Here is a 144,179-nt window from a genome sequence, read left to right on the forward strand (position 1 = left end):
TATGACAGGAATGGTGTAAAAGCAATACTGACACTGCAACATGTATCGCATGTCGATTATGAATGTGTGTGCTCAATAATATTCCGGGGGCATCTGGGTATTGTGTAGAGGTCTAAGCACTCACCTACTACCGCAGGGACCCGGGTTCAATTCCTGGTTTCAGCGGTACCGCCGGCTTGGTCTGTCGTGCCTACGAACACAATTATTGGCTGGGAAGCCGGTGGGGTATGAGTATTGATGAGTCCTGATCGTTGCAATAGCGACTCCTACTGGTCGGTCGGGGGGCCTGCACAGCGGGTGGGGTATCTGGGGGAGATATGGCGAGCGTTAAACTCTCCCAGTGAGACTCCTAGCCGTCGGGTGAAAAGAAGCAGCTGGTGACTCCATTATGCGTAAGAGGAGGCAGGTGGTAGTTTACACCCTCCTCAGACCGACAGTAGGGCAGCGCAATGACCAAATTTGGGCATGCGAGCAAATGATAAAGGACTAAATAATATGAATGATAATAATATTCCAGATTATTTCTATCTGATATGAGCTCAATTACACAGAACATAAAAGGTACAGTAGATGGCGTCTATGCGCCGTCTAGATGGTATGCTTGAGTGAGTTGTATACCGGAATATTAATGTGACCGTAAATGCACCAAATTATACACATTTCCAGACAGAATGTACAATTCTTGCTTATAATTTTGTGTTATTTATTTATCTATCTATCCCTTTGTACTGTGACATGGTCAGATTTCTCTTCAAGTGTCCCTTCATAGTTAGATCTCTGCTGTTAGGTCTTGTGTTGTTCTGCATCTCCAATAAAGAAATACACTGTTGTTATTATGTCACACTCAGTCAAGCTGTACATAATACGCACATAGATATATGTCAATGTGATGTGATTGGCGGCTTCCACAGAGTTCCTGGAGAATCTGTACAGTACACTCACTCAGTACTTTTCTCTTCAGTTTGCAATATGTATGGTACCACGATTACATGTATGACAATACAGTCTGGTATATCTCTAATATGTCTACCCCCAGTCATTGTGTTCACAATCATCAGGGTACTTCCACTTCACTCATAGATTAGTATGGATGTAAGGAGGTGGCTCTTTCGCCAGATAATAGTTTATGACCCAGGAATTGTCTATAATTGTATAAATAACTGTTTAGCAACCTATGATTCAGTTATACTCAATTATTCATTCAAATGGTGGAATTGACTGACATGAAGCGTTCACCATTTTATGTCATGTCAGTGAGAAGCTACGAGTAATGTTTTTGGACCTGAACCCTTGCAGTGCAATTAGACTACAACAAATGTTGCATTCTCAGGAACCTGTTCTCAAATAGCAAACTTGCTTTAGGCTACATACTATAGATGTCAATTGCCTTAGTGTTTTCTTTGTAATGTAATTAAACGCTTGCGTCGCGTGTGTGTTTGCCTCTGCGTGTGTGATGCAATTCTAGCTTCCAGCTCCAGTATCATGGTTAAAATCAGTTAGCATAAGATCCCGTTATCTTAATAGCCTACCTTGACTGTAGCCTATGACCTACTGTAGAAAATTGGTCAGCTGCACTAGAAAGCGACACTATTGGGTTTATCAGAACATGGTAATTTTGCAATTTGTTAAGAACTCATTTGATACAGGTACAGTAGGCTATTTGGGGTAAAGTAATACATAATAATAATACACATAATAATACATACACTTTTCTTTATTTATGTATTAATGTATTTGTCAGGGACTGAACTGAGACATTTGCATGTAGGATTTCTAGCCCACCCCTGTCTCTAGTTTGACATTTCTACTTAACAATGGTCATCATTATATATATCTTAATTACCAAACATACATTAGTTTAAATGAGTACATAGTAAAAGTGACATTCTTCACACAATCATACAATAATTACATTATTTTACACTTGTTGCTATGCGTGTCCACAGTTTGTATGTTCCCTAACTCATGGCAATATTTGTATGTGCATATAGTGTGTAAGCGTATGCATGCACGTACTATCTTGTGTCGTACTAGTATAATGTTTGTCTATGTGTGTCTGTTCCTCTATCTGTTCTCTATCTGTGGTCCACGTAGTTAAGATCATGAATCTGATCAATGATTGCAGGTTTTTGTTTTGTTTGAGCCAGTGTCTCACCTTAATTTTCATTAAACATTTCCAGATCAGTTTGTGTTTACATTTCAGTTAGTGGGGCATTCAAAAAATGTATCCTTTTACTAAAAAAGATGACTGACCGAATGTGGTTTTGCGCTGTGCCACCAACCTGCAGTTCCCATTAGCTGATTATAGTGTTTGCATTTGTGACATATGGACAAAGTACAACTGGGACGAGATTGCTGTTAGAAAAAAAATCTATTTAATAAAATAACACTTGATAAAGCTGTCATAACTGCATGTTGTACTTTCTCAGAATTACACAGTGGTGGTGCTATTTATTGTACTGTCTATCTGTATGTCATATATGTTACGATGAATTGAAAATGGGGGACCCTGATGTAAACAAGACGAAAGTCTTTCTCTGGTCTGCATCCCCTTAACAATTGTATGTATTGAGCTGTACTGTACTGTACCCATTCTGCAATCTGTTAATAAAGTTTTCATTCATTCATTCATTCATTCATTCATTCATTCATTCATTCATTCATTCATTCATTCATTCATTCATTTAAATCGTTTTTGTTTTCAGTGCTTGTTTGCACAGTGAAGTAATGGTGTCTGTATTGAAGTTAAATAGCCCCAGGGCTTTACACGGTCTGTTATTTTTGCTATCAGAACTACTGTATTGGGCCAGCATAGTCTAGCCGTCTGGTTGCAGCAGGACTAACTTCACCTTCTCAACTCCAGACCCGCAGATACAGCTCCGAGCGTATACAGTGAGTAGGGTATATCTGCAGAGCCGCAAGCCCAACGTCTGGGCGGGGCTTCGGGGCTTGTACTCGGTTTGAGGCGGGCTTTAAGCCCCGAAGCCCCGCCCGGGCGTTGGGCTTGCGGCTCTGCAGATATCCCCTATTGGATACTGTAGCCTACACCATGAAACTAGACTGGGCGTGTTGCTTACGCAGGTGAGAGTTTCAACCGCGGTTGGTTTCAACACCACTTCTCTCTTATTATCCAAGGCGTCATTTTGTACCTATACTCACTCGGGGTGTTCCTTGATTTCAAAGGAAGAAAGAAAAAACCTATGGATTTAATTTGTATTTAAAATATTGAATGATGATGGCGGCACCGGCTAACTAGAGCAAAGGGTAAGGTTCCTTTAATGTCCTCATCTGCGTCCAACAAAATACAATAGTTTATACATTGATTGATTGATTGATTGAAATCTTTATTAACAGATTGCAGAATGGGTACAGTACAGTACAGCTCAATACATACAATTGTTAAGGGGATGCAGACCAGAGAAAGACTTTCGTCTTGTTTACATCAGGGTCCCCCATTTTCAATTCATCATAGCTGGATTATCGGCCAGAGACAAATTTGGGTCTCATTCACCAACGATTTACAACAAAAAGGGCTTTCTCTTAGGGCCATCTGAGACCTTTTCGGGTAGATTTTGGGATTCACCAACCGTCCCAATAAAACATATATAATTCATATTATATTATAATATATTGTCTATATTCATGTCTTGCACGAAACGGTCTCAAATGGCCCTAAGAGAAAGCCCTTTTTGTCGTAAGTCCATTGGTGAATGAGACTGGTAGCCCTATACCATACGTCTTTCTTTTTTCTTTTTCTTTTAAATCACACTTACGTCGTGCATTTCAGAGTTGTTGATAATCAATTGATATTCAACTTTTAGTTCAGAGGAGGAAGCCTAACCCAGTTTTGCAAATGTTGATTTCGTTTGACAGTTATTGATAGTTTTAACGAGTTTGAATATGTCCTCCATTGATGTTATCGGGAGGACAGTGAATCGTGTCTTGTTTATTGAATTACAGCTCAAATGTATGTAAAAGAAAAGTAGCTATTTTCTCATTTCCATCATTTCATTGAGCTTTAATTAACACAACACAAGGATCCAGTTGTCCTTATGTGACATCATTGGAGGACGTTTTCAAAGTAGAACTCCAGTCCTAACCTAATTAAAGTTGAAATTGAATGTTATTTTGAGTCTCTTAAATCTGTAACAATGCACGTCAGGAGTTAATGTTTTCAGAATTGTTTGTCTGAAGAAGTCTGTCACCAAAATAACATTGTTATAATGAACTGGTATGACTGATTGTTTGTACATTTATTAAGTAACTTAATTATCAAACTAAATTAATGTGTGCAAAACAGTAAAGCGTTTGGATGTGTGAGATTATGTGAAAAATAAATCAGCTTTGTTTTAAGTGATGGGTCCACATTTATAATAAGCATAAGCCCCTCTGATTTGTCATAAACTGGTGGTCCTTTCATTTATTTTTGTTGTTGTTGTTGTTGTTGTTGTTGTTGTTGTTGTGTGTTGGAGGAAATGGACTGAAAAGACCGTTTTAGGTTTCCTAAAAATGTGGACTTCGCCCCTTTAATATTGTTTCGTGCATGACAATGTATATACCACTGCCCTGACCTTATTGTGTTTATTTCAGTCAAAGAGCACCATCCTCCTAATTGATGACCTTTTTGGAAAGCTAATTCAAGGACAAAGACAAGACAACTGCCCTTTCAAACATATTCAACACAACCATTTAATTCCCAAGTGTGTAGAGGTCTCAAACCTTGCTGCTATAAGGACAGGGACCGTGATGCAATCAGAAGGTCCACCCGCACCACCACCCCCTCCTCCTCCTCCTCCTCCACCACCACCACCAGCGCCTGCACCCCCTCCACCTCCTGGCATGGGCTTAAAAAGGACTCCCCTTAGGAACTCCGGGATGCGGAACTTCAACTGGGACACTATTCCCAAAAACAGCGTATTAGGAAAGCACAACATCTGGACATCGCCAAAGACTCTGGGGGGGTACGAGTTGGACACACAGGGCATGAAGGAACTGTTCAGCCGCAGCGAGCAGAGCCAGCAACAGAAGAACCGCCAGAGCCTGCGGGGCCTGCCAACTGCTGGCCTGGGAGCCCAAGTGGTGAGTATAAGGAATGAACCCCCCATCACAACAATCACAGTATTGATTGATTGATTGATTGATTGATTGATTGATTAATTAACAGATTGCAGAATGGGTTCAATACAGTACGGCTCAATACACACAATTTCTAAGGGCATGCAGACCAGAGAAAGACTTTCGTCTTGTTTACATCAGGACGAAAGTCTGGGGGGGGGGGGGGTTTGGACATTTATCGGGGCCAGTCTCCCGTAGGTGCTCTTTGAGAGCGGTTTTGAAGGAGGGTAGGGATTCACATTATTTTACGGCTGTGGGTAGGGCCTTCCACATTGTTGTGGCATAATTGCGAAACGTGTTTAGTTCCTTGTTTGAGCCGAATCTGGGGCTGGGCGATTCTTGCTAAAATGTCAATCACGATTTTTCTCTCTAAGAATTTCGATCACGATTCTCTCACACGATTCTTATTTTTTCAATAAAATCATTTATTGCACTCTTTCTTAACACATCCTGCGCCAAAAACGTCGTACAACGTGATTCAAGTTCATGCTAATCCTGCCATTCCACGGCGTACGACGTTATTGAGATCATATTTCATTTTTTCGCCATGGTATTCAGAATGCCCTCACGGAGCCTGGTCTGATACAGTGGGAGCCTGCACAACTCTGCAACGCTTCAATACTGCCGCCTGGTGGATGATCGGCGAGTTGCAACCGGAAATGGATCTCTGGAGATCTCCGTGCATCTGGCAAATGCGTCTGCCACTCACATATTGTTGCGGACTGTATACACACGTCCGTGTGTAGCGATCGCTGCCATAATGCAATAATCGATATGATTTGGGCGTTTATTATGATTATACAAACCGGAAAAGGATCTAGGAGATCACCGTCAAATAAGTGGGATCTTTTTCCTCCAGTCTCATCGGCGAACGGTAAGAGGACGCTGACGTCATTTTCAGCGTGAGTGTTTATTATTATTCATGCAAACTGCTCTGATCAATATATCACCCATACTACATAAAGCATTTATTGACGATCACGGAATTATAAATGACCCCCCCCCCCGTTCATCTGCGCATGATCAGTCATAACGTTTAGGATCATGTACAGTTGAAATTTTTAATATAGCATGTATCGCCAACAAACGGCAGTTGATAATCTATATATGCGTTTATGCCTATAACTAGCGTTCTAGGAATTACTGCAGAAAACGATAAAAACATATTTATATTCTAGACAGTATTTTCGTATGAATCTATGAATGAAAAAGTAAAACGTTCCTACACCCTGAACGATAGATAATCGATGTTGAATGGGCCATAGTAATGTCAATTTAGCAATACAATTTAAAAAGTTATAGCCTTGCAAAGAAGGTAAACATCTCCATAGGCTTAGACTGGTGACAGTGATCATACATTGATGGATATAAGCGTGGCAGTTAATGTGTTAAACAGACAACATAACATATATCAAAGTGCTTGACTTAAACTTAAACATAACATATGAAAGTGCTTGACTTAAACTTAAAAAGTATCTTGTAACATACAAAATAACTCAAGTCAGAATCGTCATCATTTAAAAAAGTAAAGTAAAAAGAAATTTTTAATACATTTAATTATTTTCTTTTAATAAAAAAAATGTCTTCATAATTTAGAAATGAGATTGCATAGGTCTATGAATCGAGATCGCGAAATCTTTTCGATTAATTGCCCAGCCCTAGATGATTTGTGGAACTCCCTCTGGTGTTGTGGTCGTGGTATTCACTGACCTTTGGGAAGTATTTCGACATGTACATGGGTATCTTAGTGGTGTAGTGTATCTTGTAGACCAGGCCCATTGCAAGTTTCTGTACTCTGTCGCCTCTGAGAATGAGTTATTGACCTTTAGACCTTTAGACCCAGATTGATTTCTTCTGGCATGTGCTTGAGACCGATTGGATTCATCCCCATACTCTCAGCTACAGTGTTTTTCTAGTGTTGTTATTACAGCATGTTCTCAACTACAGTGTTTTTCTAGATTGTTGTTATTGCAGCGTGTTCTCAGCTACAGTGTTTTTCTAGAGTGTTGTTATTGCAGCGTGTTCTCATCTACAGTGTTTTCCTAGAGTGTTGTTATTGTATTGTGTTGTTATCGTAGCATCCTCTCAACTGCAGCAGAGATCTTCAGACATGTGATCATCATCGTCGCTGTTGTTTGAACCATTTATCTCTTTTCATTGAGTCACTTTCAGGATTGTTCATAGGATAGGTTCAAAGGATCACTATGAATTGAAAATGGGGGATCCTGATGTAAACAAGACAAACGTCTTTCTCTGGTCTGCATCCCCTTAACAATTGTGTGTATTGAGCCGTACTGTATTGTACCCATTCTGAAATCTGTTAAATAAAGTTTTCATTCATTCATTCATCATAGTTGTCGCAGCGAAGGTTTCGCAATGTCCCTTTACATTGTAATGCTCCTGAGTCCTGATGAGTAAGTCGGCACCTTGCATGGTCACCTCCGCCATCTGTGTAGGAATGTGTGAGTGAATGTGTGAATGTGAAGCATAAGTTGTAATGCGCTTTGCATAAAAGCGCTATATTAATGCAGTCCATTTACCATTTACATGGTCTTTTGTCTTGAAACTATTTGAGGTAAGGGTGTAGTCTAGTTATTCTGTCATCTGTTTGCTTAGGGAGGTCATCATTTCTTAATACTATTATACAGGCCACTTGAATATTCTGTGTAAAATACACACTGCATTTATTCCCGTAAAAGCAATTTTTGGCTGAAATGATAACAGACATTATGTCTATGTCTCAGCAACAGTGGCTCACGTTTTCTCTTTGTAGTTATTGTTTCATCATGCTAATCGCCACATCTTCAATTCAATATGTTTGCAAATGTGGCTTCTTAAAGTGGGCTTGAACGTGTTCGTAAACGTTTACAATGACCTATGTACCTTTTGGTTAAGAGATTGTAAATCTCAATGCACAGTATGCGTCACTCCGAAGGAACCAGTTCAATCGAACTGAAGAATCCCTAACCTTTGGAATCGATATTGTTTGTTTGGTGTGCTGAGGAATTCGTGACACACAAAACCGTTCAAGCCAATGATGCTTGATTTCCCCAATGAGAGTCTGGTTGTCTGTATCTGTCTCCAGGTCTCTATTCTCAACGCGAAGAGGAGCATGAACGTTGGGATTTTCCTAAAGCAGTTCAGGCGGTGAGTCAATGGGAGTATTCTCAACGTGTGTGTCGTTTTGCACCATAATCCCTTGGTGGTTTGGGTGTAAAGACCACTGAATGAATGACACAGATAACTGTATCCAGGGCATGGCCGACTCAGAAATTGTCTGAGAGCAGGCGAGTCCCAACAGGCCATATCCATACTTCCTGGATCTGACTCCAGTGCCAGAACAGGTCACTCCTCCTTTGAGCCGTCCCAGAGAGAGAGAGCCCTTGAGAAATTAATGCGTGGTCTAAAGGCTTTTTTTGTACCAAGAGCAACATATCAGACAGGAAGTGAGAAACAACAACACAGTTAATATCACCTCCTGCATATATGTTGTGCACATAGTTTACAGACCGTTAACCCACCCAAGCAACACCAAACATATCTAAATAAATGTATTTTCTGCTCAGTATTTACCATGTACTATATGTATTTCTAATGTATTTTTAATGGAGCATTGTCATAGTCAATTATATTGAATGTATTGTATATTATAGTGAATTACTTAGTTCTTTATGAGCCTCCTGAAATTGTGTTTACAGTCAAAAGTAAAAGAATAAAGACTAAACACTATACAATATACAAAACGAAAATGTACAAAATGCAAAAAACTAAATGCAAAAAGAGGTAGTGCAAATCCTTTAGGAATAAATAGATGAATGGTGTAATGTTTAAAAAGTGTTTAAAAGGCTTACCGGTATGTTGTTTGTCGTATTATGTATAATATAGTATGCGACTCTTGAGGAATGAAAATGATCTAGTGCTGTTGACAGAATTCTTTCAGCAGGTAGAGGCTTGTCAGTGTTAGCAGCATAGTTCACAGCAGACCTGGGGCAAATAGTATTTGCAAATACCTTTCATGGTTTGCTTTGGTTTACGTAGGTGTCATGTGGTTTATGTAGGTGTCATACGTTTCCATAATAGAATGACACAACGAGTGCCATCGAGTTGTCATGATGTAGTAAACCCCGCCCACCTGGTACTGAGCTGGTTAAACACGCTAAGAATTATTTGCCAATAGTTTAATGACTGTGTGATTCACAGTAGGAAGTGGTGGGGTGTTTTATCACCCAGGAAGTCTACACATAGTCACCAACCCCTAAAGCAAAGCCTCTGATTTAAGGCGAGACAGCCTAGGTGAATAGGCAAAACAAATATTTTAATAGATATCACTATGAAACTTTCCCAGTTTGTTATGTACATAACAACTAAGAAAAAATGTATTGCAAGTTTTCTGATATTTTATGTTTATATATAAAATAGGCGTTACCTAATTAAATATGCACTCATTTGCATATATCGCCAGGAACAGAATCACCAACATTGGATGATGCCAGGTTCAAATTTTTTGTTTCATTATGTTGACACATAACACAATTAACATTTTACAGAAGGGATTGTGGTTATGTCTTTTTATCATCCCATAAATCAGGAAATACTGTCTACAAAGAAATACTGTCTACTGTCAATCAATTTTCGCCAGTTTTTTTGGTATGAATGTACTATACATCAGGCTATGAATGATATATCAACAAACCCCTCTCTAAAAAGAAGCAGGGTATAGATAGGAAGAACGTTTCTGTACTGTAGCTAATTGTGATTTATGGACACAATCAGACAAAATGAATTAAAATAAACAACTAATTGTGTGTTTTCGATATTTTATTGCCACTAGTTTGAAATAAGACATGTTAAGGAAGCAAAATATAAAATAATTTCAAAAGAAATCTCGCCTTAAAGGCACAATCAGTGATCCAAACATGAACAAACCCCACCACCAAAGAATTAAATAAAAATTAAATAAATCTATTTAAATTTAAAAATTAAATGCAACCATTTTAATCCCAAGGTGCTTGAACCCATTTAGCAGGTTGTATTTTTGGTGTGATTTTGAATGTTAAAAATACACTCAAATGAACAATATCTTAAAGGTAGAATCTGTAATGTCTCCAAACAGCGACCTCTAGGCAAAGGATAACAACATGATCCTGCATGTTTACAGCGCCTTGTTTTTGTCTGATATGTGGATTGGGTTTGAGTGGGTATAGGCCAGGGCAGGGAGGGGTTGCTACCACTGGCCACACCTCAGGCTCTGCCAAGAGAGGTCTGGAGAAATACACAGTATAATAAGTTACTAAACTCCAACCCAAACGTCAGACCAAAACAAAAAAGTAAACAAAGCGCAATACCAAGCAGGGCTCTTTTGCCTAGAGGTCGCTGTTTGACGGTGTTACAGATTATACCTGCAACATATGGCATCATGGCACAAACAACAACTCTCTGAATTTTAAATGACAGCCTGCTAGTTGAATAAAATCACATTGAGATTCAAATGGTTGCAATAACATTTTCAAAACGTGTCTATGACTAAATCACATTCAACTAGAGAGCTTCTGGGTCCACTTCTGCATTTTCACTTACAGCCTTTTATTGTTATCAGCAATATCGTTATCAGCAAGTTCCACAAATAAAGTAAGTGTGTATAAAATTCCTTACAGCAATAGCAAAATAAACCCATATGCCTCTGGTGTGTTTAGACAGAAGGACATTCTTTACTCTACAGCGTCTCTAACATGTTCTTATGCATGAAGCTACTTCTTTGTGTGAGACAGACATAAATTATTTTCTTATTTGTTATTAAAGCAATTAAGTTGTGTTTAAATGAATAATTGTTTGTAGATTTGTCTTTACAGATCTTTTCTAAATTATAAAACGGCGGACAAATGTTTGAAAGGGCAGTTTAAGAAAATCTATATTTCTTGTATTGTTTAAATTAATAGTACATATTTTGCAGGTACAGTATGGCTTTATCAGTGTCAAAAGTCAGTCTAGTTGTAGTGTCTTACTGTATGTGATCGTTCTCTGTCTGTCCTTCTACAGGCCTGTAAGGGATATGATCGAGGACATTAGTTCGGGAAATGGATTCAAATTTGGGACTGGGAAACTGCAGGAGCTGTCCAAGATGCTGCCAGAGGAAGAAGAGGTGCCTATAACAGCCATTTTTGTTTTCCTTTGTACAGTATGTGATATCGTCACGTCATGCTTGTTGGATCACATTGGAGATAAGTCTATGACTTCGATGTGTCATCCTTTACAGTCTTCTTTAGGGTTGGGTACCGAACTCCGTACTGAAATGAAATGTACTGAAATGAAATGTACTGAAATGAAATGTTCTGTAAAATCTCCATTCCTGTTTGCGGACGACTCAGCCCTGCTGGTCTCTGACAAGAACAAGTTACAGGTTGAAAAAACCCTCTGGTCGGAACTCGGCAGAATCTGCACCTGGCTCGCTGATAACAAACTATCATTACACCTGGGTAAAACAGAGTCCATTCTCTTCGGATCAAATAACAAACTCAGCAAGACCAACGGCTTCTCAGTTACAGTGGGTGACAATATTGTCACAAGAAAAGATGAAATTACATACCTGGGTTCCATCCTAGAGGCAAATCTTTCCTGTGACAAAATGGTATCCAATGTAATAAAAAAAAGTCAACCAACAAACTCGATTCTTGTACCGGATCTCCTCTCTGGTAAACAAGAATACCCTGAAGACTCTGGCAGGAGCACTCATTCAAGGGTACTACGACTATGCTTGCACCTCATGGTACCAAAGCACCTCAAAAAAGGTGCTAAAAACAAGATTACAAACATCACAAAACAAACCTTACTCCTAAATCCTACCTCACACCTGCCCACTTTGACAACCTAGGATGGCTTAGAGTAGACGACAGAGTACAGCAACTTGCAATGGGCCTGGTCTACAAGATACACTACACCACTCAGATACCCATGTACATGTCGAAATACTTCCCAAAGGTCAGTGAATACCACGACCACAACACCAGAGGGAGTTCCACAAATCATGTGCAACCCAGATTCGGCACAAACAAGGCACTAAACACGTTTTGCAACTATGCCACAACAATGTGGAACGCCCTACCCACAGCCGTAAAAAAATGTAAATCCCTACCCACATTAAAAACCGCTCTCAAAGAGTCATAATTGTCATGTATGTTGTGTTACATGAATTGAAAATGTAACACAATGAATGGAATTCATGTATTATTATGAATTGAAAATGGGGGACCCTGATGTAAACAAGACAAACGTCTTTCTCTGGTCTGCATCCCCTTAACAATTGTGTGTATTGAGCCGTACTGTATTGTACCCATTCTGCAATCTGTTAAATAAAGTTTTCATTCATTCATTCTGTTATTACAGAGAGAGTTAGGTACCGAAAAAGGGTTCCATTGGGTACCGATACCGAATTCCAGGAACTGGTACTGATACCGGTATCAGTTCAAATGTGTCTTCTTAGATGCTTTGTTTATTTCTGCTTTGTGTTTTTTAACAATTGTCAGAATAAACTAAACTAAATTGAACAGGTGAAGGAGCTGGTCAAGTTTAACGGTGATGAAGCAGCTCTTCCTGAGGCAGATCTCTTCCTGCTGATGCTGGTGAAGGTTCCCAGGTGAGTCGCTCCAACAGCATTTTGTACACTATACAACAGCATTTTGTACGTTATGCAACAGCATTTTGTACGTTATAGAAACAGCATTTTGTACGTTATACAACAGCATTTTGTACGCTATGCAACAGCATTTTGTATGTTATACAACAGCATTTTGTACGTTATAGAAACAGCATTTTGTACACTATACAACAGCATTTTGTACGTTATGCAACAGCATTTTGTACGTTATAGAAACAGCATTTTGTACGTTATACAACAGCATTTTGTACGCTATGCAACAGCATTTTGTACGTTATACAACAGCATTTTGTATGCTATACAACAGCATTTTGTACGTTATAGAAACAGCATTTTGTACGCTATACAACAGCATTTTGTACGTTATACAACAGCATTTTGTACGTTATAGAAACGGCATTTTGTATGCTATACAACAGCATTTTGTACGCTATACAACAGCATTTTGTACGCTATACAACAGCATTTTGTACGCTATACAACAGCATTTTGTACGTTATACATCAGCATTTTGTACGCTATACAACAGCATTTTGTACGCTATACAACAGCATTTTGTACGTCATACAACAGCATTTTGTACGTTATACAACAGCATTTTGTACGTTATACAACAGCATTTTGTACGTTATACAACAGCATTTAAGTGGCTTTTGTGTTTCTAACGTTGACAAAAATACATTTGTGCCTTTTTAGTTATGAGGAACGTCTCAACAGCTTAGTGCTCAAAGAGGAATTCTTTCCCCTCATGGATGATATGAAACAATCCATCGCCACACTGACAGCTGCCGGAAAAGGTATTGTTTATTTTTCAGTATTTGATCATCTTGAAGATGCACTTAGGTTTTCGATTGTTTGAAATGAAAAGAATGTAAAGGAAAAAAGGTTTCAAGACGGTGTCTAGTCTACACCAGGGATCACCAACACGGTGCCTGTGGGCACCAGGTAGCCCCCAAGGACCACATGAGGTGCCCGCGGCAAGCCTGGGTGTATAAAGTGTTGAATATTGATATTATCTCTTTCCCACCTTGTTCAGTCATTGTTGGTCATTATAGTGAGAAATCATTAACGTGATCAGTGTCTTCACAAAGATGAGTATCATTTATCATTGATAATAATATATAACTAAGTCAAACTTGAGCTAATTTGTTATTTCAGAAGAGTGTATCAAACTGGTAGCCCTTCGTATGACTCAGTACCCATGAAGTAGCTCTGTTTCAAAAAGGTTGGTGACCCCTGGTCTACACACTAGGCTATCTTCCCATGAGCATGTATGTTTTCCCACCACATCTGACCTTTCAAGCATACTGTATGTACAGTAAGCTCTTCTGACAGAAAATACAAAGACACACCTGCATTTTATAGCTACTAGGCTAGGTCTAATAGGCTCCCTGAACCTTAGACAAACGACATACAATAACTCTAGTCTAAAGCATGCATAGATTATACTGTGCAACACATGATAAGATGTACTAAAGTGCCTTGAATCTGTGCAAACAATCTTGTGCTAGTATATACACAGTATGACGGTGGACAGTAAAAAAAAGAAAGAAGAAAAACGGACACCATCATAATGAGTGCACGGATACACAACACAAGTTAATGGACTATACCAGTCAAATTTTAACTTCTCGCCTTTAGCAGAGATTGCCCCTATCTTCAACACACTTTGTGTACATAAGTGTGTATACTTTAGTAGATATCAGCCTAATTTTTTTTTAAACGTTGTTCACTGCCATTCGTGTTGAAATGTTGTGTGAAATGTTGCTACTGTAGGTATAGTTGTTTAAAAAAGAAATCTGTAGTACTACACTAATACAAGCCTTTGAAATTCACACAAATTCAGAGTTTTGGACGGGGTCCAAGCTAAAAATGCTTGTGAAAATGCATTTGCTTTCTCTTTTTGTATTTGTGTATTTCCTTCATACAACTTCTTTCTTCTTTCCAATCGAGTGCGAGTCCAACTTCCCCTTTCCTGTTTACAAATTCACACACATTTAAGGTGTAACCTTTCAGCAAATTGACCTGCATTGTACTTTGGTTCTGCCCTCCGAGCTATCAGTCACAACAGAGCCAAGAGAGGCGTTGAGTTGAATTTTACACTTGGAAAAATAGAAAAAAAAGTGCTGCATTTTTAACTCAAAGTTTAGCTTGAAGAGGACTTTTAATGATACAGTGAGTTTTAGCTAACATTGACACACATTTCCAGGTACATTCTGTAATGTCACAACACAATATAAAAAAAATAAAGCAATATATTTTTTTTATCCACTTTTTCTCCCTTTCTATTTTTCTATTTTTCTCCCATCCCAATTTCGTATCGTCCAATTCAACCCTCCCCTGTCTCGAACGCTGTTTCTTGCCTCCCACAAGCCGGCTGCAATGTGGACAAAGCCATACATAGCACGAGTCCCCTCCGATACTCGAGGTAGCAGCCGTCGCATCTTTTCACCTGCGCGGCGCGATCTTTCAGCGTCAGGGGTCTGCGCTTTGGAGGGGCGCCGCCCCACATCGCTTCTTTTTTTTTAAAACTTTGGCCATTCCCCTGGCTCTTTTATGTGTTTATCACATTTATACTGGTCAAGGATGACCGACAGAAACAGGCTGAAAGGGTTCAGATGGGGGGGAAGACACTCTGGGAAAGGCACGGCTGCAGTCGGGATTCGAACTCGCTAAGCCCCAGATCCGTGACGAGCACGGTTGTCCACGGCGCTGAAATAGCGCTCGCGGTACGTGGTGAGCTACTGGAGCTCCCCCCCACATCGCTTCTTGATTCTACTGTGCAGGCGCACCAACCGACCTGTATGAGTCGCTGTCCACAACGTCCGATCCCCACCCCTCAGTTTTCCCTCCCCCTAATACTGCCAATTGTATTAGTACGGACGACTAGCCAAACTGAAAACAATGTGGAGAGCTGGGCTCGAACCCAGCATCTCCAGCATTGGTGGTGAGTGCCTTGCCCACTGCACCACCTAGCGGCCCTAAAATAAAGCAATTTTGAGGGAAAATGGATACTGCATGTGGCCGATGTTGACAATGGACAGGGACATGTAGTAACCCTCCCTGAGGGGAAATTACCCCTCTGCCTCTGACCCATGTTAACCACATAGGAGCAGTGGGCAGCCACAGACGGGCGCCTGGGGACCAACTCCACTTGTAATTCCAGTACCTTGGTCAAGGGCAATGGCAAGGGCATACTTAGCATGCATGTCTTTCGATGTGGTACAGGAAACTGGAGTACCTGGAGGAAACCAGCCCAAAACGCATGCAAACTCCACACTCTCTATGAGGAGACACTGCTAACTGCGCCTGTGGTGCATAACAGATCCATAATAGAACACATTATACATTTTCCTTTATTTATACTCGAAAAGGCAACTGAGGTTTCCCTCGTTTACAGTCATGTCGAGTGTACATACAGAGTTAAGCAAAAAAGGCATATAAAATCACACGGCATATACAATCATAACAACTAGACAAGTAAAGATAACATTCAATTAAAACATGTGCAACTTGATTGACAAAGATTGGATCAAGGTTTTAAACTCTGCAACAGAGGGGAGAATCTATCTCAAGCTTTAAGGACTGTTGGAGTTAATTCCATGAGCTAGAGGGGCATCATAGCAAAATGCAGATTTACCCTGTTCCAAGCTAACTCCAGGGGCCTTAAGGACCAGCCAGTCACTAGAACGGGTTCCTTAGGTTCCAAAATGCCATTCCAATAATTATAAGGATAAGGACCAAAGCGAGGACCAATCAACCTTCTCATAAAGGACACAGTGATGATGAGTATCGTATGTATCAGTAGTGATGCATCTGAGGGCAGAGTGATATACAGAGTCCAAGGATTTGGATACATATATACACAAATATAATCTAATTATGCACATAATATATAACGGAGCTTCATAGAAGGCCTACACTATACCTCTACCACTATAAAATAAAATAAAACATGTACAGTACATATAGCCTAATCATGGCGACTTGACACGCTAAAGCATCAGGTTACATAATGCTCATAATGTCGTGTTGAAAAAGGGGGAAAGACACACAATCGAACTAGTATTTAGAGTTGCCTCCTACTAGTCTAAAAAGGGTAGTGACTTTGAATAGCAATAAACATTATAACAGCGATAAAGAGACGGAGCACTTTAAGGCTTACCAAGCACAAGCTTAAAAATAGCATGCCACAGCAGAGCGACAATAGAGACACCGGGCCTATCGCACCGGGCACATCGCACCGGGCATAGAAGCGATTGGCCATGAGAAGCCTACATGTTAGGAAGTGGATCTCATACATCCTGTGGCCAAATTCCTTACATTGGGTTCCCAGTACAGGCATTACCTTAAAAGGGCATTAGGCCTGATTCTGCCTGCATAGGTGACCCCCCCCCCCCCCCTAGAACAATTAAAGTCATTGACCCATGATCTATGCACCAGCACATTGGGAAATGGTCAAGAGTGGCTGGCCAAGGAATGTTTCTGACCACTGAACTGAAATCTGACTCTCTCTTTGTCTTGTAATGATATAAGGAGAGGAAAAATTCACTTCTCTCTCTCTCTCTCTACCCTTTCTGCACTCCTTTTTTGAGCTCACTTTATACCACAATTAGAACTATTTGTATGTTACTAACTTTATGGATCCATGTTGGAATAAATGATCGTACTTGTTGTGAAGGGCCAGATTAAACCGAATATATATATTTATTTATATATATATATTTAATTGTATTTGTATATTCTCTAATATTCCTTGATATCCCTTGTATATTCCTTGTACAATATGCATTGAATATCCATTCTAGCCTACTGAACATCCCATAATAGTCTCCATTCTACTATTGGTCGAGACCTTGGTGCCAGGCTGCCATACCCCCCAGACCCAGTTCAAACGTACCGCTCAACATGTACGAACAAGTCCTAGTTCCGCGTAGGAATCTGGCTACCGCACCACTAATGGGACTATTTGTTCATAGTGCGTATATATACTGCGCTACTAAAGTAGGACTTCCTTTTTCAGTCCAGTTTCTTACCCTCCAATAGAGTCACAGACGTAAAGCCTCCCCGCGACGCCACGTGTGGGAGTAAGGCCAAGTTCGCCTACCATCGGTATTGAGACATTGTGTATATTAATATTTGAATAGTCATATTTGGCACTATATCGTCGAGTTGGACGTAGTCTATTAAGCTAATAATAGTCTGTTAATGTATAGTGCTTCGTGCGGTGAGAATACTACCGTAGTCAGCACCCCATCGTTTCGGGCAGAGAACTGGCTGCTTATCCAGGGTGGTTGACCCCACGTGAAGCTGCACCCGAGGAGCCCCAGAGCCGACGAGCGAGTGGACCTGTATACCGGATTATTCTACCGACGACAGCCCGCCTTCCCAGGCACGGATTATGCTTTGTATACGTTGATTATTCCATGGGTAAAGACCCCCGACACTGCCGTGTGTTGGAACCCCCCCCCCTGGAGAGGACGCAAGGTGAGGAGACGCTCTGCAAGACGAGGTCGCTTCACGTCTCTCCTCCGTGGACCGGAGGACGCCGGCCCACAAAGAGTCCACCTGCTTTCATCTGTGGTCCAAGGATCGCCGGCGCATTGAACGGCACTACAGTGGGTTCACCTGGGATACCCTTGGCCGGATGAGACAGCCGGACTCTACCCCCCCCCCCCTTCCTACTCCTGTCGGCTTACAAGCGACCGGATTAACCCCCCCAGTGTATCCAGTCTATAATCATTGAAGTATCATTGCTGATTATTCCTTAACTATTCCAGGTCGTATATGTACCACCTGCGCCTTCAGAGATTGGACATTCTCTATTGATATACCGACGAATACTCTTGCCATAAAAGTGCATACTAATTCCCATTCATAAATGTGATTGATTTGATTAAGTGCTTGCTCTACACACCATCGCTGTGTAGAAATAAAGACCTATTTCTAATTCGTACATTTGTGTTGGATCCGTTTCATCTACGTGACAGTGTTCATCATAATATATTTATGCCGAGTACTGGGTGGCCGAATATTAAGTACAAAGGTAGTGGTAGTAAGTATCATATCTAGTAATACAGTCAGGGAATTGTACCCCTCAGTTACAGTACTGATCGTACAATTTATAGAATTGTCTCCTTTTATATTTCTTATTAACAATTAATAATCCTTGCCTCTCGGGACCACAAAGTGAATTCCATATTGATTTTACATCCGTACACTACATTAGAGCCTACTGTACACAAGAGAACCACCAAAGAAACGGCCGGAAGTCCTCGTTCCCCACTTTGGGAGCCAGCGTGTCCAGACTAGCGTGTAGAGCCACAAACGCTTCCATTGTGTGTATCTACGAGTTAACAGTGTACAGACTCGACCGTGTATGGGTTAAGCGTGGAATAAGCGTGTCGTATGGTGGTTGAGTCTACACGGTCCTCGTTCCGTTGGTCCTCATTTCAAACAATCCGAAATCTCTTGTGCATCTTCAACACGTGTCGTCTAATAAGCCGGGCCTTTCATTCTCTGTGCGTATCTCTTCGCAGAGCTGTTGGAGTGTGACGATCTCCATTCTGTCATTCGTCTGGTGCTGAAGACGGGGAACTATATGAACGCTGTGAGTGTTACCTCTTGTCTGATTCTGAAACGGAGAGAGGTGGGAAGCCACTGTGTGATTGAGAAAACAATACAGCGTATTAAAGGGGCACGTGTCGACTGCTAACCACAGAAAATGCTGCAAAGAGGCTAAGTAGACTCCTGATTGTGACACGTTCAAAAGAAAACCATGTGGCTTCCAGATGCGTTTATTTGGGGGTTTATTGATGAAACAGAATAGAGGAACAAATAATTATATTGAAATAAGAAAAGAAAACGATTTATTCAATACGACGTGACGTGGGGTGATAACAGTGATAACATGGCTGATGTGGTAACAGAAAATATCAGAGCTGACTAACCCTCTGTTCCTCAGCTCCGCCAAGCAATTTGACCAGGTAAAATAAAGTGACACCACACCCAGGTGCTAATTACCGGAAGTGAGAGAAACCAAAATGCATGTGAGCAATCAAAACTAATAAATACAGACTAAATAAATGTTGGCTCCTACAGGGCACTTCACCAAAAGAAAACGATGCTGGTTTATTTTGCACATAATTTCTCACACACATCATCATCATTAGGTGGCTTCTTCGTTCCGAAGGTTGCCTATCACTCTCCAACCCATTCTGTCCCCACTTCTTCTCTCCAACTCCGTGACTCCGCCTCTCACTCCACTCCAATCACAGACATCGTCTACCCAGCCTCTTCTTGGTCTTCCACTTCCTCTCTTTCCATCCACCTTCCCCATCACCACCTTCTTGAACATCTCCCCGCTGGATCCTCTCAGAACATGCCCGCACAACTCCATCTTTCTCTTTTTCAACCTCTCCAGCAGCTGTCCCCCTTGCATATCCGCTCTTCTCAGTACCTCCTCATTCTTGATCTTATCCTTCCATGTTATCTTCAGCATCTTCCTCAGTGTCCACATTTCAAAAGAGTCTATCATCCTCTTTGCCTCTTCATTCAGCGTCCATGCTTCTGCTCCGTATGAAAAGACTGACATAACATACGTTTCCAAAATCCTGGTCTTCGTTTTCCAACTTATGTTTCTTCTCAATAATTCTTTATGGTTCCAGAATGCGCCCTTTGCAATTCCGGTTCTTCTCTTAATGTCCATGTTAGCTCTTCCACCTTCACTGATCCAGCTTCCAAGGTACATGTACTCCTTCACTTGTTCAAGTTTTTCTCCATCCACCTGTATTTTACAAACAGTTCCTGGTGTTTTTTCAATGATCATTACTTTAGTTTTCTTTGTGTTTAGTGACATTCCATAGTTTTTGCATTCGACATTCAGCTTATTCATCATGTCCTGTAGATCTTCTTGACAGTTACAGACTATAGCAGTGTCATCCGCGTATCTTATATTGGTGATGTTCTCTTCGCCAAGTTTTACTCCTTTCCCTCCTCTCAGACCTTTTTTCATCAGTGATTCACTGTACATATTAAAGAGTACAGGGGACAAGATGCATCCTTGTCTTACACCCTTCTCCACCGGGAAGTCTCTTGATTTCTCCTTTCCTATTCTAACATTAGCCTTCTGCCTCCAGTATAAGTTGGCAATTATTCTTCGGTCAGAAACTGGTATTTTGAATTCTTCCATTGTTCTCATCAATGTTGTATGTTCAACTCTGTCGAAGGCCTTCGTGAAATCGATGAAGCAAATATACAGCTTCTTCTGTTGGCCTATCGATTTTTCACCAATGATTCTGAGTTGGCAGATTGCATCTCTTGTTCCTTTTCCTTTGCGAAAACCCATTTGGCTATCCGAGAGCTGATGTTCAATTATGGGTTCTATTCTGTTCTTGATGATTTTCAGGAGTACTTTTGATGCATGAGATATCAAACTGATAGTCCTGTAATTGTTGCATTCTGTGGCTCTTCCAGTCTTTGGGATCGGAATGAACATTGATTTTAGGAAATCATTTGGAATATTTCCTGAGTTATAGATGTTGTTTATCAGTTTCACAAGGAGCTCGATGCATCGGTCACCAGAGTTCTTAATCAGTTCAGCAGGGATCTCATCCTCGCCGGGCGATCTGTCCGTGGCCAGTGACTTCACAGCCTCTTCAACTTCTTTTTTCGTGATCTGGACTTTTTCTATCTCTTCTAGACTAATTCCTGTGTCTGATGTTCTGTTCTGGTCTTTGTATAGTGTTTCCACATACTCTGCCCATCTATTGATTATTTCCTTCTCGTCAAGGAGCAGTTTTCCTTCTTTGTCTCTGACACCTTGGGTTGTTTTTTTCCTCTTCCTTGTTAGTTGTTGGATCTTGTTGTACATGAGAGGGTTGTGCTTCTTGTCTAGATCTTCAATTTCCTTGCATTTTTCTTTGTAATACTTCTCTTTTGCATCTCTACACATCTTCTGTACTTTTCGTTTTGCTCTGTTGTATTCAGTTTTTCTGTCTGCATTCTTCATGTCTGCTCTCTTTTTCATCTCATCCAGAATGTCTTTCGTCATCCACTCTTGTTTCTCAACTTTTTCTGGTTTACCACAGATTATGTCTGCAACGCTTCCCAGTTTTTCTTTCAGTTTTGTCCATAGTTCTTGTGGATCTTCAATATCTGCTAACTCTCTATTTTCTAATGTTTTGTTCACTTCGTTAATGTATTGTCTCTTCATGGTTTCTCCTTTCAGACTCTTCACATCCCATCTTTTGTGTGTCGTTTTCTTTTTCTTGATGGTTTTCAGTTTGATCTTCATTTTCATCACTACTGGAATATGATCTGAACCACAGTCTGCAGATGGTCGTGCCTTAGAGTTTGTTATTCCTTTCTTGTATCTGTGGTTTATCATAATGTAAACACATCCAAAAACTATTTTGCACACATTAATTTATTAAGTTATTGAGAGTAAAATTGTTTGAATATGACCACCGGTGATGTCATCGGGGACATTGAATCCTTGTGTTCATTACAGCTCAATGAAATGATAAGGCAGCAGTGAAAAGGATTCAGTGTCCCTGATGACATCACCGTTGGCCATATTTAAGCAATTTTATTCTGAATAACGGTCAAACTAATTGAATGTGTGCAAAACTGTTTACAATTTCTGGATGTGTGCAAGATTATATGCTAAATAAATAAGCATTGTTTTTTGTTGAAGTTCCCCTTTAAAGCCTCTAATAGACTTAGAATGGAGATAATAGGTTGTGGGGGTCACATGCAGGGCCAATTCATTTAGTGTCAGAATTGTTGATGTGTATTGCTTTAGTGAATTGTATGTGTATATATATGTATATATTTTGTTTGTTTGTTTTTAATAAAGAGCATTCATTCATTCATTCATTCATTCATTCTGCCGGACCCAGAGGTCCGGCCTACATTAGCGAATGTCCCTCATCGTTTCTTTTAGCATTTTGTATTGATTTAGCCTATTTGGAGCCCCGTGTTTTTCCTTTGCATTGTGTAGAAACGTGTAATGAGCCACAGGTGTTTTTGGTCAGTTGTTGATGTCTACTATTTGATCACACAGGGTGGCTACGCCGGCAGTGCTGTCGGCTTCCGGATGGCATCTCTCTTGAAGCTGGCCGACACCAAGGCAAACAAGCCTGGCATGAGCCTCATGCATTACGTAGTCATGGCAAGTGCTCTTTTATCTTCATGATAATGATTGCAATACTCACAGTCACAGTGTTTGCTTATGAATGTGACTTAATAACGTGCTCTTTATGAAAACCTTTGGATTTACAACAGCAAGCTTACAAGGTCGAGCCAGCCCTGCTTAATTTCCCGGAACGACTTGAATATATCGGTGCTGCTGCGAGGTAAACAAGCAAAACAATCAAATGGAATGAAACCGAATGTATTACCTTTCACCTTTCAGTCCAGCTAGTCAGATGTCTTCTATTAGAATTATCTTTCATATTTTTGCTTCCATAATCATAATTGATTTTGTGCTACCCTTTCAGAATACATAGAGATGACATTGAAGCTGAGTTTGAGAGGGAGTCAAAGAAAGTGGAGAATGCCAAGATGGACACCACAAAGCAGGAAGACCTTAAGTCCCAGATGGAAGAGTTTCTACAGGTTAGACATCCTCCGCATTTTCCCAGGTCTTTGGTGAACAATTCAGTTCAGTTTAATAAGATTGTACAACCTATAGGCTCAAACATAGTCCAGACATACAGTAGCATACATGGACTGGACTGCACGGGGGTCCGCATGGACTAAAATTACACATGTCCACATAGACATGTCCACGCACCACGACAGACCTCAGCATACGTCCACAGACCTGTCAACGCACCACAACAGATCTCAGCATACGTCCACATAGACATGTCCACGCACCACTACAGACCTCAGCATATGTCCACAGACCTGTCAACGCACTAGTCGCACTACAGACCTCAGCATACGTGACAGGGCTGGGCGATATGACGATATTATATAAATATCGGGTACAGTTCATTAACGATACACTTTTTAAACGTATCGTGGATATCGTGATGTTTTGCCCAAGAGGATTGTGTCGCGTCAATCTGGTCCACACGTTGAAACTTTTGAACAGCGCTGCCCCACACACACACTACTGCATCAAAGTTACTACTTATGATAACAAAGGCATTCGTTTTGTGGCATTAACGTTATATAGTTACACGTTCAATAACATCAGCGTATTTACATAGCAACGTCGGAGGTCGACCTAGGTATAGCAAGCATTAGTCGTTCATATCTCAGCCCGTGCTGACTCAGTTGTGCCCATTCTGCGGTCTGTTAATAAAGTTTTCAATCAGACAGATGTATGGAAAGGCTTTTATTATAACATCCGTTGCAGTAAAATTATTATGCCTCCAGTCGTTTAGTCATCCTGCGGAGCTAAAAGCTAAACGTCGGCCGCGGGGAGCTACCATTGTTGTTGTCATTGAGCTCTCCAATGGCGGAAGTAAAAAATTAATACGCGCTTGCCGATTGGTGCTAAGAACAGCAGGGCGGGTGCAAGCGGTGTGACGTAATTGGCAGAATCGACTGTCAATCAAAATGATTCTGTTTGCCGTCTGAATGAATGAAAACGTTATTAACAGATTGCAGCATGGGTACAATACAGTACAGCTCAATACAACAACAGTGGACTGGAGGATGCAGACCAGAGAAAGACTTTCGTCTTGTTTACATCAGGGTCCCCCATTTTCAATTCATCATATTTCATATCTAAATCATATAATATCTCATTGCTAAATATATGCAATATATAATCTAATAATCCAATAATCTAAATATAATATATAATATAAAAATGCTAAATGCATGGGTATTTTATTTTGTCTTTAATGTTAGCTTGCAAACTCAAATACTGTCTTGGTAAGCCTCATAATGAATTGTTTGGGGAAAAAAAGAAAAACATCGTGATGCGTATCGTGTATCGCCAAAAGGTCAGAAAATATCGTGATATCATATTTAGGCCATATCGCCCAGCCCTGCTACGTCCACATAGACATGGCCACGCACCACGACATACCTCAGCATACGTCCAGATAGACATGGCCACACACCACTACAGACCTCAGCATACGTCCAGATAGACATGGCCACGCACCACGACAGACCTCAGCATACGTCCAGATAGACATGGCCACGCACCACGACAGACCTCAGCATACGTCCAGATAGACATGGCCACGCACCACGACAGACCTCAGCATACGTCCAGATAGACATGGCCACGCACCACGACAGACCTCAGCATACGTCCAGATAGACATGGCCACGCACCACGACAGATCTCAGCATACGTCCAGATAGACATGGCCACGCACCACGACAGACCTCAGCATACGTCCAGATAGACATGGCCACGCACCACGACAGACCTCAGCATACGTCCAGATAGACATGTCCACGCACCACAACAGATCTCAGCATACGTCCACATATACATGTCCACACACCACTACAGACCTCATGTCCACACATACCTAGCGCCCTCATACTAGTGTATTGGTGTCATGCACAATCTGGCGCAGCATGCGTGCTGATCAAAGGAGATCGGTGGATCAAAGAGCCGGTACACCTGGACTATGAAAGGCAAAGGCCTGTGGACTGTCCATCTGCATATTGTCTGTGCCTTGTACTTCTAGTCTACGTCAGGGCCTTTTGGATGGAGGGTTTCATGTCCTGTACTTCTAGTCTACGTGAGAGCTTTTTGGATGAGGTCCTAATGTTTTGACTGCGTTCCATATTAGGAGGCCGAGTGTCGGCTGGCAGAGACAGAGACCTCTCTTCAGACGCTGAAGTCAGTAAGTGATTCTGTGGCAGAGTACTTCTGCGAGGACCCCAGCAAATTTAAACTGGAGGAGTGTTTCTCCATCTTCAACTCGTTCTGCGAGAGGTTTACGCGGGCCATCCAGGTAAGCCTGTTATTCAAGCCTGTGTTATCTTCCTGCTGACGTGCCGTTGCAATCGGAGCCGGCCGTACAGTGTGGTTATGTTTGTGTCCCCAAAACTCCGACCGCAGCATCAAAAACGCACGTACTGTACCACTCACTGAATCACGCACGCACGCACACACACACACACACACACACACACGCACGCACGCACGCACGCACGCACGCACGCACGCACGCACGCACACACACACACACAATCAGTAAAATAATAAATAGCTTTTTAAAAGCATGCATTATGTGGCCTCTGGTAGTTACTTGAGACCCTAAACAGCAGTGTAGACTGGGGGGGCGGCTCTGGTCAAAATCCTGAAACTGATCTCTAAACTCTGTGATCATGTTTTGTGCAGGAGAACCGGGACCGAGAGATAGCGGAGGTGAAGAGAAGACAAAGGACAAGACTGCAGAGTGCTGCCAAGCGCAGGTCCACTGCCACGTGCTCCTCGAGGGACAAGGAAATGGAGAGTGTGGCACTTGAGTCAATTCTAGAGAACTTCCTCAGCAGGCGTGCGACCCGGAGGAGAATGGGGACACCATCCCCCACAAACACGAGCCCCAGCAGCTATAGCCCCAAACTGGGGAGCCTAACGGAGATCACCTCCCAGGGGAACCTCCCCGTTGGAGATTGCGGTAGGAGTAACTCTGTGAAGGCCATGCAGGTGTCCAGAAACGCATGGAACTCTGCGGTTGACCTGATGGTGACCTCTCCGGACAAAGAGGCCCAATCCCAGAGCAAGGAGAACATGGCAGAAGACGTGGTCCCCCCCGCCGAGGAATCAAAGACGCATATCCAAGCGGTGGGAGTTCCCACGCGTCCGAGCGTCCGCAGTAGGAGCGGCAGCAGCTCCTCCTCAGGCAGACTCATCTCAGTCGTCGACGAGGAACAGGACAACAACAACAACAACAACGAGGAAGAGGCCCAGAAGTTGCGCGAGGCGGCCAGGAAGGTCCTGCGCTTTCAGAATAAAAGTCAAGGCAGTGCGTGCTCGGGGGATTACGGATCGGACAATCAGAAGTCTCCCGGTCCGCTGAGCACTGCACCTGGCCAGCGTACCCTCGATGAGGACGGGCATCCCGGAGAGACAGGCAGCAAGAACTTGGCGCGGTATAGTCTCAGTTCTCAGCTCTCTCCCAGGTACAACACGGGCCGCCGCCACACCCTTTCCTTTTTTCCGAAAGTCCCTCCGAAGGAGGAACAGGAAGACGATCTGTGGGATCAGCCAAAAGTAAGAACTCGAGCTCCTGCTTTGGGAAGCATAGGGAAAATTAAATCGGAGGACGTTGGTCTGCATTGCAAAAGTCGACGAGAAAATTACTCTACTGACCTTTCTCCCGACTCCAAAAGGTCTAGCACCCAAGACCCGAGTCCCTCATTGGAGGAGGAAAGCGTTACCGATTTAGAGGTTTTGGCAACAGAGGAAGCGCCTAACAGCCCCCAGAGAAGCTATAGCGTCCCTTCAAAGAACCCATGGTATAGGGTTGAAAACACTGGGTTCTTAAGCTTTTTCAGGCGTCTTGGAGAAAGGAGCAAGCAGCCTAACAGTAAGGACACTATCACTAAGGGCACTGACGTCTGATGTACACTAAGCCATTTCATTGTGAGTGAAATGAAGGAAGTGAACGTTATGTGCAAGAAAAAACACATAGAAATTGAGTATTATTGCTCACTCATTTCATTAACACTCTGTATATATATATATAACCTATACATAAGAGATAGCTATTGATTGCGCTCATGGCAAGAATACAGTGATATCTATTTTGTAATTTTACATGTATACATTAATGATAATGAAGTTCATTGGTTACAAAAGTGAATGGAAAATTACCATTTGTTGGGACCAGAACATTTTACATTTTATACCACCAGGTGGCGTAATGTGACAGGTAAACTGAACTGTTGCTCAGAAATGATTTTATTTATAAATCTTAGAACATATATATACATACTGTATGCCTGTGAGAATATGGGCATTGTTGCAATTCATTGGATAACAGGATTGGGATTTTATGTACATGTATGCGTTGAAATGCCCGGCCCTACAGAAAGTACAACACTGAGGAAAGTGACTGAATGAAGACAGACAATTGTAAAAACTATGAGGGATATTGAAATTTAGTTTTTGGATTTATTGCTGTTTTTTGGCACTTTGACCAATTACTTGTATCTGTATAGGTATAGTGTAGATTATATTTGTAAAATTGAAAATAATCACAAACATTTTTATCTCACAGGGATATTTTTGTTCTCCCCTCATTGTCACCAAAACGCAGAAGGCTGTGGAATGCTCTCAGGGCCTTATTAATGTCTCAACCATTGTATTGATGTTAAATGGGTCAGTGTTATACAAAGGGGGCCTGTATCTCTGCACAACAGAGCCAGACAGAATAGTGTCGTCGTGGCAAGGTTAAGGGTGCTAACCCCAAATAAAGTAGAGCCTGGTAGAGAGCCAACACCTGGTGGCCTTATTGTTGTAATGAGAATACCAGGCCCCCCTGCCCGGCACTGTGCCCCTGCTGCGAGACCGGCGCGGCTGCTGTGGGATTTAACTGTGTATGTTGATGTATTTGGGAGTTCACATCGTTGCTTAAACTAATGGGCTTTCTAGGTAGTTGATATCAGACCTACTATAATTGACTACTCAAAACGATGGTATGCCTATTAAGTCCGAGTGTACAAACGGAGTGTTTTTATTGTATTTATTTTTTTAAGCATATTTATGTAATATTATGTTTCTCCGTCATGTGATATCTCTGGTACTAGGTACACTGAACCTCTGTATTTACATGAAGAAAAGACATTTATCAATAAATCATGATCTGGTAAATATACCCTTGTTTGGTTTGATCGTTTACTCCATAGATTCTGTTACATCTATTAACTTACAAACCACAGACTGTGATTTGTAATTAATAGATGTATCCATTGTAAGCAGCTGAATATGGACAGTAATAACATTGTTATGGCTGCTATGCTTTGTTTCTAAGGGGTTTACATAGTCGCACATTTGACAAATGGGGACTCAATATTCATAACCGTGTCAATTACACATTTATATTAGGTGTACCTGTGTATAACAGACAGCACATTTTAAGATAAATGTATCTTGTATGTAACAATAGTAATAAAAAGTAGAAACAAAAAATAGGTGGTAATTTATTATACTTTGATTGTATTGTGTCACATAGGAATAGCTGTGTCCTCCACACTAAAATGCCCATGCCATTCCGTTTGAATGATAAAAACGCTCTCATTTCCAAAAACAAACAAACATTGTTTTTGGCATCAATGTCCACATGTGTGACTAGCAGGACTGCTTCCTCCTTTATGTGTTCCATCTGCAGAAGGAAAATAACCTGGTCCTCTGCTCAACACCAACACACACCTTGCACCTGTAATGTAGGAAATAGGTCTAAGGAGCTTTCGAGTGGACTGTGCTCCAGGGGCTGGCATTAAGTGCAGAGGAGTGGATATACTGTAGCCACAGGGAACGTTTATTAAATAGAAGGTTAGATTTTCCTGAAGCACTTTTATATTTATAAAAAAATATATATAAAAAAATGTTATGTAATTTTTAAACATGTAAGTTGTTATAAAATGTTGATTCCTCATTGATGAATATTTCATGAAACATGTTAATAGCCCCTTCATTATGTAAATCCTATACAAAGTGAAAGCTACGTTCTGTTTCTGCCTGCTGATTGAGCTGCAGCAGCTTGCATTCTGCTTATAGCCAGACTGCGCCATCTTGGCTGCCCTACGATGGATGCAGTCTCCATGGCAACTCCATGTCTCAATAAAACCATGAGAAGACTGTCTACGACGACCCCCCCCCCCCCTGCTTCTCCAAGTGAAGGTTAGTGAAGCCACATTTCAGTAACACACGTCTCTTTTCATCCATATCCCCACAATTATTTTTTTTATAAACAAACAGAAAAACCTCAAATGCCCAATAAAACATTTCCACCATTGCGACCAGAGAACGAAGTAATCATTAAATAAACACAAAAGCATTGTTTCTGAGAGACCCACTCCTTGCACCTCTGAGTGAAAATCTTTAGCAATCTCTGAAAGCCTTTATGTTCCAATGAATTAATCAATTACCCCCACCCCACCACATGCCCCCCCCCCCCCCACACACACACAACTAACAGTAGTTCCTTTATAATGTATGTCTTGATTACATCTAATTTGGACTCAGCCACTCTCTCCCTCCCCGACACCCTCTCATCTTGCTTGCCAGCATTGACCATTAAACAACTACTAAACACTATGGTTTTAATGAAGCTGAAGAAAATACAATATTAAATGGGTGTAACCGTTTAATCTGGTACAGGAGTTTTCCCCCTGGGAAGCAGTTCCTTTTATACAGATTTGTTGTTGTTGTGTTATAGTGTAGCCCTTAGACTGAATGAATGAATGAATGAATGAAAACTTTATTTAACAGATTGCAGAATGGGTACAATACAGTACGGCTCAATACATACAATTGTTAAGGGGATGCAGACCTGAGAAAGACGTTTGTCTTGTTTCCATCAGGGTCCCCCATTTTCAATTCATATAGACCCTGATCATTCAAATCCCAAAGGCAGTACAAATATATATAAATATTTTTTAAAGACATTGTCCTTTTATGGACAGTGGGCGGTATTTTAGGAGACCAAACCCCATTGCACCAGACGGGCTTACCAGTTCCTGGCGATGTTCCAGCTCGTTTGAATAGTCCCCGCCCTCTCCTTATGCTATTGGGCTCCTAAACTCCTCCCACTATCCGATCCGACCAGTGCCGTGTCGCCCTGTCTGCATAATGCCACTCCCTAACCCCGCCCCTTTCGCTGCTCCGCCCCGTTGGCTCTCCTTTCCAAACAGACCCTGCCCTTTCATTCCTGTCTGGCGGCCGCCGTGGATTCTGTAGTTACTGGGAGAGAGGACACTGACAATGGGAAGCTTTCTGTGCAGCGTGGGAGGATGCTGACGTTCCACTCGCTCCTGTTGGGATTTCACGTGAGTACAGCCACAATACCACATAATATACAGTGTTTTCTGCGTTCTCATCCCATCAGAGACCCCGGTGCCATTTGCTTTATTTCTGCGATACACTCTGCCCGGTAGGGGATATGCATAATTAATTGTTGTATTATCCCGTTCAGCATCTGTGCTGCATGCATCCGTAAATCAGACACAGTGGCAGAATTGTATTGACTACTCTGCCCCCTCTCTGCCTTGATATCCTCTGCTTTCACCTGTTCTGTTTTTTTTAACCTTCTTTGTCCCTCTTTGTGAAGAGCTGTTGCATACTGCATACTGCTCCATCTCCGTATGGCTTCTTAATAAACACAACCCACACACTTCTCCATCTTAGCTCCTGGCTGCGTTCTCTCAGAGGCAGGTAGGCATCTTTGCTGCAGTCTGTGAGAGCGGGCTGGGCTCTTGGGTTTAGCATCTGTGCTCTTTTGTCTCAAAGATAGCCGTTTGATTATCAATTTACGAGGGGCATAGTACAATCATTGTGAATCAGCTGCTTGTTTGCTGACATCACTCAATTCAATCATGTGGCAATGTGTACTGTAGTCAGTGCATTGTCTCTCTATGTTTTGACATGGACTGTGTGTACATATGGATCCACACTAATTGGACATACATCTGTGAGGTCTGTCATCTCTGTGGAGAAAAATGACCTGGAAGGTCACACTGATTGATTGATTGATTGAAAACTGTATTAACAGATTGCAGAATGGGTACAGTACAGTACAGTGCAGCTCAATACATACAATTGTTAAGGGGATGCAGACCAGAGAAAGACTTTCATCTTGTTTACATCAGGGTCCCCCATTTTCAATTCATCAACACTGTTACCCACATTCTAGATGTACTGTAGGTTTAATCAGTCCAGCTGGTGGACGTACTGTACTTGGTTCAGTTACTAGTTCTGCTGTGCTCACTGAGCACTTGGTCGTGGTGCCTAAGGGCAGACAGTCAGCAGTGGTGGTTACATACCTGACCCGCCGACCGGGGACTGTGGGTAAAGGGCACAACTGACCTCAGATCTGTCTGTAATAACTGCAGGTGTACAAACAAGTAGCATGCTTTCTCACATACACACGCACACACACACACACACACACACACACACACACACACACACACACACACACACACACAAGGCCTTCATCATCCTTGGCACTGCTTTGTGGGAAACGGCATGTGACGATGAGCCCTGTGCTAAAACATTTTGCACCACTCGCTCCAATACACCCCGAAATGCAATCCTTGTTGGATTGTGGCCCGCGATCGGGTCTTGGATTGTCTTCGCTTGTTGACGACGCAAGGCACAGCCAAGGTGACGACGTTCCCCTTCTTCTTGTGAATCTTGAACTAATGAACTACCAAGTAGCAGACTGCCAAGGCCAGAGAGCACAGACCGTAGCTCAGAGGTTATTGGATACAACAAACTCTGAATGCTAATTTGATCAAAGTCAAGGCATGTGGCAGTAATGAAGACGTAGCCGGAGTCCTCCCTCCCTGCCGCCTTCTGCTGGCGTGGCTTTGGGTCAGTTAGTGGGATTTCCTGTCAAAGTCTATCCATACGTTTATTCTAATAACGTGCAAAGAAATTATGGTTAGAAGAAAGTAACGAATCTGGCCTGTAGGCCAATGTATCAATACCAGACACCAGCACCAGGCAACAGTAGTGACCCATACGACAGTTTAGACATGCTTAGGTAGGTGTCTTTTTAAGATGAGATAACATAAGATATGATATTCCTTTATTGTTCCCCTTGGGAAAATTCAGGCCTCATCATAGCAGCATGGGGGGAGGGGAGAGTACAGGTATGGGAATCGTAATAGTAGTAGACATGTAAAATATAGGTAATACAAGCAGTGTAAACAATATAATTAACTCTGAATATTTAAGCATAATATGAGCAAGTAGACAGTGTAATCAAAGGTGCAGATGAGGGTCTGTATGCTCTAATATGTTATATATTATACGTAAATATGGTCAATAACACTTCGTAATAATCAATACATTTTTCTTTTTTTTTAAGATTTATTTTTGAGCGTTTATCGCTTTTTGCTACTGGGCAGTCCAGTAGAGAGAGAGAGAGGAGGAGGAACGGGAGACAGAGTGGGGGGAAGACATTTTCGGCAAATAACGACGGGTCCGGGAATCGAACCCGGGTCGGCCGTGCCGCGACTCGCAACATGTGGTTCGCCACTGGGGCGCCCTAATCAATACCTTTTAAATGCAATGTTGTAGTTGTTAGTTTTCTATTGTTGTGTAGAGCAGTGGTTCTCAAACTATGGGTCGCGACCCAAATTGGGGTCGCGGGTGGGTGACAGTGCATTGGCAAGTAAAATCTTTATTTTTTATTTATAATTATTTTAGCTGAGGAAAGCTGAAGAAATAAGGAAATCGTGTCTGCAGTTCAAGAGGTCTGCTCTCTCCACTGGGGGTTTCTCACTTTCCGTCCGATTCTTCTCACAGGTCCTCTTCACAACACAATAGGATTCAGGTTACAAATGGGTGAAATGCCCCTTTAATGTAATGTAGTCACGGTAGCTTACCTCTACCGGTGAATAATGAATGTTTTCCCTATGAGGAATAACGTGACAACATTCTCTACTGTTATTGGCAGAAACGGTAGAGAACAGCTTGTCCCGCTGTTTGATGTGATGATGTCACAGCGATGTATCGCCCCCACCGAGGATACATTTGCAGAGATGGAACAAGTGGCTGTGAGAGCCATTGTTTTGTTTTTGATTTAGAACTGCTCAAAGGAGCACCGCTATAGCATAAACCTCACTCTGGGTGTCCGTGTTGATGACATCACAGGTTGGAGCCTCAGTTTTCTGGTTTGATTGACTGGTCTGTCTTATGGCATTAGGATAGCACGTTAACTCTTAAATTGAGTGGTATTTCCGTTCAAGTGCTGATTCCAATTCACAGAGACTACAGTATAAATAATATAAATATATTCACAAGGAACTTGTAAGCATTAGATTTGATGCAGTAGTAAGCAGGGGGGGGGGGGCATTCAAATGTCTTTTATAAGTGACTTCATCTCTGGGTTTATCTACAGGTTACATCATTCTTTGAACAGTGTTACAGACTGTGGCCCTGACCTCCCTCACTGAGGTTATGGGAGAGAGAGAGAGAGAGAGAGAATGAACAGCAGGTTCACATTCAGATGTAATAAGTAATTCATAGTCATTTCTAAACAGATTTGTATTAAATACCTTTAGCTATCATTTTGGATCTGTCCCCCAGGCAGGGGCGGGAATCACAGGGGGTAGGCATGGGGATCATTGTAAACATGAGTATAATTTATAATAATATGCATTGAAAGCACTGGTGCTAATTATAGACATGAAACAATGCGTTTTTTTAAGTTTTGAAAGATTGCACCTCCCCCCGTCATATGCCTGCCTCGTGGTTTGGTCTAGAGTTGTTCCGATACCAGTATCGGAAATGCCTCCGATACAGCCTAAAATGCTAGTATCGGCGAGTATGCTTCAATTCTATGCTCCGATCCCATATGACGTAATTTATCAACAACACGTTAGGGCTGGGCGATATGGCCTAAATATGATATCACGATATTTTCTGACCTTTCGGCGATACACGATACGCATCACGTTGTTTTTCTTTTTTTCCCCAAACAATTCATTATGAGGCTTACCAAGACAGTATTTGAGTTTTCAAGCTAACATTAAAGACAAAATAAAATACCCATGCATTTATCATTTTTATATTATATATTAGATTTAGATTATTGGATTATTAGATTATATATTGCATATATTTAGCAATGAGATATTATATGATTTAGATATGAAATATGATGAATTGAAAATGGGGGACCCTGATGTAAACAAGACGAAAGTCTTTCTCTGGTCTGCATCCTCCAGTCCACTGTTGACTGTTGTTGTATTGAGCTGTACTGTATTGTACCTATGCTGCAATCTGTTAATAACGTTTATATTCATTCAGTCGGCAAACAGAATCATTTTGATTGACAGTCGCGTCTGCCAATTACGTCGCATCGCTTGCACCCGCCCTGCTGTTCTTAGCACCAATCGGCAAGCGCGTATTCATTTTTTACTTCCGCCATTGGAGAGCTCAATGAAAACAACAATGGCAGCGGTAGCTCGCCGCGGCCGACGTTTAGCTTTTAGCTCTGCAGAATGACTAAACGACTGGAGGCATAATGATTTTACTGCAACGGATGTTATAATAAAAGCCTTTCCATACATCTGTCTGATTGAAAACGTTATTAACAGACCGCAGAATGGGCACAACGGAGTTAGCACGGGCTGAGATATGAACGGCTAATGCTTGCTATATCTAGGTCGACCTCGGTCGTTGCTATGTAAATACGCTGATGTTATTGAAAGTGTAACTATATAACGTCAATGCCACAAAACGAATGCCTTTGTTATCATAAGTAGTAACTTTTGATGCAGTAGTGTGTGTGTGGGGCGGCGCTGTTCAAAAGTGTCAACGTGTGGACCAGATTGACGCAACACAAGCCTCTTGGGCAAAACATCACGATATCCACGATACGTTTAAAAAGTGTATCGTTAATGAACTGTACCCGATATTTATATAATATCGTCATATCGCCCAGCCCTACAACACGTGCGGTATCCTCCTGCTGAGAGTGAGCATTATAAAACAAACGTGTTTTTAATCAACCGTGAATTAAAGTGTCAATGCTGTTTGTCATTTTAACAGCAGATACTTTCTTAAATGCCATCGTCCCGACAGAGCGGTGTGACAGGGAGCTCTGATGTGTTTGCGTGCTGGTGTTATTAGCATTAGCTGAAGAGCTAGCTGAAAAGCTAGTTTTAGCTTAACGTTACCTTGGCTAAAGTTGGGGCTATTCATAATCCAGCAATAATGGCTGCAGACCTGCAAGCAAAGTACAGCAAGTTGGCACAGGAATATTCCAAGGTAAATCACTTTTTCACCAGTAACGTTACGTTACATTGTCTTTCCATCTAGCTCACGTTAACGTGGCTAACCTAAGTGTTGTCACTGACCGACCTCTCGCACACATGCACGCAATTAATGACATGTTGCGGACAGCCATACCGGTGACAATGTTTAGCTTTTAGTGCCAAAGGATAAGAGTCTGAGGCGGAGTCTCAAAAGAGAATGTTGAATATTTATTGTGCATTAAAAATCACAACATACACGTTACTACTAGCTAGAGCCTCTGCTACTAGCTAACTGAACCGGAGCAGACTGGATAGCAAGTGCAACAACGTATAACGTCCGTGCGGAACCAATGTCCCAACAACCGTTCCGTGGGTGAACTCATTGAGCATAGTTGTCAATTAATGATACTAATACTAATCTATACAATCACATGTTGTTGAATAAATACCATTACTTTCTAGTTATTACTAAAAAACAGTATATATAAAACAGTATCTGTAGCTGTAAAAAAAAAATAATAATAATAATATTTATATAATATAATTTTTTGTTTGTTTTTAATGTATGCACTGGTATCGGATCAGTATCGGTATCGGCCGATACCCAAAGCTTAGGTATCGGAATCGGATCGGGAAGGAAAAAATGGTATCGGAACATCTCTAGTTTGGTCCATTTGCTACCATCCCTGAAACGCACATTAACCCTCAGTACGGGTGCGGCCGGAGCGAAGAAACTAGCTTCAAACTAGTGTTTTTTTGGTTGGTGTTTGTTGCCTTGGACTGGAAGCGGCGGAATGTCACTGTTTCTGGAACCTTCTGAGTCTGCTAACGTGGACTGTGCTCCTTCAAAATGCTAATTGATGGCTAATGGGTTCTGCAAAACCTACATAATTATTTTCCCATGGCCATGTATCTGCTGGGTGAGTCAAACAATCTTTTCCAATTTGTAAGCTCTGTAATAGGACTCACTCAGGTTGTGTGTTTTTGAGGGGCAAGCATGCTATTGATCTTCATCCCTGTTTGCTGGTTAGGAGGTGTAACGTTAGCCTGCTGTTTTCTCTTGCTGTGTGTGTGCGAGTGACTGGGAGATAAACGGAGAGAAACCTGACTCTCTGTAAGCTTGGCCATTTTTTCACCTGCCACGATGATGTTTATATTGTATATTTTGTCTTAGCCTGCATTTGCGCCGCGGTGATACATGATAAGGCCAGTGCATTTTTATTGAAGTGTTGGTCTTCAGGTTTGTAAGTGTTCCTGCTGTTGGGGAGACCTATTCATCTTGATACGTAAAAAATATGTAAGTGCGCTTCTTGTTGGAGTGTCGACTTCTCTATTGCTTGGCAATTTATTGATGAAATCGTTTAATCAAACCCTGTTAGTGTGGCTGTTGCTGGGGTGCTGTGCTGAGTCTGCCGACTTCTCTATTGCTCAGCCTATAAGTTAAGTGTTTCTTTTGCATTAAGTTGACATAGTTGGTGATTTAAGGACAATTGGGCTGTGGATCGCCTCCATCGTTCTCACATAATTGTTTTTCTATGAAACCTCTAACTGAATTCATACTTTCCATAATTATCTTCAGTAAGCACATGCTCACGTATTCTGAAATGTATTGAAAGGACCTTATATCAGCTTTTCTTTGCAGAAAAGACACAATTGTAGTCATTTTAAAAGTTAATAGTAATCATCCAATAATCATTACAACCTAAAGTCCAAGTAACATTTGATTTTAACTAACATTTTTGACGATTTATTTCTATTGTAACAAAGGGATGGGGATTCCATCTAATTACATCCTCCTGTCATTCAAAATATACACATACATTCGAGTCATTTCCCCACAGTTCCAATAAAAACGTAGATTTCATAGATTTCTGAAAAAACAGCACATCGATGCTTTATTGCCTTCTTTCTGAATCATCTGCATAGATTATATATAACTAGTCTCATAACACAGTCAGTCATACCACATTCATAATGTAACATGGTATGTGATATCGTCATGCTGTTTTTTGATGTGATTAGAGTGCACTTCTAATGTGCATCTAATGATCTTGTGATGCCTCGTCATGGCACGCTTCGAGCCAAGCGCTACACACACGCTTTAGAGGGCAACCTCCACTTGTTTGTTGAAGCTGTGGCTTGGTGAATCAATAAGGGAACCGCAATATGGGAAATTAAGCGTGCAACCTGTTATTGTCATGCGCTGACAATTGAGCTACAAAAGGACCACATGTGCCATGAATGTGTGAGTGACAGCGGAGTGACTGAGCAGCCCCGAGGGGGGAGCAGGGTCTGAGCGGTGGCCCATGTTCCTGTGCGCTAGGGCTGCAACTAATGACTATTTTGGTAGTCGACTAAAATCTGTCTTATTTTTTCGATTAGTCGACTAATCGAAAAACAATTATATTTAAAAAAAATATATATATACCGTATATATATATTTTTCTTCACTACCTATCTTTGTGAAAGTGGCTTCTCAGCTCTGGTCCAGCTGAAGACGGAGCAGAGGAACAGATTGGACATTGAGCATGACCTCAGAGTTGCTTTGAGACTCTTGCCAGGACCAAACAACATCCCCAGTTATCCCATTAGTTCCCCCAAACTTACTGTCGGTCTGTTATGTTAAGCTAAGAAGTCTTCAGCTGGCTGGACCAGAGCTGAGAAGCCACTTTCACAAAGATAGGTAGTGCAAAAAAAAAAAAAAATTATAATATATATATATTTTTTTGACTAATCGACGCAACAATATCTCGTCGATGATTTTTCATAATCGACGATGTCGATTATGGCGACTAATCGTTGCAGCCCTACTGTGCGCTGATCGACCTTTAAGAAATCTGCAGCGCCTGGTGGTGTGTGTCTGCTGGCGGGAGGCCTCTCTACTGACATGACGCACTCTATTCCGTCAGCCTGTGTGATTGTCGGATCTCCATGAGAGACACAGATGACCCCTGACTTCCTTTTTGTGTGTTTGTGTGCCAGTGTTGATTAAGAACGCTGCTGTTGGCTACTGTACTTACTGCTACTGTGGCGTGACATCGGGGTCATCTTTTCTTTCCCTGCCGCGAGTCACCGGGTATTATTCAACCTAACCCACACAGAGGGAAGATGAAAGAGAAAAGAAGGCCGGGGTTTTTAGAAGCTGCTCCAGTTTGAGCTGTTTTCAAGCAGCACACCATCTAGACGTCCAAATTGTCCTTACTTATCGACGAGACTGTTGAAGAAGTGTTGTATAATGTTGTATTGCCTTCCCCAGAATGTCCTGGGATGAAATGTGTGTGTGTGTGTGTGTGTGTGTGTGTGTGTGTGTGTGTGTGTGTGTGTGTGTGTGTGTGTGTGTGTGTGTGTGTGTGTGTGTGTGTGTGTGTGTGTGTGTGTGTGTGTGTGTGTGTGTGTGTGTGTGTGTGTGTGTGTGTGTGTGTGTGTGTGTGTGTGCGTGTGCGTGTGCGTGTGTGTGTGTGTGGTGTGTGTGCGTGCGATAGCTGTAGTCCGATGACATCATGCACCGGGCACTCTACAGCGGTCATAGTATCTATCTACTTCATCTTTCACCTCCACGGTGCTGAAATTCAAGCGGATTTCGCCACCTGGGTTTTTAATTAGAAGCATCTATTTGAGGGCATCCTGGCGGCTCTGCAAATTGAAGTAGCATCTAAATGCATCGTCTTGGGTTCGGGTCGTCCCTTCTCTCTTCCTGCACGTCTCCTGTTATTCTCTACTTTTCTGTCTGGTGAAGCATAGAAAATCATATTTTTATTTATTTTCATAGAAAGAAATATATTTCTTTGAATATATTTCCAATACCTCTAAATGCTCTGCATTGTGGTCATGTATATGCATAACATTTACTTAAGTTAGCCTAGTTGTTGGAATCACAGGGCATAGAACATACCACATTTAAATGCATCATTTGTGAGCATGATTCCTCTATGGTAAACATTCAGATCAATATCCGGCTCAGTTGCAGTTCATACCAAAAGTAACGAATAGCAGTGGTTCAAGAAGTAAAGGTCTCGTACTGAGACCATTGTGCTCTGACACGGAGTCGGTCTAGATGTCAAGAGAATATTATTCCTCTTCCCCATGAGCAGCCCAGTGTCTCGTGCCATGGCCGTCTGACCGAGGCTAACGCAGGGCGACAGACGTCTGCATGGAGTGCAGTGGACTGGAAGGTATTGCAGACAGTGCTGGGATGTCGTCGTATGGGTAATGATTGATGTGATCTTCTTAGAGCCAAGGCCTCTTTTCTTTCTTTTGGCCTCACCAGGAGAACCCTTAAGACTGTCTCTAAGACAAAGACCGTATTAACTAGAGAGGTGCTCTCAGGCGGCAGCCACACATTTCTTCTCTCTCTCTCTCACAGAGCAAACAAAGAAACACACCTACAATATTTAACAAACGAGAGACCATCTATTACCATTAATTATAATGACTGGTATCCAAACACACTCGCTCAACTTACACTGTACACAGAGATCATCCATTGACAACTGACAGACAGTAGCCTATACACGTTAGGTGGGGCTTAACTGTGTAGGGGGCGGGGGCAAACACTATTTCTATTACACTACTATTACAAAATACTACCATCTGCTCTTACACTATCATACTATTACACTTGCACACTAGCACACTATTGCACACTATTACAAACTATTACACACTATTACACTATTACAGTATCACACTATTACACACTTAAGCATGTACACAAGGGGGGCATCGTTAACCTAGAGTCCTAGACCAATGAATGTAGTACTGTAGTCTGTACTAATTTTGATTACAGAGCACACCCTCCCTTCACAGCTGTGCGCTCCACCCCCCCCCCCCCCCCCTCTCCAGCCCAAACAGTAGTTTCAGCTCGTGTTGAGAGGGAGGAGGGAGCCACAGCATGTTTCTCCAGTTATTGTGAGATGACTTGTAACTTCTAGAAGATGACAGAAAGGCAGCCTTAGCCGTTGAGAAGAAAGGTAGAATTAATTCATTCAGTGGTCGTCATATGATGCAGGGCTCGACTCAGGGTTTCACTCGCATTTGTGATGAACATGGTTGCGTCAGCTGACTCGTTGACTCTTTTTCTGGAACACGGCTAACGTTTGGTTGAGCTTCACAAAAAAGATGGAATATACAGCTAAACGCAATACCTGCAGCAAGAGTTTTTTGTGTAGCAAGGAAGCTCCTCCAATATGTAGTGAAGAAGTATTTTCTTCAACCCTCCATGCACCGTTTTCAACGTTTTGGGGTCTCTACGGCAAACGGTTCATGAGATATTAAAAGAGGCGTGGCTTATTTCAATGGACAATGATTGAAATTAATTCATAAATGTTTTCAATGCATAGATATCAACGACAATAGCTTCACTATGGCATGTCCATGTTGTAAACAGAGACCAGATGGCTTTGAGCAGCGGACCTGTGTAGTATCACAAAAGGTGTACATCCAAAAGGTGTAACTTCATACTGAATATCTATTTCAATGGACAATGATGGAAATTAATAAAAATAAAATACTTGTTGATTGATTTGAAAAATATTCGAGAATTTGGGTCCTTGGTCTGCTGTCAGCCTATGTGCGATGTGTCATCCAAATCGGCCTCGTAGTTTGCGAGATTTGCGGACACAGACAGACACACGCACACACGCACACACTGGATCGACTAACGGGGCCCTTCAAACTTCTGACTGTGGTGCAGATGGGCCCATTTTAATAATGCAATGAAGTAAAATATACATGAATCCCTGAGCAGTCATACACGGCCCATGTCCATGTTATACTACTTCATATATTTCCCCAAATTTACTTCATAGACTTGAGTATTAATGTCAAATATTTAGAGTAGCTTAGAGTTGTGTGTTGGTTGTAAGTCTTTAGCCCAGATATGCCTGTAGAAACCGACGTGGATGCATATGATCGTTTTCGGACCATTTTGCTATATAATTGAATGTTTCTTTGTAGTGAGGTTCTTTGTGGAACGCCTCGGTTAATATCTACAAAAGTCAAGTATCTCTCTTTCTCTCTTCCCCTCTCTCTATGTCCTTCTCTCTCTATCTCTATCTCTCTCTCTCTCTTTCTTACCTACTCTCTCTCTCTCTCTCTTTCTTACCTACTCTCTCTCTCTCTCTCCCACACACACACGCATGCTCTCTAGAGTTTGTGTCTATGTGGGGAGTCAATGGACTCCTTTTTATAACGTTGTCAGTATTGGCTAATACATATTTGAAATTGTACATGACCCAGATGCAGACATAATTCAATATAATTATCTCTCTCTCTCTCTCTCTCTCTCTCTCTCTCTCTCCTCTCTCTCTCTCTCTCTCTCTCTCTCTCTCTCTCTCTCTCTCTCTCTTCTCTCTTTCTTACCTACTCTCTCTTTCTTACCTACTCTCTCTCATTCTCTCTCTCTCTTACCTACTCTCTCTCACACACACACACACACACACACACACACACACACACACACACACACACACACACACACACACACACACACACACACACACACACACACACACACACACACACACACACACACACAATCTCATCTATCTCAGATAATTGAACGACATCCATCAAGACATGTCTGTAGTTTAGTGCTGATTTTTCTTTTTTAATCAAGTCTATTCAAAATGAGACCCTGACTAATTCCTCCCAGCACCCTCATTGTACGGTAGAATAATAATTGCGTGATGATATCCCTGCAGGCGGAGCAACAGATGCGTCTAGAAATCAAGGAGGGTGTATATTTAAGAGCCAGCCCTGAGAGTACAGTACATCATAGAGCTAACACCTCCTACATCAGGTCACTGTCGGAACAGCTGAGTACCCAAACACACTCTGGGTAGATGCCAAGGAGAGGGTGGCTGAAAAAGCACTCAAACCGTAGATGAGTCTTACAGAATTAATGAGACATTTTGTGAAAACTATTGACTGTTTAATAATGAATGTAGTTTAACTAGATGTACACAATTTATGTCGGTTCTGTGAAAACTGATTTTTGCAGCTTATATTGTCGATTTTACATAAAATACATGATTTATAAATGCTTACTAAGCACTCCCAACATTTATTGAATAATTTCCATAAAGGCAAATCGATGTACACTTTGAATAAGCTGACATAATGTTGACATAATTGTTAGCTTGAACTAATTGGTTACCTACATTTCAAGAGAGCCTGGCAAGTACCTTGAAGAACAAGAGACAAATTGCAAATTGGTTTTCTTTTTTAATCTTTTTTGTTAATTGTCCTCGTTCATAGTATTCCATTGCTGACATCTTGGTCATTGTACCTACTCAGCCAGCAGATGATTATTATTATTAGCCTAAAAATTATAACCGTGGCGAGTGAGCTGCGGCTTTGCGCCATTTTGGATGACAAGGAAGACATGCCATGAGAACACTTTGAATACTGTGGTCATCATTTTGGATGATTCCGTCACGGAGGACGCCAAAACATTTAAACTTTTGTCTGCAACGCCTCTCTAACACTACCGTTACAGGTATTCTCTGCCCGCCTCACCCGATTGTACCGTCCTGCTCTCTTCCACTAAATCATATCCGGTTTTCCGTCTACCGCCTGAATCCACGTGAACACAGAATTAGGATGTGTCACTCGCCCCCAGCGATAGATGCACTTTGATGTAGCAGCCAGGTAGGATGCAGACAAGGACTCAGACATGTAGATGAACTTACTCACCTGATGTAGTGATGTACGTAGCCCACTGCCTCTCCTTGCATTAATTCATTCATTAATTTATTTATTACGAAATCCCAGCACAGCGCCTTCCTTTGTTTATGCTTGCCTTGTTTGAGTCTGCCAAGTTAGAGATTATGTCGTCTTCTGTGGTTGTCTGCTCTTCAGACAAACAAAGGCTTTGCGTCATCAACAAGGGAAAATACTGCGGCATCATGGGTAGTTGTGAGCCGGACCTTTTTGTTTATGAGGTTTAAAACAGCCTTTTCTTCTGTTTTGAGAAGCAGAGAGTATTGACCATATTCTCACGGTGTCCATTTTTGCAAAATGGCCGCCGTGTGAAGATGGTCAACACGACTGATGCATTTCTGTGAAAACCCTCAACGTTTCAGACAAAAATGGCTTGTCACCAATGTTTGGGAAACCACTCTAAAACCGTAGTTTACCAACCTACTAGCTACACACACAAAGTAGCTCAACTAAATCTTTGTAGTTTGTCAAACTGAAACTACTTTGAAAAAGTAGCTCAACTACATCCACTGAATCTACACTGCAGAAAATGATCATAATCATAATAAGTCTGGAATCACATAGACATGGAACAACAATTAAACTGAGTATAGTGTCTGGTGTGGTGTGTTTGATTGAGGGGCAGGCAACACCTCTCTTTACCTGCCAGAGGGATGTGCTTTAAGGAGGGGGCAGCGAGCAGCTGTTGAGGTGGAACAAAAAATGTAGTGTAAAATCAAATGTAGTTTGTAATTTAACTACCTCAACTACATGACCCTTTACTGGAAAAAGCTACTGAGATTTGTACATAGTTACGCTACCACCCAGCTACTGAAAAATGTCACAGTGATCAGTGACAGAGGCACTGGCAGATAATACAATGAAAATACTGGCAAAATACTCTCAAAAACATCTTTAAGGACTGAATGTATGACTACATTTCCATATCACTTTTCCAGTACTAGGACACAAAGCGCTAAATAGCTACATGGAATGACTGCATTCATAAAATGTTTCCCAGTATGGGTAACCCCAATGGGAATTGAACCCCTAACCCTGGCAGTGGGTGGTAGAGCCATACACAAAGACTGCCAAACACCCATTTAGCTACACAGGAACCACCGAACAATACAGGTCCATTTCAGAAAGGGGTCATTCGCTTTTGTAGTTGTAGGCTACTTGTTGTGGTTATGAAATATAGCAGTCGGCATCTCAGCCCAGTATGTGGTGGTGGGTCATTATTGTTCATTTCACCTGGATATCCTCCAGCTATCTCCAGCGCCAGCCAGGGCACATTAGGCTGCACTTAGCCTCGCACGGACTCAGCGTGTGGTGGACGCATCTTAAAGAATTGTCTCTTCTTGGTGATTGTTTCCATGTCTAATGACTTGGGTGGTCATTTCATGAAGGTATCGTTTACCTTCCTGTAGAGTTTAGCGTGTATTACTACACCTGCATAACATCATGGTTTAACAGGGTAGTGTGTAAATTGGAATAAATTGCAGGCTACATTTACCACTGGCAGCAGAAGCGCGCACAGTGCTTCCTTTCAAAGTATAGAATCGATTTGAGGGTTTATGTGGGTGAGAGGAGCTCTCGTCATTCAGTCTCTCAACACTTGTGACTCTAATGGAGCATGTCCTCATCTAAAACCGATGACATCACTCATCATCATCATCATCCATTTGAGGCGGGGAAGTGTCTTTCAGTCGTCCATTACATTATCTAAAAGCAGAATCAGACACTCGTCAAGGAGTGAGTCAGCACATTTTCTAGATGTTTTCTTACATGGAGGATGGAGAGAAACTGAATACACATGTTGTAGAATTACACAGTAATTACACAGAATACAGCACAATCCATATAGCCTGCCCTAGAGGCAACAAAGCCAAAACTCAAAAGCACTTATTTCTTTTAATTTAAGGGTGCTTTTGTATTTAAGGGTACAGTTAGGTGAGGGATGAGGCATAGCACCACCACACCCTCATCCCACAGAGTCAATCCAAGCAGATTAAACTGATTGTGAACATTTTCTCTGAATGTAATCCCACGCTTTTGAGACAGGATTAAGCCTGTCTCTGTTACACTGTCGTGTCCTCACAAAGAGTGGCCTCCATAGAAATTGGGAATAATCCGCAAACTACTCCTCTCAATAGGCAGCTGGGTAGCGTAGAGGTAAATGCACTAGCCTTTACCAACACAGAGACCCGGTTTCAATTTCCGTGATATCGCGATAACGATATCGATAACAATATCATATCACTTGATTAAAAAAAAAAAATCGTATTATTTTTTTATTATTAAACAACAGATGTATGTTTATTTTGCAGCAATTCTTTGTCGTTGCCGCCATCTTTAGTGTTACATCCCCTCACACTCCAGTTCTCAGGCTGCAGCTGGTTTGAAAGTGAAAGTAAACCGGCTTCTCTGCTGGCTGTGGCTCCAGGGGAGTTGAACAGTTCTGGCTCTGCTAGTTTCTTTTCTATCTTTTGGCGCTTTTTTGGTGGACAAACCACCGCACATGTGCACCGTGACTCATGACTGTAGACTAGCTCTGCTAGCAGTACTGTGTACAGACGGTTTCAAACTGTATTTTAAATTAGAAAGCAAACAAAATAAATGGACAAGAGAAAAATAAATCTCAATTTGGTCAGTATTGTCATTTGGACAAGCAAAGCCATTACTTTAAGTTGCAGGCAAGAAAGACAAGTCTGTCCACTGTCTCTGGTTTTAAAACTGCCCTGTTGCAGGTAAAAAAAAGAAAATATATATATATATATATCGATTCGATATCGATTATTAAAATATATCGCGATAATTATCGTTATATCGCCCAGCCCTAGCGGGAACCTCTGGGCGTGTCTACACACCCTCCCCAGGCCCGACAGTAGGGTAGCACCACGACCAGGAAGGGAATTGGCATTTTAATAATTTTTTTCGTCTACAGTTGTTAATCAAAACACTTGTTTAAATAATTTGTTATACGAACAGTTACTTTCATTACCCCTGGGTGCTAATACTGCTCATATGACAAGTAACGCCAGTGAGGTACTGTATGCGTTTGTAACTCAGATTTGAGGTGGCGGGGGCATGTTAATGCCTGGTGTCATTATAGTCCGGCAGACACGGTAATCCAGACGGTAGACAAGAGACCCACCTTGCGGGAGGCCATTAAAGCCACTTAGTTACATTTAGAGAGAGAGATGCTACACCTATAGATCTGGATTTACAACCCACTTTCTCATTCCGCAGATGTTCATGCCGCCATCATGTGTTCCGGTTTGAAAATGGGGGGGGGGGGGGTAATAAACGGAGAGGAAATACTGCTGCGTGTCGAATGTGATAATGAACGTCATCTGTATGGAGTGCTGAGTGTGCGTTTCCCCTCGCAGGAGCCTTGGGGATGATACTCGGCTCTGCGCCCTCAGAGACACCGTGCCTGTAGAAGGCCCAACCCCCCCCCCCCCCCCAGCCACCCCCTTTGCTTTTATTGACTTGTAGTTTAGTCTGATCGACCCAGGGACTGGCCTCAGGCTATCCTCTCTTGTGTAGCTAAATCTATCTGTCTGCAGTCCTTCTCTGAACGAGTCCTACATCGTGCTCTCTGATACAACAATTCTATGGTTCGTTGTGATTCTGATTCTATGGCTGTTTTAGTAAACCTCTCTCTGGCATTTCTGAAAGAGTGTTATTTCCCCATGAGATGATGTAAACCTTCGTCATCTCTCTCCTAATGCCATCCTCCCTTTTCTCCAAGGGGTTTTTCCAGCAGGCATTTTGCTCCTCGAGGCGACTCGCCCCTGGGCTGAGACTGTGTTTTTAAGAAAGATCCTCTTTCTGTGGTGAGGCGAGTGGGAGGAACTGTGAGCGAGGGGGTGGGCGGGTGGGGGGGGGATTCATGGAGGAAAGGAAGGGAAGGAAGGGGAGACTGTTGAGGAGGAGGAGGAGGAGGAGCCTGAGGGCTTTGGCTGCGCCTGCTGCTGCCTCCTGATGTCACCGTTCAGCTGCTGTCATTCAGAGCCCGTGTGAAGGGAAGGAGGCTGAGGGAGGGAGGGGGCCGCTGTACAGAGGGGAGGGAAGCAGAGAGTGGGGGGGGGGCTGTACAGAGGGGAGGGAAGCAGAGAGTGGGGGGGGGGGGGGGCTGAAACAGTCAGACAGGGGTGTGGACAGTGAAAGGGATCCGCACTGCTCCCCGGGCCTCGCTGGGCCTTAGAATCACCGGGGCAGGAAACAACAATGGGGGCCTGCGTGCCTGAGGAAAGAAAACCAACTGTAACTCTTTTCTCACTGAAACCAGGGAGGGTTGCTGCTGATGCTGTGTGCGAGCATGAGTGTGTTTGAGAGAGAGAGGGAGAGAACAAGGTGAAAGAGAGTGCGAGAGGAAGGGAGGGAGGAGAGGAGATTGTAGAGAGAGTGGGGAGTTGTGTTCTGTGGCTGAAAGCAGAAGGAATGCCATTGTTGGAGCTCTAGCAGCAACGCTCTGGTTTGCAGGAGAGACAGACAGCTGCCTCTGAGAGAGAGAGAGAGAGAGGGGCGAGCTAGCTTCCTGCTCACTGTGTATTTTACCCACATCTCCCCACAGACCGACAGGTGGTGCCCAGAATCAGCCCGGGAATCTAGGAACACAGAGCTAGCAAGAATTTTGGGGAGTGGCTTCCTCTTGTTTTTTTTCTCCCTCCTCTTCCTCTTAGCGCTGTGGTGGAGGGAAGAGGAGCGTATCCACATCCACACACTGGCCTTGTCAAGATACCGTTCAGACGGTGTACCGTACAAAGGTTTATGCGGCAGGCAGCAACTATAGAGGCGAGCTGTAAAACCCAGCGGTAAATCTCAGTCGGGCCTGGTGCTACTTGGTGTGTGTATGAAAGCTTTATGGCCTGGCGGTATAGAGGCTACAGCCCATCAAAGGACAGATTGAGAGATCACTTATGTAGAAACGGCCTCGAAAGGAGAGAGATCGCAAACCCCTCGGCTCTGGAGCCATGGATGACCGATAAGGCAGGTCTGAGGAGCGGTTATGTGGGCTGTATGACCGGTAGTGAAATGATGGGTGAGTCGCAGTCCCCCAGTGTGACGTCACCAATTACTGTTGTGTTTTTTTTTATGCATCACGTTACTTACTCCAGAGTGGGATGTTTGTGGTTAGAGTGACGTATGGAAGATTGATGCGTCTTCCATTTAGCCAATCTGTTTTCACAAGGTGCACATGGTCCTTCTGCCTGAATCCTGATTAACACAGATTGACAGCCAGTCTCTGGGTTTACACTAAGTCTAAATCCTGATTCACACAGATTTACTGTCAGTTTAGACTAAATCCTAATTCACACAGATTCACAGCCAGTCTCTGGGTTTAGACTAAGATTGCATCCTAATTCACACAGATTCACAGCCAGTCTATGGGTACACACTAAGACTAAATCCTGATTCACACAGGTGTATAGCCAGTCTCTGGGTTCACACTAAGATTACATCCTAATTCACACAGATGTACAGCCAGTATCTGGGTTTACACTTGAGGCTACATGATTGTTTCAAGTAAAATACTGGCATTGTTGAGTTTGTATTTCAGACCCACCCAGACTGTTGCTCTATGCAGAGGAATATACATACTGGAGCATTTAAATATATAATTCAATCAATTCTATCATCACATCATTTTCCACTGCTCATTCGCATTCAGTGTATTTAGTATCCTGTTGACCTCCTTGTCTATCTAAAAGCCATTAACTATCAGTGTGAGCTGAGCAGTATCTAATATCTTCCTGGTTTCTTTCAGGCAATAACATCAATGACACACTGGGAGTTCCCAGATGAGGCGTTTGAATCAACGTGTTAAACCAGGAATATGATGTGATTTGTATAAAATAATATCAGTTTGCTTGGAGTTGAGTCACATTATGTATAAACCACTCTCCGACAACACACTCTTCCTTGGTCCTTGATCATATGAACTGAACTGAGCATCATGTCATTAAAGGAACCATGCCCACATTATACAGTAACAACACAGCCATGCAATAGGAAATGGCCTACTGATCTGAAATTGGGATGCAATGAATCGCCATACAATTAATTTTTTTTTAAAGAATACCCAAAACGAATAAGACTAGGCAAGCCTAGTTAAAGGGATAGTTCCTATTTTTGGACATTCGTTTGTATGAAATACTTGCCAGTAGTGAACCATGGCAGTAGTTTTGGGCCCAAGGCTGACTAGAATTTCTGCCAAAAAGGCCATTTTAAGGTGTTGCAGCTGAAACTGTGCTTAATGCACTTATTTTGCTTTGAAAACTACAAAAAAGCAACAAATAAATGTTTTCACTAAATGACAACCCTGGTTACAGAATATGAATACTGGCCCCATATAGGACTTTGGAACACAGCTTTACCATCAAGAACTATGGCTGTTGAAGCTGGTATGAGTATTTTAACAGGAAATTTCACTGTATACCTGTATGCCGTGACAAATAAAACTCTTGGCTTGACTTGACTTGATTGGAAGACGGGAGTAGATTTGGGAGGAAAACCTGTTGTTCCATGAGAGATAGTTGGCACTAACTTGAGGCCAGACCTAGTGTTATGGTCTGCTAGTTGGCAGATCGTTTATTTTGTAGAATTGACAGTGCCTTGGGAAAAGAGGAGGAGGCTTATGAAAGGAAAAGGCGTACTGTATGCAGATTTGGCAGCAGAAACTGAACAGCGAGGATGGAGAGGTAGGATTTGTCCAGTGGAAGCGGGATAAGAGGGGCTGATGGCACAACCAACTATATCACTATAGGTATTAGTGGTCGACCGATATGGGTTTTTCAATGGCTGATATTTAGAGAGCAGGATGGACGGTATATATAATGCAGATATGTTTGATCAAATTCAACAATTTAATAATAATAACAAATGAGACACAAAATTAACTGAGCTGAACTTAAATGAACACACCAACATTATGGGAAATGGGCTTACCGTCTTCTCCAGAGTCAGACAAGAAGATGGATACCAATTTCCTCCGTGCATTCACTCCGGGAGTGGTGTTTTTGGCAGCTAGGCTAGCTGGTTCGTATCCGCTTCTATTCATTTGTGTTAAGCTAGGCTAGCTTGCAGCAGGATAGCCTTCTAACTGTATGTGTGCAGAGAGGAAATTGGTATCCATCTTCATCTTCTTGTCTGACTCTGGGGAAGACGGTAACACATTTCCCCTTAATGTTGGTATGTTCATTTTAATGATCCAGTACAGTGATGTTTAAATTCAGTCAGAAAAAAGCTTATTGCTGAATGTTCATGTTAGGAGTGTCATCTTTTCAGCTTCAGCAGTATCATTTGTTTCGTTATAAGATAAGATATTCCTTTATTGATCCCCTTGGCAAAATGCAGGCATCATAGCAGCATGGGGGAGGGGAGGTACAGGTATGAATGAATGAATGAATGAATGAATGAATGAATGAATGAATGAATTAATTAATTAATTAATGAATGAATGAATGAATGAGAACTTTATTTAACAGATTGCAGAATGGGTACAATACAGTACGGCTCAATACATACAATTGTTAAGGGGATGCAGACCTGAGAAAGACGTTTGTCTTGTTTCCATCAGGGTCCCCCATTTTCAATTCATATAGACATTTATGACATACACAACATACATGACATTTATGGCATAGGGACATATAGGTATTTAGTACTGATACATTTGTGACATAAACGGTATTCAAATATACAGTACTGTTACCCCTAGATCCTGACAGAGTATATACATATGATGGGGAGGGGACTGTACATTAGGAGGGGGTGGGTGGGTGGGAGAGAAATATACATACGGCGGGGTAGTACAAACAAGCAGTGTAAACAATATAACAAATCAATATAATTAACTAACTAACTAACTGAAATATACAGTATTCATTAGAGCAGGTAGTATTATTGTCCTTTTTAGGTTCCTAGTAGTTGTAGTTGGATGTCTGGCAGCAGTCCCTGCCCACTGTTGTGGAGCCTGATGGCCGCTGGTATGAAGGACTGGCCGAGGCGGTTAGTTGAGTGTCGGGTGGGGTATGAGTCTGTGACTGAACGTGCTTCTCATCTTGACTAGCTCGTCGTAGAGGGGGGGGGGTTAGTGCACCCCCTCTCTGAGTACAGCCTACTCTCAATGTTGAGGAGGGCGTGGCCTTCTGTTCACTACACACTATAGATGTTTGACTATTAGGGACACACACCACTCAGCTAGACTGATGGGCAACACACACACACACACACACACACACACACACACACACACACACACATACATACAGAGGGAGAGAGAAAAGCTAGCAAACAAGTGCAAGATAGATGTGTCTGCAGACATCTTTTGTTTATATCGGCCTTGTGAGCTCAGGATTTGTCCGAAGCTGATTATCTCAAAATGTGAAATATTGGCTAGATTAATCGCCCGATCACTAATGTAATCACTATTGGGAGAGCTGGGGATTCATGCGCAGAGTTTGTGACAGTCTGTAACTAAAGGAGATGTAGGAAGAGGTATTGAAAGGAAGGAAGTCAGTGGATTTGGCAAGAGGAGAAATAATGTCAGCTAGGGATCAAAGTAAACAAAGGGTAGGAGTAGCCTGCCTATTCCCTTTCTTTAGTTTCTATTTCCTGTGATATTGTTATCAGGTATAGTTGTGTTTTCAACATAAGGATAGGATAACACAAGGAGGTTCTGCGTGTGGGAAATACAAGGGCACTGCCACCCATTGGGCAGTGAGCGCTAGTATGGATGGAGGGGGGTGGTTCTGGCACACCAGAGCTAGCTGGCGTCTCTACATTTCGTAGCTCCATTTCTGCAGACCCCTCTCTGATTGGCCCACGCCTGTTTCTACACTGGTTAAGCTTAGGCACTCTTTCGAAGTTGGTTACGGTTAGAGTTTGTCTTAGAGCGTGACGGCAAGTTCTTTCGACGGTTAAGCTTAGGCACTCTTTCGAAGTTGGTTAAGGTTAGAGTTTGTCTTAGAGCATGGCGATAGAACGGCAGGTAGTTTGCAGGCTGTTCAACGCGGAAATGGGCAAAGACACAGCTCGTCACGCGATTGGGCAACAGTGGCCAATCAGAGAGGGGTCTGCAGAAATGGAGCTACGAAATGTAGAGACGCAGCTAGCTGTTGAGCCTTCCCAAGTTGTCGCAGCCCTAACTTAACAAAACACTAGTAAAGGGAGGTGCCCACTTGATAACCCTGGTGATAATAATATCACCATCTATACTACATGTTGGGTTGTGGTGGCCATTAGGGGCCATGTGGTAGGGTATGTACGTAGCATCAGCATGGTCAATACCTGGAGCTCAAGTCAAAGGGGCACGGGTCTGTTGAAGTTTGCAATGCTGTTTGGGGGCCGTTATGGGCCACGTAATACATTCAAAGTGTCTAGTTCCATATTGGTAAGTATTTACAAGCATGTTAGACTTTCTTTTGGCAATGGGACTGGGTTTCTTCATTGAGCGCTTATCCTTATCATTAGGGCACAATTATCTTATCAATTAAATATGTCACCATAATAGTGTGTCAATACAGTATGTTGTGTATATATGTACGATTTAATGTTATCTGGGTCAGTCATTATTCTATTGTAGGCCTGTATAAAAGTGACTCATAAATCACTTGTTTAAAGGGGCAGTTCACCCTAAATAAAAATAAAAACACATTTCTCCTTACTGTATCTGGAGTGCTATCTATCCAGATTTTCTGTGTGATTTGCTTGGCTATATCTGCCGTAGAGATACCTGCTGTACAGATGTCTGCTGTAGAGATACCTGCTGTACAGATGTCTGCTGTAGAGATGTCTGCTGTAGAGATGTCTGCTGTAGCGATGTCTGCTGTAGAGATATCTGCTGTAGATATGTCTGCTGTAGATATGTCTGCTGTAGAGATGTCTGCTGTAGAGATACCTGCTGTACAGATGTCTGCTGTATAGATGTCTGCTGTAGAGATACCTGCTGTACAGATGTCTGCTGTAGAGATGTCTGCTGTAGAGATGTCTGCTGTAGAGATGTCTGCTGTAGAGATGTCTGCTGTAGAGATGTCTGCTGTAGCGATGTCTGCTGTAGAGATATCTGCTGTAGATATGTCTGCTGTACAGATGTCTGCTGTAGAGATATCTGCTGTAGATATATCTGCTGTAGCGATGTCTGCTGTAGAGATGTCTGCTGTAGCGATGTCTGCTGTAGAGATGTCTGCTGTAGAGATACCTGCTGTACAGATGTCTGCTGTAGAGATGTCTGCTGTAGAGATGTCTGCTGTAGATATATCTGCTGTAGAGATGTCTGCTGTAGAGATGTCCGCTGTAGAGATGTCTGCTGTAGCGATGTCTGCTGTAGAGATGTCTGCTGTAGAGATTGCCGCTGTAGAGATGTCTGCTGTAGAGATGTCTGCTGTAGAGATGTCTGCTGTAGAGATGTCTGCTGTAGAGATGTCCGCTGTAGAGATGTCCGCTGTAGAGATGTCCGCTGTAGAGATGTCTGCTGTAGAGATGTCTGCTGTAGAGATGTCTGCTGTAGAGATTAGGGTTGGGCATCGTTTGGATTTGAACGATTCCGGTTCCGATTCCGATTCTCCATATCGATTCCTGTTCTAAACGATTCTCGATTCCGATTCTTTGAGGTGCAGGTCAAAACAGGTCACAGCTTATTTCGAAGGAGATTTTTTATTTTTTTTTTATTTCAAAAAGAAAATCATACTATTCACATTTTCAGTTGACTTGATACAGTTTAATTTGGTTGCTGTACTGTAACTAGGGTATTAAAGTAAAAAAAAAAGTAAAAAAAAAAAAAGTTTAAAAAAAAAGTAAAAAAAAAAAAGTAAAAAAAAAAAAAAAAAAATCGAAATTTTGAATCGAAATTCAAATATGTTACTTCCGGTTCCAGAACCGGAAGTTAGGAACCGGTTCCTATTAGAACCGGTTTTCGGTGCCCAACCCTAGTAGAGATGTCTGCTGTAGAGATGTCTGCTGTAGCGATGTCTGCTGTAGAGATGTCCGCTGTAGTAGAGATGTCTGCTTGCTGTAGAGATATCTGAACAGAAAGGTAGGCAAGCGATTTTTATTGCAATTCTCTAATAAGGAGGACAATTGGTAAGCTTATTGTGAAAATGATGATGATGAAGACTTTTTAGTTTAGTAACTTGAACAACTTGTGTAAAGACTTATTTCAATATCAACAGTTAAACACGGATAGAAGTCAGCCGAAACATCAGTCCTCTCATTTTAGGTGTCCCAAACAACGTCTACCCATCCATGATGATGACATAGTGTGTGTGCAGAGAGGGAACACAGTGAAATCCTACAGGCTTATAGTGTGCAGATGTGGGTTATAATTACAGGCTCATTCTCCTCAGTGCTGCATCTGAGGTAGGGTGCCTATCGTAGCCAATGGCTCATGGCGCGTGTGGCACAGCAATGTGCTCTAGTCAGGGTTATGTTAATAAGCTTCCTTCAGTTTAAGGATTGCAGATTTCAATCTTAGAACTGTGTTTGAAGTGATTGAATATATATAATAATAATAATAATAATAATAATAATAATAATAATAATAATAATAATAATAATAATAATAATAATAATAATAATAATAATAATAATAATAAATTCAATTTGTAACGCACTTTATATTTGTGACAATCTCAAAGTGCTACATGAAAGGAGATAAAGATTACAAAAGAAATAATAAAAACTATTAAAATGAATAAAACAACCAATTAAATGGAAGAAACATTCAGATCAAAATCTCAAAAAATAAAAGAATAATTTAAAAAACATCGGTCGGTCCATTTAGGCAAATGCCTTGTTAAAAAAGAAATATATACACAAACGAGCATACAAAACCGGTTCGTAGTATGCATATCATTTCAGAGCCATAGAAGAACAATGTTCACTGACTTATGTAAAAGCAGTATGTCAATGTTTGTGGTTGTCGTGCATGTAAATCCCTTATGCTCCGATGCACAGGATGCCATCGCCACACACAGATAATCTGTGCTTGACCTACTGATACAGTTCCATGTAATACCATCTCTACCATCCTATGGTACAAACCTATGGGCATTCACTGACCTCAGCAGCGCTGTGTCAACTGTGACACGATGATAACATGAGACACATCAACGGTCAATAGCCTAATATGAAGCCTGAGGGTTGATACACGTCCATGAAGTATGCAGTTATTAAACAAATATAGCCTAGATATAAGATAAGACAGGAGATCTGCTAATTCATTTTAGCAGGCAGCCATAATGTCTTCCAATATATATATATATATATATATATATATATATATATATATAAATTTTCTCTTAGCCGCACTTACCTCAGGCGTCCATATCTGAGTATTTGTGTGAATTTCTCAGCCGCTCATAATCTTATCCTCCAGGCATGTTGATGAATGTCACAGATATGATTGCTGCTGGTTTGCATAATGACTTTGGCAGTGAGTTCTGGCCCGCGGTGTTAATCGCAAATATTCATTTATCTTCCGAGTCACTGGTGCTATTAGGCTGTTAAGTCAGATTATAAAGTCCAGTTCCCAGAGGCTGCTTTAGTCAGTTTGGTGAAAAGTAGGGAAGGTTCTAGTAAATGGTAAATCGCTGCATTTATATAGCGTTTTTATCCAAAGCGCTTTACAATTTGTTCCTCACATTTTACCCATTCACTCACACATTCACACACCAGTAACAGTACCAGTTCCTGGTAGCCCCTTTCGTGACTGTGATGCACAGAGTGAATCCACAGTCACTTCCTAGCCCATAGCAAACTAACGTATGTTGACTGAACCAGGCAGAATCGGGCAGAACCAGTCCTTCATGGTCAACATACGTTGGTTTGCTATGGGCTAGGAAGTGACTGTGTGGATTCACTCTGTGCATCACAGTCACGAAAGGGGCTAAGTTCCTGGTAGACCTCGTCTGGTCTTTCCAAAGACCCAAGAGATGGGACAGTAATATATATATTTGTGGAAAATGCTTCTTGTCTAGTATATTCACTCTTATACTAAACAAGTAAAGGTACAGAGATTCGGTACTGAATGATTGATCTAGTGTGAGTACCGATGTACCCTAAAAGTACAGAGTTCGGTACCCAACCCTACTAGTGACACAGTTTCCTAGAGGGTTAGGAAGATACCAGGGAACGTTAAGTGACACAGTTTCCTAGATGGTTAGGAGGATACCAGGGAACATTCTAGTGACACAGTTTCCTAGAGGGTTAGGAAGATACCAGGGAACGTTCTAGTGACACAGTTTCCTAGATGGTTAGGAAGATACCAGGGAACATTCTAGTGACACAGTTTCCTAGATGGTTAGGAAGATACCAGGGAACGTTCTAGTGACACAGTTTCCTAGATGGTTAGGAAGATACCAGGGAACGTTCTAGTGACACGTTTTCCTAGATGGTTAGGAAGATACCAGGGAACGTTCTAGTGACACAGTTTCCTAGAGGGTTAAGAAGATACTTGCTCTAGTGACACAGTTTCCTAGAGGATTAGGAAGATACTTGTTCTAGTGACACAGTTTCCTAGGGTTAGAAGGATACCAGGGCAGCAGAAGTATCACACTAATATTATTCTCTCATATTTTCCCCTCCGTTGGATGAGTGGGTGTCTGGCAATCGGAAGGTTCCAGGTTAGATTCCGGCTCCTCCCAGCAGTGTGTCGATGTGTCCTTGAGCAAGACACTTAACCCCTAACTGCTCCCGATGAGCAGGTTGGCACCTATTATGGTTGCTTCCACCGTTGGTCTGTGAATGTGAAGGGGGAAAAAACAGTTGAAAATCTCAAGAGCAATACAAAAAAAAATCTCTTTAGAGAAATCATGACCCAGTTAGATAATATACACGACCTCGTTGTGAGCAGTTTCCTGTAGGAAAAATGTTCTACCAAAGTACACATTCATTATGAACAGAAAGGTAGGCATAAGCAATCTTTTTAGCAATTCTCTAATAAGGAGGACAAAGATAAGCCTATTGTGATAATGACAATGATGAAGACTTGCGCGAGTGAATGGGTGAATGTGAGGCATAAGTTGTAAAGCTCTTTGGATAAAATCGCTATATAAATGCAGTCCATTTACCATTATATAAATGCAGTCCATTTACAAATGGGGCAGTCTGTTTCTGTCATCATTGGTCTCCTCTCTCCTGTCTTCAACACCCATTTATGACTCATGTTTTCCATGTCCTAATGTTGGTCTGACACTAAAATGATTACACCCTCGTCTAGCTGTCTGTCCACTCATCTCTAACACCCCCCCCCCCCCCCCCTCTCTCTCTCATCCCGTGTGCAGGTTCAGAGGTGCCTGCTCCACCTTCTCCTTTGAATGTCCCTCACCATGGCCAAGCGTGAGACTGGCAGCACCAGCCCTGTGGTCAGGCAGATCGACAAGCAGTTCCTGGTCTGCAGCATCTGCCTGGACCACTATCACAACCCCAAGGTCCTGCCCTGCCTGCACACCTTCTGTGAGAAGTGAGTCTCGTGCCTACAGCCGGTCGGATAACCATTTTGTTAAACCAACAGCTTACATCGTCATCTATTCTAAAGCTATTGTCTATTAGGTTCTATTGTAGGGTAAGGTGTGCGTGGGTTAGGGGGCGGGGGGGGTGCTGTGGGGGTGGATGCTCCCTGTATATTCTGTTGGCTTTCTTTGGGTCTGACTTTAAGTGCTGCGGCTCAACGCCTACCCCTTTGTGATAACAACAACAGCTGTATGCAAATGTCATACAGCTATAAATGTGTGGTCCCTATGGGGGGTGAGGGGCTGTGGGAAACAAAGTGTATGTGTTGTGTTTTTGTTGGTCTATTTCTTTAAATAAAGCAAAAAAAACACCACAGTTTTTTTTATTAGATACAATTTATTACAAAATAATATACATTCCCCCCTGAATGAAGCGGTATAATATGTCCTTTAACTCCCAAACAATACTTTTGTTGTTCAAAATTCCACACGGCAGCGATGACTGTCGCAATGTTTAACCGAGTCACACAGCTTAGCGAGATTTCTAAAATAATACATGGCATGATGTAGTCGCACACACCAGCCAGCGATGCTCTGACCAGCACGGCCTCTGCATGACATCAGGTGCCACGGGTGAACAGAGAGCTCGCCCCTGATTGGCTCAATACTGCTGGCGACTGGCAGCTATTTCCACAGCTCTGTTTCTCTCACATGACAAAAACCCTTTCATCAGTCAGAGCATTTCGGTGCCCTGTGTGTCACCCGGCATTGGAACACCCATGCCTGACACCCTGCCAGTACAGATTAGAATCTCCAGCCAAGCCTTAGATATATACCGTGTGAGTGCCAGGAGTTTCACACCTCTTGACCGTATTCTCATGAAGCCTTCTTTGTACCATATATGCCATGATAATTTGTGCACCTGCTGCAGCTTCTCTGTGACTTTCACGGCTAAATTAACGTTATGGTTATGGTTAGGGTATGGTTTTGGATGGTTATGGTTAGGTTAGGGTTATGGTTGGGGAATTTTAGGCCTTAAAACTGTCTTAAATATGATTTTGATAGGTCTTAAAATGTGTTGCCATAATTTTAACTTCTCTGTATTACCATACCGGAAAGTAAGCAGTACGGTAATAGCCTATCAGCCCCCCGCCCCAACAATTTGTATGGAATTACTTATTTCATCGAAATTTTGCTTCATACTTTTTTGCCAGTATGGCCGTGAAATAGGTATTACATCCTATTCAAAGTGGTCTTAAAAGTCTTAAATTGAAACCTGCAGGAACCCGGCACCCAAGTCATAGGAAATCCTCGGGCACTCGCGAACCGAGCCGAAACCTCTTTGACCCGGGAATTGCTGTTAAATGAACGGCAGTGTCATAATTTCGACCCACTGACATTTGTGTTTCTACTCCTTGTCTTTGCGTAGATGCTTACAGAACTACATCCCTCCCCAGTCGTTGACACTGTCCTGCCCGGTGTGTCGGCAGACGTCCATCTTGCCCGAGAAAGGAGTCTCTGCCCTCCAGAACAACTTCTTCATCACCAACCTGATGGAGGTGCTCCAGCGGGACCCGGAGTGCACCCGGCCAGAGGCCAGCAACGCCCTGGAGTCGGTCAGCGCCGCCGCGGCCTGCCAGCCCCTCTCCTGTCCCAACCACGAGGGCAAGGTATAGCGATGGGACTCAGAGTGCCGTGTAGTGGTTCAGATTAGGGCCGGTATGGTTAGAATACGACAAATCACAATCTCTTCCTTGTTTTTTTTAAACCGTATAACAATATATTTTGTTATTTTACTAGTGACATCATTTCCTAGAGGGTTAGGAGGATACCAGGGAAGTTTCTAGTGACACAGTTGCTTAGAGGGTTAAGATAATAATAATAATTGAATTACAGATCTTACAGATCATAGAAAAAATAAGATTAAAAATAAAAAACACAAGGCAGTTAAAAGTCAAGGTTAACAATAAAACAAGCAACAGGAAGTATAAAAACAGTGAAGTTAAAATAACAAAAAAAAAACGAACAGCAGGGGGTATAGGACAGTGACAGAGGTTACAGTGAATATGCAAGTTTGAACAGATGGGTTTTCAGTTGAGATTTGAATGTTGGTAGTGAGTCAGACTGTCGGATATGTGGGGGCAGGGAGTTCCAGAGTCTGGGAGCCGAGCAGCTGAAAACTCGGGCACCCATGGTGCTGAGGCGTGAGCTGGGGATGGAGAGGAGTCCAGTAGATGATGAGCGGAGGGTGCGGGAGGGGGTGTATTCCTGGAGGAGGTCAGTGATGTAGATGGGGGCTAGATTGTGGAGTGCTTTGAAGGTGAGTAGGAGGTTTTTGAAATCGATCCGGTAGTGCACAGGGAGCCAGTGTAATTGAATGAGGATGAGTTGGTGCGGGTGATGATCCTGGCAGCAGAGTTTTGGATGATTTGTAGTCTGTTGAGGAGTTTGGTGCGAAGGCCGGTGAGGAGAGCGTTACAATAGTCGATACGGGATGTGACTAATGAGTGGACCAGGGTTTCCGTGTCTGGAGATATTATGGCGGTGAAAGAAGGCAGAGCGGGTGATGTTTTTGATGTGTGGTGCAAAGGAGAGGGAGCCGTCCAGGATGACACTGAGGCTTTTAACTTGGGGGGAGAAGGGCACAGGAAAGCCGTCGATGGTGAGGTTTGGAACTGGGGTGTTTTGTGATTTGGTGAGGGTGGATTTGGAGCCGATGAGCAGGGCCTCAGTTTTGCTGCCATTTAACTTCAGGAAGTTTCTACTCATCCAGCTCCTGATGTCGTCAAGGCAGGTGGTGAGGGAGGTGGGGGGAAGGGCAGTGGTGTGTTTGGAGGAGATGTGTAGACCTGTGTGTCGTCTGCATAGCAGTGGAAGTGAACCCCATGGTGATGGAGGATTGTGCCCAGGGGAAGGAGATAGATGGTGAATAGGAGGGGACCCAATACTGACCCCTGGGGGACATTCAGTGAAACAACTGAACACCCTGACTTGTGAGTCCTGAGTTGTACAAACTGTTGTCTGTCAGTGAGGTAAGATGTGAACCAGGAGAGTGCGACACCAGTGATCCCAATGCCAGCCAGGCGGTCCAGGAGTAGTGGATGGGAGATGGTGTCAAATGCTGCACTGAGGTCAAGGAGGATGAGGATGGTGAGAAGTCCAGAGTCAGCTGCACGGAGGAGGTCGTTGGTGATTTTGACAAGGGCTGTTTCGGTACTGTGTTGGGGGGCGGAAACCGGATTGAAAGCGTTCGTGGAGATTGTTTGTGTCGAGGTGGGATTGCAGCTGTGCGGCAACCACCCTCTAAAGGGTTTTTGAGATGAAGGGAAGGTTGGAAATGGGCCTATAATGATTTAAATCAGATGATACCAGGGAACTTTCTAGTGACACATTTTCCTAGAGGGTAAAGATGATACCAGGGAATGTTCTAGTGGCACAGTTTCCTATAGGGTAAAGATGATACCAGGGAACTTTCTAGTGACACATTTTCCTAGAGGGTTAGAAGGATACCAGGGAATGTTCTAGTGGCACAGTTTCCTAGAGGGTAAAGATGATACCAGGGAACTTTCTAGTGACACAGTTTCTTAGAGAGAAGGATACCAGGGAACGTTCTAGTGGCACAGTTTCCTAGAGGGTTAAGATGATACCAGGGAATGTTCTAGTATCTTTTTTTTTTTTTTTTTTTAAGATTTATCTTTATAATACAAGTGTCATGGTTTGGTGCTTTTTCATTCCGAATTTGTATAATTCTATTCCAACTTGTACCCCCAAATCTATAATACTGCTGCAAGGAAATTATTTTAGAATAAGTAAAAAGAAAAATTTCATTTATAAAATGTCTATACATCATTGATGATGGTTATAGTAAAATTCCAGACATTTGCATCGATCCATGATGGCATACCTTAATATTCGGTGTACCTCCCGGCCCTAGTACAGATATCTAGAGGGTTGGGAAGCCATCTTGAAAAGACTGCTTAAAGCCTATCTCTTTACTCTGGCATTTCAAATGAGATATCAGGGAGGCTAACTCTTCAATTGAATGTAAATGAGAGCCATGTTTATGGATACGTTTAACACCATGACTTATCTATAGTCTTTGGATAGGTTTAATGTCATCACTTAACAACTGGTCAATAGTCTGTTCTTGATTTGAAGAGAGCAATTCTATTGCACTACTTTTATTCTGCCTATTTTTATGCACTTCCTGTCAATTTCATGATGCACTTTGCATGTGTCCGTTCTATGCTCATTTTATTTGTATCTATTTTTATGCAAATCTTATGCCTATGTCTATTTTATGCATGTTATGCCTATTTCTGTGTCTGCACTTTACCAATGTTATGCTCATGTTAGGCCTATGTCTATATTACTGCTGTGAAGCACATCAGGCTGCATCTCTTGTATGAAAGGTGCTATACACAGGGTTCGCACACTGCCATTGAAGTGCTTAAACTGAAGTTTAAAAAAAAAAGTCAAGGCCTGGAATTCCTTGAAAACAGCAAATCTTTTAACAAGGTGCTTATAAAGTCCTTGAAATTCAAATCAACCGTTCACATTGAAAGTTTTGTTCATCCATGATAAAATTGTTCTGAACTAATTGTCGGAAATTGGTTTTTAAGCCATAAATATTGGATCCGATTATTTTTCAATAAAAAAACAGCATTTAAAAGTGAATTGTATCCTTTTTAAATGCCCTTTTAAAATGAAAAATAGTGCTTGGGAAAGTACTTGAAAGTCCTTGAATTTCATTTAGCAATGTCTGTGGGAACCCTGTATACAAATATAGTTTTATTATTATCTATGCATGTATTAATGAATAAATGAATGAATTAATGCATTTATATTAGGGCTTCTCTTTACAGTGTGTCACAACCCTGGCTCACAGGTTTACTAAATAGTAGATAGGGGGGTGATAGAGGCCACACCGATTCTGCCAGCAGACTCTATACTGGGGCTACACCCAGGCCCAGCTGCAGGCCCTCAGTCCTGACGAGCCACCTCCCAACCTGGAGGAACAGAACACAATAGAACAGAAATAACCAGAACAACCAATAGGGGGCATTGGGTGGGTCGTCGCAAATGGAATAAAAAATGTCCGGTATGGGTCGGTCATGGGGGGGGGGGGGGGATTGAACCCCTAACCCTGGTGGCGCTAGTACCTTGCAGCCGCGAGCCCCAAGCAGTCATGTGTAGCTACGTCATGTATACCGTTAATCACCAACACACACCCACCGTGTGGCTAAACAGTCAACGAGCCTGCATGATCAATTATTTGTGTTTTTGAAGTCTCTTCGCAATCAGTCGACTGACGCCCACTTGTCTACGGCTCACATCTATTATAGAGTGGATCACCAACACACACACTATGACAAAACAGTCAACCCTAGTCAGATTTTAATAGAAATCATTTCTGAGTTTGAAGCCTCTTTTTGGAAATCAAGTTGCCACTGACTTCCCAGGAAGGTGTTCAGTTGTCTCTCGCTTCCCTCTGCGCCCCCTACAGGTCATGGAGTTCTACTGCGAGTCATGTGAAACGGCCATGTGTCTGGAGTGCACAGAAGGGGAGCACAGGGAACATGTGACCGTTCCTCTGAGGGATGTTCTGGAGCAGCACAAGTCGGCGTTGAAGAACCAGCTGGATGCCGTGCGCAACAGGTACCGTATCACCCACACGGTGCCTCAGGATGGGGGTCAAGTTACCGCATTCAGAGATTCTCAAGGTTGCATTACCCAAGATACTGTGATAAGGAGAGATAAAAGATTCAAAGCGGCGCCAGTGGGATACAAATAGAATGGTTCCCGTCTCCTACTGTAAGTGGGATGTTTTACACAGGTGCCCATCGTTAACACAGATCGCTGCACAAGTCTTAACAAACTTTTGGATTGTGCTCGTCACCAATGCAAGAGGCTGCGGTCTCGACTCCCGGAAAGTCAGCATTGCCTTGGCTCGGGCTGATCGCTATACTAACTCGTTTGGCTGAGTTAGGGGGAGGGGAGCCGTGGGTGGGTCCTGGGCGTTGTGGACAGCGACCCCTACAGTTCGGTCGGGCCGCCTGCTCAGCGAAGGTAGGATCTGGTGAGAGAGGTAGTGCGGCCTCCCACACGTTACTCTCTCCCAGTGAGAATCTGCGCGGCCAGGCTGGCTGCCGGCTGGCTGCACATGCGTCGGAGGAAAACATGTGACAGTCTCCGGCCTCTCGGACCAACAGTAGGGGAAAGTGCGCAACAACCAGGAAGGGGGTTGGTAATTGGCATAACGACTAACAGTGGGATGGGAGAAAAATCGGAAAAAGAAGGAGGGGGAAAAAGATAATAAATAAAAAATAAAAATAAAATTTGGCCAATGCCCTTACACACATTTCATTTATCAACACATTGATATATTCTTCATAAAGTAAAGTATGTTACAGTATATTGGAGCTTGTCTTGTGTGTGTGTGTACTAGTCCAACTCTCTAGTCATTTTTCCTGATTACTTGTAACATTATATATTATGATGTAAGTAGTATGTCTGTGTGTATACTAGTCCGTTGTTCTGTTTACTTGTTATGTCATGTTATGATGTAAGTATTATGTTGCATAGTCACAATGTATGTTTTTTTGTGGACCCCAGGAAGAATAGCTACTGCAATGTTGCTAATTGGAGATCCTAATAAAATAGCCTAAACTAAACTACTGTCTCAATAAAGAATATATTTATACGAAGGGGACTTGACCATCCACTCCTTTTTAAAGAACCACACATGTACCAGTCTAATTTACCAGAGATTGTCCCCGTCTTTAACAAATTATAAAGTGTATGTTTTGGTAGATCTCAGCCTACCTTTCACATTGCCGTCGATGTTGAAAAGGGTTTATAATAATTATGCTCTGTGACACTTGAGAATAGCGAGGCCTAGATCATTTACCCTTGTGAAAATCACAGTGTCAATTATTTGTGCTAATGTTACTGTATTACTCTTACTACAATCTATTCAGATCTGTGCAGCAACTGGGAGCACCCAGGAGTTAATAACAAGTGCACCCAACTGAGTTACATATTATGTCTAGCAACCTTCAAACAACTTTCAAGTCTCATGGGGTATTTTACACCCCTTTTCATCATCAATGGCAGTTTGAATGAATGGTGTTCAGTAAGGTAAGCTGATACCAGCTGAAACAGACATATAAACACAAATGTCTGTTAAGAACAGGGACAATTAGACTGGTATTAGGTCAAACCTAGTATTACTTGAAATAGGATTTTGCTTTGCCGTTAAGTTTCTGTTCATGTCCAATGATTCCCTCCATAATGTCTTCTGGCAGACTACCTCAACTGACGGCTGCCATCGAGCTTGTGAACGAGATCTCCAAGCAGCTCACGGAGCGTAAGAACGACGCCGTGACTGAGATCAGTAACACCTTTGACGAGCTGGAGAAGGCCTTACACCTGCGAAAGACCGCCCTCATCACCGACGTGGAGAACATCTGTAGCGTCAAGCAGAAGGTCAGAACACACTCCACACTCCCCGTCTCCTTCCGTCTCTTTTCCTCCTTTTTATTCTCGCTTCACTCTGCATGGGTTGGAGAGACAGTGTTGTAGTCGAGTCACTAAATCTTGAGTCTCGAGTCCCAGTGTTCGAGTCCAAGTCCGAGTCACCAAAGAAGAACCCGAGTTGAGTCAGAGTCGAGTCCCCATTACCCTAGTCCGAGTCCATATCATCAAGCTTGAGTCCACTCCACTCTGGCAAACAAAGAGCTGACATACAAATAAGAAAGGGTCTACTTTAAATTTCAAAGGGACTTTATACACTTTGTGACACAATAGCCAAACAAATGCACTAGCCATCATTATTACATGGCGTTTTCACATTCGCCGAAATGCTTGCTTGTGATTGGTCAATAGCGCTCGTCAGAGGTCCGTTATTACTCTATAACGGACCTCTGCCGAACAATAATGACCGCTGTGCGCAGCTGTTCGCAATCAAGCCCACTGACACACTGCATCAGTGCAGCCAATCAGACACACCTGCTGGCTGCACTGACAGCGGAGTGTGTGTGACGATGACAGCGGGAGCGACGGAACAGAACTGCGTCTGCATTTGATCTCGTCTTGACGATGTAAAATGAATTAGGTATATTGTTAGTAAGTTAGCCATGTAATAAGCGGGATAATGTATAGCTATACTCGATCATTGTCGCAAAATAATTGACCTTCACTGACGTTTGAAACACCTCGGCGCTGCGCCTCTGTATTTTAAACTCTGTGTCGGTCAATTATTTTGCGACAATGACCTCGTAGCTATACATTATCCCTTACTTATCTTATGCCAAATGATTAGGGCCTATTACAAACTGTATTTTTTTTTAATCCACTTTTTCTCCCATTTTCTATATTTTCTCCCATCCCAATTTCGTATCAGCCAATTCAACCCTCCCCTGTCACGAACGCTGTTTCTTGCCTCCCACAAGCCGGCTGCAATGCGGACTAAGTCATACATAGCACAAGTCCCCTCCGGTACTTGAGGTAACAGCAGTCGCATCTTTTCACCTGCGCAGCTCGATCTCTCAGTGGCGAGGAGTAACGCGTGGGAGGCTCACGCTGCCCCCGACACTTCCTGATTCTACTGCGCAGGCGCACCAACCGACCTGTAGGAGTCGCTGTCCACAACGCCCGATCCCCACCCATCAGTTTCCCACCCCCTATTACGGCCAATGTGTATTAGTATGAACGACCAGCTAAACTGAAAGCAATGTGGAGCGCTGGGCTCGCCTGTTCGAGCCCAGCGCTCCACATTGCTTTCAGTTTAGCTGGTCGTTCATACTAATACACATTGGCCGTAATAGGGGGTGGGAAACTGATGGGTGGGGATCGGGCGTTGTGGACATTCGTGGCGAGCGCCTTGCCCAGTACGCCACGTAGCCGCCCCTACAAACTGTATTTATCAATGAACAAGTCCGAGTCTGCAGCTTCCGAGTCCGAATGCAGTCAATGCTCGAGTCCGAGTCATCAGTGCTCCAAGTCGAGTCGCGAGTCCTGAAAATCAGTCCAGGACTCGAGTACTACAACACGGGTTGGAGAGCGATGTTAATCTGATGCGACCCACACCACTGACCGGGCGCTTCTGCTTCTCGTGTGTTTAGGTGCTTCAGGCTCAGCTCGCCTCCCTCCTGCACGGCAAGGAGAACATCCAGAGCAGCTGCAACTTCACGGAGCAGGCCCTGAGCCACGGCAGCGCCACCGAGGTCCTCCTGGTCCAGAAGCAGATGGGCGAGCGGGTCAGCGCCCTGGCCCGGCACACCTTCCCCGAGCAGCCCCACGAGAACGGCCACCTGGACTGCCAGGTGGAGACGGAGGGCCTCCGCCGCTCCATCCAGAACCTGGGCGTCCTGATCACCACGGGGGCCGTGGGCCACACCAGCGTGGCCACCGGCGAGGGCCTGAGGCACACGCTGGTGGGCCAACACACCACTGTCACCGTCACCACCAAGGACAAGGACGGGGAGCTGGTGAAGACGGGCAACGCCGCCCTGAGGGCGGAGATCGTCACGGCGGACGGAGCCTGCGCCACCGAGGCGGAGGTGGCGGACAACAAGAACGGCACCTACGAGGTGGGCTACACGGTGCGCTCCGAGGGCGAGCTCAGCTTCTCCCTGCTGCTGTACGGGCAGCCCGTGAGGGGGAGCCCGTACCGCCTGCGCGCCGTCAAGCCCTCGGACGTCCTCCAGTCCCCCGACGACGTGAAGAGGAGGGTGAAGTCGCCCAGCGGGGGCGGAGGTCACGTCCGGCAGAAGGCTGTCCGCAGGCCCTCCAGCATGTACAGCACCACCAAGAAGAAGGAGAACCCTATAGAGGACGAGCTGATCTACAGAGTAGGTGAGTGATACGGCAAGGTCACTATGGGAACTGCTGACGGGGAGGTATTGACCCTCTACTGCTGCAATACACGTAGTGTTTTACCAACAGTGCAAAAACCCAGGACAAGCAAGTTGTTTTCTGGGTGTCTTCCATGTGGATAATTGCTGAAACAATCACTTTTCTACTGTACATGGATTTTCATTATTTAAGCAAATTTGTTTGTACCTGTGGCTATGCATGTGTGAGTACTGTATACACACACACATACACACACACGCACACAGTGTGGGTGTTATATAACAAGGTTTATATAACAAGGTTTCATGTTATTACATTACTGTTGTTATTGTCCACAATTAAAACTGCATTAAGTAAGAATTTCCATAGTTGAGAATGAACAGTAAGAAGCATTTTGTATAAAAGTATTCTGTACTTCTGTATGACAACTATTAAAGAAACTTGAAACTTGAAACTTGAAGACCACGTAGACTCGGCCACATACAATGGACCTGTCTCAAACCCTGCCCTCTTTTCTTGATCCTCCAATCACAACTGTCGCTTACCTCGGACAAACCAAGTTTGTCCGAGGTAAGCGACAGTTGTGATTGGAGGATCAAGAAAAGAGGGCAGGGTTTGAGACAGGTCCATTACAGGATGTAAGTCTGCACAGTCCAATAGAGAGGGTTAGTATACAGTAGGCCTGTCCCCGACTAAGGCTTTGTGTAGTCGACTTTGATTAGCCAAAATGTGCCGATACAACTAGTCGAATGCAAAAAATATATATAATAATAATAATTATGAATACATATATATATTTTTTTGGATCATTCCATTTGGGCTGTGGGGGTGCTTAATGTCTGAAGGAGTCGACTCAAGGCTTCTTGTTTTCTGCGAAAGCATGCAATTGGTCCACTGATGGATAGGATACATCTTGATATTTGTCTAGTCTAGTGTGTTCATTAGATGGGTGAAATCCTCTTTCAGTGCCTCTGTACCCGCTTTCTTAGGCAGTGCCAGTTAGCCTCGCTGGTATGCGCGCCATTAGCGTTAGCCACGCTTCTAGGCCTCTTTGCTATAGGAAAAGTATTTAAAAAAAAATTGCATTAGACTAAAGGCCTCTGCATGCTACAGCAAATTCAAAGCAACTTCAACACAACATCGGCGCGATTTCAGCGCGCTTGTTGCAGACAGTCTTGTAGACTGTGTTGCTTGGGCGTTGCGTACCTGTGTCCAAAATCTAATCTAAAGACCCGTTGCGTTGGTATTGCGTAGCAGTGATTGGTTGGTAGTGAATGGGGGCGGGGCTGTCTGTCACTTCTAGTGTTCCTGGCTCGAGACCAAAAGAAAACTTTCTGACAGGAGCTCGAGACCAAAAGAAAACTTTCTGACAGGAGCTCGATAGCTAGTGTATTGTTTCATTACACTTGTTTAATTGTTTGTTTAAAATGAATCAAATGCAGGAACGTATTGCAGAGGAGGTCCGAAAGTACCAACATTTATATAATAGCGGGTCTAAAGACTACAAGGATAGCATTATGACGATGAATTCGTGGAAGGAGATTGGGGAAACAATGGGGATGGACTGGGTTGATGTGGCGATATAACTATATTACACTATATACAAGAACACAAGCGAAAACAAACATAAACAGGGCTATTATTATACTAACGATGTATGGTTGAGAAGGGAAATCCGTTTGTAATTGCTAGAGTGCGCACCTTCGGCTGCCCAAAGTATTCAGGCGGGCTGGGCGCGCTCGAGCCGCACATCCGGGGTACATTTCGTTGCATCATAGGCTGCGCGTTGATTTTGCAGAAGCATAAAGGTAATGTGTCTGCAACACCGTTGCTTTGTCGATGTTGTGTTGAAGTTGCTTTGAAGTTTCTGTAGCATGCAGAGGCCTTAAGAGGTTGGCAGTCGACTACGGCTCCTTTCGATCGATTAGTCAACTATTCGACTAGTCGAGGTCAGCCCTAGTATACAGTATATATTCAACCATTAAATGACCAGGGTTTTCCCAGGGTTTTTGTAGGGCAGTGTTGCTGGTAAATGTTTTTTTTATTTATTGAAAATGTTGGGGTGTGGCTGTTATATTTCTTCAAACTTGCTGTTATTATCAATTGCACATATATATCACACGCTATCATTATGCTTTATTATTGTAATTATTATGCTATTGAGAGTTGAAGGCAAAATCGGAATTCAAGGTTTTTCCTCCTTCGTTGACATTTAATTGGCTACAAAATGTGTAATAATTAAATTAAATAAATGGCAGGCCAGCCCTATTTGCACGGGGCTAGTATTACGTGGATGACCCACGGTAATAGAAAAATTACCTCGCCAACATCTGTGATTTCCATTTCCAGACACGCGTTCGCTCGGGATACATTTATACCGAGGCGTCCCGAGATTTAACTCTACACGCCTGTAGTTTTGACTGTCGGGGTGCATGATCAGACATTACTGCTTTAAATGGCACCTCAAACTCATTTATAACAAGAGAAAATCCACTGCCTGACGTGATTTCTTTTTTATCACGCAGAGTACTTAAAATATTCTTTCAATGATAAATCAAATCTATGGCAATCCAGCAGGGGAAAAAAAGAAAAACTGGATAACAGTTACAGTATGTGCACCTACTTTGGATGGAAATCTATTTTCCCAGAAGGAACTGTAGAGCTATCAATCCCCATGCTGTGGTAACGCTGATTGATTTGACCTTTGCACTGAAAACCATTTGTGTAAAAAAGAAAATTTAAAAAATCCTGTACACTATTACCAAAAGCGAATCACGAGCCCAAATGACTTGTTATCAGATTATCTCTTTGTTTGCCAAAATATGGTACAACAGTAGTAATGTGTAAATGTTAAGTAAACTATGGTCGTAATACTAGTCCTATGCGAATATAAAAATGTAACTGCTCATAGGCATGATTAAAAAGATATAACCGGAGTCACAGGTGGGTCACAGAGAAGAACGATGTGCAGCTTTCCAGAGGTGTGATTATTTACAAGTAACATTATTAGGAGTGTTTTGCTTGAACGCTGCATATTAAAGGAGCACGCCAACATGATGGGATAATGCGTTTACAGTCTTCGCCTAGGGTCAGACAAGAAGATGGATACCAATTTCCTTTCTGTGCGTTCAGTAGAAAGCTATCCAGCTGCAAGCTAGCCTAGCTTGGAAGCGGATATGGATCAGCTAGCCTAGCTTAAAACTCTGGGAGAGGTGTTTTTGACCAACAGCTAGGCTTCTATCTATCTATCTATCTATCTATCTATCTATCTATCTATCTATCTATCTATCTATCTATCTATCTATCTATCTATCTATCTATCTATCTATCTATCTATCTATCTATCTATCTATCTATCTATCTATCTATCTATCTATCTATCTATCTATCTATCTATCTATCTACTCTGGAGAAGACAGTGAAGTGCATTTCCCATAATGTTGGCGTGTTTCTTTAAACACCCCCCATATTTCCCATTCAATCAACTTGGGCGATGCGCAAAAACGTAAGTCTTCTTATAATGGCAGGGAAAACACTGATTACTTACTTATTCCACATAGTCGTACGTGGTCCTCATTCAAAATGACAAACCTTACTTAATGCAATCCGGTGCAGGGAGTAAAATTCACCTTGTGAGTCTCTTGGCAGCTCTAACTTCTAACTCTAAGCTTCTATCCCCAGGCCATCAGGCTGCTAAACGAACAATAATCACTATGCAACAACCATCAAATGCACACAGCACACACACCCACACGCACACACTCACTCAAACAAACAACACACTGCAGCACCCACTCTCCACACTTTAGATCACACAAACACACTTACACTTTATATTTATTGATAAAGGATTTGCACTACAACTCGTACACCTACTGTGAATTGTACCTAAATTGCACCTCGTCCCATTTCTCCATTTCTGCCTTGCACTATATAGTATTGTATATTAGTACACTGCACAGTATTGTATATTGTATGGTAACTACGTCTATTCTGCATCGAACATTGTACATATGTCTAAACTGAACACTGTGACCTCATTTTTTTTACTTCGAATTTTACTATGTTATTTTATTTCATACTTATCTTGTCTTGCACAGTCTCTGGAGCGCAACAGTAAGAAGCATTTTGTATAAAAGTATTCTGTACTTCTGTATGACAACTATTAAAGAAACTTGAAACTTGAACTCTGCAACCCCCTGTTCCTCTCCCGCTTGCTGTTGGCTCACACAGGGACAAGAGGGAGAGACAAAGGAGAATTCACAAATCTACAAGGCATCTCCACCTCTGGCAATGGAAGAATTGTGGTTGCCGATAGCAACAACCAGTGTATACAGGTCAGGGTCTACGCCAGCATGCCTTGCGGGACCATGTGTTCTGGAATAATAATCATTCAAGGTGCATTATGCGGTCTGCGGAGAGTCATTTGTTTACACCCGCTGGCAAATAGTTTACGAAAGACATTTTCTATTTGTGCAATTGTTGTTTGTTTTGTTGTCATACATCCACACAAAATCATTCGGAGGCACTGTGAACCAGACGCAAGCCTAGAATATGGTTGTTAACAAAATTGTGTTTGCTTTTGTAAACAACGATAGTGAAACTTCTGTTTGTCACAGTTATGAAAATATACCTTAATTCATTTTATTCACTTCTCTGACTCTCCCAAAACGACATTAATGCATCTTTAAATCATGTAATCTTTGAATCCTCCATTTTATTTTTTGATGTAAACTGACGTGTTCCTTTCAGGTATTCTCCAATGACGGACAGTTCAAGCTGAGGTTTGGGGTCAGAGGTCGTTCACCGGGGCAGCTGCAGCGTCCCACGGGCGTGACGGTGGACATGAACGGTGACATCATCGTGGCGGACTATGACAACAGATGGATCAGCATCTTCTCCTTCGATGGCAAGTTCAAGGTGAGAGATGGTTGTTGTTGTTGTTGTTGTTGTTGTTGTTGGAGACGACAGAGCTACTGTGTTGCTAACATTGAATTGATGTGATGAAATATCAAACCTTAAGCAACAACAATATGCACCATGGAGCAAAAAAAAAAAAAAAAAAGCTGCACAATAATATTTTGATAATAAATACAGTTTAATATTTGCACATTTGCATCACTAATTAACTAGAGACAACAATGTCTGGCAGCTCTGGCTCTAGTGAAACAAAGTAACGGCTCTGATGAATTTGTCACACTGTCATGAAGAAAAAAACTCATTACTGGATGAAAATCGATTGAATACATGCATTGTGTTCTGTCCTCTCTCAGCCACTGGCCTCTCCCGTTTACTTTCCTTTTGAACCCCAACGTCATTGTTCCCAGAGATAAACATAATTTTTCACGTTATTGTCAACAAAGAGATGGAGGTCGCCTCTGAAGAGAGATAGAGGTCGCCTTCTCCCTGCTGCGCAGCTCGGCATGTGCGTGTGTGTGTGCGCATATGTGTGCGTCCAGTTTGTCCGGTAATATCAGCACGTCCATTATTTATTAATTATACCTCTAATCATACCTGCAAAACTGCCATGAGAATGTCAGAGGTCTAAATCACATTGCATGCGTGCACGACGAAGGATAATAATGATGATCTATCGTTGATTTCAGGAAGATCCGATAATCAGGCGAAAAATGACAACGTGTTTATTGAATTACACAAAAACACTGTTTTCGTGTCTTTTCCCTGGAATTGCTCAGAAGCAATTCTTTTGACTATGTTCATATTAAAAATGGTATAAAACGGAAATGTACGGATGAAAAAAGAATCCGTTTTTTGCACGTTGACCAGAAGCAGCTCACTGAGACTCAAGGGCGTTATTATACCCATAGCTATACTATAAAATATAGGTTTAGCTCTACAAACTACAACTACGTTTACATGGGTTTAATGGGCGGCACAGAAGGGGTCACTTCCCGGAAGGGACGTGGCACTCAATGTGTTAATACGATTTTTTTTTTTTTTTTTTTATGACTGTAAAATGATAGTTGTACATTTTCTTCATTTAAATGTTGTTATTATAATATGTTATTAAAATATTGTGGTAATATGGAATCGTGAACCAAATATAGCGTATCAAATCGTGTCCTGGAGTGTATCGTCGCGCCCCTCACTGTTGTTGGTGGAGCTGCAGTTTTGCTGACATTGAACTGTTTGTATGATTGTTTTTCTCTTGTTGCGTGCTTGTATACTGTGTGCATGTTTACTTTATTAACTCCTTTACTTTATAGATAATTAAGTTGTCAATACGTGTGTTTGTGTTTAAAATAAATTACCCACCACTTGTGTGTTGTTTTTGTTGTGTTTTTTTTTTTTTTTTTTTTTTTGTACACATCTATACATCTTGTCTTATTTCAACACGTCATTTTGTAGAGTTTAGTTTCCCGCTCTGGTTAATACAGGTAGAAGTAATACAGTAGGCTACAGTATATCTGATCTCATTTCATCTCACCTCACTAGTTAAACCCCATATCAAAATACTGTACATGTCACACAAAATGATCCACTATCACTCCGTTCAACGCAGAACAAAATAGGAGCCGGCCGCTTGATGGGCCCCAAAGGCGTGGCTGTGGATAAGAACGGACACATCATTACAGTCGACAACAAGGCCTGCTGCGTCTTCATCTTCCAGGCCAACGGGAAGCTCGTCACTAAGTTTGGAGCCAGAGGAACATCAGACAGACAGTTTGCAGGTACAGTACAGTATAGTACTGTGGGTTCTTGTGTGCAAGTGTCAACGATATATATTTATATTGAAATCGATGTACTGTAGTTGTGGCCTAGATGAGTGGATGTGAGTGGGCTGGATTCACTGATCACCCTATTCTACTTTGTTCATTTGCACATTTTACACCGATGTGTTCGACATTCAGAGAGTTGCGTGTTCCTCTACACGCTCTAAGTCTGCGTCAGGCCCAGAATTGCATTCCTGTCTGTTAAAGCTATTGCACGTATAACTTGTATGTCATTTGTATCATTTTACAGAATTCAACTTCATAGGTCGGGTTAAGTTGATCGGTACATTTGCATGGATCAACACATAGTTTTAATCTCTCTGTGGGAAAATCGGTCAAGATGAGCCTTTGTCATCACGGACAAAATAGTCTTTACTCTCCAATAGATAATATTACCTTTTCTTATTCTTTGTAGGCTCCTCACAATGGCAACGTTGTACACAAAGTTCTAAGTGAGCTGTTGCATGAAAAAAAAGATAAGACGCTTGTCCTCATGCTGTTTCTCCCTTCTGTATATTTTGAGGAAAGAGTAACTAATAGGATTTGTCTGCAACACTACTATCACCAACATCTAAGAAGGGAGATCCCCCCTTGAATGGCCCTTCTAAGGTTTCTCTCCTCCGCACTGCCTGTGGAGCTTTTTTCCCTATTGTTAGGTTTTAGTGAGTTTTTCCTTACCTTCGCGTGGGGTATGTCTGGGAGTGCTTGCATTCTTTCATTTATTTGCATTCATCTAAAAATGTTTGGACCTTATGGTGTTCTTGTTCTGTTCTTGACTTATTGTTATGTTTTCTTCTTGACTTGTTTAAAGAAGACCTGTACGGTCCATGGGGACATTAACGTGTGTTGTCGGGCCTTATAAATAAATTTGATTTGATTTGATTAGTGAAATCCTTCTTTGATTATGGCTTCACTTGTTGCACAGAAATCTAGTAATCGCATCCGATATTACAGTTGAAACTAGGGATGTCCGATATTATCGACCTACCGATATTATCGGCCGATATCTGCATTAAAATGTGATATCAGAAAATATCGGTATCAGTTTAAATTTTTTAAATTCTTATTTTATTTTATTTTATTTATTTTTTTACATTTCTATAACCTTTATTTACCCAGGCAAGCAAGTAAGAACAAATTCTGATTTTATTTATTGTCAAAAGTATGCATAATGTTATGTTATATTATGCAGAATGTGTTAATTCCACAACAAGAGATATGTAATGTTAATTACCTGAAATTATTCCATTTTTTTGGGGGGGGGGGGGGGGGGAACCCTGCATATATCGGTATCGGTTGATATCGGTATCGGAAATTAAGAGTTGGACAATATCGGTATATCGGTATCGGTAAAAAAGCCAATATCGAGCATCCCTAGTTGAAACCTCAATCCTTCAATCTAATTTCTGACTTGGAACCTTTTCATTTTTTCTCCTTTAGAAAAAAGTGGTGCAAACATCGCACTGGAACAAAAGCTTAGTAAATCTACCCCTGCTTTCAGTAAGTAATCATTTATTCATTTATTTATTCATGCATTGTCTATAGATTTTGGACCATACAAAACCAGCTCCACATTGCAATGTTCTCTCAGCACCTTTCGACGTGTGTCTATATAACATCTCTTATCTGTTTTGAAACCTTACGTTCTGACTGAACCCTTTGACGTTTTAAATGTCCCTCTCTTTTGTGACCGGCGTTTATTTTCTTTCAAAGCACCGTTGTATTCTTTTCCAAAGTCCAAAAATAGGCCAGGGACTTCCTCTCATATCGTGTGTTACAAAGCAGTTGATGACTCATCTTTCCTCTCTCCCGCCCGGTGCCGCTTCCAGGTCCCCATTTCGTGGCCATAAACAACAAGAATGAAATAGTGGTAACAGATTTCCATAACCATTCAGTCAAGGTAAGATTGAGATCCTTGTGGATTGTGTCAGCGTTGACATGATACGGGCTCGGCCCCCTTTGTCGTCTGTCATTAATATAATCGTATCAAGTTGCCCTGAGCGTCGTCCTCCTGTGACATCATCCGACTAACGTTTCCTTCGCGGGCAAATAATTGGGTCACGGCTCACGGGGCAAAATGGGAACAACATCTGAATCCCCGCTATAGGCACGGGGTGGTTTCCCCCTCCCCCGATTTCCCCCGCCACACCTTCTTTTGATGTTGCTCTGTTTTGATCGGGTGAAACTAATCACAATATTATGCAGTAGCAGAGTTGAACTAGGTCCAGCGCTCTATTGTGAATAGAATGTTTAGCATGAATATCATCAGGTGCTCTTGGGTCTTTGGGAGGAGAAGACTGTATAGAAAGACGGGCACTAAAAAATATATACGTATGGAAAATATCTTAAAAAGCCTTTATTGTGTGTGTCACAGCTACATAGTTAAGAAAAATAACATTTTAACACAATGAAGGCTTTTTAAGATATTTTCCTTATGTATATATGTTTGGAGTGCCTGGGATCCCGATCTTATTGAGATTGAGATTCAGATTTCCTTTATTGTCACGTCATTCAGTACCTTACAGCAAAAAAAGAGTGAAATTCAATTGGTTGTGGTTCCTCAACCATAGCAGCATCCAATAATATAAATAAAATAAAATGAGCATAGAATAAGAATAAAATAAGATCAAATATGACTAAAATACAGATTACTATATACAGTTCTAAAAAGTGTGCAGTGCAGATAACAGGATGTATATGATACTATATACAATTTTAATAACAAAATGGCTATGTATGTACAGTTCCAAATAAAGTATGTTGTGTATGTAAGTATGTGCAAATTTTTTGCAGTGGGTAAAATGCAATGTGCAATACAGTTTTAACAGCAGCAACAGTGTTTCTCAAGTGTAGTTATAATCACACAATTTTTAGAGGAACTTAGAGAGCAGGTTACTGGAGGGGAGCTTTCATGATGCCAGGCCTATTTGATTCTGTTGTGTTATGTCATACGGTATCTATTTTGACTCACATTATCATTCAAATGTTGAACCCCCCCCCCCAGGTGTACAACGCGGACGGGGAGTTCCTGTTTAAGTTTGGCTCCCACGGGGAAGGGAACGGCCAGTTCAACGCTCCGACAGGCGTGGCCGTGGACGCCAATGGAAATATCATTGTTGCCGACTGGGGCAACAGTCGGATTCAGGTACAGTAGGAAGAATTGCATCTCATTAAGAATAAATAATTCAATGTAACGTATTTCCTGTTGAATTCAGGATCGCAATGTTGTTTAATAAATCAGTCAAATGACTGTGCAGCGTTTTAATTTTTTAAGGGTAATGTCACCCATTTTAAAGAATTCACATGTGTTCTTCCTGTGCCCCAGGATAGTTCAGTCGGCACTGGTGAACATGCACCGTTCTCTCCTAAAGCTAGACATCAGAGAGAGAACCCTCCAATCAGTGATGTCACTGGGGTGTAAAATCTGGGTCTGCTCCATAGACAATGAATGGGGCTCTGACTTTACGAGGCCATAACATGTTTGTGTGAGCTCTTACACCCAAATGAGGTTTATATTTTGGTTCAGACCTAGCTATGCTAGAATGTTAGCCTCATGTATAAACACGCCCAGATGTGTTACTGGTGTGTTGAAAAGAAACATAAGTTATGTAATTTTCTAACTGATCTTAGGGCAACACATTATTTTTTTCATTAATTCATTCAACCTTTATTTAGAGGTCCCCTATTGTAAAAATGGCCTTTTGCATTGTCTTCAAGCAATGTGGGGTTGTACCAACACTGACAAAATGTGAAATCTGTACCAAGTCCCGTTTATGCAGTTCAGCCTGGACAAGAACGCCCCCCACTGAGACAAGCCATTCTGAATTGACTCGCTCTGTGACGTGAGGACCGCCCACGCACAATCAACTGTGATTCGAGGAGTTAGCGTAACGTTGAAATTATGAGCAAAAAACGGGCAAGCAGCGAGTGGAAATAATGCGGAAGCGGTTTCGACAGCAGAGTTGCCACCTTCAGCTGTTCCACTGTCAGCACTTCCTCAAAAGTGTTCGACAGTGTTCCTAATAATTTCCTACTGATATCGTGCTCCACAAGCAATGGGCCAGGGCAGTGGCAGTTTTTGGGCTACACGCTGTTGTTCAGGAGACTCGGCTGAGATGAGACTTGTCTCGTCTCGTCTCTCCCTCTCACAGACACACACACACACACATGCCGAACGGCAGCGCTACTCTCCTCTCGTCTCTCCCTCTCACAGACACACACACTCGCCCAACTTACGTCACGTGCACGCACATACACGCATGCACACACACACACACACACCCAGAGACGGAGCGGGTCTGTGTGCACTTTGAAAAGGTTCCTCCATGCTACTGTAGCGTATCTGCCAGTGCAGGTGGGTGACTGTCAGTCAAAGCGCATTGCGAGTATGGGCGGAGCCCAGCGCAAAACAGCTTGAACTTTGGAAGGGGAGAAAGTGGTGCACCAAAGTACTTGATTAAAAATACAAAACAATGAATTTTATTGAAAAAAAACCTTACAGATGTGTTCCATAGACTCACAGGAATTGTGTAAACTTGCCCAATTAGTGAACAATTGTGGACCTTTAAATTCAAAGATCATTTAGGGGTTGCCAATAGAGATTACATAGTCAAAACTCAGATAAATATACACGGAACAAAATCTGTAAAATAGTTCCAGATTGAATAAATAGGACAAAATACAGATAAGGAATAAATAAAGTCCAGTAAGTTCAAACCGGTGCATACTGGTGCAGGGGGGTTTGTAATCAGATTGTCCATAATTCTGTGGTGTATAAATGTTTAGTATGTGTTGAAGATCATTCCAAGAAGCTGGGGCATTAAAACAAAATGCTGACTTCCCAAGTTCAGACCAGTGCTCGGGGGACCATAAGCCATTCATTTGAACGAGTTGGATAACAACCATGAATCCATTCCGGCATCATTGCAATATAAAGTGGTCATTTTTCAGGCAATGGCCTTGAAGATAAGCAGATACCAGTGGTTATTTTGGAGAGTGTGTAAAGTTACATAAATCTCTCTTCCTGGGTTACAACTTTTTCAGTGTGTGAGTACTGAGTAGCGTCATCATTATATATATTCCATTTAATCACTTGTACACTGTATATGTTAATGCACTTTACTGTTACCTTGAAGTTTGGTTAGATGCCAACTTTGTTGTACTGTACTTGTGCTGTACGGTGACAATACATTTGAATCTAATCTAATCTACTGATGTCTGGGTGGGAATCGGCAGGGCCCAGGAGTTAACACCTTTTACCGGTAATCTCTTTTAATTTAGAAATCCCATATTTTGTGATGCAGGATCAGACAACTCAGCCAGACTTTGTCCTGGTATTTCAAAGCTATTCAGGATAGGATCACCCTGATCCAGATTCAGACTTTTCAAGATTACCAGATCCTGATTATCAGTGCTTTAAAGCACTGGAACATTACTGAGAGAGATTATGATTTTCTAACCCTCAAATTATATATAATATTTGGGGGGCTTTAAAGGTGCAATATGTACTTTTTTTTAAATATATTTTTACAAATATAAATACCTTTATATTACGCGACAGCGGCTCAGCCCTAGAAACATGAATGTACATTTACAGTAATAATTATTATTAGCACTTCCCAAAAAAATATTTCTTTAAATAGAGTTTAAATGTATTTTTTTTTTTATTATTATTATCTTTCTTCCCCTCCTTTTTCCCGATTTTTCTCCCATCCCACCCTTCCTGGTTGTTGCGCACTTTCCCCTACTGTTGGTCCGGGAGACCGGAGACTGTCACATGCTTTCCTCCGACGCATGTGCAGCCTGGGGCAGGCCAACCTGGCCGCGCAGGTTCTCACCGGGGAGAGTGTAGCGTGTGGGAGGCCACACTATCTCTCCTCAGATCCAACCCTCGCTGAGCAGGCGCCCCGACCGAACTGTAGGGGTCGCTGTCCACAACGCCCAGGACCCACCCTTCAGCTTCCCACCCCCTGATACAGCCAATTGTATCAGCGTGAGAGGACAGCCAAGCTGATAGCAACGCCGGGAGCTGGATTCGAACAGGCGAATCCTAGTGTCTCCCGGTGTTGGTGACGAACGTAATCTCCGTGCGCCACCTGCCCCCCCGAGTTTAAATGTCTTAATAAGACACTCTTGATACAATATTATAACAATACTAGAGTCACGATATTGCAACATCTTGCGATTTATTACCCTTTTCAACTGCAAATTATGTCTCCAACGGAAATCTTTGTTAACACATTCATGGCCATTTGGATCCGTCTAAAATCACTGTAGACGGCCAGTATTTCTAAACAGACTTGCATAGTCCGTGGGGCTGTTTGTAGAGCTAAATCTATACTTTATAGTATTGCTATCTGTCCATTGTCAATTGAGACCATAAACCGTCCCTTCAAAATGGCTTAAAGAAATAATTTTTTCATCAATACGTTCTCATTTTATAGTGTCTTGAATATAAGCGTTATAATGGATTTCGGCTGGGATATTTCCTGGAACGCGAGATACAGGGCTAATAGCTACTAACGTTAAATCCAATGGCATTTCGGATATACAGAAGCTACAGTTAAAACTCAAACTGCATATGATCGGTATGATGGTCCACCACGAATGCATGAAAGGGGGGGGGGGGGGGGGACGTCGTTTCTGATTATTGATTACCAATAACCGCGTTAGCCTCATTAGCCTCATTCGTTGATCGGGTGGATGGCTATCAAAACAAGCCCTGATCAGCATGTAATTTACGTGAAAAAGATCTTACCGTGGGCCGGTTGGATCCCCCAGAGCATTTCTCAGTTATCGATCGCCATCTGGTAGATCGATATGTCCATTGGCTGATGATATATTCCTTTACTGCATAGTGAATTCGGTGTTGCAAAAGGTATTCCAAGCTACTATGCTGCACATCCAGAATCCAGCTAACTGGAAACTCCATTGAAAGTCAAAAAAAGAGTGCACCGTTCTGCCACAGGGCACACTGCATTATCGAGACAGTGCCCCTAAGAGGATCTGGTCGGTAATGCACTTTTCAGAATTCGAAGAGGAGGGTAGATCTGCAGTGCAGCTCGGTGACATCGAGTAGGTTAATACAATGGAATAAAAGCCAAAACAACCTTGCCACGGACATGTCCGTGGTTGGTCCTCAACCGTTGGATTCGAAACACGGATTTATACGTGGCCGGCCCCGAATGTGTTAACATCTGCAATAAAAATATATACTGTATACATAATCTGTTAATCAAATAAGATAACGTTTTCAGTTTGTTCACCTCATTCCAATCATTTCTATTGCAGTAAAATGGGATTGTCAAGCTAAAAACAAGTTATCATTATTAAAAAGATTTAGTATCGATACTTGGCGTCACTGTATTGATATAATATGAATATATCGCACACAACATCGCAATATATTACTGTATATATATATATATCTAATATATTGCTGTACCCACCCCTAATATCTGAGGAGGTAGTGACTAAAGATGAGCGTGATTGGTGGATCATCCATGTCAATCTTCATTACCATACTGTCACTCCACAGTGAATATTTATCCCCAGGGTCTCCATTTTAAGTCCTGTCCTCCATGTTGCGTTTCCCCCTGCAGGTGTTCGACAGCTCCGGGTCCTTCCTGTCCTACATCAACACCTCGGCGGACCCCCTCTACGGGCCCCAGGGGCTGTCCCTCACCTCCGACGGCCACGTGGCGGTGGCCGACTCTGGGAACCACTGCTTCAAGGTCTACCGCTACCTGCAGTAGAGAACACTATAGAACAGCAAAAGCACTGAGCAAAATGACGACACACATCCAATGTATTCCATTCAGCCTGTTGATGTGCACATCATCATCATCATCATCTTCACACAACTCCCAGATATAATGAAGTATCCTATCCCGCGTTCCCCTTCTCCTCTCCATGATGTGTATTGAAGGCTGTGTTTCGAGTTGGGTGATGTAAAAACAATTGCTTTGTGTTAAAGAAACACGCCAACTTTTTGGGAAATTCGCTTATTTGCCATCTACCCTGGAGTTAGATACATACCCCTTCTCTGTGCATGCATTCGGCTTAGGGAACAGCCGCACCGTTAGTCTAGTTTAGCGTCATTCACTGGAAGTATGTGTGCCACTATTTTGTGTGCCAAAAAAAAATCAGAGTATATATCTGCTTACAAAACGAAAATGTCTAATTATTATTATTATAGGCTACACTGGCACACCTACTTCCAGTGAATGATGCTAAGCTAGGCTAACGGTGCGGCTGTTCCCTAAGCCTAATGCATGCACAGAGAAGAAAATGTTATGTATCTACTTGTCTAACTCCAGGGTAGATGGCAAATAAGCTCATTTCCAAAAAAGTTGTTGTGTTCCTTTAAGTTAATTGTGAAGCTATGGACAGATTTTTAAGGGAGGTGTGTAAAAAGTGTGTTTTGTATATAACACACCTGTCTGTGACATCGTTAGAAATACAAAGAAAAAACTAAGAAAACACACAACCCGCGAGAGCGGACAGGGATTAAGAGATGGATTAAAGTATAATGAGCCATAACTTGTCCAAAATGCATGATGTTTTCTCTCTTTTTTCCTTTAAATCTTGAATGCCTAGACGAGAAGACACAGAGTTTACTCATTGGTTGCTTTTTCTATCATGTTAGTGCTTAACAGTGAAACGAACAACGCTTACTTACGCTTATTCTTCAACAACCAAACACACCTTTTCTCTCTCAGTTAAAGAAAAACAAAACGACTGACATCTTACATAAAGTGTCACCACCACCTGTGGATTGATTTGCTGTATGTACTGTATATGCATAAATGTATATTGTGTATATTGGATCACTTCCGTATTTACATGTGCTAAAACTTTTTTGAAATACACAGCCCTTTTGGTTAATTCGAAGAACAGCGGGTCAAGGAGTCTAGGGTTTCAACCGAGTGCAAAACGGCAGCTGTTAAGAAAAGTGTGCTGCTAGGAGTTCAGTACACACTTAAAAAAAGAGAAAAAAGAAGCGTGTCATATTTATTGCGAATGTAAGCAGCACAATAATGAATTTTGTTAATATCTGTTTTAAGGAAAAATACACAATGAAAAAAAAGGATTTGCTAATTTATTTTATTTTATACACTAGCTCAACATTTACAAATTATTTTTCTAATTTGATGTGCTTTTCTTTTTTTGTTATAGTTTTTTAGGACCTCGCGCCTTGTCCTTTATCGGGACTTAAGAGCAGGACAACATCTAAAATTCACTCTAAAGCAGAATTCATTATTCCTATGATCCTTGGGACCGTTTAATTCATATTTGTAAGCATGAAAAACCCTTTTCTTCAATACATTTTCTTGAAGAAAGATCTGTGGTGTGTCATCGATAGACATTTTTCCTAAAGCTCTTTCATTGACATTTAATGTGAGGCTGACTTTGTGCACTCAGAGAATGTTTGCCTGATCTTTTTACATGAGCTTCATATCATAGTTAGTTCTAGTACTTCTTATCCTTATGTGTAGGCCTATATCACCAGTAAATCACCCAGACAGGGTGCTGCCGAACTGCCCACAATTTGGTCTCATGTGAAGAGCTCCCAAGTGTTGCTATATGACATCGGAGACATTTAGGAGAGACTCTGAGAAAGGCTTAGTGATGTACACATAATTATACATAGGAATGCCACGAGTGAAATCTGGTTTATGGTGAATTTTTCGCTTTGATATAGAAAACTGTCGAATTTTTATTTATTATTAGATATTTTCCAACAAATACACCTGGGTTTATTCATCAGACTTCACATTCTATAAGAATACACTTGCCTAATGGTGGTACAACTGTACATTATAGAACATGCAGAGTACCGTTAGATTCAGATGTTCAAATCCAAACCATTTACTCTGAAGGAACGTTTTCCTGTGCTGGCAGAATGTGCATACTGCTCTCACTCCCCCTGGTGTTCATTCCATATAATGTCATGTAGATGTCAGAGCCACAGCAGATGATACAGTGCTAGCCATGCCCCTTACATGGCTGGGCCGAGGGAGTACAGCATGTAAAAACAATGGTGTATTTACACACTGTGTAGAACAAAGAGAATACAATTTGTATCTTCTATTCTCACATATCGGCAGCAAAAGGGGAAAAAATCTTCAGACTTTAGTTTGACATTTAAAAAACCCTTTCATTAGACTAAAACATTATTTTTTTGTGGCCTGATGTGTGATAAACAATGATCGGTGACTGTCTGTCTGGCGTCGTGTCTCACTCTCAACATACTTCCTAGATTCAGCCATGCATAAGGAGGCCACCTCCTGGTTTGACATCTTCACCCTCCACAGTGCAAAGTATCCAAACGCTGTACATCCACCCTTCGGAGCATCCAGTTAAATTACATCATTTCAGTAGGCTGACATCTTTTTGTATGTACATGATCCTATTTTTTGTTGTTGTTGTTGTCATTGAACGGGAGCCCAGACGTCTTTGATAGAGTCAGAGGCTCTCTTTCTTTATTTTTAAGTGTTTGAAACATCCTTGTTGGCCTATACCATTAAAGGGGCACTTCACAGAAAAACCACACCGATTTATTTTGCACATAAGCTGAGACGCATATCCCAAGGCTCTGAACTGTTTGGACACATTCATTTAGTTTGACAGTTATTGAGAGTTAACACGTTTGAATATGGCCACCAGTGATGTCATCAGAGGACACAGAATCCTTGTGTTGTGTTAATTACAGCTCAATGAAATTATGTTGGTGAAAAATTGCAATCATTATCTCTATTTTTATGATCTACACATTGTTGTGTGTATGTGTGAGATTACGTCCAAAATAAATCTGCATTGTTTTTAGCTGAAATGCCCCTTTATTATCACATCAACACAGCACCCTTGTTTTCTCTGTTAATATGCACTGGTAATAAAAGCACATGGTTTACGGAAATATTGCGTATGTATTGTGTTCCCCATGTGTATGTTGACACTATGCATCAGGCTTAATGATCTCATCCTGTGCAAATACATTCAACATTCTCACACGGCAAAAGAAAGTCAAATTCATGAATATAGATTGAGAATTACTCTTATTAATTTCTACTGACTTTCCACGGCCCTGTCATTATAGCCAACCATTATTATTATTATTATTATTATTATTATTATTATTATTATATATATTTGTTTTATTTACATGTTCGAAAGATTTCTTTTTAAATCTATAAAAAAAAGAAGCGTTTTCAAAAACACATGTCTCAAAGATGAGGCAACCACACAAATCTGAAAATCTTATGAAGCAGGCTTGATTTAGTCATGAAAATTCAACAGGATTCAATTGCCAAATGAAAAAAAATAACAAACTACTTTTTTATATTATATTTTCATATGACATGTGTACTGCACTGTACTCTGTCAATAATATAAATGATTACAGACGGTAGCTGTCTGCTTTGGACAGGAGGAGGATCGTAGAACAGATAAGTCTCTTCCTAAGAGACAGGTGAAAATCAGCTGAGTACTTTTTACAAATGCACCATCTTACACTTCACTTGTGCTTCCACTTCTTGCAGGTACACGTTACTTTAAGAAATGGCTGCGTACATAAACTGATGAAGGTCACACTCTTTTAAAGTGCTGGTACAAGTCTCGTCAGCTTTAGGAGGAAATAATCAGAATTAAATTAATACTGCTATCATCCCCCTGTATATAATTAGACCGGTACTCTGGTCGACCAGAGCGAGCGTATAACTCACTTGCTCGTCTAGCGGAGGTGATGGCCAGGAGGCCTGTAACTGTTCCGCAACGCGTGAATATTAAAGGCAACCAACTTGTGTTCGGCTTTTCTCTGATTGGCCGCGCCCCCCCCCCGCCCCCACGCGCAGGCAAGCGCACGTCCCAAATGAAATCCAAGGAGCAAGCGAGCGGCAGCGCGGCAACCAACTTGTGTGCCTCGTTGCGCGTCCTGAGTTTGCCGCGTCACGTGCCTGTCGGGGCCAATCAGGCCTACCCCGGAAGTAACTTACTGTTGCGGATAAGCTATAAGCGGCCAGGAGACACGCAGTCTTTGAAAGAGCTGCTCCAATAGGCCACGCTCGGGAGGTTTAAAAGACACCCAATAGCCTAACCAGGACTAATTGGAGGTCCCGGTTAGGGGACAGATTACGTTTTAACAGGCTTGCGCCCAGCAGAAAACGTTTTCCCAGAGGGCGGCAGAATAGAGGTTGCGCCCTCGAAGCTTATGACATGGGGACATAGCAGCAGCATATACCCCTACTATAGGAGCCGAGGGCCTATCCAAGATAGACTGAAGGAAGGATAGAACCGAGTCTAGAGAACATGACATCAGGTCCAAATTCTCAGCCCCGCTAATGGTATCAACGTCAATACCTTTATTCCAGATTCAACCTCTCAGCAGCCAGGCCATCAGATGTGCCGTGTGCCGAGAGAGGGCTCCTAAGACCATGGGCATAGAGCCTGGTGGAGCCACTAGGCGTTGAATTGGAACGGGGAACCAATAGGCTGATCCGGTCTGGCACAACCAGGATGTGTCCCTGACGTACCCGCCCGACAACTGGCGTATCAGGTGGCGGGGAAACGTATAGCATGCCGTGTGACCACAGGCATACCGAGGAGGCATCCACTCCCAGAGGAGGGTTGCTCCTTTGACCGTTCCGTGAATCACAGGGGGCGCTAGCGGGACTGACTGCTCGTAAGCAGGTCAACGGTGGCCCGACCCCCCTGTGACGTCAGGTCTGCCCCCTCATTTCCTCCTGCCCCGTGAGGGGGGAGTCGGAGAAGACTGTCACATAAGACGTGACGCTGCCCACAGGTCCAGTGGCCGAGACCCCTCATCGCAGGGTCCATTCCCATGTTGGAAAAAACGCCTTCTGTATTTTCCTCATAAACGAGGAGGTCAAGCGGGGCCACGGAGTGGGCAGACGTCTTCCTCTTTAGCAGGCGGGCCGCAACCACCTGCGAGGGCATAGAGACTATTTCTCCAGTGCCGAGAATTGCCCCCATATACCATGTTTTCAGGATTTACCCTAAAAACATCTCACCCACTGGCTGGGAGGAGTACTCCTCGCCAGTACACAGGCCCAGACTTAACAGATGTTCCACCTACAGTACCTGGTCCGGGCCTGGTGGTTTCCTCCGACCGGCTAAGAACCAGTACGTCGTCCACGCGGAAAATAAGATTCTTATCGCCCGATGACGTATAGAGAACCTAGCGTGGTATCCGCGCATTTGGTACCAGTGCAAGGGGCCAGAGAAAAGCCGAACGGGCCTCTCTGGTATTCGTACGCTATAGAAAGCGCAGGAATCCCCTATGAGGAGAGGAAAAATCCGGTTGTGACTATACGCATCCGTCAGGTCTATGGAAGCGGACTCGTCCCCCACCTCGCTATATGTGGTCCGGCGGTCCGTATTCAAGGGTACTACGACTATGCGTGCACCTCATGGTACCAAAGCACCTCAAAGGCACTAAAACAAGACTACAACCATCACAAAACAAACTGGTCAGACTACTGCTTGACCTTACTCCTAGAACCCACCTCACCCCTGCCCACTTTGACATCCTAGGATGGCTTAGAGTAGACGACAGAGTACATCAGCTTGCAATGGGCTTGGTATACAAGATACACTACACCACTAAGATACCCATGTACATGTCAAAATACTTCCCAAAGGTCAGTGAATTCCACGACCACAACACCAGAGCAGCCACACTGGCCCCTTTGCCGCAAGCCACAGATCAGTGCATCCCACCTCCTTCACAATAGACCACAGAGACACCACGACGTGTGCGCCTAAAGTCACGGCACCCCTTTTCCATGCAAGCCTAGAGGCTACTCCACACAACACCATCTGACACTTCCAAGGCCTCCTGGGTCAGGACGAGATGGAGGGACCAGTGGAGGTCAGCAGAACCATTCAGGCTGCACCTCTACATCAATGACCCTCTGGACGTCCCTGGTCAGGACTTGCCCCAGAAGCAGTGGACAACCCTCAACCGCCTAAGGACCGGCGTCAGACGCTGCAGCGCCTCAATGAAGAGGTGGGGCCTCAAGAACAGTGCCTCATGCGAGTGTGGAGCCCCTGCACAGACTGTGGAACATATAATCACTAGTTGCCCCAAACACGGGCCACCGTATGGAGAACGCGGTCTGATGGAACTGGACGGCGAAATGTTGACCTGTCTTGCCTCAACGGAGCGGCAGGTCTAAAGACACACGCCAGAAGAAGAACACCAGAGGGAGTTCCACAAATCATGTTCAACCCAGATTCGTCTCAAACTCGGATTAAACACATTCAGACTAAACACGTTTCGCCCTACCCACAGCCGTAAAATAATGTGAATCCCTACCCACCTTCAAAACCGTCCTCAAAGAGCACCTATGGGAGGCTGCAATTCGAAACTGACCCCCACCCCCCTCCTAATGTACAGTTTCTTCCCCCTCGAATGTATATATTTTCTTTTAGCATCTCTGTTAAACAGTACTGTATATTTGTATATCTTGTATGTAATAAATGTAACAGTACTGTATATCTGTATGTCATGTATGTCATAAATGTCATTATGAATTGAAAATGGGGGACCCTGATGTGAGTCTCCAGTCACACACGTCTCCAAGTCACACAAGTCACACAAGTTTCCCAGTCACACAAGTATCCCAGACACACAAGTCTCCCAGTTACACGAGTCTCCCAGTCACACTTGTGTGACTGGGAGACTCATGTGACTTGTGTGACTGGGAGACTCATGTGACTTGGAGACTTTTGTGTCTGGGAGACTTGTGTGACTGGGAGACTTGTGTGACTTGGAGACTTGTGTGACTGGGAAACTTGTGTGACTGGGAGACATGTGTGAATTGAAGACTTGTGTGACTGGGAGACTTGTGTGACTTGGAGACTTGTGTGACTGGGAGACGTGTGTGACTTGGAGACTTGTGTGACTGGGAGACTTGTGACTGGGAGACTCGTGTGACTTGTGTGACTTGGAGACTTGTGTGACTGGGAGACTTGTGTGACTTGGACACTTGTGTGACTGGGAGACTCATGTGACTTGTGTGACTTGGAGACTTGTGTTACTGGGAGACTTGTGTGACTGGGAGACTCGTGTGACTGGGAGACTTGTGCGACTTGTGTGACTTGGAGACTTGTGTGACTGGGAGACTTGTATGACTGGGAGACTCGTGTGACTGGGAGACTTGTGTGACTTGGAGACTTGTGTGACTGGGAGACTTGTGTGACTTGGAAACTTGTGTGACTGGGAGACTTGTGTGACTGGGAGACTCATGTGACTTGTGTGACTTGGAGACTTGTGTGACTGGGAGACTTGTGTGACTGGGAGACTTGTGTGACTTGGAGACTTGTGTGACTGGGAGACTCGTGTGACTGGGAGACTCATGTGACTTGGAGACTTGTGTGACTGGGAGACTTGTGTGACTTGTGGGACTTTTGTGACTTGGAGACTTGTGTGACTGGGAGACTTGTGTGACTTGGAGACTTGTGTGACTTGTGTGACTTGGAGACTTGTGTGACTTGGAGACTTGTGTGACTGGGAGACTCGTGTGACTTGTGTGACTTGGAGACTTGTGTGACTTGGAGACTTGTGTGACTTGGGGACTTGTGTGACCGGGAGACTTGTGTGACTGGGAGACTTGTGTGACTGGGAGACTTGTGTGACTTGGAGACTTGTGTGACTGGGAGACTCGTGTGACTGGGAGACTCGTGTGACTGGGAGACTCGTGTGACTTGTGTGACTTGGAGACTTGTGTGACTTGGAGACTTGTGTGACTGGGAGACTTGTGTGACTGGGAGACTTGTGTGACTGGGAGACTCATGTGACTTGGAGACTTGTGTGACTGGGAGACTCGTGGGACTTGTGTGACTTGGAGACTTGTGTGACTGGGAGACTTGTGTGACTTGGATACTTGTGTGACTGGGAGACTTGTGTGACTGGGAGACTTGTGTGACTTGGAGACTTGTGTGACTGGGAGACTTGTGTGACTGGGAGACTTGTGTGACTGGGAGACTTGTGTGACTTGGAGACGTGTGTGACTTGTGTGACTTGGAGACTTGTGAGACTGGGAGACTTGTGTGACTGGGAGACTCGTGTGACTTGGAGACTTGTGTGACTGGGAGACTTGTGTGACTGGGAGACTTGTGTGACTTGGAGACTTGTGTGACTGGGAGACTCGTGTGACTTGTGTGACTTGGAGACTTGTGTGACTTGGAGACTTGTGTGACTGGGATACTTGTGTGACTGGGAGATTCGTGTGACTTGGAGACTTGTGTGACTGGGAGACTCGTGTGACTTGTGTGACTTGGAGTCTTGTGTGACTGGGAGACTTGTGTGACTGGGAGACTTGTGTGACTTGGAGACTTGTGTGACTTGTGTGACGGAGACTTGTGTGACTGGGAGACTCGTGTGACTTGTGCGACTTGGAGACTTGTGTGACTGGAAGACTTGTGTGACTGGGAGACTTGTGTGACTGGGAGACTCGTGTGACTTGGAGACTTGTGTGACTGGGAGACTTGTGTGACTGGGAGACTCGTGTGACTTGTGTGACTTGGAGACTTGTGTGACTGGGAGACTTGTGTGACTTGGAGACTTGTGTGACTGGGAGACTTGTGTGACTGGGAGACTTGTGTGACAGGGGGACTTGTGTGACTGGGAGACTTGTGTGACTGGGAGACTTGTGTGACTGGGAGACTCGTGTGACTTGGAGACTTGTGTGACTGGGAGACTCGTGTGACTTGTGTGACTTGGAGACTTGTGTGACTGGGAGACTTGTGTGACAGGGGGACTTGTGTGACTTGGAGACTTGTGTGACTGGGAGACTTGTGTGACTGGGAGACTTGTGTGACTGGGAGACTCGTGTGACTTGGAGACTTGTGTGACTAGGAGACTTGTGTGACTGGGAGACTCGTGTGACTTGTGTGACTTGGAGACTTGTGTGACTGGGAGACTTGTGTGACTGGGAGACTTGTGTGTCTGGGAGACTTGTGTGACTGGGAGACTCGTGTGACTTGTGTGACTGGGAGACTTGTGTGACTGGGAGACTCGTGTGACTTGTGTGACTGGGAGACTTGTGTGACTTGTGTGACTGGGAGACGTGGTAAATACACAGGTCACAACATGTTTACAGGAACGTTTGTGAGTTGTATTTTGATTGTATTTGGAGTATATTTCCTGACTGTAGTGAACTAGGCTAGATGTCTGCCCCACTTCCAAAAGCAAGCATTTGTTGACTCTCATGTTGGTAAGAGTATTAAAACTTGGAACTTGAAAAAGATCTGTTTAAGGTAAAATAACTTTTTTATTTATTTTTTATTCTATTAATTTGCGATTAATCGTGAGTTAACTATGGACACTCATGCGATTAATCGAGTTAAATATTTTAATCGATTGACAGCACTAGTATCTTCTTGGGAAGATACAGGGAAGATGTTAAATAAGCTAATTTCCCAAAATGTTGGAGTTTTCCTTTAACAAAACAACTGCTGCTTTTAAACAGGAAACAGGCCCTTAATGGGTCACTTAAAAAAACGAAATGGCAGTTTTAACACACCCCTTTATTCAAGTCAGCTGCTTCCTCAAGTCTCAGCTTTAAGATTTAACTAACTAACTTAAAATGGCTTACCCTAGGTTTCAGTATAAAGCAATGTTTCTCAGTGAGTGTCCTCTCCTTCCTCAACAGAGGTCAGTACAGAGACTGATGCACTGATGGTACACAGCACGTACTGAACCCATGGTCCTGTACCGAAACGGTTAAGTACAAATACGTGTACCGTTACACCCCTAGTATATACAGCATTATTGTAGGGCTGGGCGATATAACCTAAATATCATATCACGATATTTTCTGACCTTTCGGCGATACACGATACACATCACAATGTTTTTCCTTTTCCCCCCAAACAATTCTTTATGAGGCTTACCAAGACAGTATTTAAGTTTGCAAGCTAACATTAAAGACAAAAGACCCGGTGGAATTCAAATAAAACGTCTTTATTGTTTCTTAACTTAACCTCCAAAAGACATTTTGAAAAATGCAACAATATACAGTGGGGTCCAAAAATGAAAAATAAGGTGCCACTGTAGGAGTGCGAAACAAATGGACTGCCAAATACGCAAGAATCGATGCTCAAAACTGGATGAACTGGAAACGCTTTACTCAACGTTATTTAATTCTTTACAATACAACAACTCGGTTCGACTGGAAAATCAAGTCAATATACTAAAAAAAGAGATTAACGCCATATATAGACAACAATCTGAAATGCAAATACGCAGCACAAGACAACAGCAGTACTCCCAAGGTTCCAAACCAAGTCACCTATTAGCTATGCGATTAAGAGTCAACGCAAAATTTGCAGATATAACTACCATTAGAGCACAACAAGGACTTGTTACAGAACCCAAAGAAATAAACACGACATTCAAAGAATTCTACTCCAACTTATACAAATCAGATACAACCTTCAATCCAAACAAAATGGACACATATCTTAATCAAATTAACCTCCCTAAACTTTCAGAGGATGACGCTAAACAGTTAGAAACACCGATCACACTAGATGAACTTAGGGAGGCCATATCTGAAATGCAAAGTGGTAGGGCTCCTGGAAGAGACGGTATCCCACCAGAAATGTACCTCTCTTGTTGGGACATAATTGGACCCTTATTACTAAATATGATTTTATACTCAGTCAAGGAGGGGAACTTCCATAAGAATGACAATATTGCACTCATAACAGTCCTCCTTAAAAAAGACAAAGACCCCACAGAGTGCGGTAGTTATAGACCTTTAAGCCTCCTCGGAACCGATATCAAATTGTACTCTAAGGTATTAGCCATCAGACTACAAAAGCATATGACGTCTTTAATTCATCCGGACCAAACTGGCTTCATAAGAGGTCGCTTGATCACTGATAACATAAGACGATTACTACACATACTAGATGCCAACAAGGAAGACAACACACCTAAGGCGATACTGTCCCTGGATGCAATGAAAGCTTTTGACAGGTTGGAATGGTCGTATCTATGGGCAGTATTAGAAAGGATGGGGTTAGGAAAAGGATTCATTGATATGATTAAAGTATTATACAAAAACCCATCGGCCAGGTACAATCATCTCCAAAATCTTTCCGGTATCACGTTCAGCCAGACAGGGTTGCCCTCTTAGTCCCGGACTATTCGATCTATCATTAGAGCCTTTAGCACAATATATAAGACAATCCCAATCCATAGAACCAATCATAATCAAGGGCACACAACACAAAATTAGTTTATATGCGGACGACGTAATACTGTTCATGCAAAACCCCAACACCGCATTGCCTCATCTTCTCAAGCTGATTGAGGACTTTGGAGATCTATCGGGATTTAGGATAAATTGGCCGAAGTCGGCCTTCCTCCCACTTAACGCCCCTGCAAAAAGAAATATAACCCTCCCAAAAGAGATGGTAAAACACTTTAGATGTTTGGGAGTTGAAATATTCCCTACCATAAGCCAAACGGTGAAGCACAATTACATAAAAATCCAAAACAAAATCAAATACGACCTTGTCAGGTGGTGGAAACTTAAAAACTCAGTACAGGCACGGATATCAATAGTCAAGATGGACGTCCTACCTAGAATCAACTTCTTCAGCTCAATGCTACCGTTACCCCCTCCAAAGGGTTACTGGAAAGAATTACACTCCTCCACATACAAATTTATTTGGAATAACAAACCACCACGTATAAAAAGATCCACCGCACAGAGAAACAAAGCAGACGGAGGTATGGCATTTCCAGATTTCTACCACTACTTTAAGGCGTACACTTTAAGACCACTAACAACATTGTGCTGAAGGGTCTGCAATTAGGTAAAATTAGACCTAAAATAATCCCCCTTTAAGTTAATATGTGGGAGTTAAGTTATTATTTACCACATAATGTTACACTGTCTGCCTATTGATTGCATCTCAGGTTATATGACGGTGCTGCCATCTAGTGGGCCAGAGGTGGTAGTGTTCCCTCGTATCTCCGTCACTTCCTCTCTATGAGCTTGTGACGTTGAACTTGACCGGACACGCAAGAGAGCGGACGTACACACAGCGTTGCTCTCGTTAACGTTATAAGTTTGACGGTGACCAAGTATGTAAAGTGGCTTACCAAGCGGACATTATACCACCAAGAGAGAGTGAGTTTTAGTACCCAGCTAATTTGATGTTCAGTAAACGTCTGGGATTAGCATATTACAGCAGACTATAGTATTCCCCATCTATCGTTACCAGTTAGCCGAAGCTAGCTAGCTCGGCGCTAATACCTAAAGTAGCTTCGGCTCATGCTTCGATAGCTGCTCTATACTGGACATATCAGTCGATATATAACACAGACCAGAGAACATTTAGATAAGGTCTGTGTCGCTGTAAAAGGAGTAAAGGACACAACTAGTCCTAAGCAGTAGCCTGTGGTACAGAGGGGACCAGCGTGTCTGCAGCAGCTGTCGGCGTGCGCCGTGCAGCACCACGGAGCGGAGCGAGACACTCGGACCACCACAGCGGAGCATCTGGTCTGCAGGAGCAGACTGGTGGCGCCTATTGGACCGGGCAGCGTCTTCCCGCCCTCATCAACACGCAGCGGTCTACTACTCCTCATCACCTCCATCTCTCTCATCCTGCAGAGGGAATTGTTCCTCTGTCACAGTGGTAACCGCGGCAACTTGGCCAGAACACTTTATTAGAACTATTTGGGCGCCCATCTAAATTTAGTAATAGTATTTAATTAGGCTTTGTGTAATGTGATAACAATATTTTGTATGTATCTTTTTCCCCTTTTTTGCTTATATAAAAGCATTATGTTTCAAACAGTTTCCTCGCTCTTTCTAGTTTAGGTGACTCCATTTTAAGTTATTCACTCAGTTGTGTATTTGGTACAATTAGTTTAAGAGTTAAGGCATCCTACCACACCCCCTAAGGTGATAATTATATACAGTCCTCTAAGCTCCCGCACAATTTGGTCACTTCGAGCCGGAGTTAAACCAGATAGGATGTCACAAAAGAGCGAGGTAGGTTCAAAGGGCCCCCCCCCCCCCTTCCCTGAAGGGAAGACACGTGCTCCTAGGGAGCGTAGATTACCCTCCCGACTAGATGACTGTGTCCTGGGTACACCCAGTAGCCCTAGTTCGGAGAGCAATCAGCATATGCTAAACACATCAGCTGACCGGACAGTAGGGGACTTTACAACCCAGACGGCAGGCACACCCCAGCTAGTAGAGGGTGCTGCTGCCACACCACAGTTAGATCAGACGGCAGGCACACCCCAGCTAGTAGAGGGTGCTGCTGCCACACCGCAGTTAGATCAGACTCTGAGAACAGAGTCAGACCCGACTGACACCCCCCAGCGGCCTGAAGAGAAGAAGAGACACCAGGTGGCAGTCTCATGTAGTAAAGACATAACTACCTTCTCGCCACTGGATACCGCCAACCAAGATGAGTATGATGAGCAAGATGAGTCTGAAGAAGAAGAGGAGAGTGACTCCGCTGAAAACGACTCGCAACCTGGAGAGGATATCAATCCCCCAGACAGAGTGGAGCCACGCGGCAGGCAGGACTTCAATCACTTCCAACCGGGAGAGTTCTTCGTAGACACTCGCAGAACTAGTAGGCCCCCCAGCAGAGCACAAAGCAGAGGGAGCGTTACCAGCCAAACAGGATTCATATTCCAATGCATGCAACAACAACGCGAAGATGCGCTCGCAAGAGAGGTTCAACGACGCCAAGATGCGCTCGACAGAGAGAGAAGAGCCGCGGAAGCACTGGAGCGGGAGCGCGATAGAGCGGCAGCCCAGGCCTTGGAGTACACCCGGCTCGCTACCGCCCAACTGCAATCGGCCTCTGCCTCCAGGCAATCATCAAGAGCATCCATTAGGAATGACTCACCCCAGCGCCGCCAGCCTGAAAGGGAGGAGCACCCGGCTACGTATCCCCGACCCCGAAGAAGGGACAAGGCCGACTCCGAAGACCTGGAAAGGCGACTGGCTTGTCTGCATGAGGAATATACGGCACCAAGAGAGGTGCCACCCCGCTCTCAATGTGAGCGGCTACCCGCCACACACAGAGCAACCTCCAGATCCCATCAACATTGGCCCGTAACTGCACCGGCCCCTAGGTACGACCCGCTCCCACAGCGCCCACCAGGGAGCGCCATCCCATTCTTCAAAGACAATTCTAGAAGTCAGTACCATGACATGAGGATGTGTCTGGAGTTCCTCCTGGGCGCCGCCAACCACAGCGAGCAACAGAAGTTCCTCGAGCTGTCTATGCACTGTAGGCTGCCTGCGGCCAAGCTCATATGCACTGCCAACGCATACTCCCCCACCCCCTATACTTCGTCTATCCAGGCCCTGGACGAGCGCTGGGGACGCCCGTGGGACCACATATTGGAGGAGATCCACGAGCTGGGAGAAATGGCAGACATAAAGGACGACCACGCCCTGGACGCATACTCCTTGAAGGTACAGGCTCTGGTGAGCCTCCTGACGTTCCAAGGAGCCGCCGGCCGCACTGAGCTCTATGCAGGCTCCAACGTAGAACGCTTCGTCAGGAAGCTTCCAAAGGAAAGGGAAGAGAGGTTCCGACGGGAACACGAGCGTCTCCACCCCCAACAGCCACTGTCTACCCTGATGGAGCTCTCAGAGTTCCTGAAGTCGGAGATGAGGCACATCCGCCTCCCCAAGCGGGAAGAGCCGAGAGGCAATGGACGCAGTGGACGAGACAAGTCAGACCGAACAGGGCGGCCCGTTAGGGTGCTGACCACCGTACATGAAACCACATCAAAGGAGCACCAAGGGCCCCCGAAAGGCCAACGAGGCTTCTCCTCCCAGAAGAAAGGAGAGAAGAAGACTCCGCCGCCATGCCAGTGCTGCACAGAGGTCCACTGGCTAGACAACTGTCCCGTGTTCAAGGAGAAGACTACAGAGGAAAAGAAACAGTGGATAATAGAGAATAAGCGGTGCTGGAAGTGCGCCCGTGAGCACAGAGCAAAGGACTGCACCCTCAAGGGACCCTGCAGACAGAGCGGGTGCGGGAAGATCCACCTCACGGCCCTCCACGACCTCAACAATAGAGACGACAAGGCTAAGCCTTATGTGGCGGAAGTCCGTGATGAGCCCTCTAGAGAGCTACGCAACTACTACGTGGGCCCCGTGAGAGGCAGCACTCCCCGCGTGCTGTTGAAGATTGTGCCGGTGGTCCTGCGGAACCGCGACAAGACTCTGGAGACCTACGCGGTTATTGACGATGGCTCGGAGCGCACGCTGCTGATGCGTGAGGCTGCCATCGCCCTTGGACTCGTGGGCGACGCAGAGGAGCTGGATCTCCTCACCATCCAACCAGGGCGCACCACTATTCAAGGAGAAAGTGTGGCCCTCACCCTCACACCGGCCGGACGGCCGAAGGAAGTCTTCAAAGTGAGCCGCGTATTCACAGCTGCCGGGTTGTGCCTCTCCAGTTACGGCTACCCGATGGAGTCCCTCATGAAGAGGTACCCACATCTCCGTAATCTGGGGATCAACGCTGCAATGGAGGTGAAGCCCACCCTCCTGCTCGGCTCCGATAATGTGAACCTCACTTTACCCAAGCACATCATCCCGGGTCCACCCGGATGTCCCGTCGCCCTGGAGACTCCGCTAGGCTGGACCCTGCAGGGCCCCATCAGTCTAAGAAATCTGAACGCCCGTCAGACCCACTGCCTCTTCATTGGAGCGGGGCACGAAGACGAGGCATTGCTGGAGAATGTTCAGAGGTTATGGCAGCTGGACATTGCTCCATACAAAAACGAGAAGATACACACTCGCTCCAAAGAAGATAAGGCGGCGATGGATCTTCTCCAAGCCAAGACCAAGCGTGTCTGCGTGCGCGGTGTCCTCAGATACGCCACACCGCTCTTGAGAAGAGAGCCCATGCCGACCTTCAAGGTTCCCCCAGGAGTAGCGAAGCCGTGTCTGCTTAGCACTGAAAGAAGACTCAGCAGAGACCCCGAGACGGCTGCCGCCTACGCCACAGAAATGAGCAAGCTCATAGAGTCTGGACTCGTCAGGAGGCTGAAGCCTGAGGAGGCGGAAAGGAGTACCGAGTCATGGTACCTTCCACACCATAACGTTAAGCACAACGGAAAGAACAGAGTGGTCTTTAATTGCAGCTTTCAAGTGCGCCAGCAGAACCTCAACCGCTATCTCCTGCCCGGTCCGACTCTGACCCCTCCTCTCCTCGGAGTCATGGTGCGCTTCCGACGACAGAAGACCGCCATCAGTGGCGACATCAAACGCATGTTCCATCAGGTGTGTTTGCTCGACGAAGATAAGCCACTCATGAGGTTCTTGTGGAGAGAAAACCCAGACGACCCGGAACCGTCCATCTATCAGTGGGAGGTGCTGCCCTTCGGGACGACCTGCAGCCCGTGTTGCGCCACCTACGCCCTGCAGCTTCATGTCGACGACGGCGCCGCACCCCCCGGAGTCTCCGATGCTGTCCACCACAGTTTCTATGTGGACAACTGCCTCCACAGCGTGGAGACCGCGGAAGAGGCCTACAAGCTGGTGCATGACATACGCACCTTCCTGGCCACCGCTGGCTTTGAGGTCCGCCAGTGGGCCACCAACGACCCTGAGGTCGTCCGAGACCTCCCAGACGAAGCGAAGGCTGACAGCAGCGAGACCTGGCTCTCCCAGTCAAGTGAGGACGCCCAGGAAATGACTCTGGGTCTCCTCTGGCGTTTCAAGTCTGACACCCTGTGTTACCGGCAAAAGAAAATCGAAACTCGCCATTACGTAACCAGGAGGTCGATCTACAGTACTCTGGCGAGTCAATATGACCCGTTGGGTTACATCAACCCCTACACGACTCGTGCCAAGGCTCTGGTCAGCGAGCTGTGGACTGAGGCGAAGGGATGGGATGACCCCCTACCAGAGACACTCGGGGCGAAGTGGAAGAAGTGGGAAGAAGAGCTCCCCACCCTCCAACAGATCGAGTTTCCCAGGAGCTACTTTCCCTCGAGCGTCAGTCTGACCGGCAGCCAGCTCTCCCTTCATGTATTCTGTGACGCGTCTGAGAAGGCATATGGTGCAGTAGCGTACCTGCGCGCGGTGGAGCCCGACGACACAGTCCACGTCTCCTTCATTCTTGCACGCTCAAGAGTTGCACCCAAGAAGCAGCAATCCATTCCCCGGCTGGAGCTCTGCGCAGCTCTAAGTGGAGCCCAGTTGGGAAAGATGCTGAAGGAAGAGCTGCACCTCCCCCTTCACGCGGTGTCGATGTGGTCTGACTCCACAACAGTCATCCAGTGGATCCAGTCGACTTCGTGCAGATATAAAGTATTCGTAGGAACAAGGGTGACAGAGATCCAAGAGCTTGTGGGGATCAGCTGCTGGCGATACGTTTCGACAGATGTCAACCCGGCGGACGTGATCACCAGAGGTGCGACCCTCGAGGAATTGGCACGTCCCAACCTCTACCACCGTGGACCCGACTACCTACGCAAGCCAGAAGAAGACTGGCCTTCTCCTCCGAACTTGGAGAACGCAGAGGTGGAGGTGGAACTTAAGAAGTCCATCTTCTGCGGCCTCACTGGACTCCAAGACCCTTCAAATACTGACGGTCCCAAGGTTGAGGATTGCCAGACCCTAGAAGAGCTCCAAGTACATACCTTCCACCACCGGAACCCCGGTCCCGGAGACCCGACCCCTCTCAGCGCCGACGACTACGCCGCAGCTGAGATCATGTTGCTGCAGAGGGTGCAGCGGGAGGTCTTCCAGATCGAGATGGCGTGCTTGGGACGGAAGATGGAGCTACCAAGAGACAGCAAGCTGAGGCTACTGGCCCCCGAACTGGACGAGAAAGACCTCATACGTGTCGGAGGCCGCCTACGACGGGCTCAGGGCCTCACTGAGGACAGCAAACACCCCATCCTACTCCCCTCGAAGCATCCGGTGACTAACTTGGTGATTCGTCACTATGACACCAAATTGTATCACCCTGGAGCGGAGCGGCTCTTTGCGGAGCTCAGGAGAAGGTTCTGGATACTTCGCGGCCGGGAGGCTGTGCGGCGTTACCAACGGTCATGCACAGACTGCCAGAAGCTCAGAGCCCAACCCATCATGCCACGAATGGCTGACCTCCCATCCTGCCGCCTCCGTCTCCAAGAAGCGCCCTTCCACAACACGGGCATGGACTGCTTCGGGCCCTTCACCATCAAGGCGGAGATCGGGAGAGCAACTGCTAAGAGATGGGGAATCATCTTCAAGTGCCTCACCACGAGAGCCGTCCATCTCGAGGTGCTGGCTGAAATGACAACAGACAGCTTCCTCCAGTCATTCCGTCGATTTACTGGAAGGAGAGGGCGACCCCATACCTTATGGTCTGATCACGGGACGAATTTCAAGGGAGGAGAAGCTGAACTCATCAAGAGTTACCACCAGATGAGTGAGGAGTTGAGGGACGAGCTGGCCTCCCAACAGGTCACCTTCTCCTACAACCCTCCAAATGCACCCCACTTCGGTGGAACGTGGGAGAGAGAGGTCAAGTCAGTAAAGGCTGCTCTAGCAGCCGCGCTCAGAGGACAGGTTCCGAAGGCAGAGGTCTTCAACACCGTGCTGGTGGAGATTGAAGCCATTCTGAATTCCAAGCCACTGGGGTACGTCAGTAGCGACGCGGCCGATCTCGACCCCATAACACCCAACAGCCTTTTGATGGGGCGGCGAGACGCGGCCCTTCCCTTTGCGGTCTACGCCTCCACCGAGATCATCGGCAGAAGACAATGGAGGTATAGTCAGGCTTTAGCCGACCAATTCTGGAAGAGGTTCACCACCGAATATCTCCCATCGCTGCAAGGCCGCCGCAAGTGGATCACTGAAAGAGGCAACCTAGAACCAGGAACCCCAGTCATGATCGTGGATCAGGCGCTTCCCCGAGCCCGCTGGCTCACCGGAGGGGTGAAGAGTGTGGTAAAAGGGCAAGACGGAAGAGTCCGCTCTGCTATCGTGGAGGTCGGAGGAAGAACATACCACAGACCAGTGGCTCGACTGATCCGACTACCCCCGTACTCTGACTCTGACCAGCCTGAGTGACTACTAGACATTCAGCAGACCTCAGTACTGATTAGCGCCGCAAATCAGGGGGCGGCTGTGCTGAAGGGTCTGCAATTAGGTAAAATTAGACCTAAAATAATCCCCCTTTAAGTTAATATGTGGGAGTTAAGTTATTATTTACCACATAATGTTACACTGTCTGCCTATTGATTGCATCTCAGGTTATATGACGGTGCTGCCATCTAGTGGGCCAGAGGTGGTAGTGTTCCCTCGTATCTCCGTCACTTCCTCTCTATGAGCTTGTGACGTTGAACTTGACCGGACACGCAAGAGAGCGGACGTACACACAGCGTTGCTCTCGTTAACGTTATAAGTTTGACGGTGACCAAGTATGTAAAGTGGCTTACCAAGCGGACATTATACCACCAAGAGAGAGTGAGTTTTAGTACCCAGCTAATTTGATGTTTAGTAAACGTCTGGGATTAGCATATTACAGCAGACTATAGTATTCCCCATCTATCGTTACCAGTTAGCCGAAGCTAGCTAGCTCGGCGCTAATACCTAAAGTAGCTTCGGCTCATGCTTCGATAGCTGCTCTATACTGGACATATCAGTCGATATATAACACAGACCAGAGAACATTTAGATAAGGTCTGTGTCGCTGTAAAAGGAGTAAAGGACACAACTAGTCCTAAGCAGTAGCCTGTGGTACAGAGGGGACCAGCGTGTCTGCAGCAGCTGTCGGCGTGCGCCGTGCAGCACCACGGAGCGGAGCGAGACACTCGGACCACCACAGCGGAGCATCTGGTCTGCAGGAGCAGACTGGTGGCGCCTATTGGACCGGGCAGCGTCTTCCCGCCCTCATCAACACGCAGCGGTCTACTACTCCTCATCACCTCCATCTCTCTCATCCTGCAGAGGGAATTGTTCCTCTGTCACAGTGGTAACCGCGGCAACTTGGCCAGAACACTTTATTAGAACTATTTGGGCGCCCATCTAAATTTAGTAATAGTATTTAATTAGGCTTTGTGTAATGTGATAACAATATTTTGTATGTATCTTTTTCCCCTTTTTTGCTTATATAAAAGCATTATGTTTCAAACAGTTTCCTCGCTCTTTCTAGTTTAGGTGACTCCATTTTAAGTTATTCACTCAGTTGTGTATTTGGTACAATTAGTTTAAGAGTTAAGGCATCCTACCACACCCCCTAAGGTGATAATTATATACAGTCCTCTAAGCTCCCGCACAAACATGGTTTGATCCCCAAGCATTAGTATCCTGGAGAAATTTAGAAGAAAATATAGTAGCTCCACATAGGCTGAAGGGCATAGTATACACCAAATTACCAATTAAGCAATGCGAACGGAAATTTGGCCCCATAATCACTCATGCGATCCGGATATGGCGCGAAACACAAAAAAAATATTCTACCCCACATAAATGGCATAATCATACTCCCTTATTCAATAACAATGCACTCTTGATTGGAAAACAACCTATAAGATTCCCTAGATGGGAAAAGCAAGGCATACACTCATTAGGAGACGTTTTCAACAAACAGGGTTTTTGTAGTTTCAATGAAATATACGCAAAAAATTTAATCTCACCAAGTCCACATATTATTTTTACGCACAGTTATTGGCATGTTTGAAGGCTCACGGTGTTCCATTAAATATACCAATTGTACACCACAGATACCACACATTTTTCTATGAAAGAGAGACATCGAGAGGTTTTGTATCAGATCTTTATCATCAATTACTAACGGCCTCGTATGAAACCCTCCATCTAGACTTAGTCTGGAGGAGGGATATACCAGACCTGGAGACAGACTTTGACTGGCAAGAGGCCTGGGCAAATGTACGACTTGCATCAAGGAACCCGGACCATCAACAAATCAATCTTAACTATATTCACAGGACATACTTAACTCCATAAGACTGAACAAAATGGGTCTTAAACAAGACTCCAAATGCTCCCTATGTATAAATGGGGACGAAGGGACATTTATGCACATGTACTGGGACTGCCCACCAGTTAAGATATTTTGGAAAGAAGTGACCCAGCAATTAGCAAATCTCTTAACTCTGGATATACCTGTACACCCCTCTGTATTACTGCTAAATGATGTCTTTGAGCATGCAGTACCTCCACAGCTAAAGAGATTGGTTTTATCCGGTATCACAGTGGCTAAAAAGCTGATAGCATCACGATGGTTTCAACCGGAAAAAATGTGCCGGAAGGTCTGGACTCTTACATATCTCGATGTGATTTATCAAGAAATATCTACAGCAAGAATTTTGGGTCTCAATGAATCCAAAATGACATTGTGGTTAGAAGTGGTGGAGAGAATAAAAGCTAGCATATAATGGTAGTGTCTGGTTAGGAACAAGTTATAATGGTTGGATTATCCAATGGGGGGTCCGGGAGGGGGGGGGGTTCGAGCTGGAGCATATGTATGTAGGTTTTTAGATAACAGGTATTAGGAGTATATCCTGTATAAGACATTTGACTAAATGGTAATTTCATTGGATATGCACTGTGAATTAATGCTTGTATATCTTATTGTGTGTTGTCATGTTTGTTTATATGTCTGTTTAAAAAATAATAAAAAAATAAAATACAAAAAAAGGAACCGGACGGTCCAGATCCACATGAGCTGGTTTCAGACGGTCCACTGAAATGTGGTCCGGTTTCCCTCCTATTTAGACTACAAATGACTTGTCCCCTGTTTCCAGAATACGAAAAGGCCCCTCATAAGGTGGCCGGAGTGGTGACCGATGGGCATCATGGCGGACAAAGACGTACTTTGCTGTATGGAGATCAGGTGGAATATAAGCCTGGGGCACAATGTGCTGTGACATAGGCACCGGCCTAAATACCTTGGCATTGTCCAGGAAAACAGACCATTGCTGGCCAGCAGACCAAGGTGTTGTGGTGTTGGGTATGAAATCCCCGGGGACTCGCAATGGCTGCCCATAAACCAGTTCGGCTGAGGAGGACTGAAAATCTTCCTTAGGGGCTGATCGGAGGCCCAGCATGACCCACGGAAGTCTGTCAACCCACCCATTGTCCCGGAGACTGGCCCTGAATGCGGCCTTCATTGACCTATGAAACCTCTCGCACAGTCCATTGGCTTGAGCGTGATAAGCTGTTGTGCGGTGCAGCTTCACCCCGAGACCCTGGGCCACAGCATTCCAGAGCTTGGATGTGAACTGAGGCCCTCGGTCGGAGGTTATGTCCGATGGAGCACCAAAACGGGCAACCCAGGTGCAGATGAATGCTCGTGCAATGTCGGCAGATGTAGTCGAAGACAGTGGAACGGCCTCTGGCCAACGAGTCGGCCTGTCAATCATGGTAAGGAGGTGGGTGCAACCGTGTAATGGTGGCATTGGCCCAACCAAGTCTATGTGTACATGATCAAACCGCCTTTCAGGCACATTGAAAGGGGTTAGTGGGGCCTTGGTGTGGCGGTGCACACTCGTTGACACTCCAGATAAGCATTAGCCCAATTTCGAACATCCTTTTTAAGACCGTGCCAGACCAACTTGGCTGCCACCAACTGCTGACACAGTTTCCTGCCCGGGTGAGAAAGGCAGTGAAGGGCGCCGAAAACCCGCCTCCTCCAAGCGGCAGGGACAACAGGGCGAGGCTGCCCAAGTGAAATGTCACAGAAGCGTGGAACCAGTGTCATTAAAAGCGATGTCCACCAACTGAAGACCTGTATCAGTGGTCCTACATGCCAGGACGTCCTTGTCAGAAAGCTGATCGGCTGCCATCTGTGCATAATCAATCCCGAGGTGGACCGTACTGATGATAGCATGAGAGAGGCAGTTGGCGACACGGTTGTTGTTCCCGGCAACATGTTGGATGTCTGTTGTAAACTCCGAGATGGAGGACAACTGGCGTTGCTGGTGAGTGGACCATGGCTCTGAGATCTTGGCCATAGCAAAGGTCAGCGGTTTGTGATAGACAAATGCTGTGAATGGTCGGCCCTCCAACAGGAAACGGAAATGTCGTACCGCAAGATAGAGGCTGAGGAGCTCCCGGTCGAAGGTGCTGTAATTGTGCTCACTGGCTCTGAGCTGCCGACTAAAAAAGGCGAGGGGTTGCCAGTGACCATCGACTAGCTGCTCATACACCACCCCAACAACATAATCCGATGTGTCGGTTGTGAGAGCGATCGGCGCCTCAGGTAATGGGTGCGCCAACATGCTTGCTTGGTGTTTTTAAAAGCTCCATTGGTGTTTTTAAAAGCTCCATCCATCTCCTCTGTCCAAGTGAGAGTGAGCTTAGCAGGTTTGCCCTTGAGTGCCTCGTAGAGGGGCTGCATGAGCTGGGCTGTGCTAGGCACAAAGCGATGGTAAAAATTCAACATACCCAAAAATTCCTGTAGTGCCCGGACGGTGGGGGGCTGCGGAAACTCGCTCACAGCCTGCACTTTTGATGGTAGAGGCACTGCCCCATCCTTTGTGATGCGGGAAATCAATTATGTGTAGTCCAAACTGGCACTTTGCTGGGTTAATAATCAAGCCATGCTGACTCAGGCACTCAAAAAGTGTGCAGAGGTGAACCATGTGTTCAGCCCTGGAGGAGCTGGCGATGAGGATGTCATCTAAGTAAGTAAATAGGAAAGACAGGTCCCTTAACACACTGTCCATGAGGCGCTGAAATGCTTAGGCAGCGTTCTTGAGACCAAAAGGCATGCAGAGGAACTCAAAGAGCCCAAAAGGACTGATTACCACGGTCTTGGAAATGTCCTGTGACTGCACCGGCACCTGGTGATAACCACGAACCAGGTCAACCTTAGAAAATATGAGGTGAGGTGGTGAGCCTTCTTGACCAGTGACGAGGTGGTGAGCCTTCTTGACCAGTGACGAGGTGGTGAGCCTTCTTGACCAGTGACGAGGTGGTGAGCCTTCTTGACCAGTGACAAGGTGTTGAGGGTCCAAGAGAGGTCCTTGGAGATGTGGACTCCCAGGAATTTTAAGCTGGAGACCTGCTCGACCTCTGTGATATGGACAAGGCATGCACATGTCTTCCTGAAGTCCACAATGAGGATTATCAGGATTATTCAAAAGTAGTTATGGATAATGTGGTTTATTTGTAGACTAATGTTTCATCCAATTTACAGAAAACATACTATATCGTGATATATATTGTTACAGAGATATGACATTTCCCATAGCGTGATATAAGATTGTATCCACAAGGTGACACATAAATCTGTCATAACCTGAGACTAAAGGGCCTTTAGTCCTGGACTAAATTAAACTGACCTTAACCAGAGCCATGACGTAACCACTCCTGCTCCAGAAACTGTTGACTAACTGGTGCTCGAAACAAATGGTTTATGTCTAGAACGTACGGTTATGTATATAACCATAGTTATATGAGTATAGTGATGCTCAGCGTCATAGTGCAAATACTCCACCTCAGTACTTGCGCACTGAATAAAAACTCACAATGTACCTTTACATACCAACATCTGTCTGACCACACCCCCATCCGCTACCTACATAAGCAGGGGTGTGGCCATGCCCTCATCTCCTTCCCAATCTTTCACCACAAGGCAAGATCAAAGGGCCGCAGGGGAGTCCTGACGCTGAGCATCACTATACTCATATAACTATGGTTATATACATAACCGTACGTTATATTATCGTATAGCTCTGCTCAGCGTCATAGTGCAACACAGGAGCTGAGCAGAGCTGAGCTCGACAAATGTACCCCACTGAGGCCCCCCACAACCATCAGCACCGGGGAGGACCCGAGCCCCCCCGACCCTCCCTATTGGAGGACGGGAGGGAGACGGATCCGACTGCGCGAAGAGGAGCTTGAGCAACTCAACACACAGGGTGAGCATACCGTGGGGCGTACCCACGACTACACAAACGCACAACCCGCATGCCACTAGGAAACGAACGGAAAAAGGAACAAACCCCCGTTACCACCCCTAAAATCACGGGGTCAAGAGCAAAGCCCAACCCTGTGGCAAGGCCGTAGCAGCAGAGCGCGAAGGAGGACCCAGACCCAGAAGGGACAGGACCCCCCCGGAAAAAGGGGGCCTGGAGAGGCCAATGACGCCACAGCATCGAGACCTCACCAGGCGGTCACTAGTGACACCGCCCCCCACATCGCCAGCGTATTCGGACAGGGCCCATCCAAGAGCAGGCCCTTCCCCCCAATAGCACGCCGCCTGGCTCACTGACCCTGGTATACTCAGGCAGTGACCCATCCAAGCACAACCCAGGCCTGAACCTATACCGTCTCCGAAATCGAACGAGATCGGGCGTGTTCAGGGTGGCATGGCTGTAAACTCGAAGCACTCAATGTAGGCTACAGCGGGAGCAGGCAGTGCACCGGGGAGATGACCTCCAGAAGAGGTCGATCCCTCAATCCAGGCAGCAGGCACTTGACCTGAGCCTGGAGCACTGCGGACTAGACAGGCGCCAAAGGGGTCAGCTGAAACAGCACCCCGGCGGAAGTGGCGTATGCTGGCATTGTTGTGCACCATGTCACAGCCTCCACAAAAACCCCCCAACTCTCTAGAGGGGTCGAGGCAGAGAAGGCAGACACGATTGGCAGACGTCATGAAACGTGCAGGGGCACACTCAAGCGGTTAACCCGGGAGTTGACTCCGCTCCAACACACCATGGAACCAACCACCCCCTTGGTTCAAACATGAGGTGGTTGTTCTTATAACCCCTCAGGAAAAAACTGAGTGTTTCAGTTTTCAAAAAGGGGTTATCCCAGGCCTACGGGTCGATGAAACAATTTCAGACCGGGCCCGGCGGACCGGGACGTACACAGGGATGCCAGAGGAGTTCCATAAGAATCACCTCAACAGCCCCCTCCCAGCCATGCTTAAGCAGGAGAAGAGAGGGGCGAAAAGAATGGAGAAGGACCACAACCACGAACATCTCCATAACATCAAACCCTGCAACACCCGGGCTGACCGGGCATTTTTCCCCCCGAAAAAAGCACAAGTCCCTCAGGGTACCAGAACAGCAGATCTGCATCCCCGGCGGACAACGGTTAACTGACCTGGACCGGCGCGACCAGAATCAGTCCCGTGCCCTAATCACGCCAACATCCCCAACACTAGGAGGGGGGTAGGTACGCGTGTCGATCCAAAACATTATAGAGGGCGCCACCGAGACGGGCCCTTTCGTACCGCGCTCGGTGGCCCACCCCAAGGGCGTGAGACCCCTCTACCTATGCTTTGATCTATTCCGTTAACATCCCCCAGATATGAACGAGAATTCGTTGAGACAAAACCTAGTAAACTGGCACTCGGAAGAGACAAACTCCATCCCAGTTGCCCCATAAAAACGCCGTTTCAATGATGAGCAATCAAGGCGTGCAAGCCCATGCGTGATCCCTATCAGAAGCACCCAGGGCCAGCACTATGTACATGTCGAGACCCAAAACACATCAATGGATAGTCTTAACAAGACACCAGATACCGTTCCTCCAAGCCGCCTGGGAGAACGACAAGAAGCAGCTTTTTTAATTTTTTATTTTTTACCGAAAAAAGAAAAAATACGGACATGGGTCCCATGCGACGCGGCTGAGGGAAAGCACCACCCCGTCAACCATACTTCATAAGAGGGGACGGGGAGCGACGTACCCCTATGACGGGGGGAAACTCAACAGACCTTTAAGGTGAGGAGTCAGGGAAACCCTAAACAATACCCCGTCCACCTACTCCAAAAAGGAGAGGACGGGGAACCCCCAGAGAGACTTCCCACGTGAGCAATAGATTGAAAAGACATATTGCAACATTGAGCTATGTAACAATTGGATTAGGACTCTCCGAGGAGGAGGCTCTGAAACTCTGAGGAGGCTCCCTCACTGAGAGGGAGACTCTAACTCACCGAGGAGGCTCTGAACTCCCAAAGGAGAAGACTCTGAAACACCCTGAGGAGGAGGCTCTGACCCAATACACACACTACCAGTAGGGAGCAGAGCAGAAGAACAAACGTCTCTACTGCGTTGCATCACCCACCAAGCTCAATACACATACAACAGAGCAGAACTTCTTTTTAAGTTCTACTCACCTTGACAATCTGAGGAGGAGGCTCTGAAACTCTGAGGAGGCTCCCTCACTGGGAGGGAGGGTCTGAACTCACAGGAGGCTCTGAAACTCCCTGAGGAGGAGGCTCTGAACTCCCTGAGGAGGAGGCTCTGAAACTCCCTGTAACAGAGGTCCATAACATGAAGCCTGAATAACCCACGAAGTCTTACCTATAGAAACGTGCCCAGTGACGTACTCTATGGCGGGGGAATTTCCATGGTCCACCGCCCAATATGGCGTGGGACCAGGAAACTCCCCCCCCCCCCCCCCTACCCTGTAACGTGCTGATCCAGCAACGTGACAGGAAGCCCGAAGGACAGGGGGTTTTAACCCCTGACCAATCAGAAAAAGGGGAGGAAGGTTTACCAGTTCACCCCTTTATGACCCCTCACCCCTGATACGATGTAATGACAAAGTAGAGCCATGACACCAGTCATAGCATGCTACATGAAGCGTTTAACAGCTTCACATAGACTCATGTGCGAAACCTGCCATCTGATTTTTACAAAGAAAAACACAGACCCAGAGAGGGCCCCTTTAAGAGCCCCGGTACCAAACTTACACATGTGACTTCTGTAGGCCAACACCTAACCCAGTTGTAGATCTTAACGACACACACAACCCTTCATCACAACAAAAAAGGCAAAAGTACACTCTCACTACCGTAAGAGGAACGCCGTTTTTCATAACGAGAGAAGACATAAGTCCTCGATTATGTATTGGCCACAGGCCTTGCTAAGTCACATGATAGCGACCAAAACAATCTTTTCCCTAGGAAAAAATCGTTTTCTCAAGCAGGAGCACAACCCCAGCAGAAGCTGAGGGATTACACCGTATCCCCACAAACATAGTGAAACAATATATTGTAAACAAAACATGTTTGAGAGGAGGGGGGAAAGCCCCAGGGAAACCGGGGGGAAATCACCCCTCCCCACCTTACCCTTGATACGACCAGGTTGAACAGGTACTGCCCTGTTAATATGTGAACACGCTACCTGTTTATTGTCATCACAGGCTGAGAGAAGGACTCACCCCTCGATCATATGTCACTGAGCATAGCTTTGCAGGGTTAGAAACCCAACTAGTTGTGAGCTCAACCACGTTAACTAACGTTACATGAACACACAATCTCATCACAACCAAACCAGTACATTTTTACTTACAACGCCGATTTTCTAGGTAGAGAGAAACTATACCAGCGATAAGACAATTCACACACAACACATGTCGTATCCCCAATGTAGTGCAGCAACATACGTTTTGGAAAACATCATTATTACAAAACATTTAGAAGGGAAGGAAAGAAGAGGCGTTAAGCATCCAGAAGGACGCCTACCTACACCCTGAGCGCAGGCTGAGAGGACTGCAAACACTGGTTAACGGCGACAGCCGGAGTCGAACCCGGTGTCTCTTGCGTTGGTGACGAGGGCAATGTCCGCTGCGCCACCCAGCCGCTACGTTCTCCATGTTGACGAAGTCCTCGCTGGCAGGGCACACGGTGTAGGGTCGACTAACATCCTCTGTCAAAGATGACGTCGTATTCAGAGTGTTAAGGCTTGTTATTCTCACGGCAATGTTCAACAGTGTAGCATTAAGCTAACAGCCAACTCAGGCCGACTGATAGCAACAAGCTAACGTTCCTAGCCTAGTGAACGCAACGAGCTAGAGCCGCAGCTAACAGCTAACTGGCTAACAGGTAGGCCACCCAGCTAGCACGCAAGCTAAGCAGCTATCACCTGAACTGTACACAAGAACATAATAAGCCACACTTCAGACATCCTAAGAGAGAAGAGAAAAAGAAAAGTCAACACAGTTTTCAGAACGGTGATTTAACAGACATACAGCGGAGTCGGCACAATTCCCTTATGGGCTGCAGCCGACTTGAGCGTGGATCTTCCGATAACGAAGATCCAAACCCACTTTTCCTCGTGTTTAGGGTTTACTTTTCAATTTGAAAGATGGGGCCTTCACGGGACAGAGAAGAAATCCGCTCGTCCAGAGACCCCGGGTTTTAACCACAGATCTCGGTCACGGCCCACTAGATTGACTACCGTGGGCTTCAAACCAGAACCCTCCCTTCGCCGCCTAAGAGGCCGAACAAAGGATACTAGTCTGGGGCCGGCTTTCGTAAATTGTGCAGCTAATCCCCCCATAGCAACACAACTGGCACCCGCGTAGCAAAATCATCACTCACCCAGAGGAAGCTAGCTTCTCACAATAGCCGATGCCCCTCCTGCACAGTCCAGCTGTAGAACCGGAGGTTCAATACCCATCCAGCCGCAGCATGGAGGACTACAGGTGGGGATTAGACCAGCGACACGAGCCCCTAATACGAAAAAGCCGGTGGAGGTCAGAATGATCATCATCTTCCAGACACCCCAGTGACGAAGACATTCTCGCCGTATTTTCTCAAAAATAGTGAGAGAGAAAACAAAGATATAATGTCAACGTATCTCCTTGCTCTTCTGTTCTCCTTTCTTCAGTCTAAACAACCTTGCTCAAGTGTTTGGTATACAGGCACTTCCTTGTGGTGAAAGTGAAGAAGGAGATGAGGGCATGGCCACACCCCTGCTTATGTAGGTAGTGGATGGGGGTGTGGTCAGACAGATGTTGGTATGTAAAGGTACATTGTGAGTTTTTATTCAGTGCGCAAGTACTGAGGTGGAGTATTTGCACTATGACGCTGAGCAGAGCTATACGATAATATAACTGTAGACGACTCTGACTACACTGTGTTCATAAACTATAAAACCCAGATGCATACCATTATAAACCTCTTGCATGGAAATTAAAGCTGAATAAAATCACAATCTCTCCTTCCTCTGACACTCTTCTTCATCCAGATAGCTGTCCTGTCAGGCCTGAGAAGAAACCAAGAGGCTTGGATGGAAGAAAACGTCTCTGCTGTGACCAGTGTGGGAAAAGCTTCAGTTCAAAGATGAATCTCAATAAACACCAGCACATTCACACAGGAGAGAAACTATATTCCTGTGACCAGTGTGAGAAGAGTTTCAGTTCAAAGATGAATCTCAATAAACACCAACGCATTCACACCGGAAAGAAGCCCTACTCCTGTGACCAGTGTGGGGAGAGCTTTAGTCATCGGAGTAATCTGCAAAGACACCGAGAATTCACACAGGAGAGAAGCCCTACTTGTGTTACCAGTGTGGGAAGAGCTTTAGTTGTCTGAGTAATCTACAAAGACACCAGAGAATTCACACAGGAGAGAAGCCCTACTCCTGTGACCAGTGTGGGAAGAGCTTTTGTCATCCGAATAGTCTGCAATCACACCAGAGAATTCACACAGGATGGAAGCCCTACTTTTGTGACCAGTGTGGGAAGAGTTTTAAATCAACTGAGTAATCTGCAATCACACCAGATAATTCACAGAGGAGAGAATAATCCCTACTCCTGTGACCAGTGTGGGAAGAGCTTTAGTAACCGGAGTAATCTGCAAAAACACCAGAGAATTCACACAGGTGAAAAGCCCTACTCCTGTGACCAGTGTGGGAAGAGCTTTAGTCACCGGAGTAATCTGCAAAAACACCAGAGAATTCACACAGGAGAGAAGCCCTACTGCTGTGACCACTGTGGGAAGAGCTTTAGGACATGTTCACATCTTCACATCAGCAAATCCACACAAAGCCACATCATTGTGGTTTGTGTGATAAGAGATTCAGTACATTAGGATATTTGAGTAAACATGAGAAAATTCACTTGGGAGAGAAGATTCAGTGAAATGTAAAACATGTCAATTCACCTGCACATTCTTAGAGGAGAGAAACCGTACTGCTGTAGCCAGTGTTAGAAGAGTTCCAGTCATAATGAATGTGTGGCCCAGTGTTGAAAACGCTTCAGTACGTCATTACAGCTATCAGTCCATCAACAATCATAAGAATAATAGTGGTAGTAATATTGTACTGTTCTTTTTAAATTAAAAACTACTACAAGACCTTTTGACCTGCACAGAAGCCTTTGTGAGAGAGAAGCAGTACAGTTGTGTTTCTGTCGCTCTGAGGAGTGAAACAGGCGGTGTGGATGTTCCTGGGACAATATCATTGGTATAATAGTGAACACACATTGTTCTAGTGTTTTAAATACACTAGGCCAATCACATCTCTTACTAAGCCCCCCCCCCTTCTCTCTCACCTGTTTCACGTGTAGTCAAGTCAAGTCAAGAGTTTTATTTGTCACGGCATACAAGTATACAATGAAATGCGGGTGGTCTTGCCCGCAATGATGTGCAATACAGTGGTACAACATGTAATAGAATCCAATAAAAAACAACATTGTGCAATAAACAGGTAACAGGTAACAGGTAACATGGTGGGACATCTCGGTATCTGTACATAGTTATTTACAGGGCATATAGGACATGCTAGGTAGCTTAGGTAGTGCAATACACTGTTACTGTTGTTATACTAATTTAAAGTGACCTTTCCTTTTTGGCCATAAGTGTGGGCGTGTGCGGCATGAGTGTGTGTCTGCTCATGTTAAAGTGTTAAAGTGGCTGCTAGTGTGTGAGCGTGCACAGCGTGCGTGTCGTGTGTGTGCTCATGTGTGCTTGTCTGTGGATAGATCAGTGTTCTGTGGCACTCAGTGTTCATTGTTCAAGGCTCTGATGGCCTGGGGGAAGAAGCTGAGCCTCTCTGTCCTAGTAGCTGGGGTTCGCAGGCGTCTGCCTGACCTCAGCAGCTGGAACAGGCTGTTATTGGGGTGGTGGGGGTCTTTCATTATCCTGCAGGCTCTGGATTTGCACCTCTTGTTGTATAGAACCTGCAGGGGAGGTAGTGCAATACCCGTGGTACGCTCGGCTGAGCGCCCCACTCTCTGTAGGGCCTTCTTGTCCTGTGCCGTGCTGTTTCCATACCAGGCAGTGATGTTTCCAGTCAAGATGATCTCTACAGCTCCGGAGTAGAAGGACTGGAGTATCTTCCCCGATACTCTGAACTAAGAACTAAGAACAGATACTACGAACAGATGCCGCTCAGAGCAGGACAAAAATGGATAAACAGAAGAAGCGTAAGGGGGGTGCGGAGAAATTGCGTGAAATCTAGAGGCGGATGTACTAAAACTAAAAACAAATGTTTTCTGCAGCTTCAACGTCGTCATCCACAGTAGTGCAGCAACAGCCTCAGGTGGCCCACTGCCAGCATGTGAGTGTAACGGAGGTACCGCAGTATATCCACAGTCACGATGGTACAAGTAGTTCAGTGGCTGTGGATGGTAAGCGGTACTGCAAGTAAACTCACTCCCCAGAGGCATCCAGACCCGGAAGCAAGAAGTGAATTCACCTCTTGGTATAGTGGTCTGTGATGCCGCCCGCAACGCGGGAGTCCGGGGTTCAACTCCCACTCAGGGCGATCCCTTAACAGGGGTCGAATCAACAAAACACAACGCAAGTAAGATCACACCGGCTACATGAGCTTGACATGGCTTTACACCTGGGTAAAACAGAGTCCATTCTTTTTGGTTCAAATAACAAACTCAGCAAGGCCAAAGGCTTCTCTGTTACAGTGGGTGACAATATTGTCACAAGGAAAGATGAAATTACATACCGGGGCTCCATCCTAAAGCGATTCTTTCCTGTGACAAAATGGCAACCAATGTAATCAAAAAAGTCAACCAACGAACAAGATTCTTGTACCGGATCTCCATTCTGGTAAGCAAGAATACCCTGAAGACTCTAACAGGAGCACTCATTCAAGGGTACTACGACTATGCTTGCACCTCATGGTACCAAAGCACCTCAAAGGCAATAAAAACAAGACTACAAACATCCCAAAACAAACTAGTCAGTCAATTTTCAATCAATCAATCAATCAATCAATCAATCAATCAATCAATCAATCAATCAATCAATCAATCAATCAATCAATGGCTAGGTTTGAATTGCTCCAGCCTTCCTGATACGGATCAAGTCTTCAGCAGTGGAGACATGGAGGCTGCTGTTCTTAATACCATTCTGGGCTGTAAATCCATGCTCACACTGAGCGGAGGAGATTGGCATCACAAGCAGTATTTCAGCCAAGTGCAGGAAGTTCTGAAATAAAAGTAACTAGGAGTAAAACTCAATAAATGTATTCTTTAGAGTACACACGACTTTGTAAATTCTGAAGAATATTAAATATTCCCCACAAACCTCTGTGTCTGCAGTGCCACAGCCCTAGGTTTGACTTGTCTGCGAAAGTGGTCCTGATGAGGGTCTTCAGCTGCTGCCATTCCTGAAGGACCTGCTCCGACTGGCATCCACCACTAGATGTCAATAGAGATACAGGGAGAGAGATTGGGGGAGGTATAATAAGGTATGGGAATATTTAGACGTGAGAATTATGTGAAATTAAAACATTGAACATGAACATTGAACATGTTATAATCTTAGTCATACCGCTATACTAAAATGAGAATTAGCAATATTGCCCGATCTACTCACTTTCTGAGAAGTTCTCCAAAATGTTGGAGAAGAGACTGAACCTCTCAAGTTTCAAGTTTCAAGTTTCTTTAATAGTTGTCATACAGAAGTACAGAATACTTTCATACAAAATGCTTCTTACTGTTACGCTCCAGAGACTGTGCTAGACAAGATAGTATCAAATAACATAGTATAGCATATAATTTAGAAGAAGAAAATGAGGTCACAGTGTTCGGTATAGACATATGTACAATGTTCTGAGTTACCATATAATATACAATACTATGCAGTGTACTAATGTACAGTACTATATAGTGCAAAGCAGAAATGGGATGAGGTACAATTTAGGTACAATTTACAGTAAGGTGTACGAGTTGTAGTGCAATCCTTCATCAATAAATATAAAGTGTGGGGAGTGGGTGCTACAGTGTGTTTGTTTAAAGTGGGTGTGTGCTATAAAGTGTGTGGAGTGGGTGCTACAGTGTGTTTGTTTAAAGTGAGTGTGTGCGTGTGGATGTGTGTGCTATGTGCGTTTGGTGGTTGTTGTTGTGTAGTGTTCATTGTTCGTTTAGCAGCCTGATGGCCTGGGGATAGAAGCTTCTTCTGAGTCTTTCTGTGCTCGCCTTGAGACTCCGGTATCGCTTGCCTGACCGCAGCAGTTCAAAGAGGCAGTTGTTCGGGTGACTGGAGTCTTTAATGATTCTCTTAGCCTTGCCCTTGCAACGCTTGTTGTAAATGTTCTGGAGGGTGGGGAGCCCCCCTCCAATTGTGCGTTCGGCTGAACGTGTCACTCTTTGTAGTCTGCTACGGTCTTGTGCAGTGCTATTCCCAAACCAGGAGGTGATGTTGCCAGTCAAGATGCTCTCTATTGTACATGAGTAGAAGTTCCTAAGGATCTTCTGACTGACTTGGAACTTCCTTAGGTGCCTGAGGAAGTAGAGGCGTTGTCGTGCCTTCTTCACAACACTGTCAATGTGTGTGGTCCATGTCAAGTCCTCGGATATGTAGGCTCCGAGGTACTTAAAGCTGTTGACTCTCTCAACCGGTGCCCCGTCGATGCTGAGGGGGCTGTAGTCCTTGACCCCCGACCTGCCGTGCCATAGTCCAGTAGTGCAGCTTGACTCTCTGGCCATGCATCATGGTTGAATATTCTGAAGCTGTCGACTACACCTTCCCCTGACTGACTCATCAAGCAGCTGAAGCGTGATCTCATCTCTTCTACTCCAACAGCTGCTGCTGCCACATGCAGATGACTGAAACGCCATCAGTCAAGGGAACTTGCCCTTTCAGCTCCATGCCCTGAAAAGCATGTTAACACCAAAATTTACATTTTAATTTTCTAAATATGTTCTCTTATTTGCTATTGTATCACACCTGAAAGGTAACACTCTCTCCCTCAGGCTGACTGCTCAGAAACTTCTCTAACATCCCTCCTGGCTTATGCCTCAACTTCATCCCTTCCAGTCCAGACACTGTTCTCTGCAGCTCAACAGAAGCCTTGGGTTAGGAGTAGGATCAACAGAAGCCTTGGGTTAGGATCAACAGAAGCCTTGGGTTAGGATCAACAGACGCCTTGGGTTGGGATCAACAGAAGCCTTGGGTTAGGGGTAGGATCAACAGACGCCTTTGGTTAGGATCAACAGGAGCCTTGGGTTAGGGTTAGGATCAACAGACGCCTTGGGTTAGGGGTAGGATCAACAGACGCCTTGGGGTAGGATCAACAAAAGCCATGGGTTAGGGGTAGGGTTAGGGTTAGCTACTTGGGTAGGATCAAGTAATTTGTCTGAAGGATCCGGCTAAGGCTCCCTAGTTCTGCAAAAATGTCAGCCATGAAGTGGCTGAAGGCGCAGAACTCTGCACGTTCCATCTCACACTTGATCTAAAACATAATTTCAGAGATTGCAGCAAATTACATTATTTCTAGGAACAACATGGTTAAGAAAAGATTCAGCAACCCGAAGCTTTATTTATAAATATATTACCTTCTTAGCCCTTCCTTTCACCTCAGCAGAGGGAGAGGATGCAGACAGGTTTCTTAGTCCTTCATCGCCTCAGCAGAGGGAGAGGATGCAGACAGGTTTCTTAGTCCTTCATCGCCTCAGCAGAGGGAGAGGATGCAGACAGGTTTCTTAGCCCTTCATCACCTCAGCAGAGGGAGAGGATGCAGACAGGTTTCTTAGCCCTTCATCACCTCAGCAGAGGGAGAGGATGCACAGGGTTCTTAGTCCTTCATCGCCTCAGCAGAGGGAGAGGATGCACAGGGTTCTTAGTCCTTCATCGCCTCAGCAGAGGGAGAGGATGCACAGGGTTCTTAGTCCTTCATCACCTCAGCAGATGGAGAGGATGCACAGGTTTCTTAGTCCTTCATCGCCTCAGCAGAGGGAGAGGATGCACAGGTTTCTTAGTCCTTCATCACCTCAGCAGAGGGAGAGGATGCACAGGTTTCTTAGCCCTTCATCACCTCAGCAGAGGGAGAGGATGCAGACAGGTGGCTCATGTGCTGCAGGTTGTTAATCCTGTCCAACTGCTTTGAGAAGCTCAACAGGAGGAATCCAGCGTGTGCCTTTGACGCTGGAAGGGTTACTGATGTTGACTCCCAGCATGTTGCCTGCAGCTCCCTCTGAGATGTTGGGCTATAGTGGTACGTTTTCCACAGCAGGTGGAGGAGATCATAAAGTTTAGCTACCATTGGCTCCTTTTTTTGGACTGTCAACGGCCAATTCCAATCGAAATGAATGACACTGTGTAAAAGTAGGTTTGATTAAAAAAAAAGTGGTGTGGCGCTTCAAAGTCTGAATGTTTCTATAATACAATTTACCATTTAGTTATTTAGCCTGATTAGGGAGGACAGAAATATTACTGTTCTGACGAGGATGACTTAACAAAATCGCAATCATGAAATTATACCAATTCTTGATTTTATGTATATTGGATCACATTCAGTGTATTTCTATTAACCCTTTCACTGCCGCACTACCAAAACGGTTAACCCTTTCACTGTGACAATTCACAGAAGGTTAACCCTTTCACTGCCACACAACAGCCGGTTAACCCTTTCACTGCCACACGACAGAAATGGATTTATAGACACATTTATAAATGGCTGCATTTATATAAATGGTAAATGGCTGCATTTATATAGCGCTTATATGATATCCAAAGTGCTTTACAATGGGAGCATGTCTATGTTCCCCGGTCCAATGTTCCCCGATTGATTGATTGAAAATTTTAGACCACCAGCCCTGATTCCAAACTCTAACCTTAACCAACTTCGAAAGAGGGCCTAAGCTTAACCAGTTCGAAACAAGGCGGACATTAATAATTAATAAAATAATAAAAATTTATAAAATTTTCAATCAATTAATCAATCAACCGGGGAACATAGGACCCGGGGAACAATTTACTGATTGGAAAGTTCAAGCCTGGACAATTAGCGTGACACGCGACAGCTCTTCCAATTCGTACGCAATGTTCTACCGGCAGCAAAAAAAAGTTCGTCTCAGCCTCTGCGTTATATTATGATATGCAAATGTCATTGTAGTGCTGTCAGTGTCAGACCTGGATACGGGTTGTCTTTTCCCTTTATTTTCTTCTGAGTGCTTAGTTTACATATTAAAATCACAGCGATTTTCTTCTGGGGGACAATGCCCACAAACCCCTACAGGGGTTCGGTTTACAAACATGTCACCTTTTTCACCTCTTATCAGTTTGCAAGTCTGGAACACCGTACTTTAACATAAGGATTGACTGCTCACAGGATTTCCTTGAAAAAACTCTTTATTTGCAGACCACCTTGTGCTTCTGGTCTATGTACAAATACTTACAGCACATGTGTATTATTGAACACTGACCATTCCCCAAAACATCCAAATGGTATATTTATATGCAATACATATGTATATACAGTACATACATACATATGTATAAACACAGGCTTTAAATGCATTCAACTCAAAGCATTGAGGTGGAAAACATATAGTACATTGTTAAAAATAGAATCAGCAAACAATGTATGCTACAAAAAATATTTTTTAATGAAAGAAATCATAAATGGGGTGAATATTACATGTGGCATGATATCATAGTTGCATAGTAGTTTTTTTTTTTTTTTTCAAAACAAAACAGCAAATAGATAAATAAACGGTTGTTTGTGATGCCAGTATCCATCCGTACAGTATGAGGTAATCCTTTGAAATGTCTCCAGACTTTGTGGCAAACAATCTACTGCCTGAAACTAACAAATAGGTTGTATTATGTTTCTTCTAGGTGTGTTGTTACAGTGAAAATGCAGCACATATTTAGTTGAATATTTCCTTAAAAAAAAGAATTAAAGATGATATTGCGGTTTCTTTTGTTGGCAACACTAAACAAAGATGCATTGAAAATAAATAAATAGCTCTAAAACTAATGGATAATGGACAGTGTCTCTGACATTCAAAGTAGTGACTGTGGGTAGAAATGTTCTTTCCCTTTGACTGAATTCAGATAAATCCATTATGTTTTATAAGGTACAAAGAAACAAACATTATCTAGACGCTTTGGAGGATATTTAATACAGCACAGTCAAAATAAAGCCCTATTGTGAGATGGATTTTGCCATTGACCATATTCACACGGCGACCACTTTGCTCTTATGTCACGCTCGGATTGGGATTCCTTTCCACCCGGTTCCCCGAAAGGAATCCCAACCTGAGCGCGACATAAGAGCAAAATGGAATATTGGTCAATGAGTCCCATCTTATCTCCACTAAAGCTACAGTATTCAATATCTAGTCACTTACAACGTGAGCGTACCAGCGGTGTCAACACACAGATATAATGCTGCAACTAGTGGATCTGGAACTGCTTCTACACACTACACTGTACATTGCAGACCAGCTGTCTTGAAAAATCATCTCACAACCACAGGGTCCTTTAGGTACAGTAACCACTTCTCTCATTTGATTCAGTGCTACAAGTCAATTATAATGCCTCAAAAATCATACGATGTTTCAACAACCGAATGTTGAGGGGATTATTCAATAATAACAATTAGCTACCGTCGATAAATACTGTTGCTGCAGGAGATATAAAAAAAAACACATAGCAAAAACAACGGTTGGAATTACAGTAGATTGGACACATGTTATTTTTTTGTCACGATTCCATCCAAATCAGTGTTTAGACTTTTTTTTTTGTATACAATTTCACACGGTACAAAAATAAAAGCATGCAAAAATAATGTAACCGTTACAACAACATTAAAACAATGCTAAAAAAAAAGAAAAGAAAATATTGTTCATTTCGGCGAAATATCTTCCCGGTTGCGCAGGACAATCCATAACATTACATCTTAAAACCTTAACCATCCCGCATTTTCTTAGGCACGTGTTGAATTTCAGGACAAATCATTCTCTATACCCACACAAAGAGAGAGAAAGAGAGAGAGAGCAGAAGGGCATTCGCTGCGTCAGCAAACTACAGGACAGTGTCTCGACCCGGCTAAATAAAACACACTGGTGGCAGAACTAGTACGGTATATGCAGCCATATCCTCTTGCATGTCCTTTTGAAAAGTGTTTCTCTTCTCTTGACCTACTGCTCCCTCAAAATGCCAAATAACAGACGTGTTAATGAGAGGCATCTTCTGTAGCACCTTTGGACGAATAATACACTTTTCTCTTTTGTCCTCTTTTTTTTGGATTGAGTGGCATCTTAAGCAAAGCAATAACACGAGTGCTGATAACATGACAAGTGCCTTTTCACAGAAACACATACAGTCAGACCTCCTGAAGTCCCGCCCCCCTCCCTGAAGTCCCCCCCCCCTCCGTCCCCCAACAGTTGAAGCGCTGCTGTATGTTTCAAGTAGGTTTTGAAGCTCTTGTTTGTTTGTGTTGTTCTTGAGCGTGTAACCAATCACGAGGCACTTGCAAAATAAAAAATAGGTAACTACAATGTCGATCGACGGTCGAGGAGTCATTGGTGTTCGCGCGGTCAGACCTCGGAGCTGTCGCCGTCGCCGTGGTCCTGCGTCGTCGTCATCATCATCATGGGCTCCGTGCTGCTGGACGCTTTGGGCACCTCCTTCTTCTTCTTCTCCTGCTGCTTGGAGCGCACCAGCAGCGCCACCATGATGGCGAGGAGCACGGTGAGGAGCAGCCCCACAAAGACCCCGATGATCAGCACCAGGTCGTCGTCGCCGCCGCCGTCGTCCCGCCGGTTGACCTCGCGCGGGGCGATCCCCTTGGTGAACATCTCCCTCTCCGGGCTGGTCCTCCGCTGGCTGCTGCGGTCCAGCGCTATGTGCAGCATGTTGGTGCCGCGGTTGTTGTTCACGCCGATCTCCTCGATGACCTCCGGGACCTCGTCGGCCGACCTCCGGGAGCGGAGCTGGTGGCCCCCCGGCGCCGCGGCCACGCTGGTGTCGTGGTGGCGGCTCAGCGAGTGATGATACTCCACGCTCCTCTTGCCGATGCCGCGGTTGGCGTTGTCCCGGGAGCGGACGGTGTAGATGGTGTGGATGAACCACTCTCGTCCCGCGGACACCTGGAGAGACGCACAACAGTAAATGGTAAATGGAATGCATTTTATAGAACAGCTTTTATCCAGACCGCTTCACAACTTATGCCTCACATTCATTCACCCGTTCACTCACACATTCACCCGCCGACGGCGGAGGTGACCCTGCAAGGTGCCGACCTGCTCATCGGGAGCAGTTAGAGGGTTAAGTGTCTTGCTCAAGGACACTTCGACGCGTTGCCAGGAGGAGCCGGAGCCGGAATCAAACCGGGAACCTTCCGATTAATAGACGACTGCTCTATCTTCTGAGCCACTGTCAGAAGATAGATGGGACGGGACGGGGATGCCGTGCAAAGATGCCGAAGGCCAAAGGTCACACACCCCGTGATTTTAACCAGTGATGTCATGAGTAAGTAGCAGACGCCTTGGCCCACTGAGCTGTGGGTCATTTTTAATGGTAGGGCACCCCGGTCACTGGCAGTGGCTCTGTAATAAACAGCACCTGCTACCTGCTAGATCAGTGTCAGAATACGGTATTAATGTGTCCGCTGAGGTGATCGCGGTGTGTGTGCTACTGACCTGGAACAGGGCAGAGGAGTCCATTCTGAAGCCGTCTGAACCTGGCTGCCTCACCAGAGCCAACGCCTGGGGGTCGTCCACGGCCAGGAAGGCGCTGAAGGCCACGTCCCCAAATGACCTGGCCTGAGTCTCCGGCTGAGCCTTGTCCTGGGGGTTCAGAGGAACGAGGGCACGTTAAGGATTTGTGAGCCCCGATATGAAGTGTGCCCTATAATATGACGACAGATTCGACAGATTGACTTTGTACTTACAATGATCTTGAATCTGTACAGTAGGGAGGGCGCATCCGCCAGGCAGCCAAACTCGAAGTTAGTGGGGCTGTATTTGGGGACGTACCCGTCCGCTCCCGTGCACAGGAACACTTTCTCAATGTTGCAAATGAAAGAGTCACCCAAGTTCTGCACCGGATCCACCATCACTCTGCCGTAGATGACGTCCCCTGGATGAAAAGAACGAAATAATGGTTTAGTCGCTACAATACACTGTACAAGGGACTAAACACGTTTCGCAATTATGCCACAACAATGTGGAACGCCCTACCCACAGCCGTAAAATAATGTGAATCCCTACCCACCTTAAAAACCACCCTCAAAGAGCACCTACGGGAGGCTGCAATTCGAAACTGGCCCCCGTAAATGTCCAAAGCCACCCCCCACCCAACCCCCTCCTAATGTACAGTTTCTTCCCCCTCGAATGTATATATTTTCTATTAGGATCTCTGTCTCTTAAACAGTACTGTATATTTGTATATCTTGTATGTCATAAATGTCTGGATGTAACAGTACTGTATAATTTGTATGTCGTGTATGTCATAAATGTCATGATATATATCTGTATGTCAAGTATGTCATAAATCTAAAAGCAGGGTAACCGGACCAGCACTCACAGGTTCCTGTGAGTGAACCTGTGAGTGCTGGTCCGGCTACCCTGCTTTTTGATATACTGAACTTTATGGGATTACAGCACCCAGTGTGAGAACTTGTGAGCGCGGTCTAACTTGACTATATGTATGTCATAAATGTCATGATGAATTGAAAATGGGGGACCCTGATGTAAAGACGAAAGTCTTTCTCTGGTCTGCATCCCCTTAACAATTGTGTGTATTGAGCCGTAATGTATTGTACCCATTCTGCAATCTGTTAATAAAGTTTTCAATCAATCAATCAATCAATCAATCAATACATACCGTACATACAACACACCACCACATACACACACTTACAGACCTGATGGTACAGTTCAAAGTAGTGAACCGGTCTGTCTGTCACCAATTTCTGTCATGGTTATGCTGCTATTTCCTATTACTCAGAGCAGTGTTTGCACATTCCTACAGTACTTACTGTAACATAATATGTACACGTGTCACTGCATTGCTTTCCACACTACGTCACTTCACAACTCAGGAATTGTTACATACTGTGAATGCCCTAGGTTTCTAGTTTGTGGTTGTAAAGTTTCATGAGTCACAATAGGTAATTTGTGTAGTGCCTTAACCCTTTCACTACCACACTACAGAAGGTTAACCGTCTGTAGTGTGGTAGTGAAAGGGTTAACCTTATGTAGTGTGGTAGTGAAGGGGTTAACCCTTTGTCGTGTGGCAGTGAAAGGGTTAACCTTCGATATTGTCGCAGTGAAAGGGTTAACCATTTGGTAGTGTGGTAAACGGTTCTAAGAGAGGAAGTAGTGAGGTGTAGAAAAGGCTGTGGCCCAGGCTAAGCAGGGACAATGGATGAACATGGAAAGTGGAGAGAAGAGGAAGCTTAGCTGGAGGAACCTTGAGAAAGATTAGTCATTCTCAAGACCAGCATATGTGACGACATAACCAGGGTTTGAAAAGCTTAGCGGCAGGAATTGAAAGCAGCAGAGTACAGGTGAATTTCTGGATGTAATCGGGTGTATTGTCCATTCAATTTGTCCGTGAGGGACAGAAATGTGGAGGAGGTAGGTTTTAGGAAGGCATGAGTCAGGCCAGCTAAAGGGAGCTAATGATTGGGAGATGCAGGTAGATTTGGGAGGAACACTTGTTGTTCCACAAGAGATAATTAGCACTAACTTGAGGCCTGACCTAGTGTTATGGTCTGTGAGTCAGCAGATAGAATTGACGGCGCCCTGGGAGTAATCTGAGGAGGAGGCTTATGAAAAGAACAAGCTTAGATACCTATGCAGATGTGGCAACAGAAACTGAACAGCGAGGATGGAAAGCTAGGGTTTGTCTGGTAGAAGTAGGATGCAGAGGATTGACTTCATCATTACTGGGAGAGTTGGGCAGAGTTTGCAAAAGGTGGTAAATTAGTTGTCAGAAGAAGCATTGAAAGGAAGTCAGTGGGTTTGGTTGAGGATAAATAATGTCAGCTGGGGGCCAAAGTAAACAAAGGGTAAGAGTATTCCTTTCTTTCCCTGTTCTGTCTGTTTCATGTGTGATATTGTTATCAGAACACTAGGATGTTCTGCATATGGGTATTATGAACAATGAGAGATTGCATGGAGGGGGGTGGTTCTGGGACGCTCAAACTAACTGTCAAGCCTTTCAGAGGTGTCATAGGCCTAACTTGATGAAACACTGGTAAAGGGAAAATCTAGCTCAACTTTGAAGCATTAGCAGGGTTGGTACCAATGAACAGTTGTCTAGTTTCACACGATACCACTATCTTCCCTCTAGCTTTAAAACCCGCCACAGCCTCTGAAAGGCAGCGGGTCTCAGAGGGTTAGCTTCCCTACGGTTTGACTAATGTACTGGTAATAGCAGACACTCACTACACATCCCCCTACAGCTGCAACCATACTGTATATACTGTAATGCTAATAATAACATAGCACTAAGGCATATGGAGAGTGATGTGTATATAGTCTAGTACTATAGTCGACTTTACAAATCCTTAGTCGGGGACAGGCCTATCTTGCTGTCCTTCTGCTGCTGTACGATGTGTGTCTCTGTATGCACTGTAAAGCTCTGGAACCTTCGGGTGTCTTTTTGTTATGTATGGTGTGTTTCATGTCTATGTTACCCTGTGAGAAGGCAGTGTCGCTCTCCTGGCCAAAGCCCATGGAGCCGTCGGACAGCCAGAGCTCTCTCTTGGAGAGCAGGATCAACTGGGTGTTCAGACTGAACTCAGCGGCCACCGGGTCGCTCACCTGGAAGGCATAAAACGTGATGTTATGTCTCGTCTAGGAGATACTCAAAGGCATCACATAATGACAATGTGGACCCTCCACTCCCAATTCCCCCCAAATCCACCTAAAAACACCAGAGTAAAATGGTAAAAAGAGTATTTGTAGGTTAAGTATTTGAAGTTTGGTATTGATCTATGTACACAAAGAGTAACAAGGTTGCTGGCCAGGTAGCGCCTATGGTATATATACACAAATAACCTACAACACTGTGTCGTAACAGTGCATCAAACCGACATCACCCAAAGCTAAAGATGCTGTAAAAACAAGACCTCGCTACATGAAAGACACTTTGTCCAGACATATCTGTGTGGCTGAATCAGCCAGATGTTTAGTGTTTAGAGTTTCCCTTTTGAGGCGCGATAGGTACTGTAAGAGTGATATAGAGTGACAGCCTTCAGTTTATTATCTAGTGTGATAGTCTACGGTGCATGGAGAGAGGGCTGGTGGTGAACAGGGTTAAGGGTCATGTCACCTGCTGGAAGCGGATGTCCAGGTCGAAGGTGACGGGCTCTCTGGGATTGCAGACGGCGGGGATGGTGTACTCCAGGCTGGGAGGAGACGTGCAGGGCAGCAGCTTCACCGTGTAGGTTCCAGAGTAGTCGCGCACCTGGGGAGGGAAGAAGAGTCATGTCACGTCACAGCAGCTAAACGAGTGAGAGGGAGGAGACGGCGTGTAGGAAACACACAGCCGAATCAACATGTAATGGCGGTCATTGGCCAGTTGGGGTCGCACTAATTATTTCTCTAGAGGTGGTTTTGATTGACTGATTAAACATTTTATTTTCAGTATTCAGTTTTTCTTTTGTCTGTATTAAAGTATGAAGCCATGTATTCTCCTAAACATGAATGAATGTAAGAATTTATGTTCATTGTCTGTCTATACTTTTAGTTATACGGTGACCACATGGTGTTTCTATGGTGTTGATGTCGAGTGCATAGATATAATTATCTATGCACAAAAACAATTATCTTTTTCAGCGGATCTCTTAGTTACAACAATATTGTATACGGTAAGTTAAGCAGTGTTGTGGTGTTTATAGGTGAAGTAACGTTATCTCCAATGTTTGCTAACTGGAATGCAGCAAGTTTTCTCACTACACGCTGTCCTACTCAGGGGAAGGCAGAAGCCGGACTAGCACGGTCTGCTTGCGTCACTTCAGCGTTCCTATTGGCGGTGCAGAAAAGCCCAGAAGGTTCCTTTCAGAGAATCCCCAGAACTGTTTGGTCCAAAAACGCCTAACATGGTCCTTCTTCCTCCGAAGACGGTGTAAAACAGTACACACTCATAATCAGGCCTATAGACAACATGGTGTGTTCCTCACAGCGAAGTCGGAGACGAAGGTCCACTGCTGGACGGGCTGGTTGTAGGTGGGTTCACTCCTCACCAGGCTGAGGTTAAAGGTCAACCCAGGGTGGTCCGCACACATCACCATGGAGGACAGGGGCGAGGCTGATGGGTAAACACGTTCATTAGATCTTATCGTTGGACAAATAAAATCACTATTAAAATCAAGTGAAGTCAAGTTGAGTTCCTTCAGTGCCTTCTGTAGGTATACGCTAATACATAGAGGCAACCTTTACATACGGTATATCAATTTATTTGGGGTAGGAGAGCATATAATGATAAAATACAAGAAATACAAAATACAATGAAATAACATTGTCAACATGTATATGTTATGTATGATAGTCACAAATAAATCTGTCTGAATGATTCAAACTCAAACACGAGAGGCAAGTACTTAAAACTTTCATGCAATATATTGTGACATAGAAAAGGATAATTTTTGCGGAACTGAAAGAATGTGTGACAAATTAAAAAAGGAATAGGAAATTAAAAAGTTAAATGTCATGTCAAAGTAACAAGACTCGTACTGAGGGAGACACAAAAATAACCTTGACTAAACTGGTCATGTACCTGTTGTTATTCGTAACTTAATTTTAGAAATATCAAAATGTTACCCTGTAAACACCCGTACAGTACATGGAATCAAATCCTGACATGAGCACATTGACACATCCTGTACGCTACCTGGATGAGCGATCACAAACAGCCCTCTGAATCGAGCCTCGGTGCGGAAGTTGACCACCAGACGTCCGTGAGCATTTATACGCATGCTGGTTGGATACAGGGCACCTGCACAAACAGTTACCTTGAATTAAGCTTAGTCTCTGTGCCTAAAATCAAGTTTCAAAGTACAAGGTACATGTACATTACAGTGGAATGGTTGTTTCTGTATGAGCCTCCTGAGATTGTGCTTCATACAGTAAAGAGGTTAAAAGAATAAAGACCAAACACTACGAAATATACAATATACAAAACTAAAGTACAAAATGCAAACAAAATGCAAAAATTAGGTAGAGAGGTAGTGCACATCTTTTAGTAATACATAGATAAAATATGGTGTAGTGTTTAAAGTGTCTAGACTAGAGTGAATGTTAAAGGTGAATGTTTAAAGTGAGTGTGTGCATGTGGATGTGTGTGCAATGCATGTAGAATGGATGTAGAATCATCTGATAACTCTTTAAAAACAACAGTATCTTGATAATGAGCACACTGTAATAATGCCATTGCTTCAATGCAAATTGATCTCAATGAAAATGTCTCGCCTTGTAGTTCTGCCTCTGGAGGGCTGCCGATCCCATCCCTCCACAAGATGGCGGTGTCGTACACGAATGTGAGCCTGAGCTCCGACAGCAGGTCGAAGTGCTGCCAGCCCCCTGCTCCCACCGGAGAGTGGAACACATAGGACACATGGAGCGGAACCCGCAGAGTCACATAGGACTGCACCAGGTTCAGAACCTGCAACGAAAACATCACACGACGTGTTTCAATACAAAACTAGAGGGGTGGGTGGGTTGGGGGGGTCTTCAACTGGTACAATAAGTGGCACAATGACTGTGTTACATTAACATACCCTTCCTGGACTACATATGTTTTTGCACAATTGCACTGTATTTTTTATTCTAATTTTGTGTATACCCTACTTACTACAATCCTGCACAATTGTACAGCCATGCAGTGGCGGACTCAGGCTGTTTGAAGGGCAGGGGCGAAAATAAAAAAAGGGCACCTACTGCACAACATGGGACCCCATCAGTGAGCAAAAAACTATGATGCGTCATGTATGATAAAATAGGCTTCATCCTTGATTAAGATTAACATTAGAATAACATAGACAATCCAGATTAATAGTATAACCACACCTCTATGATAAAAACACACAGGGAACAATACACCTTTAACATTTTTATTTCATAAAACAGTTTAACAGTTAAAGTTAATTCGAGTGCCGTTGAGCTTCTTCCTTTCTCTCTCCTCTCCTTCTCTCCTCATGTCCTCTCCTCCTGTACTCCCCCTCTCCTCTCATTCTTTCGTCCTGTCCTCTCCTCCCCTTCTCTCCTCCTATACTCCCCTACTCTCCTCCTGTACTCCCCTTCTCTCTTCCTATACTCCCCTTCTCTCCTATGGTACTCCCCTTCTCTTCTCCTGTCCACTCCTTCTCTCCTCCTGTCCTCTCCTCTCCTTCTCTCCTCCTGTCCTTTACTCTCCTTCTCTCATCCTGTCCTCTCCTCTTGTCCTATCCTTCTCTCCCTCTCTTTCTCTCCCTCCCCCTCCCTATCTTCCCCATTCTCTCCATTAAACTTACTATATTGTACCACCTGACTCCCCCCTCCTGCCATCCTCTGTCCTCTCCTCTATCACCTCTAATGGAAATATGTTGGTTATTCTCATGGACAGATTTGTATGTGCTGGCTCTCCATTTCTACATTGGAAGGGAGATGGGGGTGGGTGCATAGCAGAATTAGTCTTTTGGTCCTCTGTTTATATATGTTAATGACCTCATTATGATCAATTGGGATATCCCTCTCAATTGAAAGCAGCATAAGATCAGAGTCTTTTTTCCCCACAACGGTTTCTGAGCTGGGTTTTGATCAGCTTCAGTTTAGAGAATGATCGCTCTATAGAAGCAGTTGTCACTGGTATTGTAGCATATGTTTTGAGGAGCATGGTTATATTTGGGAAAACAGATTCCACATCATTGTCTTTAAGGCACTTAAGCGCAGCTTTGACATTGTTGGAGGGGAGAGCATATGAAGAGTGGAATACCTTGAGTTCGGTGACAACATTCTCTTCCTCTACATCAGGGCTATTCAACTAAATTGTTCAGGGGGCCACATTGTCAGAAACCCAAGGGGCCAGGGGCCGGACTGCCACGGCGCCTCCCTGTGCTATGAATATATGTACACTTGACACAACACGCAACCACATTTTCACAACTTTTATTTAACTACATTGCAAAAGTAGTATACTTTTCAAAAAAAGTGCTTCATTTATGTGCCACATCTGCAACATCTCCTGCAAAAAGTGCTTCATTTATGACTGTGCAACAACTGCAACATCTCCTCTTCAACATTTCAATATAAAAATAAAATAAAAAACAAACAAGTGCATGATGTGCATCTGAACATTCTAACATCAACACTTGAACAAAAAAACACATTTATAGTGCAGCTGAGCTTATGAAAAAGTGCTTCATGTCTGTGCAACAACAGCAAATCACAGCATCTTATTAGCACTTATTGTCCACTCTTAAAGGGGAACTCCACTTTTTTTTGGAAATTAGCTTATTTAACATCTTCCCTGGAGTTAGACAAGAAGATGCATACCTTTTTTGTCTCTGTGCGTGCATTTTAGCTTTGGGAATAGACGCTCCGTTAGCATAGCTTAGCTTCATCACTGGAAGTGAGGCAGGACAGTAGCCTTACAGTGCCTTACAGTGTATTGCAAGGTCTGACATTGACCAAACTTGATATGCATGACCTTGGTGGGCTCTAGGTCAACTCCTGAAAAGGGGGTCAATGTCAGACTTTGCAATCAAAAGTTAGGGGGCTAATAACCCTTGCCATAATTTCAGTGCGCCCCCTAACTTTTGATTGCAAGGTCTGACATTGACCCCCTTTTCAGGAGTTGACCTAGAGCCCACCAAGGTCATGCATATCAAGTTTGGTCAATGTCAGACCTTGCAATACACTGTAAGGCACTGTAAGGCTACTGTCCTGCCTCACTTCCAGTGATGAAGCTAAGCTATGCTAACGGAGCGTCTATTCCCAAAGCTAAAATGCACGCACAGAGACAAAAAAGGTATGCATCTTCTTGTCTAACTCCAGGGAAGATGTTAAATAAGCTAATTTCCAAAAAAAGTGGAGTTCCCCTTTAACTCTCAAACATCAGGGGGGTGGGGGGCAGACAGGCCTAGCCTACATACAATACACACATCTAATGAGAGCGATTGCACTTCTTTGACTGGGCAATGGCAGAGAAAGAGGGTTCATAGGAAGTGAGGGCTACCCGCAAACAGTGATGCAAATGCTCATTTGTCAAGGAGGCACGGTTGCTTGTTTTAATGGCATTCATGTGAGAGAAACTGGATTCACAGGTGTATGTTGAGCCAAACATTGTTAGCACAGATATTGCCAGCGTTTTTATTTTGGGGAATGTCTTGACATGAATACACTTTATCCAAAATGTTGTGGTGGATTCATTCTCAAGTGCCTGCTTCAGAGCAGATGATGCTTGCATGTCAATTATTTCAAGTTGCAGGAGACCTTCATCAATGTGAAGTGATGCAAGGAACTCTTGTCCTTTTGTGGAAATAGCAGCTACATTGGCAAATGGGTTGCTCACAAAATGCATCAATTCTCTGGGCATGTCAAATTCATCAAATCGACTTGCAAAGTTTTCCCTCAATTTATCAATGAAATCTGTCATTAATTGAGTGACTTTTGGCTAAATTGTGCGTGTTAACGTTGACATGAAAAGAAAAAAGTTAAAAAATTACAATTAAAAATATTAAAAAAAAATATTTTTTTTTATTTTTTTTTTATTATCATGTAATCTTTGGCGGGCCGGTCAGAATCATCCCGCGGGCCGGATCTGGCCCGCGGGCCGCCAGTTGAATAGCCCTGCTCTACATCATAAAACTGGCACACATCTCTGACAGATACAGCAGCTGTGTCGTTTGTCATGCCCTTCCAGTGACTTGAGATGGTAAGGCAGTGAAGACCTGATAGGATTGACCCAGTAGGCGTGTCATCCTTCCCTTTGAATCTTCGGTGTAGCTCATGGGAGAGTATGTCAAGAAAGGTAAAGAACACCTTTCCCCGGTAGTGCTCCTCCAAGTCTTGGACTTGGTAGTCCTCTGTAGCAGATTGAGAGCTATACCTGTACCTTTGAGGTACCTTCCTGCGTCTTGTTTGTCCAGGTATTTCTTCTGGCACCTGCCTGCTGCCTCTGCTTGCCCTTTTGCTTTTGAGAAAAGGACCTTGAACTCCTCATCCTTCCTCATTGCTTTCACTCTTTGTATGACTCCCTCCACAATGGTGTATGATGCTGACAAGTCAAGGTCTTTTCTCTGAAGTGAAGCAGATGCGATGGCAGTCTCATTGAAGACAGGTGTGGCAATCTCCATGCATAGCATTAATTCAAAATCTATGCTACACAAGAGCATCCGGGCATCACCTGCTGCAGAGTCTGGTGGATCACTATCTGCCATGTTCTGAAGCAGCTTCACCACAGCAGAAAGGACCTTCTTCAGGGATCTCAGAGCATCTTCTCTACACGCCCACCGTGTGTCAGACAGCCTTTTCAGTTCACAGAGTCTTTGGCCAGGGTACATGGTCTGTTGCATTTTCACAAACGCAGCGTGGCGTTTTGGAGATCTGGATATGAAAGCGTACAGATTTTCCACTAAATTGAAAAACCGAACAAAATGCTGGCTTGATTTGGCAATCTCCACCAAGACCAGGTTGAGACAGTGGGCATGGCAGTGCACGTATAAAGCTTTCTCATTGTGGCTCTGAATTTGCGACTGCAGACCGTTGTAGCTTCCGCTCATATTTGCGGCTCCATCGTAGCCTTGGCCCCTGATGTCCTCCATTTTTAATCCATTCTCCTCAAGGAATGTCATCACAACATTCTCCAATTATATTGCTGTTGTTCCCCTCACATCACAAACTTGTAAAAATCACTCCTTGATTTCCATCTGATGGACAAAGCGAACAACAAAGGACACTTGTTCGACATGAGAAACATCAGTTGTCTCATCCAAGAGAATGGAGAATATTTTGGAATCTTCCATTTCTTTGAGAATTACTCTTCTGACATAGGTGGCAAGGGCACTGATTATGTCATTCTGTGTCTTGTAGGACAACAGTGATGTCTGTGGTTTTTTCTGTTGAGACTGGATGCACCAATAGGGCACATCCTCTAATTTCTTTCACTCAAAAGGGCACTTTAGCGCGCGTTTTTCAACCGTGGGGGCACCAATAGGGCACATCCTCTAATTTCTTTCACTCAAAAGGGCACTTAAGCGTGCGTTTTTCAACCGTGGGGGCACCAATAGGGCACATCCTCTAATTTCTTTCACTCAAAAGGGCACTTAAGCGCGCGTTTTTCAACCGTGGGGGCACCAGGGGGGGCGGTCGCCTGCCCCCCCCTGAGTCCGCCAGTGCAGCCATGTCCTATATTATATTATATTGTATTTATATTCCAATTTAGTTTATTCCTTTTTATTTAATTCTATTTAATTGTCTGCACCAAAATACCAAGACAAATTCCTTGTATGTGCAAGCTTACTTGGCAATTTAGTCATCATCATCATCATCATCATCATCATCATCATCATCATCATCATTTATTTATTCGTACATGGAATTACCACAGTCCAACAGTACATATTAATATGATCCACCAAATTCCATGGCCGAAAGGAACAAGAAGAAGAAAAATTCTTATATATACCTGCCGCTACACACATACAGCACACCGATAGACTTATTGCGTAAAACCAAACAGATGTATCTCTACATTTATATAATGTATTATTCTATATTATACTTCTATATACTATATAATTTTATCATTTTAATTTTATTATAATATAACTGAATCATACTATTTATACTACACCATATTGGTATACAGTATTATACAATATTTTAATATATTATTATTCTATGTTACGCTGCTATATACTATATTACTATACTTGGCAATTTAGTCATCAATTATCTAAAGCGACTTACAGATTGTGAACAACATGTCACCAAGAGGGGTCATATATGTCATAATAGTAAAAAAAAAAATATATATTTAAGATATTATTTCAGATATTGTTTGAAGAGGTGTGTTTTTAGTTGACAGCAGAAAGTTGGCCGGGTTTCAGCTGTCCTGACTGTGGTGGGTGATAGGAGTGGGTCTGAGGCGGCCAGAAGATGCAGAGCGTAGGGGTCTTGGGGGTGTGTAGTTAGAGAACATTGACTGGAGGTAGGAGGGAGCCGTTCCCCTTGCTGCACGGTATGCCAGGTCAAGGATTGAAGCAGATTTGTGCGGCAATGGAAAGCCAGCGCAGCTGTGGGGTTATGTGGGCTGACTTTGGTAGATTGGAGATGAGGCGGGCCGCTGCGTTTTGTACAAGTTGAAGTTGTTTGGTGGCGGTAGCCGGTACAGAATGATAGCTGGCATAGAGGTAAATGGTGCATTTATATAGCTTTTATCCAAAGCACTTTACAATTCTTTGTTCCTCACATTCACCCATTCACTCACACATTCACACACCGACGGAGGAGGCAACCATGCAAGGTGCCAAGCTGCTCATCGGGAGCAATTAGGGGTTAGTGTCTTGCTCAAGGACAGTTCGACACGCTGCCCGGGAGGAGCGGGAATCGAACCGGGAACCTTCTGATTACCAGACGACCGCTCTACCTCCTGAGCCGCCCCCCACAGAGGTGAAACTCACTTTGGAATATAGTCGAAGTCAATGGCTACCATTTGCTTTAACGTTTGCTTACCAACTAAATCAACTTTTCCGGAGGAAGCAATCACATGCATTTTATTTGAGGTGTAATATATTGAGTAATAAATATCTGGTAAACATTGTTTTCCCAAAATAGACAAAGAGTATTTTGCAACCAAACCCTCTTTCAATCTATTCCACAGATCCAATGGACTGTTGGGGTAATGTAGATCGTAAAGCAGGGATACGCAGGTATTACAGCGGATTGTGAAATACTTTCCTCTGGCAGAGGTATCAATAAATGTGGCTTAAAAGTCGACAAGTTAATTCCTCTTGATTCTGTGTACTGCAGCTACGTGATGTACGACGTTCTCTAGGCTTTTAGCTCTGTTCTCCGTTCTCACCCACCTCACCCCTGCCCATTTTGACAACCTAGGGTGGCTTAGAGTAGACAACAGAGTACAGCAACTTGCAATGGGCCTGGTCTACAAGATACACTACACCACTAATGTACCCATGTACATGTCGAAATACTTCCCAAAGGTCAGTGAATACCACGACCACAACACCAGAGGGAGTTCCACAAATCATGTTCAACCCAGATTCGGCTCAAACAAGGGACTAAACACGTTTAGCAATTATGCCACATCAATGTGGAACGCCGTAAAATAATGTGAATCCCTACCCACCTTCAAAACCGCTCTCAAAGAGCACCTACGGGAGGCTGCTATTCTAAACTGGCCCCGGTAAATATCCAACCCCCCCCCCCCCCAACCCAAACCCCTCCAATGTACAGTTTCTTCCCCCTCAAATGTATATACTCTCTTTTAGAAACTCTGTCTCTTAAACAGTACTGTATATTTGTATATCTTGTATGTCATAAATGTCTGGATGTAACAGTACTGTTTATCTGTATGTCGTGTATGTCATAAATGTTACGATGAATTGAAAATGGGGGACCCTGATGTAAACAAGACGAAAGTCTTTCTCTGGTCTGCATCCCCTTAACAAGTGTGTGTATTGAGCCGTACTGTATTGTACCCATTCAGCAATCTGTTAATAAAGTTTTCAATCAATCAATCAATCTCCGGAATCTATCTTGGCTACATCCCAGCACAATATAATCTTTTCACCATGATCACACGATCGTAATCGACATTTGATTGTAATTACACAACATTTACGCGTCTAAATCACGAGCCGCCGCGTGGTCGTGTCATTCGACGCCTCTGTCGACAACAGAAACTAAAAGGAATTGTAATAATTACGCTATTGTGAGACACGATTCTATCGTGGAAACCCGTCGGAGGAAGAACCGTACGAGTCCGCTTGGCAGATCTTTGAGCAGAAGCCGACAGGGCTTGAGAACAGTTCTATTTGCATTCCACAACACCTGGAATGTCCACGTGATGCCCAGACCCAAGAGCGCCCACACTCCCCTTGTCTTTAAGAGGATGAATTTACAGCCCCACTGCAAACATCTTTATTTGAAAACATCCCGCATGGCTCTCGGTCGGAAGGGTTCAACTATGCGCAATTGCAAAACAACAGTCATCCCATCAGTGAGACAAAGAGCCACGTGGTGAAGTCTCTCTCAGGGGGAGAGAGAGAGAGAGAGAGAGAGAGAGAGAGAGAGAGAGAGAGAGAGAGAGAGAGAGAGAGAGAGAGAGAGAGAGAGAGAGAGAGAGAGAGAGAGAGAGAGAGAGAGAGAGAGAGAGAGAGAGAGAGAGAGAGAGAGAGAGAGAGAGAGAGAGAGAGAGAGAGAGCCCCGGGAGGTATCTGCCCCTCTCCTCTGACCTGTGGGAGGGGTGCCTGCCTGCGCTGGCCGTGTGTTCGTGTGGAGGCCTGTCTGTGGGCCTCGGGGCGCTGAGAGCTCAGGCAAAAAAAAAGATTTGCGGCGCTGAAGCCCCCGACGCCGCCTGCCGAGCCCTAATGGATTTGTGTGGTCCTGTTAAGCCGGGCACTAAGTCCTTACACTGGGACGTGATGCAGGCCCCTCTGGGCCTGTGTCTGAGCTGTCTCTCTCCGGCCCACCTGCCCACTTAGGAGAGAGAGAGAGGGGTGGGGGGGGGGGGTCACTGGGCACCCGGGGTTGTTCTCTACCTTCCTTACCTGTTCTTTTTCCTGAACATTTCTTCAGAGCGTTTCCGAACTTGTTAACCCTTTCACTACCACACTACAAAGGGTCAACACTTTCACTATCCCACTACAAAGGGTTAACCTTTCACTACTGTTGTGAAGGATCAGATTAAACCGAATATGTATATTTATTTATATATATATATTTAATTGTATTTGTATATCGTTTGATATCCCCTGTATATTCCTTGTACAATATGCACTGAATATCCCTTTAGTCTACTAAACAGCCCATAATAGTTTCATTCTACCATTGGACGAGAACCTGGCGCCAGGTTGCCATACCCCTAGGTCCAAGTTCAATCGTGCCGCCTAACATGTCGTGGCAAGCCCCGGTTCCGCGCAGGAATATGTCGGGCGAAATACGAATGGTACTATTTGTTCATAGCGCATATATATATGACGCAAGTAAAGTAGAACTTTCTTTTTAGTCCAGTTCTTTACCCTCCAACAGAGTGACAGACGCGAAGCCTCCCCACGACGCACGTGTGGTGTAGTAAGGCCTACTTGGCCCCAGAATAGGCATTGAGATATCGTGTAGATTAATAGTTGAATAGTCATAGTTTGGCACTATACCGTCGAGTTGGACGTATTCTATTAAGATAATAATAGTCTATTTATGTATGGTGCATCGTTCGGTTAGAGTTCTAAAGTTATCAGTACCCCCATCGTTCCTGACGTTATCTGGACGCTTAACCAGGCTGAGCAGACCCCTAGTGGTGCTTGCATCCGAGGAGCTCCGGGCCAGGGCGACCGGACCTGTATATTGGATTACTCTACCCGGACGACGGCGAGCCTTCCACGGCTTGGATTATGCTTTGGGTGCTTTGATTATTCCATGGATAAAGGCCAACACTGCGGAGTGTCTGACCTTAACGACCAGGTTTCCCCGACCACAGAGGCCCTAGTAGGTCCTAATGTAACTGACCAAGCTCACGGTGGGGACCAGGAAGGAGCTGACATGCCTTTACCCCCCGCCACTACCCAAGAAGTAGTCCCCGACCAGCCCCGGGAGGAAGACAACCCTACAGAGAGAGAACTCTGCACGGAAGAAGAGGAGGAGAGCGCCGAGGAAATAGAGCTCCAGGACTCCCCAACGAGTACCCCCAGGAGCGGCTCACGCAGGAGCGGCTCACCTCCACAACCGCCTTCCCCCAGCGAAGCGGAGAGGATGCTACAACAGGCGTTCCTCGTCAGCCTGACAGCCTCTACCGAACGCGACCGACTCCAGGGTGAACGCGATCGACTTCAGATACAGCAACGGAGCGAAGAAGAGCACATACGCCTGGAAATGAGACGCCTTCAGACGGAAGAGAATATGGCAAGAGACCGAGCAGACACCCAGCGTGCCGCTGCCGGTGCCCAAAGAGACGCAGAGCGCGACAGACTACAAGCGCAACTAATAGAGCAGCTGATCAAAAGGACAACACCCTCTCCCTCCGCCAGGGGTTCAAGGAACTCGTCGAGACAACAGTCAAGGGCAGCGTCTCCTCAACGAGCAAGCGACCCTGAACTTGACCAACAGACCGAGTCTATACCCCCCGCAGACCCCCTTCACAGACCGGTCCAAGCGAGACCCAGCTACAAGGAAGGAGCGGCATACACTGCGGAGAAGCTAAATAAACGATTACAGGATCTGGAAGATCTGATAGAGGAAGAAGAGGGAGAGGAGGAGAACCAAGCCCGACGACAGCACAGTACTCCACCGGACCAGGAGGTCCCATACAGTCCAGGCTATACCCCCGCGGCGCTGCGCTACAGACCCCCGACTCTATTCACGGGTGAGCACGACGCACGACCAGCCCCGAGGAATAGCACCTGGACCAGCGGGCCATGGTACCCTGTCAGTACTAGCCCACAGCGAGGCGCAAGAGGGGACTCGCCCAGGAGGTCTCTCCCCCAACGCTCGCCGATGTATCAGCCATCCACGGCGTCATACATTGCCACGCCGTCATTCCCAGACTTCGCCTATGAGAGTCGAGCACAGTACACGGAGCTCCGGATGTGCTTAGAGACAATGATGGTGGATGTCGCTGATGAACGCCACAAGTATGCAATATTACTGAAGCACCTGAAAGTACCGCGAGCGCACAATATAGCGCTAGACTATGCCACCTCTTCGACACCATACACAGCGGCCCTAGCGGCGCTGGACCAGAGATATGGACGTATATGGGATTACGTAATCCAAGAGATAAGGCATATTGATCGCCTACCCCCAGCCACAGACAATCGCTCACTAGACGACCTGTCAATCAAAGTGCAGTCCCTGGTAGGGATGCTGGGAGCGCAACGGGAGAAGGGCATGCATGAGCTATACGCCAACTCTAACGTCGAGAGGATTTTGGAGAAGCTGCCACCCGCAAGACAGGAGCGCTTTAGGCGGCAGAGAGATTACCGGGATCCCAACGGCCCCGAGCCATCCCTCCTTGATCTAGCCGACTTCCTGGCGAGAGAAGTCAGCAGCTTACGACTAGATACATTCGGACGGAGCATGCCAAGCTCCAGAGAGGGACCCAGGAGAATAAATGATGGAAGAAGATCGGTGACTGTCATGCACCAATCAGAGTCAGTACCGAGCAGTAAGAGTCACAGCACCCCCTCGAGAAAAGAGAAGTGGAAGATAGCGTGTCCCTACTGTGAGAAAGAACACTGGCTGTCACAATGTGACCTATTCACAAAGATGAATGCAGAAGAAGTGAGTCAATGGATAAAGTCCAACCGGCGCTGTTATCGATGTGCGCGGCCCCACATGGCAGCCGAATGCCGCCTAAAGAAAAGGTGCAGCCGGTGCGATGGAGCCCATCTAGATATACTACACGATAGTAACAGAAGACAGCCTCCACCTGCACCACGGAGCGGCACCAAGGCAAGTGTCATGTACATTGACCCCGCCAGCAGCAGCGGCGCCCAAGTGCTCTTAAAGGTAGTCCGTGTGACATTGAGCTACCAAGATAAAGTCATGGACACTTACGCCGTCCTTGATGACGGGTCAGAGAAGACCCTTCTGCTCGCGTCCGCTGCGGCCCAGTTGGGACTGCGGGGGAGCAAGAACGAAATGACGATTCGGACAATAAGAAGAGATTTAAAGACGATAAAGGGCGAGAATGTCTCCTTCACCATCGCAGCAAACGGGCAGCCAGAGCGACGGTACAAGATTACAAATGCTTTCACCAGCCAAGAAATAGGACTATCGCAGTACACCTACCCTGTCACCAAGTTGATGGATAAATATGTGCACCTGCGCCAATTACCTATCCCGCTCATAGACGGCGCTACCCCGACCCTGCTGATAGGCTCCGACCATGCAGAACTCATAGTCCCGATTGACCGGGTCCATACAGGCCCCCGAGGCTGTCCTGCAGCAGTCGAGACCCGCCTAGGGTGGACCCTACAAGGCCCCCTCGCTAAATCTCTCAACCGAACAGCAGCCACTAGCTGCCTCCACTCCAGAACGACAGAAGAAGACACCACTCTCCTGCAGCATGTCGAGAGGCTATGGACCCTAGAGACAATGCCCTTTAAGAACGAAAAGAAAGATATTCGCTCTAAAGAAGACATTTACGCCATCAACCTACTCGAGCAGGGGACAAAGAGAGTCACAGTCGGCGGAGTGATGAGATACGCAACTCCACTCCTGAGGCGAGAGGGAATGCCCACCTTTCACGCAAAGAAAGACGCCACGGAGCGCTATCTATTGAACACGGAGCGGCGCCTAGCCAAAGACCCCGCTCAAGAGAGTGTGTACCGAGCTGAGATTGAGAAGCTAATCACAGCGGGACACGTAACAAAGATTGACATTAAAGAGGCCGATCAGACGACCGAATCATGGTACGTGCCGCATCACAAGGTCCATCACAACGGCAAGGATCGCATTGTGTTTAACTGCAGCTACCAGATCGGATCCCAAAATCTGAATAAAGAGCTCTTGCCCGGCCCCACACTCGGCCCCTCCCTACTAGGCGTGTTACTGCGCTTCCGCCAGGACAAGGTGGCTATCAGCGGGGATATCAAAGGGATGTTCTTGCAGGTGAGACTAGTAGAGGAGGACAAGCCTCTGCTGCGGTTCCTATGGAGAGAGAGGATCGGAGATGAGAACCCAGCCATCTACCAGTGGGAAGTACTCCCCTTCGGAACCACATGCAGCCCGTGCTGTACTACATTTGCACTACAGAAACACGTCACAGAGGACCCAGCAGCAGATGAAGAGGTCCAACACAGTGTGAAGAACAGTTTCTACGTGGACAACTGTTTACAAAGCGTTTCGACTCAAGAAGAAGCCGAGGCTCTCCTAATCAAGTTATGCGCCTCCCTGATCAAAGGCGGCTTTGATCTCAGGCAGTGGGCCAGCAGTGACCCGCACGTATTGCGCAGCCTCTCCTCCGCGGACAAGGCTGCCAGCAGCGAGACCTGGATGGCGACAATCCCAGGAGAAGCCCAAGAAATGACACTAGGACTAGTCTGGCGCTTCAAAACAGACTCGCTCCACTATAGACACAAACCCTTGGCTCCAGAGCAGGGAAGGTCGACGGCGATACCGACCACCAGACGGAGTGTGTACAGAACACTCGCCAGACAATATGACCCGTTGGGATGTATTCTACCTTACACCACCAGGGCAAAGATGATTGTACGAGCACTATGGGACAAGGACCAGGGCTGGGACGACCCAATACCCGCACACCTTGCCTCAACATGGAGAGAGTGGGAGACGGAACTCCGCTCACTCCCAGGCGTCAATATACGCCGCAGCTACTTCCCATCCACAGTGAGGCCAGAGACATGCGAGATTGATCTACACGTCTTCAGCGACGCCTCCGAAGTAGCCTACGGATCGGTGGCCTACCTGCGTGCCCAAGAGAAGGGAGGAAAGATACACACTGCTTTCATCCTGGCCCGCTCAAGAATAGCCCCACGTAAGCAACAATCTATCCCACGTCTAGAGCTCTGCGCAGCCCTCGCAGGAGCGCATCTAGCCACGTTAATCCAACGTGAACTCACCATTCCGGTGCACAGAACAATCTTGTGGTCAGACTCCACGACAGTACTCACATGGATCAAGTCTGATTCATGCAGATACAAAGTCTTCGTGGGAGTCAGAGTCACCGAGATTCAAGAGTTAACAGAAGCAGCGAGCTGGCGGTATGTGGACACCAAACACAACCCAGCTGACGTCATCACCCGGGGAATGTCTCTGGATGACCTAACCCGTCGCAACATCTACAGTGACGGACCAGAATTCCTCAAGCTCCCGGAAGGAGATTGGCCTACGCCCACCCCGCGGGAAGCAAGTAACGAGGAGGCTGAGAACAAGAAACCTATGTTCTGTGGACTGAGCACTGTCGCCTCCACAGACCCCAACATAGATGACTGCATTACCCTAGAGAGTGCGCAGCAAAGAACATTCCTGCGGCACCATCCAGAGATTCAGTCCACCACTGACATGTCAGCAGCTGACTACGAAGAAGCAGAACTTCTTCTACTACAACGAGCCCAGAGAGACTCGTTCCCCGATGAGCTAGACTGTCTACAGGGAGGAAACCCCGTCCCATCAGACAGCAGACTGATTCACCTGGCACCAGAGAGTGACGCCCATAATCTCATCAGAGTGGGTGGTCGCCTGCGGAGAGCCCCCGATCTACCAGATGACATTAAGTACCCGATCGTCCTGAACAGCCGACACAAGGTCACAGAGCTGATCATAAAGAAATACGACGAGGATGTACACCACGCAGGAGCAGAGAGAGTCTTTGCGGAGATCAGACGTCGTTATTGGATATTGCAAGGGAGAGAAGCAGTACGGCGCTTCCAGCGAACCTGTCTAGACTGCCGTAAGTGGCGCGCGCAGCCCAGCATACCACGGATGGCTGACTTACCCCCCTGTCGCCTCCGAATCGGCGACAAGCCATTCCACTCCACAGGCATGGACTGCTTTGGCCCGTTGTATATAAAGAGAGGAAGAGGCACCGAGAAGCGGTGGGGTATTGTATTCAAATGCATGACCACCAGAGCGATACATATCGAGCTCCTTCCGACCATGAGCACAGACTCATTCCTTATGGCCTTCCGAAGATTCACATCACGGAAAGGAAAACCGTCTACATTGTTGTCTGATCACGGGACCAACTTCAAAGGCGGAGAAAGAGAGCTGAGAGAGAGCTTCCAAGCTATGGGCCCAGAACTTAAGACCCACCTCGCTCCATCCCAGATTGACTTCCAGTTTAATCCCCCGAACGCACCCCACTTCGGTGGAACCTGGGAACGAGAAGTACGTTCTATAAAGACAGCCCTGTACGCCGTACTTGGGGCCCAGACTGTGGCGGAGGAAGTCCTAATGACAGTCCTCACGGAGATCGAGGGAGTATTGAACTCAAAGCCCCTCGGTTACGTCTCCAGTGATGTAGCAGATGTCGACCCAGTCACCCCCAACACACTCCTAATGGGGCGGCTGGACCCTGCGCTACCCCAGACAATGTACAGGCCCGAAGAAGCGAACGGCCGAAGAATGTGGAGGTACAGCCAAGTACTAGCTGACAAGTTTTGGAGCAGCTTCCTACTTCACTACCTACCGTCTCTACAGACCCGCCAGAAGTGGGTAAAAGAGAGAGACAATTTGACAGAAGGAACAGTCGTCATGATTATTGACCAGTCACTACCCAGAGCTATGTGGCGGAAGTACTCGTCCAAGGGCGCACTTACACACGTCCCGTGGCGAGGCTCATAGAACTGCCCCGACTCCCAGATACTATCGATGATGACCATGACCCCATGACTTTGTGAGTTGACTGACCCTTACAGCGGACCTTGAGTGGTAGACAGTGCGGTTAATCTGTCTCTGCTTAGCTAATTAGGTGGGACTAATTAGGGGGCGGCTGTTGTGAAGGATCAGATTAAACCGAATATGTATATTTATTTATATATATATATTTAATTGTATTTGTATATCGTTTGATATCCCCTGTATATTCCTTGTACAATATGCACTGAATATCCCTTTAGTCTACTA

General features: G+C 44.5%; 4 protein-coding genes across 7 annotated transcripts in view; 3 read left to right on the top strand and 1 right to left on the bottom strand.

The window, feature by feature from the left end:
• Positions 1-1,433, top strand: part of LOC311227553 (arfaptin-2-like) — a 13,004-nt gene extending 11,571 nt beyond the window's left edge. For all 3 annotated transcript variants that reach the window (XM_084313276.1, XM_084313278.1, XM_084313277.1), the window contains one exon: positions 1-1,433. This exon is cut by the window's left edge and continues 689 nt beyond it. The gene's annotated coding sequence lies outside the window, so the exon portion shown is untranslated.
• A 3,267-nt stretch (positions 1,434-4,700) lies between these two features.
• Positions 4,701-28,562, top strand: LOC311225253 (uncharacterized protein). Its single transcript, XM_084310469.1, has 11 exons — positions 4,701-5,079; positions 8,201-8,262; positions 11,152-11,254; positions 12,660-12,745; positions 13,463-13,563; positions 19,306-19,376; positions 22,833-22,940; positions 23,054-23,124; positions 23,269-23,386; positions 25,543-25,707; positions 26,097-28,562. Exons 1-11 carry the CDS (start codon positions 4,747-4,749, stop codon positions 27,321-27,323), a joined length of 2,445 nt encoding a protein of 814 aa, XP_084166595.1. The 5' UTR covers positions 4,701-4,746; the 3' UTR covers positions 27,324-28,562.
• Positions 28,563-30,639: 2,077 nt separating this feature from the next.
• LOC311232748 (tripartite motif-containing protein 3-like) lies at positions 30,640-85,343 on the top strand. Of its 2 annotated transcripts, none has more exons than XM_084319572.1 (13): positions 30,640-30,751; positions 57,685-57,863; positions 59,282-59,522; positions 63,359-63,510; positions 65,160-65,340; positions 66,978-67,710; positions 71,944-72,047; positions 72,463-72,630; positions 74,234-74,402; positions 75,885-75,944; positions 76,274-76,344; positions 77,449-77,589; positions 82,046-85,343. In XM_084319572.1, exons 2-13 carry the CDS (start codon positions 57,718-57,720, stop codon positions 82,196-82,198), a joined length of 2,319 nt encoding a protein of 772 aa, XP_084175698.1. In that variant the 5' UTR covers positions 30,640-30,751; positions 57,685-57,717; the 3' UTR covers positions 82,199-85,343. The 2 variants fall into 2 exon arrangements, with proteins under 2 accessions (XP_084175698.1, XP_084175699.1); XM_084319573.1 differs by lacking the exon at positions 30,640-30,751 and adding an exon at positions 48,258-48,443.
• Positions 85,344-121,805: 36,462 nt separating this feature from the next.
• LOC311238326 (FRAS1-related extracellular matrix protein 2-like) overlaps positions 121,806-144,179 on the bottom strand; it is a 156,519-nt gene continuing 134,145 nt past the window's right edge. The window contains exons 17-24 of the mRNA XM_084326355.1: positions 128,847-129,039; positions 128,269-128,373; positions 127,559-127,686; positions 126,709-126,843; positions 126,071-126,197; positions 123,317-123,504; positions 123,066-123,212; positions 121,806-122,513 (exon numbers count right to left, since the gene is read on the bottom strand). Of these exons, the coding sequence (XP_084182481.1) occupies positions 121,962-122,513; positions 123,066-123,212; positions 123,317-123,504; positions 126,071-126,197; positions 126,709-126,843; positions 127,559-127,686; positions 128,269-128,373; positions 128,847-129,039 (1,575 nt within the window). The 3' untranslated portion in view covers positions 121,806-121,961. The remainder of the gene's footprint in view (positions 122,514-123,065; positions 123,213-123,316; positions 123,505-126,070; positions 126,198-126,708; positions 126,844-127,558; positions 127,687-128,268; positions 128,374-128,846; positions 129,040-144,179) is intronic.

The sequence above is a fragment of the Notolepis coatsorum genome (assembly GCF_963971535.1).
Source record: "Notolepis coatsorum genome assembly, chromosome: 1".
Taxonomy (NCBI): Eukaryota; Metazoa; Chordata; class Actinopteri; order Aulopiformes; family Paralepididae; genus Notolepis; species Notolepis coatsorum.

Coding starts and splice junctions, on each gene's coding strand:
- LOC311225253 (XM_084310469.1), top strand. CDS start 4,747: ATGCAATCAGAAGGTCCACCCGCACCACCACCCCCTCCTCCTCCTCCT. Junction 5,080..8,200: donor CTGGCCTGGGAGCCCAAGTG/GTGAGTATAAGG, acceptor ATCTGTCTCCAG/GTCTCTATTCTCAACGCGAA. Junction 25,708..26,096: donor GGTTTACGCGGGCCATCCAG/GTAAGCCTGTTA, acceptor TGTTTTGTGCAG/GAGAACCGGGACCGAGAGAT.
- LOC311232748 (XM_084319572.1), top strand. CDS start 57,718: ATGTCCCTCACCATGGCCAAGCGTGAGACTGGCAGCACCAGCCCTGTG. Junction 72,048..72,462: donor GCAACAACCAGTGTATACAG/GTCAGGGTCTAC, acceptor TGTTCCTTTCAG/GTATTCTCCAATGACGGACA. Junction 74,403..75,884: donor ATCAGACAGACAGTTTGCAG/GTACAGTACAGT, acceptor TTTCTCCTTTAG/AAAAAAGTGGTGCAAACATC.